The 116,895-nt window shown below is 37.4% G+C and overlaps 3 protein-coding genes and 1 non-coding gene across 5 annotated transcripts; 2 read left to right on the forward strand and 2 right to left on the reverse strand.

Annotated features, from left to right (window-relative positions):
• Positions 1–11,253: 11,253 nt before the first annotated feature.
• trnat-ugu (transfer RNA threonine (anticodon UGU)) lies at positions 11,254–11,326 on the reverse strand. Its single transcript has one exon. It is a non-coding gene; the product is annotated as a tRNA-Thr (tRNA).
• A 954-nt stretch (positions 11,327–12,280) lies between these two features.
• On the reverse strand, positions 12,281–19,680 carry hhipl1 (HHIP-like 1). Its single transcript, XM_039671093.2, has 9 exons — positions 19,109–19,680; positions 17,577–18,223; positions 17,115–17,258; positions 16,688–17,016; positions 16,439–16,565; positions 15,727–15,872; positions 15,494–15,575; positions 14,799–14,881; positions 12,281–14,177 (listed from the first exon to the last, which is right to left on the reverse strand). Exons 1-9 carry the CDS (start codon positions 19,397–19,399, stop codon positions 13,618–13,620), a joined length of 2,409 nt encoding a protein of 802 aa, XP_039527027.2. The 5' UTR covers positions 19,400–19,680; the 3' UTR covers positions 12,281–13,617.
• Positions 19,681–22,725: 3,045 nt separating this feature from the next.
• ccdc85ca (coiled-coil domain containing 85C, a) lies at positions 22,726–64,206 on the forward strand. Of its 2 annotated transcripts, XM_039671076.2 has the most exons (6): positions 22,726–23,718; positions 46,793–46,872; positions 51,723–51,827; positions 57,602–57,697; positions 59,418–59,516; positions 60,752–64,206. In XM_039671076.2, exons 1-6 carry the CDS (start codon positions 23,013–23,015, stop codon positions 60,839–60,841), a joined length of 1,176 nt encoding a protein of 391 aa, XP_039527010.1. In that variant the 5' UTR covers positions 22,726–23,012; the 3' UTR covers positions 60,842–64,206. The 2 variants fall into 2 exon arrangements, with proteins under 2 accessions (XP_039527010.1, XP_039527017.1); XM_039671083.2 differs by lacking the exon at positions 59,418–59,516.
• A 976-nt stretch (positions 64,207–65,182) lies between these two features.
• Positions 65,183–88,148, forward strand: setd3 (SET domain containing 3, actin histidine methyltransferase). Its single transcript, XM_039671063.2, has 13 exons — positions 65,183–65,295; positions 66,798–66,923; positions 67,546–67,638; positions 69,148–69,296; positions 69,928–70,000; positions 70,932–71,188; positions 77,572–77,630; positions 79,640–79,754; positions 81,064–81,138; positions 83,265–83,431; positions 84,441–84,526; positions 85,063–85,223; positions 87,512–88,148. The coding sequence occupies exons 2-13, from the start codon at positions 66,821–66,823 to the stop codon at positions 87,974–87,976; spliced, it is 1,803 nt and encodes a 600-aa protein (XP_039526997.2). The 5' UTR covers positions 65,183–65,295; positions 66,798–66,820; the 3' UTR covers positions 87,977–88,148.
• Positions 88,149–116,895: the final 28,747 nt, after the last annotated feature.

Here is a 116,895-nt window from a genome sequence, read left to right on the forward strand (position 1 = left end):
TATTATGTCTATTTCCGAGCATATGTTTTCTCAATGTACTGCAAACCATTAATGCATTAGGGGGCATAATTACTGTTGAACACATGAAGAGGAAAGGGTTTAGGGGCTCATGAAACAGGTCTGTTGGAGTGTGCTTAAGCTGGGGGTTTTCTCATATTTTTTAATACTTAAAAATAATATGATTTATTTTTGACTTATCATTCATTTGATTCATTTAGTCACTGAACCTCAGCAGACCAAATCTATGGCTTTCAAGTTTTTTGTTGTTTTTTTAGGCATATTTTATTTGTGATGAATGTAGCAAAATCAAGGTGACGTTTTTGGGTTTATGGTGACGTTCCTGTCCCTGAAAACTGTAGTAAATGCTGCTGAATGGCAGGCCAAAAGTATCACTGTGAGCATTGGTGAATGAGAACAACATTTGAGAGGGGCTTGTTTTACAACCACTCTTGGGGCTATAAATAAGGGAGAGAGAGATCCAAAACAGACCTGAGAAAAGTGAGTCCATATGGGTGCTGGTGGAATGGTCCATGATGAGCCAAGATCAAAGCCTTCTGCTCTGAATGAGTACAGCTCCCAGCACAAACTCCTTTTACTAACAACGGATCCGACTGAATAGAGAAGTTATGCTATTGCTTGTTTCTGCATCACTTCATTATATTAACTTAATATTTCTATCTTCTAAGACTTACAGTTGTTGACAGAATTATTGGCACCCCTGGTAAATATGATCAAAGATGGCTGTAAACATAAATCTCAATTGTTTATCCTTTTTTATCTTTAATTCAAAAAATTCACAAAAATCGAACCTTTCATTGAAGTAAAAGAATCGAAAGTGGGGGCTTAATCACATTATGAAATGCTTTTCAAACTTTAGAGACCATTCCACAGAATCTTTCCAGATCCTTCAGCTTCCCAGATCCTCTTCAGTTCGCACCAATTATTTTCTGGTTCAGGTCAGGAAGGAATGGCCATGGTAGATGCTTCGTTTTGTGCTCAGTGACACATTTTAGTGTTGATTTTGATTTTTGTTTTGAATAGCTGATGGAACATCCAATCACGGCCCATTATAAGATTTGTAGCAGAGGCTGTCGGGTTTAGATATTTTTTTTAACTGTTGGCATTTGCTATAATCCATGATACCTTGTCTGAAGAAGATGTCCAGGACCTCCATCAAAAAAAAAGAAGAAGAAGGCCCACATCCATAAATATCCAGCTGTATGGCCAAAAAAAATTTTTTTTTAGTTTCATCTGACCATAGAATCCAGTCCCCTTTGAAGTTCCAGTTATGACTGACAACTGAATGTGCTGGAGTTTGTTTTTGGATGAGAAAGTTGGATTTTTCTTGAAACCCTCCCAAACATAATGTGGTGATGTAGGGGGGCTGTTTGATTATTTATTTTTACCTTTAACTTTACCTTTAAGGTTGTTATAGTCTTCTCTTCTCTATTGTGATGTATATCCAAGTTAAACAGCTTATTGCATAAGAAAAATGTAGGGCTGCACTTTAATCAATGGGTAATTGATTAGTTAATTGGATGTGGTTTGCTATTGCTGTGATCTCTTGCTGTGATCTCATGTGAATGTTGTTCTGCCCTCGTGCCAGTGAACACATCATCAAAAAAGAGATAAGTTAACGCTGCAAGTGTGAGTGGAAAGATTAAAAATGAACGGGGTGATGAACTGAGAAATCAAATTTTCCTTGCGCTTTCAACATCTAAGTGGTCATCATATTCTAAGAAAAATTTTCAAAGTGGGGAACTATGATGTCAAAGAGGATAAAACACCACCCCCACAGAAGAAGATCAACGCCTACTTCAACATGGCTGGTTTAGCCCCGCCCATCGATTCGTGCATTACACACACTGCTAAATAACACCTCATCATGACAAACTGGATCGAGCTACCGAGCAATAAACATGCCGTTTACAAAATATTGCCTGGTTGTGGAAGAAGGCAGTGGCTGCATACGCTTCCTCTGGATTCCAATAGGACTGCATGGATAAACTTTATTTTTAATGACGTTCCAGCTGATAAAGGTAAAACATTGTCTGTCTGTTCACTTCATTTCACTGAGGACTGTTTTGTAAACAAGACTGGATTTGCAGACCGATTAAGAGTAAAGAACGGTGCTGTACCATCTATATTGGATCTGACAGGAATGGTGCAACACACAGACTCTGTGTCGAACATGTATGGGTGAATCCTTCCGGTTGGCATTTTAAAACGTTAATCGTTTTCAAAACAATTTCCCCCACATACAATATGCAAAACTGTTATCCACTCACAGTCGTCATTTACTTCCAAGTCTTCAGTGCGAGACACCAATAAAAACCGAGCGTTTTTTAACTAGGCTCAAAACTAGGTAGAAAATAACCTATTACTTATTCATTTTGATGTTTTTGATAGTAAAAACCAAGCGAACGTCATAAGTTGACCTTGACAACAATAATAAAATTTAAAAAGCCAGTTCATGACCCGTTTAAAGATTACAAATTAAAAGAGCACATTACATTAAAAAAGATAATAATAATATTAATAATGAAAGTGCACGAATAAATACTTTATAAAATGTTTTATAAATAAATACTAAACTATTCCACAAAAAAACAAGAATGTGTTCTGAAATTGTGTCGTATATTAACATATATTAATTTTTAGGACGGGTACATTACAGTTTAGTGGTGCTAAAATTATCCAAGATAAAATTATCCTATTACTATTGATAATCCTGTTTGTACAAAATGTTTAACTATTTGACTATTACTATTAGTAACTTTTTACTATTTGAATAAACTCCTATGGCCTAACCCTTTCACTTGGAGGACAATATATAAAAGGTGAAATCCCATAGACATGAGGTGTGGTCAAATTAGCCAAATTTTGTAGGCAAAAAGGTCCATTGTATTGGTACAGCCTCATGTGAAATTTCATATAAAAAATTTGCTACATATAGGACATATACATATTGCCCTTGTAAAATGAAATTTCCTCCCGTGAAGAATTATTCCAACAAAGCAGCAACAGAACCATCGCGCATCACCAAGCAACACACAGTATTGTTCCTAAATGAATTGGTTTGTGAATGAATCAGTTGAGTGAATGATTCAAAGACTCCCTTGAAGACGGGCTGCCTCTGAAAGCTTAAAAATAGACCTTCGTGTATTTTTGAAGGCAGCGTGTATTTTATGCTGTCTTTGATATCCAACAATACTGTGGTTCCATTCTGTGACAGTTCAGATAAAAAAAAGAGTCATTGATATACATATAACTCCCACAAAATGATGCAAAATACACATCTGTTGGACAGAAAATGACTAGTCACTATTACGTAATCACTCATAAACTTATACACCACACTGGTTTGCTGGGTGTGAAACTCCAGCCATTAGCACATTGCTGTTTGTTTGCATTACAGCAACTTCCCAGAACTGATATAATTTATTCCCCAGCATGTTGAGAAGGTTCCAGGGCCGCTCTGAGTTCGCAACTACAGATAAAATGAATCACATGTGCCTGCAAGCTTTGCTCTGTTACTTCCACTGAATGTCGCTGCATAAAAAGGCTGCATTTGTAGTGAAACATCAGACCACCAAATTTGTGACACAGAGCATTAGAAAGACAGGAGCACAAGCCACATTTGACATCTGATGTGAGGAGAGTCTGAGCAATGGTGCGTCATTGCTAATTCATCACCATTTAGCTTTGAAAAGGTTCGATCCAAATATGTTTTGAGAGAACTGCCTGCTGGTGGACATCTGCATGGTGGCATGCGGCACATTACTAATTCAGAGGGAACTGGGGCTAAATGGACAAGGAAACATGCCCAAACATATGTAGACCACATTGAAGTCCTTGGAAAAGATGAGGAATCACCAGCAGATGTGTAGACCATCGAGGGAAAGTGAGTAAAGGGAAAGCAGCGCAGTAAATTGCTTCAAGATTTGTTGAATGTCATAGTATGGCATGACGAACATCCAATGCTGGAAACTTGTAAATATTTATTGTCCTAATGTTTAATGCCTAGATAGGCTATGTGTGTGTGTAATGCACTTTAGAATTATATTGCATAATGATAATTAATCATTTTAAACTCCTATGTGACAATTAGGTCTTCCTTAAGTTTGGGCTCCCACCTGCCTAGGAGACATGTCCATTCTTTCTTTTCCAATTAGCTTTAAATCAGAGTTTGTGTAACGTTAGCTCATGAAAGAGGAGCTACTGTACAGTATGTGTACAGGCAGCATAGACACATCCACTGGCATAGTGGTTAATGCCATGTTTACTCTTCAAGACCAACAAGAATCCCAGATTTCCTCAGTGCTTCCTACAGGGGAGCCACAAATGCCAATGAGTAATCTATATTGGCAACCAGGTCTCTGTCCCTCACAAAAGAGCAGTGTACATGTATATCTGCTGTAGTGTATGTCTTAAAATCCCCACAAAACAGGCTTACTGTATATGGATATTAAGTGCATGAAACGTCATGCTTCCTTGCTGGATTAAATCAAGATGTCTGTAAAGACTTTAGAAAGCTATACTGTTAACATTCTTATTAATCATGAGATTTAACTATATTAGTGACCCTTGATTAACAAGGCCCAATTCACAACACACATGATAACTAAATAATAATGATAAAGACAATTTTTTTAAACATTCTAAATGTACAGCCCATTCTCACCCCCAATGCGTCACCTAACTGATGCCTTGGGAAGCATTTGGACATGCTTCAATATCTGACGCTTTAGGCGCCCTTTAGCGTCAGCTAGATGACGCCCTAGGATCGCGATACCCTACCCCCACCCCACACCTAAACCTAACCGCGTCCTCTAACTGACGCTTTCCTTTGGCGTCAGTTAGATGACGCCGTAGGATCGCGTCATGTAAGTGACGCTAAAGGGCGCCTAAAACGTCAAATATTGAAGCATGGTCAAAGGTGACGCCTTGGGGTGAGAATGCGTTGAAATGTAAGAGAATGGCAAAGTCCACACCACAACTATAATGATAGTGGCATAGAAAAACAATGGTCAGTTTAAGAATGATTTTTTTTTTTCATCAAAAATTAAAAAATAAAATCGCATTTTAAAGCAGCATTAGGTAACTTTTGGAATTTTACTCTCGGGGTCCCCCTACAGTTGGGAAGCAGTATTGTCTTCTACTACTGTTGTAAAATCTGTCATGGTTACACCAGGCATGCATTTGTTGACAAGCGATACCCCCGAACTCTGCAGAAGGTGTTCTCACGTCTTGGGCAGACTCCAGTGTTGCGTGTTAAATATCTTCATCCCAGGTACATTATTATTTATTTTTTTAAAGGCCAAAAGATCGCGTAGCTCACGTTCACTAGTCAGCGTCTTCATAGTAGCCTAGCTTCTGTTTTACATAATGTATATGCTAATTCAATTCAATATTTGTGTGGTAGGTAATAACCATATCGTCAATATTATAATATCAAGCTACCATAGATGAATCTGCCAATTTGAAAAATCAATTTGCATATTTGACATAGGATAGTTATCCTTTTATTGTGTCTGTCTAATCATGTATTATTTACTTGCAAGAATCTAGCCCCTACTTAACTTGTACACATTTTTATGACATAGGCTTACTGAATTATTTAGTTTTTGACAGCCAGCATTGGTTGGGTAGCCCTCCTCTTCCTTTAGCTCACGCCAGTGAGCGATCGCTGGACCAATATTGATCCTCGTCCTGCCTTTTATTTGCTCACTCTCCTTTTTTCTCTTTCTACTGTCCTCCGACAAAACCTTTGGCTTTTTGGTTTTGCATGCTGCTTTAGCCATGAGAACATACAGAGGTTAAAAAAAATGCTCGTTGGGCTTGCACGTTAGAATTTGAGGAAGTGGGGGAAGTGATGTATGCCGTAAAGCAGTCAAATTTTGTGCTCGGGTTCCTACCCGAAACCCGAAGTTACAGAGTGCCTGTAAAAGCGATACAGACACCATCAGGTTATGGCAGACCTGTCATTCAACCTATTGTAAGTCGATGTACCATCTCAAGGGTTTTGGAAAAAATATTCTAAAGGTTGAAAAAGTTACATAGTGCTGCTTTAAGCGGTAGATGATAAAATTGCAGCGTACAATTAAAATAAACAGAACATTATCGTGCATAGGTGTTGTTGCTAATATAGTTATCGTTATAGTTATCATTCATGAATGGGCCTTAAGACTCATATTTATGAAGAAGTTTTAGCATGGCAACACAATATCCCATTGGAGAAGCTTGACAGTTATTTGTGATTTCTTCCCTCTGTGGATGTGTTTGATATGGCATGTGTATTTTAGCCATGGTCTGTTCACAGCTGAGTTTGATTTAGGCTTTATCAGTTGGGAATTTCAGCTCATGTGTTATGCTCAGGTTCATTCTTCCAGAGGCACAAATGAAACGCATAACAGACAGACCAATGATGTCAGCCTTGATTATCTACAACTGTTCCTATACACTAGTTTTTACCCTGCCTCTGTATTTTCCTATTCTTTATTTAACATAATGCTGTCAAAAAAAAAACAGAGATTTCAACATATAGGTTACCTCACCTCAATTAGATGTACAGTACTTCTGATAGATTGGTACTCTATAATGGCCAGACCAATCTAAAAGTTTTTGGCCTTGTATAAGTTCCAAAAAACGTATGAAAAAAGAGAGTATATACTTTTAGGGCGTAGTATAAGTAGGTGAATTGGGACGCAGCGCAAGGCTTATAAAGAGTGTGAGATAGTGTGTGATAGTGTGATAATCTGTGATTCTGAATGGCAGTATCCACTATCGACACCGCTGGTGACTGACAACCTCACATGACGTATTGAGGTCGAAGTACAACTCGCATATAGTTGATAATTCCGTGAATAACTGCAATTGCAGATTTCAAACAGAGATGGCGACAAAAAGGAAAAACTGCGAGCTGCAAATTTAAAGTACATTTATTTGAACACTACCAGTAGACCACACAAAAATCACATTCTCAAAACTATGAACATATCTGTTTTCAGCTCTTGTGGTATTAGTGAGAATTCACCATCAGAGCGACGACTGGAACTTCACCTCTTGTGGTCAGTCTATTGTGTGCTGCGCATTTGGTGCTTCATAAAACCTATGTCTAAGAGATGTTATCACTTGGGGAGGGTATTTCAGCTATTCTCATTCACAGAACACAATAGCAGAAGATATGTCACCTGGCCATGCAGACAAGAGAATGGTATTGCGGATGGCTGTAATGCCAGATCTTTCGTTGTTCAATAGGAGAGTTAACCAAATGTTTGCTTTTGGCTCTCTACGTGCGGCGCCACATCTGCTGAGCAGGTCCTTATGACTGTTTATTTTTGAACGGATGCTTTTCTGTGTTTAGCTAGCTTTTACAGCCTCCAAAGGGCAACCCTTGATCCGTGGTGCTTCAGACGTAAATCTGACCACTCAAAAAGTGTGTGTAGCTTTTGAGATCTGGGAACAGGGCTTTTTCAGTCAACCAGAAAGCAGTGCAAACTAGATTTTGGGTGGATTTCGCTTACTCATGCCAAACTCACCTGATAGGCTGTTCTGGGTGGTTGTATAAGAGCAATAGTAAGTACTTTCCTTAAGGTGAAAGTTTGAATATAACATTTTAAGCCCATCATTAGCTATGGCAGATGCATTTATCAAACTTTATTAGTTTTATGGGCAATCTGTATCTTTGCCAGCTAGGCAATGGTGACCTGCTGTTAACTAGGGGGAGGGGTTGGGGCCGAGCCCCATTGTGTGTTGGGGCAGTAGATGCTTTGTGCTCAGTATGACAGCCTGTTTCCTATGGACGCTGGTAAAAATAAAAAGTGATTGCAACTTTTTGTCTCACAATTCTGGCATTGTTTCTCACAATTGCGAGTACATCCGTTTACATCATTGTAAGATATAAACAATTCTCCGAAAAAAAGTCAGAATTGAGAGATATAAACTCGCAATTATTGTAAGAAAAAAGTTCTAAATTGTTTATGTCTTACATTTCTGACTTTATAACTCCAATTCTGACTTTAAATCATGCTGTTCGGAGAAAAAAAGTCAGAATTACGAGGTGTAGACTTACAATTGCGAGAATAATTGCAGACTTGTGAGATAAATTGTGTCGCAATTACCATTTTTAGTTTTTATTCTGTTGCGTAAACAATTAAGCTTCCATGTTTCTGGCTTGGAATTTAAAAATGTAAAACATAATTGCTACTTTTTTATCTCACAATTCTTTTGTTTCTCAGAATTGTGTGATATATAAACTGACAATTGTGAGTCAGAATTTCTAGAAATAATCTCATAATTCGGACTTTTTTTTTACCCTCACAAAAAAAGTGAGTTTATATCTTATGGAAGTTTATATCTTAATGTTTCCTCCACATAATAAAAAAAGTAGGCTAATTCATACTTTTTCACACAATTCAGACTTGTTTTTCTCGCAAATGCAATTTTACATTTCGCAATTCTGAACAAAGAAGTCAGAATCGTGAGATGTAAACTCACAGTTGTGAGATAAAAAGTCGCAATTATCTTTTAAAATGTTTTATCCTGTGGCAGAACAAACTTCCATAATATTTCGCAGTTCTTACTTCTTCTTTATAGGCCTATCTGTTTCTATATTTCACAAATCTGACTTTATAACATCATTACCATTTTTTCATGTTTTATTCCATGGCAGAAACAAGCTTCCATAACTCAGGGTCTCTAGAGGGGTCAGGTCTTCAGGAAGGCCTCAAGCTGTGAGTAAACAGCCGTATGTAGGATCGCCGGCCGGTCTGGAGCCAGGCACAGACCCCTAGTCCCGCTCACTGACCCGTTTGTGCCAGTCACCCCAGTCCTACAAGGTCTGCAGCCATACACACACTTCTAAATGAAAAAAAAAAAAAAAAACGTTAGGCATGACAACAGTGGACCTTCATCAGATCTGATTCATGTTTGGTAAACCACTAAATCTAGTTTAAAGCAAGAAAAACTCATTTCAGAACAGTGAATCAGTGGCCCAAAAAAGGTTTTATAGTTCAATTTTTTTTAAATAATGTCTATACTTAACCAGCTGTTTTGAAAACAAAAACACACTAAAACCCTATTATTTACAATTTAAAATATCTGTTTTCTTTTGATTATATTTAAAAATGTATTTTATTCCTGTGACAAAGCTGATTTTTTTAGCATCATTAGTGTCACATGATCCTTCAGAAATCATTCTAATGTGATGATTTGGAGCTAAAAAAAAATTCTTCTTAATATATAACGTATGTTTGTGTTAGAGAAGGATGATACTCATTTAGTTGACGTGGCCTGGATATTGTAGACATGCGATGATGTGATGAGCTGTGAGAAATGCTCCAGCGCCTCTCCAGAACTGCAGGATCTGGGTGTGTGTGGCGGAGATGACCAACCTTTTGATAAGAGAAGAAAGAAGAGGGAAACATGACAGGAAATGGGATTTGTTTAGGTTCAGCGCTCCACTTAAAGCTTGCTAGAGGAGAGCACTCACTAGTGTCCCATTAATTGTCCATAATTAACAGGAAGACTAATGTGAGATATGAAATGGGGTCATGTTGTGGTGGCATGGTTGTTCTTATTTGAAATGGCTTAAAACTTACATCCTATACAGCTACATGATACATCCTTTATGGAGGTAGTATTCAAATCTTTCAACATTTGCTAATTTTGCATCATGTATTAATCATTGTGTCATCATCTGGAAAAGTATTCCACACAGAAGGCGGCTCAGTTTTTACTCAGGGAGTTTTCTGCTTTAGATGTATTTTGATCCAATGTGAGTCATAAGGAAATTAAATAGGCATTTTAAACTTAATAGGATTTTTTGAAAAGCACACTTTTAATGTGCGTGACAAAGGGAGGATCAGAAGCACCACATGGGTGGCAGACTATTATTAATAATTATTCCATGACCTATGAATGGCAGATTCCTGTTATAAAATATATGACAGGTGCCCTGAAGGGACAGATCATTTATATATTAAAAAAATAAATAAATAAAGTGTAATGCGTAGGCATACAATACATAACCAGAAATTATTAAAAAAGAAAAAAAAAATGAATTAAATTATTTGAATATTTAAAACGCTCTTGTTATTAAAATCGAGAATTGTTGAACGGTGCATATTAGTTGAAAACTCACAAAAGAAGGGCATTTTTTTTGTATCATCCACTGAATAATTATGGCAGTACGACACTGCCATCTATTGGCATAGCATGTTTACATTACCTACACAATTTTCTTTCCCAAATCAATTTACTTACAATGTCAATAGGTGTCAGTCTATCCTCAGTGAGGATTCCTCACATTTAATTCTTTTGAAATAAACAGAAGGTCCAGCGCTGATTTTAATAAAAATACTGAGTGTTGGCAAAACAGCACATCATACAGCACCTTTTGTGCATTATTACATGAGGGATGTTATAGGCTAACCATAATCATATGGTGACTGGGCCTTTCAGACACTTGAAAATAATATAGGCTATTTTTAATTAAAATTAAATAATTTTTTTGTGCTTTTACAAAAGCTTGATTTGTATTTTTAAGTGTGAAAACTGCTAATTTAGTCAAATTAATAATAATAAAAAAATACAATCCGAATTCTGATCGCATTCGCAACAAGAGAACTAAAATGACATTCATCTCTCCATTTCTGCTAACAGGAAGACCTGCTTTGTAAATGATGTGTTTCTGGAGGCAGAGAGCTAAATTGCTTTTCAAAGGGAAGCCAGTTTTGGAAGGGAAGCTGGCAGAGATGGCTGGCACTACCTACGTGATTGAAGGCTCAGCATATCAATGACCTTGTTCAAAGCAGAGCTGGAATTCAACTCACAAAGACATCATTGAAATGAGAACAATGTCATGTACCCACATTTGGATAACACAGCTTATTTAGTTTTGATGTTTGTTTTAATTTTTTTTATTTATTTATTTTTAGACTAACTTGATTAAACAACTTCTGAAAATAATGTTTAAATATAACTCATAAAAAGAAAATGCATTTTGCAGTACATCAATATTTAATTTTACGCTAGCCTATGTTATTAGAAAATGTATAGGCTATAAAAAGTAAAACAAAACAAAACAAAAAAAACTTTTAGGCCTACTCAAGCTTGTGGTTGTTGCTTTAATACACACAATTATCCTTTGCTAATATTCCGCGTCGATTGTGTTATTCTTATAATAGTTTCACTTCACAATAAAAAACTTAACGTGATTGTGAAAGTTAGAAGAAGAAAATAAATCATTATAGGCCCCAGCGAGGATCGAACTCGCGACCCCTGGTTTACAAGACCAGTGCTCTAACCACTGAGCTATGGAGCCATGTTGTTGTGTGCTAATATGCTAACGGCTAATATACTTATTGTACATGGTTAAGGCTTATTTTTACGAAGATAGTAAGACATAAAAGTACCAGTAGGCCTACGATATATTCTTTGAAGATATTTTACTTGTATTATTTATTTACACATTCATATATTTGAATATTGTATTTTGCTACAAACGTTTAGCAAACCAATTCAAGTTTGCTACTCAAAACATATTCTCTTACAACTATTTTACGGAAACTGTTACTGTTTAGAGCAAATATTTAAAAATAATCTGTAACTTAGCCTATCTGTTAAAAAGGGGGAGGAAAAGCAGATCATCTAGAAGTACAACAAAACGTCTAGTTTGCCAGTTGCGTTTCCTATTCACAATAGCCTATAGCTGAAGTGTTACGTTAAATTTGTAAAGTGATACAGATGGATAGTAGCCTAATACATACTCTGAAATATTACACCACGAGCAGACTATATTATTTGTAGCCTACTCCAAGGTAAGACTTCAAAATATAGGCTACAACAAACGAGTGTCCAAAGACATTTTTAGATGTGCTACTGATTTTGTTCGTGTTTTCAGCCACTAAAGGACATTTCTCATATTCTCAACTATTCAACCTCCACATCTCACGTGCACATTATACAGTAGGCTACATCAATTTCTCATTCTTTTGAACAACTTGCTTTGGTACATTCATGCACATGATTTTGTACAATTGTCTGCTGTTTCATATATTATTAATTGTTTATGTCATGTTGATCATATGCTTAGCCTACTGCTTCTCTGTTGAATAAATAGTCAACATCTAGTCATTAGTTAATTGCAAAAATCAGCACAAAATGGTTCAAAGTTGTCATAATGGCAAGCACAATGTTTTATTTATTTTTTATTTATTTATTTATTTTACAAATGTGCCCTGAATTGATGAATTACACAGGTGATTTCACTAATGAAGACAAGCCTGAAACCAGTTCTGTAAAATACCTCAGAGGTGCATCTGATGAACCTTCAATTTAGTAGGCTAAGCATTATAGACCGAGCAGCGAGCACAACACAGTGTTACAATTTCTGAGAATGAAAGAACAAAGAAATGAACAGGGTCAACTGCCATGTAAGAATGCATGATGGAAGGTTAGCAAGGCAAAACAGAGGAAGAAGAGGCAGAGGATAAGCACATTTCTGATTAAATGAGGGCCACTGTAAAACATGTTCTCAATCAAGGCCTTACAATGCCAAGGCAAGGCGAAGGGTGGAGGCAAATGGTTGGGAGAACATTCAAATGTTTTGTGGACAGTAAAAGTATGTAATCCAACAATGTGCACTGTCTGTAATAATACTTGTTTTTGACATTGCACTATGATTTGTTAACAGACCACCAGTCTAATTAAACTAAATCTTGTCAAAAATGGGATTTCTGCCAAAATACACAAACCTGTGCATTTTTACTGTTGAAATTGATATATGCCATATAGAAAAGGTTCAGCTTTGTGCACTGTTTTGTTTCAAAACCATTTCCATATATTACATAAGGAAACATACAGTCATACAGTCAGAGTACACTATTATGGACAACATGCATGGCTAAACATCTTGACTAGCTTGTTTGTGAACAATAACACAGATTTGTCATTCTGGTGAGAGTGTAATGTTCATAGATATAAAACTTTTGAGAGATGAACTAAGGATTTTGAGCAAGTTACAGGCTTTCAGAGGAAATCCATTGTGTGGTGCTGTTTGTACATAATTGTTTTGACAAATGCACTTACTGGTTTGCAATCTTAAAGGGTTAGTTCACCAATAATAAAAATTCTGTCATTAATTACTCACCCTTTGTCGTTCCAAAGCCATAAGACTTTTGTTAATCTTCAGAACACAAATGGAGATCTTTTTTATGAAAACTGACAGCTTTCTGTACCTCATAGACGGCTGCGCAACTACCACTTTCACGCTTCAAAAAGTTAATAAAGAGATTGTAAATAATGAATTGAGCCGTTCAGGCCAAATTTTATGAAGAGACACAATCGCTTTATATGATGAACAAATTTAATTTAGCCTTGAATATATTCATCAAAAAGATCTTAATCTCTGTTTCGAAGATAAACAAAATCTTAGGGCTTTGAAACGACATGAGGTCTGTAATTAATGACAGAATTTTCATTTTTGGAGTTAACTATACCTTAAAGGATGATTCAAGAATTAGACCTAAAGTGACTGAGAAAAACTGTATTATAGTCCAAATGTCTTCCCTCTTGCAGTTGGAAACGAAATGGTTGTTTCTGAAATGTTTCACATTATTCTATGCCTGAATCTGAATTTCCACATATCACTCCTGCATCTTCATAGTGAGCACAGTTGTGTTGGCCAATCCCAGCATGCTGACAATCCAAGAGAGTTTCCTCAGTCCCCTCACACTGCACATCATCCAAAATAATCTTCAGGCTCGTCCCTTCCCCAAACTCAGCGTGCTTGGCAGCCTTAAGTGCATGGTGGAACCCAAGCTGCCGGCAGACCACAATGGCATTCTTGGTGTTCCAGAGATCATCACAAACAGTCCCCCATTCCCCATTAGCGTATACTTCCACCCTTCCCCGATCCATCCGGCCCTCTTCATCCCCAACTAATCTCACCATTCCGTTCTTGTGTTTGCCCTTCTTGCGTCTACCCTTCCTCTGTCTGGATGTCCTATGGGGCTTGGGTGTAGTTGGGGTGAATGGTGTGGTGGTGATCTGCCCATCCTGCTCATTTAAGATGTCCAACAGCTCTTGAAACCAGCCTTTTGAGCCATCGACAGGAGGTTCCTCTTTAATTGGGAGTCTTGGAAGCTTTGTTGGAACATGGACTCCTATCAATGCTGTGAAAAGAGGGATTTATAAAAAAAAGTTACTCTATCATGTTGTTATTGAATGCCGCAGAGTCATAAAACCTGGAAAAAAGTTTCATTTTTATTTCCACTCCGGTTCTATTGTCCTGTTTTACGTATCTTGTAAAATTGGCTAAATAGGGCTTTCGGGGACATTAAACATCACACCGAACAGGAAAACTCTTCTATTCACTAGTCTGCTTCCACAGCCTCATTGTGTTTATATACAGTACTCAAGATCTTCTAAACTACTCTATATCAAACTTTCCAAATTGTAGATATGAAATAAAAATTGAAGAGTTTTCGATAGTGGTAGTAAGGCTGAAGTTGTGCGTGCGTACGTATAGTAGTTCATTAGAGCCTAACTTTAATGTTTACTTCTTGCAATTGCTTTTAGTGACGATTGTCATAATGAACAAAACGTAAGAATCATAAACCTTTGTTGGTCGCTGAGCGTATTTTCTGCAAGGGAACTAAGGTGATGATGATTCTCATCTAATTCTAATTGTGGTACTCTTGAACATTTTAATTCAAAAAAAGCATGTCTGATGGCAAAAACACAGTTTTGGATGTACAGATTGACTAGATCTCTTATGAAGTAAGCAAACTTACTTTCCTTTGGCTTGAATGGTATAAGACTGCTCTTAACACGAACAGAAAGTGGCTCATAATTGCATTTTCCTGGAGGCGCACGTCTGTAATAAAGCAGGGGTAGCATTTTAATTAATATTCTGGGTTTGATACAAGTTGAGATCAACATTATTTGTGTCCTAATGTTGATTATTACAGAATTAATTTCATATTGTCTCTCGTTTTCTTTAACAGAAGCAAAAATCCAGGTTACAGTAAGACACATGAAAGCAAATAGGGTCCAATTTCTGGATTATTTATAACCTGAAATGTGAAGCTTTACATTTTATAAAAGCTTTTTGAAAATTTTATAATTATTATGTAATGTATTATGTGAGCTGTAAAGTCTTTCTTATCATTTTTTAAGGTTGTTTTAAGACATTAAGTTGTAAAAGTGGAAAGAGCTTTACACAGAATCGTACATAATCTTGTGGCCATACTTTTAAAACAGTGAGTATTTTAACACATACAGATTGACCCTATTCACTGTCATTGTAAATGTCTCACTGTAACTCTGATTTGTGTGTGTGTGTGAGGGAAAGAGAGAGAGAGATTACAGTAGTACATATTGCTGCCAACACAGCATTTTGAGAGTAAAGTCTGTTAAGAGGAAACACAAGCTGATCTTTGAACACCAGAGACTACATTATTACGAGACGAGTGATGAAAAAGAATACCTTGAAGGGTCAACAATCTTGTACACAACGCCTGTAGGAGATGTTGCACTTGGTATTTCGGTGGACATGAAATAGAGTTCACCTGGTCACAGATAACAAGTCACTTGAAACATTGATCAAATTAACATTAAACTCTACATAGATTTTTTTCCCACTATGGAGCTGTAGAGCAACTAATTTATGCAGCATATAAAGTTTTTTAAATTTAAATATGTCGCCTTTCTTGTACATACCTGCTTCATCCTCAGCAAACGAAATGATGTAAGGATAGTAATTGTTGATAAGCCCTGGAAATGAACAAGTCAGCCCCACACCCATGCAAATCTCACTGTATTCCCAACTGTGTGTGTTCCTGTTTTCCTTTAAACTCATCAGGCGTCTGGAAATTCATAGAGTTAACATTTAAAAACAATGTTTGTCATTTTGAAAAAGTGAAATTTCTAATGACCTCAAGTAGTGTCTGTATCACAACAGCATATTATCATTCAAATTATTTTAATTTTAATGCTTTGAAAAAAAGTCCCACGCTCAGAAAAGTTACATTTATTTGATCAAAAACAGAAAACGCAGTAAATTTGAGAATTCTTATTACACTAACTCTTTTGTATTTGAAAATATTCTGGGAAAATATTACAGTGATGGTTAAGCTTTTTCAGCATTATTACTCCAATCAGTGTCAAACAATCATTTAAAAATCATTCTAATATGCTTATTTGGTGCTCGAGAAACATTTCTTATCATTATCAATGCTGAAAACAGCTGTGCTTCTTAATATTTTTGTGGAAATGACATTTTTTACTTTAATAAATACAAAGTTCAAACTTCATTTATTTTAAATAGAAATATTTTGTAACATTTTATTAACATCTTCACCATCACTTTAATACATTTCTGAATGAAAGCATTCATTTATTTTATTTCATTTTTAAAAAAATCATTACTTACCCACTCATGAAGTCTCCAAATATGTACATGCCATTTAAATTTGGATTTTCACAGCCTCTGTAAACATATCCCCCTGTGACCGATTTACCCATTTTGTGTGGATATGCGTAAATCGGAAGAACATCATCTAGAAGTAAAAGAGTTTAGCGTAAAAAGACACAAAATCATCCATTCATTCAATAAAAACGTATTCAAAATCCAAACATTAAGAAATTAAAGGACTGACAATGAGAGTAAATGTATTCCCACCTAAGGAGCTGTTGGCACAGAGTTTTTTGTCGTAACAAGAGAAGCCCTCTTTTGCTCTCCAGCCGTAATTCCGACCCTTCTCCACAATGTCTATTTCCTCATACTTATTCTGGCCCACGTCTCCACAGAAAATTCGTCCTTTTCCTTCCTTGGTGTTCGGATCTCCTCTGTCTACAGAGCATCTCCACATGTTTCTCACACCATAGGCATACACTTCTGGACGAGCGTTGGGTTCATGTATGAATGGATTGTCCGGTGGAATTCTATACAACGGCCCCCTCTCGTTGTCATCTACGTCAATGCGAAGAGCCTTTCCCAAAAGTGCAGATCTAGCAGAAACAACCAGATAAGATATGGTAAATTATCACAACCAATCTGTCCTTTTTGTACCAAACTGAAGTTGAGTTGACTAATCATCTAAACTTACTTGTTCTGTGCATTTCCGAATTTCCCAAATGGATCTCCTGCCATTCCACCATCTCCAGTGAAGATGTATAAGTATCCATCATCGGCGAAGAGAAGTTGCCCACCGTTGTGATTAGAAGCAGGTTCATCGATCTCTAAAATGATTCTGAGGGGACATGAAGATACTGTATATGTGGAGTATTGGATGCTCTAATTGAAATTTTTGAAAGCATACACTCTAAAAATAAAGGTTCTTCATTGGCATTGGTGGTTTATTGAAGAACCTTTAACAACCTTTCCATTACTCAAAAGGTACTTTAAATTGGAAAACGTTTCTTTAGATTATTAAATTATTTTTCACAATAAGTAAAAAAAAAGTGCTTTTTTAGAAATTTGTTCTCATAACGGTTCTTATAGGAACCCAAAATGGTTCTTTTGCACCGAAACGAAAATCCCCTTAATTTTAAGAAAAACAGTTGCTCACCTCTCTGAACCGTGGTCAACCACGTTCATATCCGTAGAAGAGATACGGAACTCACTGATACGGATTCTCTCATCAAAGCCCACCTCAACAGAGTAGTACACATACAGCTTCCCGTTGTATTTAAAACGGGGGTGAAAGGTGAGTCCCAAAAATCCTCTTTCATCACCTTCCCATGGAGATGTCAACACAGCTTTTGTGATGTTTAGAAATGGCTTTTCAAGCTTTGATCGATCTGGAAGGTATACCCAGACCAGGCCAACTTGTTCAGCAACGAAAAACCTGTGCGTGCCATCATTGGCGTGAATCATGGCGAGAGGATTTCTGAGTCCATTGGCTACCTCCTCCAAACACAGCTGCAAGCAGCCATCAGAGTCCGATGCAGTGCGGCCCAGACTTTTGGTTAAGCGTTCATTTCTCAAAATATGAGGATAGCAGTAATCTGGGTCATCCAGCTCTAGGTACTGACAAAGCCTGCGCTGGTCATGCTCAAGTTCTGGAAGACGTGGATCGTCAGATAACAAGGTAAGAAAGGATCTGCACTTGGAATGGAATTGAGAGCAATAGTCGGGGCAGAGTCCAGGTATGGTCCGTAAAGGCGTGCTGGGGTCTTCGGCGTCAAAAAGATGAGCAGCATATGGAGAGCATTCCTGGAGAAGAGAAACAGGAAAAGTAGGGGATGTAACCGAATCGTGACGGCTTCAAGCAATGCATTTGAATAGTCATGTCTGCTTTCCCATATTCAACACTCTGTGAAACCACAAGCACTTAAACCTCAGTGGTGTTTACAGTGGCCCAAACTGCACTGGGAAAATAGCAATCCATGAACATGAAGTTTTTATGTGACCCCTAGACGTGTAACTTACTTCGGAACCTGAAAGTTTAAAATAGGCAGCTATATTTAGCAATATGTTTCTAATTTGGCATGAATGGTTGCAAGGGTCTTGCTATGGTGTTATGGTGGGTTACAAACATGCCAGGGAGTTTTGAAGAAATTAATACTTTAATTTAGCAGGGATGCCTGATAAAAAGTGACATTTATATTAGCCTATGTGATCTCTATTTCAAATATATACTATGTTTTTGAAGTGTTCGACTCATTTGGTTACCCTGGGTGTTTTGCTATATTGTATCTCGTATACTTGTTTACGTGTTGTTGTTTTAGTTTGTTACATGCATTTTTTATATAATTTTATTTGGTGTTTTATGTAGGTTGTTTTGTTTTAGTCATGCTCTTTGTGTATTCATAAACATGACTGTGTAGTGAGCTTTCTATTGGAACTATTTGCAAGGTTTATAGCCTATAGGCAAAAAAGAGATTCCTCAAGTGACGTCATTTGGCCCCAACCAACCTTGTTTCAAATCATTGGCAACTCTGACAGACAGCTTGACATCATCATCGTTTACAATTTTTGGACACTAGCAAATTGCGGTACGTGTTGAGAGGCCAACAAACAATGGCTCAAGTAGCCTACATTTATAAAGCCACAAACTAAACAAAAAATATCGTTTTATTATAGTGCGGTCAAACTTACCTGACAAAGCATATCCTGAACGTACACGGCACAGTTCGAATATCCATAATAATCGAAGTTATCCATTATTCGATAGAATTTTGCCATCAGCTCTTGGTCCCTGGCATAGTCACAGCAGCCGAAGTATTTATACATTTGACAGAACTGAAGCTCTTGTTGAGGCTGAAAGGGGGGTTTAAAATCCAAACACTGTGGATGCAGGAACGCAGGTGCGACCCAAAACGTCAACAAATAAAACAAAATAAACGGCGATTGCCACATACGGCCGAAAACATCGCAAAAGCACCACATAGCGCTCAAATCCTGGTGCCCAACTTCAGATAGGCTACATAAGTAAAAGTTATGCAATGGCGAGGATAGCCTACTCGACTGCTCGACGTGTGTCCTCACTGACTTATGTTGCCATGTCGTGTCGTGCACTTTGCCCTGAATTTAATCATCAACCCTTTCCAAACAGCTTCACGACCAATTTACTGTGTAGCGAATCGCAATTCGGTTGGTCCTCTATCATATCTCCTTGTTTGAGTTACGAGACGCGTCTTACATCCTGAGCAGTTGTGAAACACACCGAACAGCAACTCTCCGACTGTAATTCATGTCTCTCTAAAACTGTTATGCAGTTAAAGAAACGATAAAAACGGACTCATTATCACAGGTTTAGTGTTTAGTTTAACCCTTCAAGCCACATTTCAGCTTTAAAGCATGCTAGATACCTATATGGTTTTTGCCTTTTGCTGATTTTAGGAGAATTTCATGTTTCAAAAATCCTAAGCGTGGGTCTTGGAGACCAAATTGTCTTTTGTAAAATTGCTGGAGTAAAATTGAAATCTCTATTTTGTATAACAATTAGTGCATGTCTGTAACAAAATAACAAAAGTGCATGTCTGATAGTGTTTTTTAGGTCAGATTAACACATTAACAATTTGAAGATACAAATAATGGGTTAATTTTATCATTATTATTATCATAATCATTTTATGCAGAACTCAAACAAAAAGTCAACTTCAACAAAGGCTTAAAGTGAGAGCACGTTGAATACGAAAACTAAACAATAATCTTTGTTCCATCTGTTCTGTTATGCAACAGTTTACTAGTCATATTTCAAACACTTGGATATCCTCACTTTTTTTCTGCTGCATGTTTATTTTAACTCATGTTCTGTTGAAACTGGCTGTACTTCATCTCTTTGGTGTTTTAAAATCCCTATGTGGAAAAATAATAATAGTAGCCTATTACAAAAAATAAAACATTTTAAAGGTAGGTTAGGCAATTTCAGAGAGGCTAGCAATAGCAAGCTTGAAAGCATATGATCCCACCCTCCCTTTAGAGCGTCTCCAAAACCTCGTCTCCTTCAAAACAGATGAACACAGACTTTGTTAAACTACCTCATGTCTCAAAGCACATAACATTAAAATAATAATGTGTAAACAACTTACAGAGCTTTTACTTGCACCTGGCAGGTGCGCGGAAGTATGGAAGTAAAAAAAATAATAATAATAACAATTAAACCCAGTATTCAAATAGCCTATTGTTCTAAGACTCGTGAAAGGTGATTATCCATTGTCACGATATAACATGTCTGTTTTAAGTCGGTGTGTCCCTATACGTTTTCTTTTTTTATCTGAATGAACATAAAGTTGCAGGCGTGTTTCTAATCAATTATTGTATCTAAAGAAGTGAATGACGTTTTAACACTTCAACTGGAAACATTTTGGAAACAAAAATAGCATCAAGTAGCTGCATACTTTCGAATGGCTGTTAATGTGCAGCATGCTTATTTGGGTGATGGAGAGAATCGGAGGCCTATATAAGCTAGTATTCCCATTTCTAAAGAATATAGAAAGGTCCACAGTCTAAGAGCGGTTTTTAAAGTTTTCTGCAAACTCTTCGCAATCTCTGGGTCAGTTCAAGCCATTCTAGCTGTTTAAGCTCACAGAGCAGATATTAAGTTATTCCAGCTTATTATTTTTTCCTTGTAGTCATGTTCATCCGATGAGCAACGTTGAGTCATTTTAGTCACTAGATGGCAGTGTGTTCACACCCCAACCCTAAGAAGAGTCCTATTCGAATACCCACGCCTATTAAGGGGGATCGTTTGATATTGAAATGTTTTTGTTCATTCATTCACATTACATAATGAATTAACATATGAATAGGCAATTTACCAATGTTGCTCTAGACTTTAACATCCACTGGAATGTTTCTGCAATAATTCTTCATTGTTTCATTATAGGTCAGAAATTTAAGCCCCGTCTGAATGCTCACAGAAAGCTTGGTGGCTGATGAACTTCTTTTGGGAACAGAATTGTACTGATTCCCTATTGGCTGAAACATGCCTACCACTCTTTTGCTTGTGTTTAGCCCTATCATTTGTCATTCACACATCAAGTGGTGTAATCAGGCATTTTGTAATGCTATAAATGCCACATTGCTGGTTTGCTTAATGTGTTGCTGACATTGGGAAGTAGAGCATTTCTTCTAAGCTTTTTTTAAACTCTTTATCTAAATGATGTAAAGTGTTTCCATTAGGAATCATGGTAAAGCCTGTCAGTAAATGTCTAAACTGCATGAGAAATTATGGCTTAAAAACTGTAAAATGTTTTTACACAGGTGTACATTACATCTAAAACAGTAGCCGAGGTAATAACAGGCCTGTAGGCCTATTGTATGTGTCGGGGGGCCAGGGGCCCCTAATTTTCAGATAATTAGAATTAAATCAGGAATCATAATATCATGAAACTCAATTCTGAATCCCTGCTGGATGAATTAGCGAGTACACTTAAAAAAATATTAAGCCTTTTATCTAGATTTACTCATTTCAATTAATAGTAAAATTCTATCAAATTGATCAAATTACATTATTCATGTTTTGAATTAAGCATTTTAACAAGAAGAAAAACAATCACTTTCGTATATATATACGAATCGTATATATTTCGTATATATATATATATACGAATATCGTATATATATTTCGTATATATATATATATATATATATATATATATTAATAGAGCAAGGGAATTAGTCTGTGATAAATAAATAAAAAATAAAATGTGTTTATATTTACGTTTAAGATCATTTATATGTTACTTTCTTATTATTAGCCTACTATAAAATGTTGTTATTGATGGTTATTAGCCTAATTAATGCCAAGATTGTGCCTACAACTGGGTGAGACTCATAAAGCCTTCTTTCTTTCTTTCTTTCTTTCTTTCTTTCTTTCTTTCTTTCTTTCTTTCTTTCTTTCTTTCTTTCTTTCTTTCTTTCTTTCTTTCTTTCTTTCTTTCTTTCTTTCTTTCTTTCTTTCTACACAAAATCATATTTAATACAGTCTTCATCTATAATTGCAGTTTCGAGTTCGCTTTCTATTATCTCTATATTTGATACATTAAAAAAAATACATTTAATTTATGCATATTAACCAATACATGTAGGCCTATGTATTGTAGTAAGACAAAAACGTGATATTTGAATGCAGCTCAAAACAGTTCGACTTTCTGAGAAGTCAAGCGCCCCCTGTAGGACATTAACATTAGCATGCATTGCAGCGCGCGCGCCGCGTACGGCGCTGACGTCACCGAACGCTGATCTGAGCTGAGGCGCATTTTCTCACCATTCAACTGTCTCGCGGCCGGGGAGCCTCATCACTGTCAGAAGGAGAATATTCCAGCTCGAACAAATATGAAATAACGACATAAAAGGAATTTATATGAAACACGACTTAGTGTTTACTTCTCTGGGTCAGTTACGTGAGTTTTTTTTTTTTTATTTTTTTATTTCTGCGTTCGTTTTATCTCGAATTACTGGATTAATTTTAATTATGAGTTTAATTGCTCGCTACGTTTTGGCGAAGGAATGATTAGAATATCCTGACCAGATTACCACTTTTAACGACAGGAATATGGCAAAAAATATTATAGACGTTCCTAGGGATGATTTAAGTAAGGTATCCGATGAAGAACTGATTAAATGTAGCAAAGAGGAGCTGCTTTGGAGACTCCGAAAAGTGGATAGTGAAAAGATAAACTTGATGGTGGAGCACGGTAACATGATGAAGGACGTCAACCGCAGATTACAAGTGCATCTTCACGAAATACGGAACTTGAAGGAGATAAACCAGAAACTACAAGAAGACAACCAGGAGCTCAGAGAACTGTGCTGTTTCTTGGATGATGATCGACAGAAAGGGAAGAAGCTGTCCAGGGAATGGCAGAGATTTGGCAGGTACACTGCCAGTGTTATGTGGAAGGAGGTTGGCATTTTCCAGCAAAAACTGAAGGACCTAGAGAGCAACCAGGAGACTGTGATGAGAGAGAATGTGGAGCTCAAGGAGATCGTCCTCATGTTGGATGATGAGAGGAATGGAGCTGGTTCCAGGAGCTCCATAGACAGCCAGTCCAGTCTTACCAATCTGAATGGAAGTTCTGCCACTGTGAGGGATGTTGGAGACGGGAGCAGCACCTCCAGCACGGGCAGTGCTGGAAGCCCTGATCACCACCACAGTCATATTCACAAGCCTTCAGAGGGAAAGATAGTGTCTATCAGAAGGTCTATGGACGATCTATCAACCAACCATCTTCTCAGAAGCATACCAAACGGGCTCAATGGTGAGTTTGGGCTTTTTAAATTAAAAGTTTCGTGGAAAACATCCAATGTCTTTCCCAAATGTTGATGTTTTAGCAGCTCATTTACAAGAACATGTCATTTTTAATTTAGATTTGATGTGCAGGAATATGGGCGTCATATTGATGGGGCTGATAGTCGACTCGCATGTAGATGTGGGTTTTCCTGGGACCTTTCTGTCTTATGTGCTGTGTGTATACAATTGTGTGCACTCGCATCCAAAAATAGAAAAGGATGCTTATGGTTGAGTCAAATGCAGTCATTGAGACTTCTAGAGGTTTCCAGGGAAACACAGGATCACTGGGACTTATGGCCTCAGGTTTACCTCGCATAGTGTCAGTATTAACACATGACCAACAACTTATCCAAATAGGCTGGAGCTACAGATGCTACGGTATTGCAGTACGGTAATTGCCTGTGAAGTCAGATCTAATGAGGATTTAATGCTTTCTTAGCCTTCTGGCTTTGGTACATGCTGTCAGGTCTGTCGTAGACCATCAGACACTTCATTCAGACACTTTCATCCTTACAAATGGCTGAGATAGGCTACTGTTCAGAAGTTTGGAGTCGGCAATAATTTTAAATGTTTTAATTTTAAAAGTCTCTCATGCTCACCAAGACACATTTCTTATTATCATCATTGTTGAAAACTGGTGCTTTAGTATTTTTCTGAAAACTGTCTTTCAGTTTTTTCAGGGTTCTTTGAAAAATAGAAAGTTCAAAAGAACAGCATTTGATAAGTCTTTGTAACATTATAAATGTCTTTACTGTCACTTTTGAGCAGTTTAAAGCATCTGCTGAATAAAAGTATATATTTTTTAAAATCTTACTGACCACAAACTTTTGAACCATTATAGTACAGGCTATAAAATCAAATAATATAATGTAAATTTTCAGAGGGTATTACAGAGATTTATTTTCTTTCTAATTGTGCCTTTAGTGCTGCTAACCTGTGACCATAGGGTGTGTATCTTACGTCATGTACTTTTATGTGTTTACTTTTGGTTTACATACAGATACCAAATTATCTGATGTCATAAACATCACATTTGACTGCTTGGTCATTTACCTGTATTAGTTGCATTGTTAAATGCTCGATCCATACTCGTTTTATTCATTTTAATTTCCACAATCTTCTCAATAAGTTGTACACTGAGACAATAACAGCTTTACATTTGTTATTTGCATCGCATTTATCAATTTTAGCAGATCCTTATTTCATAAGCAACATAAATTAAGAATGCTACAATGGAATTTAATACAAAATACTCTGAATGGTACAAGCAATGTGCTTTGGGCATAACTTGGCTTGTGGGTTTTTAGTGCATAAGAAGAGGGCACATTTTTTATAATATGTGCAGTTTGTGTATGTTCATGCAACAGGTCTATTTAATCTGCAAGATTCACAAGAGTAGGTTTCTCAACTCGTTCCCGCCACAAGACTGGTGATTTATGACAAGCTCACCAATGCGGCATGTAACTGTAGCAGAAGAAAATGCCTGTTATTTACGGCTGATAGTGTCAGCTAGAAGCGTCTGGCATTGGTGAAGATGTAGCTTTTATGCTTATAGACATTCTCAAAAATGGATGTGAGTAAACATTTCAAAAGATTTTTAAGATATTTTTAAAATCTAATGTTACAGAACATTGGATTCCTTTTTGCTATTTATTTCATAATTTCGCATGCTATTGGATGTGATTATACCTTTGCTTGCACTTTTCTTCAGGTGCTGTCATTGGCTAGTGAGCAGTAATAGTGCCATTTGACCTTGCCAGGATGCTTTCATCTTATTGTTCAGTGATTCTTAGTTTGTCCTCCTCCTATCATGACATGTCATAGCATTCATGCTTTCAATCATGTGTTTGAAGCTCAAGTCGTTAGATTAGCCTTTTGGGGTTTTCTTTAGCGTTTTAGTACGTTGTTTACTTGAGAATTTATGGACGTATGTTTCCAACTCAGAGTGAAAATAATATATATATCGCAATGTAGCTATATCTTGCAGTTGCATGTGACTATTTCTTATTTTAAATGTTAGCTCACAGTTATCTTATTAATTTGTACTCAAAACAGGATGGGATTATTGGAATGGAATTATTATTTTTACTTTTAAAAAAAAATCTCATAGTTGTGTAAGTGGCGTTTATGATTTGAATTGAGATGACTTTGTTTAATTATGTTATGCACATACACATACATTCCATAGCGATTGGAGGTTAATTAACATATATTTCTTTCTAAAAATAATTAGTGGCATTTACTAAGCTTAAAAGCTACCCAGAACACTTTAGCAGCTGCGTTGCAACATCATGCCGGCTAGTTATGCATAGAATACATTTTTCTTAAGAAAATGTTGAAAAAATTCCATGATCCTTTCCAAACTGTGACGCATTCTCAGAACTGTAGTAGTGTTGTATGTAAGCCTGTGTTCAGTCAGGGAGGGAGATTAGGCTGGCCGGCGTTTTCTTTCCCAGGCCTGACCCCCCAATGAGTTAATCTGACTCACAGGTTGCATCTCTCCTTGTTTACAAAACTCAAAACAACCAACTTGGACTGCCAACCAACCAGGAGAACATTCCTCCTCCATCCTCCCCATTCCACACTGACCAAATGCGAAGAGTTCCAATTCTGTCTGACGTGGCTTGCATTAAAACGAAAAAGCAGAGAGCTACTTCTTTTCTGCATAGGATCAAATCAAAAGATGCATGTTATTTTTTCTCCTCCAAATATCTTTTTTTTTTCTCTTGAATAGTTCTGTCATCATGTACTACTCCTTGTAATGTCCCAAACCTGTCTGATTTTCTTCTGTGGAAGGCAAAAAATAACATATTTTGAAGAATGTTAATAGTTTTGGTTACCACTGACTTGACAAAAAACTACAATTTTCGAAATATCTTCTTTTATGTTAATATCGCAGAAGAAAGTAAGTCAAACAGGTTTGGAATAAGCATGTGTGAGTAAATGTAAAAAAATAATGTATTTTCTCTTTAAGTGCAATCCACTGTAGTACTTTTTGAGTTAGAATCATTTTATGGTTAAGCCATCCCGAGACCTGACTTTGAGGTATGTATCTATCCTGTTGAGGTTAAAGTGTCTCTGTCCTGCTTTGAATAGACTGACCCCCCAGCAAGCCACCAATGGACTGAAAGTTTAGTGGCTGGGGTCGAGATTCTGTTTCAGAGTTCAGATAACACTCCTCACTGACTCTTCCCACGGCTGAAGTGAAAAGGCCTTCAGTTGCCCCCATTCAAGACCCTCCATCAAGCCTTTAGAGCCCTTTTGCGCCACTCAAAGGTACAGATGTCTGGCTTGTCATAAAACAGATCCCAATTTACGAGTGAAGCTTTCAGTGTGGAGGCCACTCACCCCTTGGAAAAAAAAAGCCCATAGTGTTTGATTGAAGTTGAATTGGATTTAAAAGCATTGTTTTATTATTCATTGGCATGACATTCTAAATTCAGTTAGCATGATGAGAACTCATGAATTCCCTCAAGTAATCTGTGAGATAATTGAATTGTTCTCCTGGGAACGCCAAATATAGGATAACGTGGCTGCACCTTTTAATTCCCCATGTCAATTCTTGTTAAGTCATACTTCCGGGTGGTAACCAAACAGTAAAGATCACATTTGTATCAGTCCGAGTGACCGTCTTGTGCTGTTGGAGCAAGGCATAGTTCTTTAAAAAACAAACAGTTCCCCAACTGCTCAGACTTGTCAGTGGGAGTCTTGGTTCTGCTGAATCTGAAGTTTACTTATTGCTTGTTCCCTGCCGCTCGTCTTTGCCTCATAAAGAAAATAATAATCTTACAAAGCATGCAAAGTCCCTGTGAGGCTGTTTTGCCAGAGCAAGCTTTAAATGGGCCTGTAATTGGGCTGTCCCGCACTTCAGTCCGCTGACATTTACAAAATGGTCTCCTGGGTCCAACAGCTCTGCTAGTGCTAGTGGTGATTATGGCTGAGAGGAAGATGATGTAAAGAAGTATTATGGGTTCATTTTTTTTTACATTATTAGCCTGCATATATGCCTGGTTTCACAATCAAGGCGTGATACACAGTCCCTATAATGCTTGTCTCAAGATGCACACCCAGTGATGGATTTTTTTTTTTCTATGGCACATTTATAAAAGCTACTTAAATGTCCTAATTGAACTAATGCCTTCTCGTAAAGTAGCCTATGTATATATTTTTTTTCAGGAAGCCTGCCCCAGAGTTTTTTATACGATGTTTCGTTGTCGCTGATGTGGTGTGATTTGTATTGATTGATTTGTAATGAGTTGTGCTATAATGATCACAAAGCATCGGCCTAAGTGTGAATTAGAAGGAAGAAAAAGTGCAAAAGAGCCTTATTTTCTCTTACAGAACCTCATCGATCAACCTTTACGTGCGAAAAATCCTCTCAATACTCCTTAATCAGATTCTAAAGTTAATGAATGTAATCACCTAACTCCAGTCTTTAGCACATTGTCGTGAGCTTAGAATTATAAGGTTCTATCTCCACTTTTGGTCGAAATTGAGTTTTTGACATAATCTGATCCATTAGGTGTTTATTAATGCCTGTGTGGTGTTATTTTTGTAAAAAAAAGATTAATAGATAAAGCTATAATAGAAAATTTTACTACATTACAGTTTTGCCAGGTGGGATGTAAAAACTTTGATGCTCAATATCTCAGAACTACCCTAAACGGAGATAGAACCTTATAATTCTAAGCTCACGCAATGTTAAAGCTGACTGGTTGTTCCGGGAAAGAACTGTCTACTCGGAATGAAGCTAAAAACATTAGAGTTTCCATTACATTAACTGGAGAGTTTTAGGATAATCTTTTAGAGAATTACTTTTCAGGAAAGACAGAAATCCATTGATGGACAAAGACTTTTCTCTCAATTGAGAGAAACCTAGGCTTCATTGTGTTTTTTTACAATAGTTTACGTACATTTGACCATGCTCTGGCAAGGTGCATTGTGGTAGATTTGACGTCAATGAGATCAAGAGACATATGAGAATGAATAACTTTTAAGTCGATGTCATTTTGGTGTGAAGCATCTCGACATGCCATATTTAAGTGTATGATTGAAAATGTTTTTATTGAATCAGTGGTATTGCTAACTAAAACAAAACTGTTAAAAAAATCATTAATTGAAATATAGATGAAATAAAATTAAATATGGTAAATGATCCTACGGAATTTAAATATTGATGAAGAAGAAAATATTTTTGTGACTAACCAAAAATAAAATACAATACCAAAAACTAAATACAAATAACATTTTTTTAATAAAAAATGAAAAATAAAAGCACAACAAAATGACTAAAATGTAAACTAAAAATACATTTTTAAATAAAACTATAAAAAAGATAATATAAAATATTAACAAATATTATAGTAGTAAAAATTATACTATAAAATAACTCACAATAAAGCTGTTGAGACATCACCTTTTGTGTTCTACAGAGAAAAACAAAACACAAAAACAAAAAAACACATATCGCCACTCGTGTATTCAAAAAAGTTGGCTATCCGGAGTTACTACATTCCGTAACAACAATAGTGGAGATTTACATTGTTACTAAGTGAATACTGCTGAAGGGGCGGGGGGCGGTAAGGGTTTAACTGTTGAATTCTGTTGTACTCTGAATGTGCAGAAAGGAGGAATGCCATCAGCTGTAGTCAGTGAACTGGTTAACCCTGTCAGAGTGTTGAACAGTTGTAAGGTAATGAAGTCACTACTGAATAAATAAATGCACACATGCCTACATGAGCCTGAAATTCCTGACCACCGAAGCCGAAGAACGATCAGATTGAATTAATTCACCAGTCATACGAAGAAAAAAAAAAGGTTTTGGTATAGCTAGCTACGTTTTGCCTGCTCTTTTTGCTCTCCCTCTCTTTCGTGTCCCCTCCTCTCTTTTACACTGTGGAAAATATGAAGGGAGTAGATGGAAAGGGGGTCACAGAGTGGGTGGCAGCACTGGGTAGGTGGTGAGTGCCATAGCAACAGTAATTATCAGCTGGTTGATTGATCCTGTAGAGGAAGATAAGGGCGGCACTGTTTGTATACAGAGATAGTGGGTCAGGAGACTGGAGGGCACATAGGGTGAGGTAATTGAGAGAAAGTTTGGATTTCTGGACCACATAAAGGGAATGCAAGTCGGTATGTGATATTTGTGGAGAATTTTGGGTCTGTTTTCTCATATTTAATGGATGATAGTTCACAAATAAAAAGAAAATTTGGTCTTCATCTACCTGCCCTCGTGTCACCATACTGAGGCTGCTTTTTTCCATACAACAAAACTGGATATTGAATATTACTGACCAGTTGGCATTTTTTTATTATTATTTCTTAATGCATAATAATGTCTTAATTTAACTACAATTACTTATTCATTTGAACTATTATTATATTTACATTTTGTATTACGTTTTGCCTATATTTAATTTTTTCTTTGACTTGAGAATTACTTTTCAGGAAAGACAGACATCCATTGATGGATAAAGAATTTTCTTCATTGTGAAGGCTATTCATTGTGTAAGAATTAGGCTTCATTGTGTTTTTTTACAATAGTTTACATACATTTTACCATGCTCTGGCAGTGGTAGATTTGACGTCAATGAGATCAAGAGACATATGAGAATTAATAACTTTTAAGTCGATGTCATTTTGGTGTGAAGCATCTCGACATGCCATATTTAAGTGTATGATTGAATATGTTTTTATATTTAAGTTTTTCTTTGACTTGCAGCCTTCTAGAAATATAGAAAACAGAAATGTCTTATTTTTAATACTTTTGATTATTTTATTTAAAATTTTTATTACGGTATTATGTTTGTGTGGAGTTCTTTCCATTTTTTAACACTTTTAACGCTTGCGGGATTCCAATTTGAAAATACATGCTCTTAGGTACGAGGTCTAGCCTATTATAAGTGCACTTATTCTCTGTAATACCTCAGAATCCATGTGGATTGATGCTCTTTTAATGGAACCACTTTTCCACGGCAGCTCTTGAACGGGTCGGTGTTTTCCAGAGAGCAGCCTGGGTACTAAAGTTGATGTCAAATGGAAGGTCAGATTTCAGCTTCATTGCACTGATCTTGTTGACTCAGGTTCCTTGTCTTGGCATGCTACCTCTGGAGGAAACTATTGTCAAGCATGAATGAATCCGGTCGGATGAGTCTGAGTTATTTTTCTTTGGAAAATGGTCTGCCATTATTTTGATATTCCAGTAACATATGTGACTGGATCTTTAAGCACACACCTATATTGTATGTCTCATATTGTATTGTATATATTGTATGGTTTATCAGTTGTGCTTGCTGAGGCCAATGTGTCTGCATTGGTGAAAGCATTAGAAAGAGTGCAGAAACTGCGTTACAAAGACTAGATCTTCAAGATCATCTCTGCTTGCGCAATGCTCATCACGGCAACATTTTATAGATCTAATTACTTTAAAAACTTCTCATGATTCGTTAACCTCGATAGCTGTAATAGTAAAAACCTATAATAGCTCTAGTAATAGTATTCGAGAAAGTTTCGCATGACAGTAATACATAGCTATCTATTTCATTCTCAAACATGTCAGCCAATCACAGCAGAGGCTGGCTACACTGAATCCCACAGCAGACACGCCCCTTCAAACAGAGTGTTCAAATCAGAGGCTAAAATCAGGTTAGGAAAATTGCCTTTTATTTCTAAATTATGACTATTTTTGTTCTAAAAAACATACTAACATTATTAGGGCTACCCAGGAAACATTATAAAATAATACGATAACCCCATGTCAGGGGACGTTTAATAAATAATGGATTATTTTCTTCAGCTGAAGAAAATAATCAGATACACTGATTATACACACTTCAGATACACACTCTTCGCCATAATGTTTTTGAACTGCTGAAATATGGTTGTAATCACTTCTAAAAAGTCATATAGGCTAAATAAATGTATAATGAGAACATTACAATCATGTGCTTAGGACATGGCTTTTAATGATGAAACTTTTTTGTTTTTGTAATTAGGCTCTCAAAGTTATATACAGATTTAGATCTGTCTGCCAATATATCGCTTATCGGCTTTCAAATACCGTATAAAGAATGATCGGTATTGGAGTTTTCATATCAATGCATGATGCATCACTTAAAATCATGTTCGTATTTACAGTTGATATCCAAGCCATTGCAGAGCACGTCCCCAGTTTTTAAACCGCTCTGAATGTGAAATGGATCTTACTCACTATTGTCCTTCTATGCATCCCTTCACTAGATGGGGGGAGTGGGGCTGGCGGACCCCTGTCACTGTCAAGAGGGGTGTGTGAGGTTGTGTGCCCTCGCTTCGCTTGAGCCATCTGTCCGACAGTATTGTTTAACACACAAAGGGGAAAGAGCCCTTCAAAGACCACTATGAATAGAGGCATAACGTCATTCTGCTTGAGCATGAGAGCGTCTTCTAGTTCTGGAGCATCTCTGTTTCCTGATCTTTACTTCCTGCCCGATTATTTTTGCCGAAAACTGAAGTAAAAATAAATAAATTGAAACTTTAAACTTAAATTAAAATGAAATCTAAGTATTTCAACATAAAAGCTACTTTAACAAGTACTGTACTATTATATAAATAATACTAAAAAAAACACTGGTCCAATATTGAAAGAAACATCTCCAAGCCTCCATGATTTTAAGTTTTAGTCAGTAAGTCACGTTTGAGGTTTCAATGATTGGACGAATTACATACTAAAATTTAGTTTGTGAGGTTGACGGACTCTACTTTGTAAAATACTGGTTGTCCGTCTCAATCAGCACCTTAGTTCAATAGTCAGGGCACAAGTCAAGGAATTGGCCAATTTAAGGGCTGTCTCAATCACAAAATCCTTTCAGTGCACTGAAACGTTCCACAATGAAAAAGTCCCACAATGCACCGTGAAAACCAGGGAGAATCGATATTCACTATGTTCCCTCAACAGAAGTTCTGAAGCGCGAAACATAAATCCTGTGAGCCAACTCACACAACGACATGCAAAAGATGTTCTTTTAAAATACATTATTTAATCATTTCTGCATAAACACATCAATAGACAGGTTACATAATCATAATCCCATGAACTTAAAGCAACACCAAGGACCTTTTCCTCTGCGGTCGCCCTACAGGTTGGAAGCGGAATTGTCCTCATTAGAACTACAGAAACGCGACCCGATCTGGCAATCTTACATTGCGCGTGGATATATCAGATAAAGGACCGCAAAGCAGTGGCATAAGTGCATTTCACCATGTCACGACTTGATGAACCACTGAAACGATTTTGGAAACATTATTTGAAGGTAAAAAAATCACTCGTGCGATTTCTTTACTTGTTGTTTACATTTACAGACATAACCCACTGTGTTTATGTGAACGTTGTGATTTTTTTTAACAACCTTGAGTGTATTGGACGATTTAAGAACAATAAGATGTAAAAGAGAACTTATAGTTTAATACTCAATGGATGCGCCGTCTGACATCGAGTGTGTGCTCTCAGAAAACCATAAATCAGAAGTTTAGATGATATGGCTGTAAAACGCATGCAGATATTAAACTTTCATGATGATGAAGGACTGCAATGTCACTGCGATATATATAATAATCATAACCAAACATGTTTTAGTTTTGGCAGAGTATACGAGGCACGAGCGATACAGGCTCCGCCCTCTTCTGGAATACAGCATGTTTTTCATTCCACTCAAAGATGGGTATCTTTAACATGGTGTAATAAATGATCTGTGGGCTATTTTGAGCTGAAACTTCACAGACACGTTCTGGGGACCCCTCTGACTTTTATCTTGTTAAAAGGGGGCATAATTAAAATTTTTGAAAGTATTATGTGATTGTTACTTTTGAACGTTCACAGCACATTCTGAAAGAAAGCACTAAATACTAAAATACTGGGGACCCCTCTGACTTTTATCTTGTTAAAAGGGGGCATAATTTAAATTTTTGAAAGTATTATGGGATTGTTACTTTTGAACGTTCACAGCACATTCTGAAAGAAAGCACTAAATACTAAAATACAAAATAACAGATTACATTTTTAGAAAATCTGCATATAGCAGGAATTAAAGGGTTAGTTACCCTCACCCTGTTTTTTCTAACTTTTCTGGGCCGGCAAGTTTCAGTAACATAGAAGCCTATGGAGGAGTGATCCAGCTCTTATATTTAATCAAAAATTAATTTTTGTTCAGAAGATGAACGAAAGTCTTTGGGGGTTGGACCAACATGAGGGAGAGTAATTACTGACAGAATTTTCATTTTTGGGAGATTTAAACCTTTAAACCAAAATAATTGTTATTGTAAAAAAAAACAACCCAAAAAACATTGATAGATCTCTATATGTCGAGTTATAGTGTTAAAATAAACATTATTTTACATTTTGAATAAAAAATAAAAAATAAAAATACAGTTTAATTAAGGAGAGAACAATATCCCTTCTGGTTCATTTCTGACTCAAAAATGAATGCCAAGTTGTCATAGTGCATTGTGAAATTGTACATTATGGGATGCATATTTTGTCGAGTGCAATAAGTCATCCAGGTATTACATACAAGATTTGCACACTGTGCACATACAGTACTACTGCATTCCTAGAGGAGTTGTGTGGTATACGTCATCAACTTTCTGCTTACAGTAACTAATGCTTTGTTCTCATTTGTCTTGCCCATCATCGCACAAAGGACGAAAGCAAAGATAAAAGAACCCATTTGTTTGCGTACAACTACACAATATGGAAGCTATGCATTTAAGGAACTATGCAACAGTTTTGTTTGCTTGCTCATTATACATACAACCGTCTGGACAAAAGAACTGTCTTATCACAGACTGAAATGTCTGAACACACGCCCTCTGAAAATATGCAGATTGCAGACATGAGTAAAGTTCAATCCAACTAACAGTGATTTAAAGAATCGCTTTTTTTTTTCACAAATTAAAGAAGAAAAAGATCTTATGATTGCATGAATAGGAACTAAAAACTGGTTGCAAAAAAATAAATGTATTCTGAAAAATGCATGGGGCGTCTCGTCAACATTAAAAGTCAACACAGGGGTTTTGGGGTCTCCCAGCTTGCTGCAGACTTGGCTTGATTCAAAAATAGAGCAGTGAATAAGCGAGTGGCGGAGCGCAGCTCTGAGAAACGTGTGGGGAAGATAGACGGCATACCAAGGTATTGATAAGAATGTATCCTAGCAACAAGCCCTAGTGTTTGACTAAAGGGCCTGCCAGTGCTTTAGTATTACACCTCCAGCCTCTGCCAAATGAGCTTTCTCTTTCCTTCTTTCACTCTCTCTCTCTGCTTTTCTCTCTACACACACACACACATGAATTCAGCATGCATAGACAGCAGTGTAGCTCATACTAGAAGAGAAAACAACATTTTCCTGGTATTTTCTTATACAAATATTAATTCACAGTGAAACTTATACAAATCTACATGCAGTACACATGACTCACTGTTTGATTGCACATCTTATCCTGAGTAATCACATGATTATCGGGCAAACAGATCACACCCATAATGAAGGAACACTATAGAAAACACAATCATATGTTTTGGATTTTCCTCTACTTCTATACCATTATGCATTTGAGGTGGGTGTTTTAAAAATTCCCCCGCACACTTCTGCACACTGAATAGGTAGAGGAATGATTTGAGAGATGTTTAAGATGTCCATCTCTAAAGGGGAGCAGTTCATGTAAAAAGTACATGCAACACAAAGTAATAAAGCTTAGAGCGTTTTAAACTATATTTAATTAGTCAATGAGACAGGAAGTTCTTGAATATGTCATCAAGAATTTCTAATCCATGTTTTCTGGTGGAAAAAGCACTTTACTGAGGCAAGAGTAACAAAAACTGGTAGTAATAAGGACAATGTCATACAGGCAATATACGCTATTTTCCCTCCCATAAAGTGTGAAGTTTCCCCCTCAAGGTTTTCAAGCTGTAATTCAAACTGGCAAGTGAGAAATTACAGTCACTCCGCCAATGGAGAATCTTTATAAACTCACGCTATTTTTTTAACTCTGTTGGATCGTGTTCAGTGGGGGAAATCAGCATATTACGTGGACAGGTGTGCTGATGACAGTGATTTCCAAATACACCTCGCCTGGCACAGCTTCAAAGACATCTCATAAGACAGAACTGACAGTTTGAGAGCACCGAAAACACACAAGGCGCATCTCAATCAGCTCCCTAGCTTCCAAGGTCATGAAACAGTGTATCATGTTCACAAATTCTATTTCCTGCGACATGACAATGTCCTCATTGTACAACAACACTACAGGTATTTATGAACAACAGCAGAACTGATATCTTTAAGTACATTATGATAAATACTTTGCTTGTTACTGTATATATGTGCAACATTAAAGTGAAAGCAGGTTAGTATACCTTCTGCTATATGTGCTGTTATTATGAATAACAGAAAATCACTCACTGTTCTTGATTGAATAACTTTAGTAGCTTTAATAAGAACACATTTCTTACTTGAATGCCGTGGACCGTGTACAGCTCACTCAGGGCGGGGTTTATGCTAATAGGGTTGAGTGTCAACAGTCATGCAGTCTAAGCATATGACGTCATTACGTAACATTTCATAACTTAATGGGAACGTTGCTAAAACTTTCTTAAAACATATTTTTTTTTTTAGCTGGGTATCAATCTCTCTCTTGTAACCATGTAACATACTGATATTTTAAAATGTTTAGTGTTGCATTATACAAACTGTTTCCCATTTTATTTTTTAAAACCGCTAGGCTGTAAGCACTTACATTAGGATTGCATTCTGAGCATGATAGTTGTGATCATCTCCATTCACAGTCGTGGTGAGTGAGATGTCAGCAAATCCTCTGATGGCTCCTCCTCCCCAGATTGCTGTCTGGAGACATGCTCTGCTTTTCCTTCACTGCCATTAAGTGCTTTACTCCCTGGTGTCGTTTTAAAACCTGTAGATAAGCGATAAAATAACCATGTGACCAGATAAGCACGTAATATGGCAGTGTCGTAGGCACATTTATTGCTGTGTGTATTTTCCAAAGTCACTCGCAAAACTCATGGTGACAATTACCTGGCAGTAAACACACACTGTGCAATCATTCTTCACTAAGAGAACACACAGCGTGATTCACTCTTATGAGTTCAGTAAAGCAAACAGATGACCCCTGTGCAATTTACACCTCTTTAAAAAGACAAACACCAACTTCAAAATGGAGAGAGAGGGCAGAGCAGAGGAGGGGAATTTAATGGAAGAGAGAGCATATGCCCCTCTGCTAATCTACAGATTTCAGCTGTAAGATGATTACAGAAAGGCCTGCTTGAAAAACTCAGTGGGCAAAATGGCTATAGTCCATCCAAAACAACTTAGTAACTGTGCATTTAAAGGGAATTCTGCACCCCGGCAGAGTGAAGCTCATTAATTAGACGCTCAGCAGTGGGTTGTTCTGCAGTGCAGGGTCAAACAGCAAAGAAATCTTTAAAAAGCTGTTTTTATTGTTTCTCGCCTTAATTGTGTTGCTTGCTGTTATTCAGCTGCTTTTCTAATGGACTGATTAGATTGATTTGCATTTTCTAACAGTGGGATGTATCTAATAGTGCATTCAAATGAAAATTCTGTCATCATTTACTCGGCTTGTTGTTTATGGAACTCTAAAAAGGAGAATATTTAGTATTTTGATGCAGCTATTTCCCATATAACAGCATTTAGTCACCAAAAAGCACCATACAGGCATTTGGAGAGGCATATCTTAAATGTAAAGTCTGTTTTGCACAAACTATCAGAACTATCAAATATTAGACATGGACTAATTTACGGATGTTTTTTTTTTCTCCTTTTTTGAGGTTGATCATGATGTTTTATGGAAAATAAGAGTTCATTAATGTCACTTTTTTGTTCAACAGAAAAATGAAATGCCATATAGGTGTGAAACGACTTTTAGAATTGAGTAACTTTGAATAATGACAGAATTGTAATTTCTTGGGAGAACTGCCCCAGTAAGAAGAGACTAATTTAGTCGTCCCACAATAGGGCACAGAAATAGTGCCAGTCTTTTTAGACTGAGGGAATCATCTTCTTATTTATAAAGACCTTAAATCTGAGCTTATATGCTGAACTGTAATATGATATTTTAGTCACTTTACTGTATTTTTTCACCTATTGTATCATCCAACAGGTGAATATTCACAAGTCTGATCAAATCTCTTTTCCAAATATGTTTAGGGTTAGAAGTTTGTTCAAATAGACGTCAACACTCACTGGAAGATTCTGTAGTCGCACGATTCCCATATTGTTCATTTAGAATGCGTGGGTTGTTGTGTGTGGCACTGCTGCATTCTTGGTGTCTCAACTAAGCATCAAGGGACGTGTCTTGCACATGAGGGTCGTGGTGTGGTTTCCAAGGCAGCGTGCATCATGTTTGAGTAAGTGGTGGGGGGTGGGCATGACTGACTCGCGTCCTTGCTTCCTTATTACACTCCTGCGTTCAGCGCCGCAGACAGAGATTGATAGTGACAGTGGCGTTGCTGCACGAGGCTGCGTCCACAAGGGCACATGCACGCTCTTCCTCTCTTTCCCTCCCCGTTCTTCCTCAGTCTGTCTCCTTCTCTCGCTCTTATTCTTTTCCTCCTCCATCTTTTCTCCGCCTCCAGCTGTTTAGGCTGCGGACCCCATTGAGGATACAGGAAAAGCATTTGTTGACATTCAAATACACCCATGGGCCGCATCATATGAGCACACGCTCCGTCACTGACACAAGTGCCTTCTACCTTCTGGTGTTTCCTTGAACATGATATGTCATTGCCAGAATGATAGGTTATATTTGTTGCTTGACACAGAGGCATTGTTTTGAAGACCAGTTTGTGTTAATGAAGACAGTGGGAATGAATCACTAGGGTTTTAGATGAATAAGAATATATTGTAATATTTTCCCTTCTGTCATTTCCTTCTTCCTTGAATTGTCTTAATAGAGATAAAGAACCTGAAATCTTCAGTGACGTTTGAGATTTACTATTCAAAATCTACTCATTGGGAATTTTACAAGGAAGAATTCTCTGGCGCTGTTCTAAAACCCAGTAAGCCATAGAGAGCAAGGCAGCTCACTAACCAAAAGGAAACCGGGCTGTCAAACAATTAATCGCGATTAATCACATCCAAAATAAAAGTTTGTGTTTACATAATATATGTGGGCGCACTGTGTATAATTATTTTGTGTGTGTGTGTATATATATATATATATATATATATATACAAATGAAGAGTTCAGATGCAAAAGCCTCTAAATGCCATTTTAAATTTTCTTCTTTAATGATGATTTTTATCAAACTTGTATATTTAAGTTCAGTAATTTCACTTCAATAACAATTAATAGGTAATTATCATTGCCATTTAAGTGAAATTACTGAACTTAAATATACAAGTTTGATAAAAATCATCATTACATCTGAACTCTTCATATATAAATTCATGCACATGCATGTATATTTAAGAAAAAAAATATTTATAAATAAAATATTTATATTTATATATAATATAAATTATATACTGTATAAATCTATATTCAGTATATACTTGAAAATATTTGTGTATATAAAATAATTATACTCCGTGACCCACATATATTATGTAAGCACAAACTTTTATTTTGGATGCGATGAATCGCGATTAATCGTTTAACAGCCTTATTAATAGTTGTCTTCATGTGAAGCACACAATTTATCTAATAGAAGCCAATGTTAGTATGCTGCTAATGTGGTGTATAATTACTAAGTATGAAAATATTTGTAAAATGTAAAATAATGTGTAAAAAAAAAATATATATATATATATATATATTTCTGTCATGACACAGAAATGACGTTTGTGTTTAGTGTTTAGCATGGTAATGGATATGACAAATGTTATTAATAATTATGTTTGGTCTGATATATATATATATATATATATATATATATATATACAACAATTCAAAGGTAATGTTTTTAATGCTTTTGAACACTCACCATTTATTTGCTGTGCAAGTAAAAAAAAATTAAACAGAAAAATGACAGTCTGAGTGAAAACGTATATAATATTTGTCGGTGAATGAGCGATACTATGTACCATGTCATTAGTATTAGTCTGGACATGCCTCTACTGTGCGTTCCATGCCCTTTAGTTTCGTTGCTGTCATTGCAGCTCATGTCAGAAGCCTCTCTGTATTTGCCCTGACAGCAGTGCTGCAGACGTGCCCACGGGGCCAGGACAGGAGCCTGTTTTATAACAGTTAATGAGTGAAATCAGCACATCTCATGATTGTTAATGTGTCCCTGCTGAGCTTGCGCAATCTGAACTGGATACCTGCGCCAGAGCTTCCTGCCTCTGCCTCTCGGTGCCAAGGTTGTTTTACAGGAAGCAGACTGTTTAATTCTATACTTGTCATTAGCAATTGCTCTGAATAGAGAGTCGATCTTGACTTTGCTGTAATTTGGTCAGCCTCATTGATGAGAGGAAGGCTATATTCTAAGCACTTTGAGCTGTTTTTTTTTTTTTTTTTTTTTTTGCTGAATGTTCATTTATGGTTGGAAAATTTTTGATGGAGTGAACATGTGTCATTAGTAGTTTATAGGACCTGCAGACACCGTATCTCTGAATAATGCTGAGCTCTTATCTATTCACTGTAGGGAACATGAGATACCAAGATTATGCTACAGTATAACTGATTCTAAGATGTCTGTAAATTGTCAGTTTGCTATTTTTGGGAGAGCACAGCATTTGCCAAAAGTATTTAAACACCCAATAGTTGTGTATTTGTTTTTGATTTTCTCTCTATGTATTTGGACACTTTTGCTTTCACATTTTTATTCAATTAAATGTGTACATTTTTAAATGTCACTTTAGTGCCCAACTACTTTGCTTTTCTGTTACACCTTTTTTGCTACAGCTATATTTTGATGATCAAAACATATTTTCGGCTTCATATATGTCAAATCGCCTTTCAAATGGATAATTGCTTATTTAGCAAATTAGCAATAGCATAGTTTAGCAACATTATTATGCAAAACTTACCCAAGAACATGAAGCAATTGTTACCTGAGAAACGTATTTAGTTCCTGGTAACCCTTGCTAGAGGGGATCGATGTTCTAGTTGCAGGGTGGACAGTATCCAAGTCCCTTTGAATATCAACCCGTTTCAGGTTTCATGGGGAAATGCTTAACACCAGCGAGACGGACCGCAGTGCTGTGGAACAATGCCTCACTGTTTGGCTAGCCCCACTTCCACATCTTGCAGTAATTGAAATCATTCCTGGGCCTCCATCCTACCAAAGCTTATTTCTTCGTGCTGCTCTGGGACTTGTACACCCGTAGACGGTGGGAGGGGTGTAGAGTTGTATTTGTAGAGTGTTACTTTATGTATGAATCGAATGTGGGGTCAACTGGAAAAGCTAATGACCTTTTTATTGATTCCAGCAGTCAACCTGCCTGGGTGGCTGTGTTCATATCAAGAGAAAAGTTGGCACAGAAAACACACCTCTTCCACACCCTTACTGTAATATCTTAAATATTCCCAGACATCACAAGACTAAGATTGCATAACTTATGTAACCAATGTGTGCTGGAGATCAAAGTTTTCCTCCTCTGCAGTCCATTATATGCTAATGTTTTTCCAACATCTAAAGAATATCTATGCAGTTTTTTCTCAGTAATAATGCTCACTATGTTGAAACTCTAGTGAGGAGTTTGCTGCTACCAACCTGCAGAATGAATCAGCAATTGTTTTAGACACTTTTTATTTTATTTCTTATTGATTTTGCTTTTACTTTACTTATATTTTGATAGGAAAGTGATAGGAGAGTGTAGACAGGAAAGTGAGGCCAAGATGGGGGAAATGAGATCAGGACATGACCCAGGTTGGACTACATTAATATTTATAGTTGAGAGAGAACAGGAAATGATGGATAAAAGTTAGGGCCAGTTTCAATTTCACATTGCCCATATGGACACCCTAAATGCTAACCACTAATCCATGACTGTTTTGTGGTTTACACAGGAAATTGCATTTGACACGTGGATGCTATGCGAGTGGTAATAGGTTAGTTGTCACAATGAGCGAGAAAGGTTTATATAGAACACGCTAAACTTTAAACCTCAGAGGAATCACCCTTTAAAAAAAAAAACAACCAAACAAACAAACAAACCCTGAAATGAGCAGAGTCTGCTGGCAAAAAGAGAATGTGATACTGCGCGTAATAAAACAAGAATCAACATTAGCTTGGCTTTTTGGAGATGGCAAGAACTGGATTTGAAAAGTTGTAAAAGCGCTGCGGAGATCCCGCTTTTATTACTCAACAGGTGAGTAAGGCCGTGTGTCCACCATAGCGTTTTTCCACGCGCCTGGTATATATTTTCAATTGTTTTCAATGGGAGCGCCGCGTCTTTTAAACGGCATGAGCGTACCGAGGCGCTGAGCGTTTTTTTCGCGCTGAAGCGCCGAGCGCCCGGCGTTTTTACTGGTCGCTGGGAGTTGAAAAATGTTCAACTTTGGATAAAACGCAGCGCTCATCACTGTCACTTTTTACCCAGCCGTCCAATCACAGTGGAGGAGGGGCAGGACTAATACCACACCGACCAACTGTCAACATTCAAACTGCTGCGGATATTCTGTATCATAGCAACGAAACGTCTCAACGGAAAAAAAACGCTGCGCTGCCAAAACGCTCTCACGCTCCGTAAGCATGGCATCTTCAGCAGAGCGTCTAGCGTTTCCAGCTGGCTAAAAACGCTTTGGTGGACACACGGCCTTAGGTATTTTATTGAACTGATAAATTGCCATGTGTCGCTCTTTAACATATGTCGCTTTTTTGACTACTTTATGCATCCCAGCTGGTAAAATACCACCGTATGTACCAACATACGAGCACATATAGCCCAGACCAAGACCTTATCCTTATCCTTTTGTTTTGTAACTTTAGGTTTTGTTTTTTGCTCCAGATCAAACGAATCAAGACAACTGAACTACAAGTGTGAACACACCCTTATTTTCAGTCTTTCATTCATTTCAGTTTTTCATTTAGTTTTCATTTACGCTTATAACACTGACCACACCTCAACTGGACAGACTCGACAGAAAGAGTAAAACCAGGGCTCTGCAAGTGGGTCACTACTAAGACATGATCAAATAAGACAGAGAGAGACTTTCTCTGAGGCTATTCTACATCACAGCGTTAAGTCAAGCGCACCCTGAGATGTCGCCAGCACGATAGCACATAGATCTGGCATTACCGCTAACATGTGTTTCACTCCATTTCTCTAAAGACACAGTAGGACAGCTTGTTAGAGTTGAATGTTAAGTTGTGTGCTCTGTTGGAGAGCCTACAGCACTTGTGCGGATGGAGGCGAGTGTTGTGCTGCTGAGGATGTCTAATTTAGCCAGTAGCACCTCATTGCAGTACACGAGATCCAGGGGGTGGAGTTGGATCCAGATCTAGGGGGTGGAGATGGGTAGGATTAGGGGTGGGGTTAGGGATCAGGGGGCGGAGATGGGTAGGTTTACGTATATCCAGATCCAACTCCTCCTCCTGGATTTCGCGTTCTGAGGTGAGGACCATCTAAATTTAGCCGAGATCAGTAGAGGTGTGCGTCTGGGCGACGCTCTCATGACCATCCCTGTATCACATACTTTGCCAGGTTTATCTCGTGTTGCCTAACAAATGATGTCTGAGAACCTGGAGGCGTGTATTTGTATCCTTTTTGAATGCGACTACACATGTTACAGTTAAACTTGCTTGTGCAATTCGCCATTAATCCTCTGCTACGCCAATAATGGAGGTATTCAAATCTGGGCGTATACCTCATTCCCCAACAAAACATTATGGAGGGGTGTATAAAACCATTTTTCTCGCATGTTCAAAGAGTTCCTGCTGCATTTCAGCCCCTGCAGAGATAAAAGACTCTCCGGCTGTGAATGGAGCGGGAGGGAGTGTAGCGTTCCGCTTCATCTTTCTCCCGTCACACCAGAAGAGGGTCAAGGCGGGGGTTATGTACGTGGCAGAACCGGTCAGGCTTTGTAGACAGTCTCCCTAATCAGCTTGGCTGTGTGTCAGGTGATCAGATGTACTGTAGTTAGATTAAAGGGTCACAAGGATTGGAAAAGAGGATTAACGAAGCAGGACCTCTGCCTACCGCTGTGGTTCTAATGGGCTCGTAACCGTATGTCCATCCCATACCATCAGTTAAATTACCTTTCGAATCGGCATTTTTCATGAATGTATTGTTGTCAGAAATAAGATGAATGGAAAATAAACACAGTTATTCGTTCTGGGCTCATTAAGGGTTCATCAGATACTGTAAACAAGTTAGAGGCAGCAGTGACACCTGGTGGAGATCATCAATTTCACTGTGCTGAACCATGCAAAATGGCATGGATGATTGATTGAAGAGTGAGTATTGGCCATGGTTTATTAGTTTTGGGTTCACACGGCACAGGAGATGAACCTTTGCATCTCATTTTAAAGGGTCGGACGGCCCATCCTTGACTGATGCTTAAAATGTTTCTGATGTTTCAAAGGGATTGATTCTGTGGGCAGCAACATGCTTTTAATTGAGTCTCCACCAAGGCTGCATTTATTTGACTAATAATACTATTACGATCCATTTTCCATTTGAATGAACTTCCAATTGTAACTTATTTTTGTGATGAGAAATCATTCTTATATGCTGATTTGAATCCTCCAGAAATCTGATTCTAATATTTTTGTTGAAACTGTGATGCATTTCTTTCAGGAATCTCAGTTCAAAGTTGAAAAGAACAGCATTTATTTACAATAAAAATTGGTTTGATCAATTTAATTGTTTTTTGCTGAATTATTAAAGAAATTATTTAAAAACAATCTTAATGACCCCAAACCTTTGAATGGTAGTGTACAAAAATATGCATTAAACAAAAATACATTATGATTGTATGATACAATATAATATCATTTTTATTGTTATGCAATGTAAATACAATAGAGAAATAGGTTCTCTATTTTGTCACCAAGGGGTTCTTGGTCTTTCAGAGAGAAAAGAAGCAAGAAATCCTAATGATGACTCATTAAAAGAGCCCTGTTGCCTTTATCTGTCCAATCACACCTCACTCAGTTCCTGTTTTACACACACTCTGTGTACGTGAGTGTGTACATGTGTACATGCAGCTAATCTCTTCTTCAGTCTTTGCTCCTGATTGGTGTGCATGGTACCCATATCATGGTACCCATATCACCCTCATGATATCTGTATTCTGCATGGGTATTCTGGCATTTGTATTACAAAAATACAATTTTTTGTAAATTTGTATTTTGTAATGGGGGGGTGGGGGGGGGGGGGGCACAATGTGCTCTGATTGGTCGGCAGGGCCAGTGTGTTGTGATTGGTTAATCGCTTTGAGTGTGTTTCAGAAATGTCATGCCACTTTCCATAACATGCCATGGGCAGGAACTATTTAAATAATGTTGTTACTTGTACATTCTCGGAAGATTTACTGTTTATAGAGAACACTGATACAGAGAATTGAAACTGCCTTGGAGTGGACTTGTGATTTGAAACTTTGCAGGCCTTTTTCATGCTCAAACAGCAACATTGCACATTAAAGTAAGTTGAAAATAAATCGAAAACATAAAAGTAGATCCTCTTTAAAAGACTCTCTGGAACACTTGATTCTGATTGGTCAGTCACTGTATTCTGCAAGCAAATATATTTGCGTAATGAAATTGTATTATTGTTCCCAGTATTTTAGTATTATTGTGAATTTCACATAAAAGAAATTCATTTCATACAAAACATTTCTGCTTTCATTCAGATAATTGATTTTGATAATTTAGTATGTTTAGATGACTAAGCAACTCTTTCAGGAGGGCTTTTAAAATGGATATTTAAGAATTGCAAAAGTAAAATTACAAGACAGACACACTTTTGGCATCTCCTCAAGCCAACAGATCCTCCATCACCAGCAGGTCATAAAAGGCAGGCTGGGAATGCGGCATAAACACAAGACCAGACACGATTCCCGGTTCCAGGTCAAGATTCCCCTCTGCCACTATGACAAAATTTTTCTTTTTTCCTGATTCATTGGCTTTTACTTCACAGACATGAAATCAGTGTGTTTACCAGTGCTTCTAGTTTCTCTAACTTCTGATTATGTTCGAGACAAATGTTGGGCGGGTTAAATGAAAGCAGCTTTTGTGTGTCAAAGGCAATGTAGATTTCCTGATTTGAGATTTCTTTGTCTAAATGAGCTCTTTAAAGTATAAGCCTTTATGTGATCATGTAGGATGTGAACTGTGCTAAAGATTCGTCTTTCAACATCTTTCTTTTGCTTTGACAGATGTCTTCTATTTAACTTATGTAGCTGCAGTGCATTCTGGGATATGGTATTGTATGTCAGTGCATAATAGAAAGCAGCACCATTTCAAAATGGCTATGATTCCGGGATGACCAAATTACGTTTTGGGAGTTTTCACAGTAAACCAGCTTTCATAACATAAGAAATTATGTTTAGAGAAACTTGAGGAATGAGGAGGGTAAAAAAAAATTCACCAGATCCATGTAAATGAAAAATCAGGGGCCACACAGAACTGCAGATCATCTTGATTTCATTAACTGGCACGATCTCATCTCAATGCTTGCTTGTTTGTTTGTTTTTAGGGAAATGTATTCTTTTTTTCTGAAAGGATTCATTAAACATCAAAAATGACTGTAAAGACTTTCAGAATTTAAAAAAAAATCTATTTAAAATAAATACTGTTCTTCTGATTGAACCTTCTATATATTAAATAGTTCTGTAAAAAAATGTATCATGGTTTCCACAAAAAAATATTAAGCAGCACACAATTGATTTGTTTTCAACATTGATAATAATAAGAAATGTGTTTAAGTTGTACTAATACTGTATTTCACAATATTACTGTTTACTGTATTTTGATCAAATAAATAATATAAATTACATAAAATGAAAAAAAGACTTCAAATGTTGAATTTTAGTGTATGTGATGTGACTTTCTAATCCTTATTTCTGTTTTCCCCCTTTTGTTCTTTGTACAGATTCATCTTCAAACTACATCCGCCAACTGGAGACTAAAGTCCGCATTTTAGAGGATGATCACAAGCAATTGTTATCCCAGGTAAGAGTCTAATCCGCCGGCAAAGTGATGGAAACGTACATAAAAAAGAAAAAATAATACCTTCCTTCCCAGACAGCTCTTAGAGGTTAGCCAATCATAATAGGACCATTTGCATTCAGAATGTATATAGTAATGAGCCAGTAGAATTGTAATGGTCAGAAAGAGTGGAAAGCAGATAAAATAGATAATCATTAATAATAATTTAAGTGTGGTCCTATTCTGCTTTTTCACTTTTCAATTTTAGTTAGTCTGTTTCTGTATGAGCATAAACAAATATCTGCAAGGTTACAAAGTTCACTCCAAAGGGATATTTTATTTGACAGAATCCTTTAAAGAACTACAACAAACGGCTTGTTTGGGCTTTTTTTTTTTGGACCATAATGTTATAATGTCACCCATTTAAATAATCCCCGCCCACAGAATACACCAGAGTAGAGTGGCATTTACACTTTTAAGTGTGTTTGTGTTGTAGATTGTAGCATTGTAATACAAGAGGTAGGTAGTTGGGATGGTATCAAATATTTTACCAATTTAGTCACATCTGACTTTCACATCTGAGGTGATTAGAAGACGTTCATTAAAGATGTTGTTTTTAATTACATCTTGTTCCTTAAATGCATGTCATTGCACCAAGACTTACATCTTTAACTGTGGCTGAATCTCAAAGCTTTGGTGCTGAAATGAGACTCTGATTTCGTTTTATGACACTGTAAGTGCTTTGCACAAAAAGCCCTGGAGCTCCAACAGTTATATGAGACAAAGATACAGATCTGTCACTAACAATTTTCTGTTTCAGACGGTCTCCATCTCCCATTTTCCGAGCCCAGATTTATAGTCAGAGATAGAACATCCATCTCAATATTTATAGACGGCACATGCGACTAGTTGCTGTCAGTTTAATTGCATACGCTCATCTCTGATATTCTAATGATACTTCTTCATTTTCTTTCTCTGATGATGGATAGAGCTGCTATTTCTTTTATTGCCTCCATAGATAACTCAATTCTTTGAAGAAAGATATCTCGGAATTTGCAAGTATTGTATATTTTGTATTTTATATTGTGCCCGATAACCTTCAAGAATGGCTGATCGAGGCATTCTTGCTGTAACTATAAGAAATTTGAGCATTTCATAGAATGTTTTTTTAACTGACTTTTAGTACAATCATTTAGCTATAACTGTCGCTGTATTCCTCTAGCAGGTAGTAAACCAGATATTAAGCTGCCTTTGGCTGCGTAATGTAGAGGAGAAGAATGTCGTTACCTTCAGGGTCATCAGTCCATGCCAAAGATCTCATTCATGGGTCAAACCTGTGTTCAATTATGCATGCTTTGTAAAACATTGTGAGCAGAAAGGAATTCCTTTTCTAGTCTTTTTTTCTTTTGATTGAGTCGTTTACCAGTCAAAGGTTCGGAAACATTACTTTTTTAAAAATGTTTCAGAGAGAAGTCTCTTATGCTCATCAAGTCTGCATTTATTTGATCAAAAATATAGAAAAAAACTGTAATATTGTGAAACATTACAATTTAAAATAATGGACTTTAAAATATAATTTATTTCTTTGATGCATAGCTGAATTTTCATCAACCATTACTCCAGTCTGCTCTTCAGTGTCACTCGATCCTTCGGAAATTATTCTAACTTAATGTTTATTATAGGAATTTTTCCAAACTTTTGACTGGTATAATTTTAACTTACTAACATAAGTTTAGAGAGAGAGAGAGACAGACAGACAGACAGACAGATGTTGAATCATGTTTGCATTTTTAACATTGCTAATTTTAAAAAAAGAAATATGAGACCCTTTCTGTCCAACCATGGGTTTAGCTGAAGTCTCATGTTCTCTTAGCAGAACTTTTATTAGTACATGCTGGCCGGTTACGCAACTTACGCACGTAGGCACATAGAAAACTTTTGTAACAATCCACTTTTCTCTGAAAAAAGTTCATAGCCTCAATTAAGCTCCAGTAATCCCTTTGTGAGCACACAACAGCAGTCAACATACAGGGCATCAAAGTTCAAAATGGGGATAATCACACACAGATGCTTTTACCATGGAATATTCATTCATTTCTCCATTGTGCTGAGGGATTTTCGAAATGTTTTTATTCCATTATTTCAAGGCTTGTGACACTCAAATATGCTGCGGTAAGAGTTTTGCGGACAGGTGCCTTTTGGCTAAATTTCTTAGGTCATTATTTATGAAGCGTGACTGACATTACCTCTCAGCTCCAGAACTTTCTGTTTTGCTTTTTTGCCTTTTTCCCTTTTCTCAGATCACCTCTCAGGAAATGATCTCACCACGTGCTATCCACTATCAATTTTTCATTCGCAAACATTTTGCAGAGGTCTTGTTATCATCCTTTAGTCGAATATGTTGAAGACAGCACATTCTACATTACGGATCATAACAGTTGTTTTTCCAGTTTCATGCCCATAATGATAGAGGAAGTGGTTGTCCCTGTGGTTTCTTTGTGCTTGGACTGCTAGAACTTTATCCGTGTTCATCTGATAAGAATGAATAGGTTACCTAACGTAACCTCTGTTCTCTCTAGATGAGGCAAGTTTAGCTCATGCTACGGGAAAGATTCATCTTCTTCAAAGATTCATTATCCTTAATTTTTGTATCTATTGTCAACTCAGTGTAGCAGCTAGCAGACCTAGAGCAGGGTGTCTAGCGTGCTCATTGGCTGCCCTGCGGCAATTGCAGCAGCCTAAAAGTGAGCCCGATGTGAGTGTGGCGTCACGTCCAATGAAGGGCGCTCGCACCCTCAACACGTCCTAGCCCGCCATAATGGATGTGGCTTACAGTAGGTAGACAACCAGAATGCGGCTTTTACTGCCGTAGTTCTGCCACGGCCGTAAAATTTGGGGTGTATTTGCTGCCTTTTGCCGCTAAAAGACGCTACAATCACAGACTTTGAAAAGTGTCTCTTATTGTATAATCTGCAGCCGCGCCGAGGCTCATTCAGAGCAATTGAATGTGAAACGTAGTTAAACGTAGTTAAATTAATTAACTAATTAATCACAATACTGATATTAATTTGAATAAATAATGAAAACTTAAAACATTCCAGTAGAAACATATTATAATACAGTATAACGCGTATATATAACACCTGGATAGAACTGGCATCTCACTTTAACTGACAGCAGTTTAGTCTGCAGAGCGGGCTACTTCCAGGAACTTCCAGGTTATGAAACCTGACAAAGGTGGATGGGGAGGCCCAGTCTGCCGCCACACATATGTCATGACTATGACATATGGATCATGCCCATGAAGAGACCATGCCTCTGGAATGAGCCCTGACGCCCAAAGGGCATTGCAGACCTTTTGAAGCATAAGCAGCTGCAATAACGTCCACTATCCATCTAGATAGGCTCTGTTTTGAGGCGGTGAGACGAACAAAACGAAAAGCTTCTCCGAGCACCTGAAAGGGGCAGAGCGGGTAATGTAAACCTTCAATGCCCTGACTGGTCAGAGGAGATTAACATCGCTCACACTGCGATGTTACCGATAGGGAAATTACCTCTGCTCTGAACGGAGTGCCAATCACTTTAGGAACTTATCCATGTCTAGGTTTGAGGATGACTTTTGAGTCATTTGGTCCGAACTCAAGATACGCAGTGTTGACAGACAGACCCCCACACGTTTGACTGCACGGTCTTACAAAGGGCGAAGTGACAGCTTCGGTGGTGACGGGGTCGACATCGGAAGCTCCACACAATGCTCACATCCTCCAAATGAGAGGAAAAGAGCAGCGTGTTCCTGGCCCAGTCACAGAGTGCAGATAACATGGCGGGCTAGGACGCGTTGAGGGCGTTGGGCGCCCTTCATTGGACATGACGTCATGTCGGGCTCACTGGTAGGCTGCTACTGTTGCTGCAGGGCAGCCAATGAGTACGCTAGACAGCCTGCTCTAGGTCTGCTAGCTTCTGAACAGCATTTACTGTACAATAGATACAAAATTGAGCATAATTTTTGGCTTCAATGTCTTGAGACAATGAATCTTTCCCATAGCGTAAGCTAAACTTATGCAATACGAGAGAACCTCTCGGAAGAGAACTATGAGATTTGCAGTTGTCAGGTGTTGTGAGAAGAGGTCAGGAAAGGTTGAAACTACTGTATTTGTTAAACTAGTGATCAGAGAGACTAGATAAAAGAGTTTGCAATCACACACTCAGTCTTGGAGCTTTCTAGTTATACAAATTGATTTCATCCTTTTTTTTTTTTTTACACATCCATAGATGACAAGTGAGCTCATGTCTTAAATTAACTTATTGTAAGGCTTCTCATATTTTATATTTTAGAGGTTAAATAATCAGTGACTTTATTATTGAGGATTTGTGCATTGTATACATTTTTGTTTGCTATATAAGTACAAATGACCTTTTGGAAAACAAGTGATCTGGCATTTTATGACATTAAGCTTTATGTCTGGACAATGATTGGGTTTTCTCATTTCTCTGAGTCTACACATACACAATACATTTAAAACGTTTGGGGTCAGTGAGATTTTTTAAAAATAAATTAGTATTATTTATTATAAGGATGCATTAAATTGATCAAAAGTGACAGTAAAGAATTGTATAAAGTTACAAAGTATTTAAATTACAATTGAATGTTGTTCTATTGAACTTTCTCTTCATCAATGAATCGTTTTGATTGCCTTCTACTGGAAAACACGTCTTATATACAGTACATAATACTATTTGTTGTATTTTATTTTGGTTTGGTTTGATTTATCTAGGTAACTGAAAGATCTTTTGTGTCTGATAAATCTTTGCTGTTAATTCTTCTATTTATCTAAATGAATCTGTGTTTGACATATTAATGCTTCTCTCTACAGCAGGGCAATGTGGGCGATCTGAAGACACTTCGGAAAGGACTGTCCCTGTATCACTCAGAGTCCCAGCTCTCCTCACTATCCCAGTTTCAGGACACCTTACAAAATGTACGTATTAAAAATGATGCAATCTAACGTGACCCCGTTATTTTGCATCAGAGCCAAAACCTAAATCACAGTTGAGCTTAAAAAGATTTGTCATGTTGAGCCGATTTGGAAGAGATTTGGCAACAATTAGCTGTTGCAATTCCAGCTGGTTACAGGATTCTGCATTGCTCTTTGTAGAAGCAGATGAGAATTGACCTGTGCCAAAGAGCTTAAAGCAACACCAAGAAACGTTTCGTCTGCGGTCGCCCTACAGGCTGGAAGCGGAATTGTCCATTACCACTCTCATAAATAATTTAGCCTACCGCAGCCTACTGTCTTATCACCCAATGGTCTGGCATGTATGATGACCTCTTCAGCTTTCTTGACATTAATGTGCTAATGATGATCATTACACTTCCATGGCAGCTTTATAGTCAACAATGATAGAATCTCTTGTTAATAGACTCACATTTATTCAGTATCATCCAAAAAATGTCATTACAAACTGATTTGTTGTTGACTAACATAATCATTTGTGTAAAGAGTGAACAAAAAATGGTGGGCCTACACAACCTTGTGGACCCCTGTACTTCTTACTTCGACATCAGACAACACATAATTCAATTTCATTTATTGTGTCCTCTTTGTTTAAAACAAATGATACCAAAAATCAAGAAAGGATTGACTTTTAAATTAACTAATTTCTCCAGCATATGTGGGTGAATTGTATTAAATGCAGAACAAAAAAAAAGAAGCAGTCTATGCAACTGGTGCTTCAGAACAAGGTGCATTAGTGTACAGATAGCATCATTAGCGCCAGCTCTTCTATCATAATCGTCTCCAAAGATTTCATGACATTGGCTGTTAAGGCCACTGGCCTGTAGTCATTGTTGTCCTGAGAACAATAACTTTTTGAAGTTAAAATTCTAAAAACAAATTGTGAAAAAATTAGTGAAAGATGCTTTGCTCATCATAGGTAATTTCCTGTGGCCTTGCAGAGGTTTGTTGTGCTCTGAACTCTGCTGGAGTCTCAGTGCTGATCCATGCCTTGCAGGGGTTTGTCATGTAATTTTACTGTATAAATATAATATAGGAGTACATAAGGTCTATAAGGAGTAGAACAGAATGCTGTTAAATATGTTTTGTACATTTGCTCCAAACTCCTTTCTGTTTCATTTAATTTTCTCCACTGCAAAAAGATTCCCTTCAATATACTGTTTTTCTGTACCTCACTGGCTTGTTTTCATTCTTTGTTTTCATCATGTCTTTTACGAAAATTTCCCTCAAATATTAGAGAATATCTCTCTTAATGTCTCAATTAAATCAAGAAATCTGGTTAAACAGATTCTTTCTTTCCCCCCTCTCTCTCTCTCTCTCTCTCTCTCTCTCTCTCTCTCTCTCTCTCTCTCTCTCTCTCTCTCTCTCTCTCATGAGATAACATCATCTTCATCACCATCATCATTCCCCTACACCCGTATCCTCAGAAAAGGTCATCTGTGAACCTGGTGCCTTTGCTAATAAGTGCACTCATCAGCTCTGACAGTGCAGCTGCTCCACTTTAATATGAGAGACAGCTCCTACAGGAAAGAGAAATCAATTAGAGAGTGGTGTGGGTCTCGTCCTCAGAGGCTTCTGCACTTATTTTATCCCAGCTCGTCTCAGCTCTGTCTACGAGCACATCGCTTCATTAGCATGGCTTTGAACTTTCACTTTAATCACGGGGGGAGATGGCACTAAATAATTCAGTAGCCAACTGCTGAAACAATAATCAGGTTCGTACAAGTGACACAACAGATCAGTTGCTGTTGTTAGGGGTTACCTGAGGTTGAAGTTGAGGAGAGGTAATCAGAGTAGTTTGGTGCTTCAACTGATTTAGAGTTGCTTAACCCTAGTAAAATGTGCTTTTTGACAGGAATGTATATTTAGACCATGTTTGGGGTCAGTATTTCTACAAAAATACAGTAAACCCAGTAATAATGTAAAATATTACTACATTTTAACATTTACATTTAGTCATTTAGCAAAGCGATTTACAAATTAGGACAAAATTAAGCAAGTCGTCATGAAGGGGCAAAAACAACACAAGAAGTGCTCAAAATACAAAGTGCAGGCATTGCTCGGAGTAGCATAAGCCAGACAAGGGAGGGTTAAGGGGAAAGGAAATTTACTTTTTAGTTATTTTATTGTATGCTCATGGAGATGAATTTTCGGTTGTCTTTTGAATGTTGTCAGGGATTCTGCATTCCGAATGAATCATTCCACCAGCATGGAACCGTGAATGAGAATGTTATATTTTTTCGGCTCTCTGTAATGGTACCACGAGCTGTCGACTCATCGTAGGCTTCTGGTAGGGACGTAGACTCGTAGGAGCGAGTGAAAGTAGGAAGGAGCTGAGCCTGTGATAGATCTGTAAGCAAGTGTCAATGCCTTGAACTTGATGCGAGAAGCGAATGGTAGCCAGTGCAGAGAGATGAACAGAGGAGTGATGCGGGCCCTTTTGGGCTTGTTGAAGATAAGACAAGCTGCAGCGTTCTGAATCATTTGTAGAGGTTTAGTTGCACATGATGGAAGTCCAGCCAGAAGAGCATTGCAGTAATCCAGCCTAGAAATGACCAGGTCCTGGACGTGAAGTTGTGTTGCATGCTCAGTTAAGAAAGGCCTGATCTTCCTGATGTTGTGCAGTGCAAACTGGCATGATCGAGATGTCTTTGTAGAGATGTCTTTTGTAAGATTACTCATATATTTCTGACCGACCTTGATGGGGTGATTGAGGAAGAATCTAGCTGAATGGCGAAGTCATGCTCTAGAGACGGTCCGGATAGGCAGGAAGGATGAGAATCTCAGTCTTTGCCAGGTTGAGCTGCAGGTGATGTTCCTTCATCCATGCCGAGATGCCCGCCGGACAGCTTGAGATCCGTGCAGCTATTGTGGGATCATCTGGTTGAAATGAGAGGTAGATCTGGGTTTTACAAGCATAGCAATGGTAAGAGAAACCATGTGCCTGTATGATGGGTCCCAGTGATGTGGTGTAAATAGAAAAGAGGAGGGTTCCAAGCACTGAACCCTGAGGAACCCCTGTGGTCAGTTGATGTGCTTTGGATACCTCGCCTCTCCATGTGATCCCTGAAGGACCTACCTTTGAGATAGGACTCAAACCAGTGGACTGGAGTACCTGTGAGCCCAGAGATGAGAGGGTGGATGGAAGGATCTGATGATTCACAATGTCGAAGGCACCAGACAGATTCGGGAGAATGAGAACTTAAGATTTGGGAGCATCTTTTGCGGTCCGTGGGTCTTCTGTGACTGACAGTGTTGTGGCAGATTTTCAGTCTCAATTCAAATCATCAAAGTCTGGTTCAGGTCGTGAAGAAAATTGCTCAGAGTCGAGGCCTTGGGTCTCAGAAAAGCAACTTTATTGAGCAGTTCAATAAAGTGAGATGTCGGCCAGTGATCTAATCTTACAATAGTCTGCACACATTTTTATACCTTGTGGTACCCAATTAGCGCTAAAATTGTTATCATTTCTCTCTTTGCTCCTCCTTATTACTCCTCCCAGATTACAAACACCTGCATCATCATTTTATTTTTAATTGGGCCAACCTTCTTTGCGCATGCGTATCTTTTCTTTTAAAAAAATGAACATCTGTATTAGTTTCTTTTTACACAATTGGCTCCTGTATAAGTATCTTTTTACACAATGGGCTCCTTGTTTTAGTACGCTTTTCTCGGTGGCACATTGTTACATTGTATACAATTTGTTTCTCTCCCAGTGCCTTCCAATACCTGCATCTGTGCTACAAGTGTTTTTTGGGTACTTTTCCACTCTCTGACCCTAGTTTTTTCTATGACCCTAGTTTTTTCTGCTTGGCATTACATCACATGCACGCTTCTTTCACATGTACAGCATGCTTCTTTCACATGTACATAGGACAAGCAGAATTCTCCAACAACAGCAAAAAAGAAAACTCAAAATAAGTTTTTTTTTTAATAGCCTATATTTTAAAATAGAATTTATTCCTGTGATCAAAGCTGAATTTGCAGCATCATTACTCCAGTTACTTGTCACATGATCCTTCAGAAATCATCACAATATGATGATTTGCTGCTCAAGAAACATTTCTTATTATTATCAATATTGAAAGCAGTTGTGCTGCTTGATGCAATATAGTTGTGGAAACTGTGATACTGATTTTTCAAGACTTTTTGATGAATATAGATTCAAAAAAAGAAGCACTTTTATTTGAAATAGTCATTGCTGAATAACTTTTTATTTATTTATTTATTTAAATCTTACTGACCACAAACCTTTGAATATCTTTTAAAACCTTTGGAAATAAGGCTATTTGTTCTTCTTAGGTGCTCGTTTTAACTGCCCAGGATCTGTCTTTATTTATTTATTTATTTATTTTTTTTAACCATTATTTATTTTTTTAATTTAGCTTTTTTATGGCTGATGGACCTATAACTTTTATACATACATCATCCACATTTTCCTGTCTTTTTTAATGAGAAGTGCCACACACATCAGAGTAAGGTTGTATGCGCAGCTGACCAGTCAGAGTCTAGTTTTTGGATTTGTTTAATCCAGCTATGGCCTGTTATCTGATTCTGATTTCAAAGTAATGTTTATAATCAATGCATTTTGTGGATTATAGAAAGCCTCTTCAGACTATCCAATAATTTTTTGGTCCTGGATTTGATCGGACTATAGAAATATCTTAATGATTGAATTTGGCTCTATCTATCACCAGTACTCTTTTAGTGACAGCCCTTGGCATGCTAGTCAATCACACAGATGTTCCTCGTGGCAAGGGTTCAAAACTGGGCTCCAAAACAAATAGGATGGTCACTCATTTCCTGTTAATGCCTTGAGATGCCACTTACTACTTAATAGATTATTTAATAATCTATAATCTGATGATCTGATAAAATTGTGTCTTTTTTGGTCAATAGAACAAACACATGAAAGACTATTTTATTGCAATCATTCTGCACCCATATACTACAATGTAAACACTTAATAAACTGTGTAATCTTGGTTGAAGATTTATTTAGATATAATATATATAAGGTTTGGATATATATATATATATATATATATATATATATATATATATATATATATAATTTAATATCATATCATATTATATATAATTGTATTTTATAAGTTTATATGAGATAATTCAGTTTTAAAGGCCTGGATAGTCATTGACTTTTGCTATTAAAAAATCCATAACGTCGACCACTGCTTGGCTTTTACTGGCAAACGAATCCATCCAGAATGAATTGTGGGACTCATGGGCCTCTCTAATCAGGCTACATGGCGATGCATGACAGTGAGCATTGGGTCGGGATGTTCTCGGGTCAGTCCAGGGTAAAGTACCCACGGCTCCAGCCCTCAATAAACCTGCTGGAAACTGCAAGTGAACATCACAGTCTTGTTCTCTCAGGCCAAAAGCGAGTTGCAGTTTCCATCCAGGGGTCCTCTCCCGACCCCACTGCTGAAATGCCAGCTCAATTGTTGTGGATTTAACGCTAGAACGGGATTCAAAGGGCTGTGTCTATACTGGGGCTCACAAGACCCTGTGCACTGAAAGAGCTCTTTGTTGATGGGTACCCATGAAGGGGGTACAAGCAGAGATGAGTTATAATGAGATGGCTTAACCAATTTCGAGCCTGAGTTGACTCAGAGAAACAGCTAATGGCTTTTCCAGTGCTCGGATCTCTTCTGGTAATCTGAGAGTGTAGTATGGGTGATCTTTGATCATGACGAATGTGTGTCCATCTGTCCACAGGGGTCTACACGGATGCCTGGAGGGGATCTGCCGCCCCCTGTCACAGGATACCTGCCGGCAGCACAGAAACCAGAGGCTGTTGTACATGCCATGAAAGTAAGGTTATGATGCTGATGTTACAAAATCAAGCCACACTTCTTGTGTTTGAATTCTATGTATGCTAAAATATTATGCTAAATTGTATTATGCTGAAATATTACTGGTAATTTCATGGCCTAGCAGTGATCATGCATTCTACTTCATTCAAGGCTGGTTTGCAGCATCATTTCCCAGTTGAATTCCCACATCATTTTTTAATAATGTCTTGTCCGCTCTTTGTCATCCCCATAAAAAGTGTGATAAATCATTAAAAAGTTAATGATCAAGCCTGATTTCACAGGAATTAGATAGAGTTTTGTGGTAGAAACGCCTGATTGGTTTCTTGCTTGATTCCCCTTGAATAGGTTTTAGGACGCATCATTCATTTTATGAGTTGAACTATTGTTATACTAATACTGTCACCTAGAGGATTGTCTGTGAACTTTTGGGTCTCGAAAACAAAACATTGGTCAATGGAAGCAGAGAGAACTAAATAGAATATAAATACCGGTACGACAATAAATACCACAATAAACAAAAATAAAATACAACAAAATAATTTATTTGAAATTTTCTGAGATTAAGTGGTGCTTGCCTGTGCAAAACTTGCTGACGCTGTGCAAGGTCCAGTGTAATTTTAGTATTATTGATATACACTTATAGAATTTATTAATATTCTGAATAAACTTTTATTTTTATATTTTTAGTTTTCATTTTAATTTTAGTAATTTTGTTATTGTCACGTTTGATTGCAGAGAGTGCACAACAATAACAAGTTATTAAATCCACACAGAAAAATGCAGGAGAAAACATTAATACAACCACGTTAAATAAAAACGATACTGGACAAGGAAACTGAAAAAAAAACTGCATGAGTGCTTCATATTATATTTGATTCATACGGTGAAGACTATACAAAGTTTAATTTTTACATTTGATTAGTTTATTCAATGTCTGTTTAGAAATAGTTATTTCATTTGTATCTTTTTTGTCTCTTATTTTTCCTATTGTTTGCTATTATAATTTTTTTGTCACTTTTGAAACTGCTCAGAAAGAACAGATTAAGGGGTTGGGGGTCATTTGGGTTTTTTATGACTGTAATGACTGGGGCCCCCTTACAAATTTATGCTTTTGCCCCTGAAGTCTAGGACACATAGCATGCACGTTACAGGTTTTGTCATTGTAATAGATTTTTTTTTTTTTTTTTTTTTTACAACTTTAAATTATATTAGTTTAAGTTTTAGTACTTTAATACAGTTTAAACGTAATAATTTAAGTTAGTTCCCAATGCAACATTTCTAATTTTCTTTTTTTCCCTCTAATATTTATATTTGAATTTAATTCAGCTTTATTTCAATTAACAACAACAACAACAAAAAAAGATTAATAGTTTATAGCTTAATAAAAACTTAATAAAAACACTGACTAGACTAAGCTGTTCTAGGTTGTTGCCAGGTGGTTGCTAAGGTGTGCTGGGGAGTGATTATTGTATGTTTTTTTCTTACTGCTGCAAGTGGAAATAGCCCAGCCTCTTGTCTCTGTTATATTCTGAATCAGGTCCCCCTTTAATTTGTTTTATGACCAAAAAAAGTTTGCACTTTTCATCTGAGGTTTTATTCATGTTGTAGCATAAATTACCTTGGGTTGGGTTCATTCAAGTCAGTTAAGTATAGTAACAGAGAAGCTTGCTTTAGTTAACACCGCTAATCATTTAACCCTCTATTGATTTGCTTTGTAGGTATTAGAAGTCCATGAGAACCTAGACAGGAAGATCCCAGAGGACTATGAGGAGGATCTCAGTGAGAAAGAGAAAGCCATTGTCAGAGAGATGTGTAATGTGAGTCTACCTAGTAGCATCTCCCATCTGCCCCCTACCCTGAACCTCAGCTTAGATTCCTCTAGTGCATTGATAAATCCCTGTTCAACAGAAAGAGGCTGTAAGTTTGTGCTCCCTTTCCCATGTGTTTGTTTTCCTGTCACTTTGTGTAATTACGCCGACTTTGATTGAGGACACTGTTTGAATGTTTCACAACAGAGACCCATTTTCAGACCACTTTAATGAGAGGCCTTGGCAAAAGTCCTCAGAGTGTTTACTGCACAGTTGTCCGTGCAATTAAAATAACTTGATCGCTGAAACAATGCAGGTTTATCAGCTCCCTGAAGGGCCCCTGGAATCTGGGACCTGTGATTTGTTTCTGCCCCGAGAACCGCAGCCTGTTAAAAGCAAAATCTCAGATAGCACAAGGGCTTCTTTCTTTTCTGATTATAATTAGTCCCCAGTCCCACTCAACCCACTTTTAGAAGATCTCTCTGTATGTTTAGTCAATGCAATATTTTTTTTTTTTTTTTTTTTTTTTTTACTTTTCAGGTTTGGTTTGAAAAATATAATATAATGTAATTTATTATATTATAATATAAAAATATAATATAATGTGTAATCCATATATATATATATATATATATATATATATATATATATATATATATATATATTATTTTTTTCCATATATATTATATATATATATTTATTATTATTATTATTATTTTAATATATATATATATATATATATATATATATATATATATTAAGTTTGAAAAACTTATCAACTTATCTAATAAATACAGAAAAAAATGTAATACCAGGAAAGTTATAATTAACACTTTTTCCTAAGAAGTTAAAATCTGTCATTTTTATAATAAAAATTGAAGTAATTTATTTAAAATATTAATTTAATTTAAAGTTGATGAGTTGGTTTATTAAGTATCAGTGCTAAAATGGTCAATATATATATATATATATTATTATTATTTTTTAACACTTGTTTTTGTTTTTCTAGTTATTTGGCTGCGAGCTAATGTGTTCTGTTGGGAAGATCTATCTCCAGAACAATCACATCATAATTACCATCACACACAATATAAAAAATCTGCACATTATAATATGACCAGATGTCTATTCCAGGACAAACTGTACAGTAGCACAGGATAAATATTTTGAAGACACTTTTCATTTCACAAGATTTCAAGTAGTCAAAGCTGTGACCCAACTGTGTGTTTGCTTTGTGTGTTCAGGTGGTGTGGCGAAAGCTCGGTGATGCAGCAGGATCCAAACCCTCCATCCGCCAACATCTCTCTGGGAACCAGTTCAAAGGCCCTTTGTAGTTCCCTTGTCAATGAACGGCAGGGCCTTGAACAAACAAACAAATCTGTGAATATGACGAGAGGAGCAGACAGAACCGGGCAATTTTGGGAAACGACACAAAGAACTTGGCTTCTACTGCCAGCTTCTCTCATGGCATTCAGTTGAGACATTTCAAACCTATTACCTCCACGCAGGTGGTAGTTTAATATATAAAGGACTCACAATTAGCACAAGCTAAATCACTGCTCTATTTATGTGCATACCTTCCAAGTATTTGTACAAGGCAGCTTAATGGATTCATTTCTCATTCTAGATACGGAATGAAAGCACACAGATAAATGCCTCATGGAGTTACTTATACAAGATTAAACCTTTCCACTCCTAAAAGCTTTTTTGATTTTGGCATAAGACCACTTTCTTTTTCGACTGTTAGCATTCAAACGTTTGGGGCTGGGATCTTTTAATGTTTTTATCTCTTCTGCTCACCAAGGCGGCATTTAGTTGATCAAAAATACAGTAAAAATGGTTATATTGTAAAATAATAATCTAATTTAAAATAATTGTTTGCTATCTTAATATATTTTACTGTAATATGCTGATTTGATCAAGAAACATTTCTTATTATCAATGTGGAAAACATTTTTTTCAGAATTTTCAAAAGGAAAAGCATTTCTTTGAAATGAGCAATACATTTATTACAGTATTTATTAATCTTTAATATCAGTTTACAAAAATACAGTTAATTTTTTGTTAACTTTGCAATGTTAAGAAAAACAACGTTTGATTTTAATAATATAGTAGTAAATGTTGAAATGAACTAAGATTAATAAATGCTGTAGAAATTAATTGTTCATTATAAGTTTGTGTTAACAAAAGTAGTTAACTAATGAAACCTTATTCAGAAGTGTTACTGAAATCCTTTGAAACATTATAAATGTCTTTACTGACATTTTTGATTACTTTAATGCATCCTTGCTGAATAAAAGTATTCATTTCTAAAAAAGAAGAAAAAAAAAAACACATTATTGACCTCAAACCTTTGATTAGATGTATGTTATTTTGATTTAAGCCACTCACATCACATAAGAATATTACAGACTATCAATACAAATAAACTGTTACTTAGAAAGTTGCCAGCCACTGACAAACAACCAGTTTAATTTACTCCACAATGCCAATTTTTACTCATTTACTGCTGACAGTTGTTTTCTTGGAACCTGGTCACGTAAAAATAAAATATGAGAGTAAGCTTTTTATTATTATTATTTTTTTCCCAAGCATGAATACATATAATACATTTGTTCAGGTCCCAGACATACCGAAAAGTGGCTAATTCTTACTAATTCGTAAGACCTCACTTGTACGAATTTGTACGATTTGTCTAAACCCACGTGATGGGTAGGTTTAGGGGCGGGGTCTGGGGTAGGTAATTCGTACGAATTCATACGAATTGGCCAACTCGTAAAATATGTACGATTTAGCCAAAATCGTACTAATTCGTACGAGTCGGGTCGTACGAATTGTTACAAATTAGCCACCTCGTAAAATTCGTACGAATTACCGTGAGATCGGGTTGGGCATACATAAAATACCAACGTGGCAAAATTTTAGTCTTTAAATATTAATATTTAGAAGATACAATATATGCTGGCACTCTCATGAGTATAAAAATTTAATTAAAGCAAATAGGATACTTATAAATGCCAGCTCAACTTTCACAGTATTATGTAAAGTACTTTAAATTCTAAACTGACAATCGTGATTAACCGAAGCTGCTTTCACACGTCATTGTGGGATATCAAATAAAAGCAGATCAACAATATCAACATTCAATATCATTATTTTAAAATGTATCCCAGTGTAGTGCTTTTAATTGCATAGAAGATTGCATAAATCTGTATTAGGTCTACAGATTGAGTATGCATGAAAAGAACTGGAACCCAATTTCAAGTTCAAGATACTGAATAGGTGCAATATAGAAACTGTCTGGATGAATGTAAGAGTGTGTTTTCATTTCAGCCTGCAATAGCATAAATGATTCCAGTTTGCAGTGGGAAGTTTCATCATCTATTTCTAAAAGCATTTATTATATGATGCAACCTTAGCACATGCAGTTTTAATGGCGTAAAGCATATAGTACAGTACCTCAGCCAGTCATTTTTTTTTACCTTATTCCTTTTACCAAGCTTATTACTTCTGCATATACTAAATTAAATCAGACCGTATAAGAACTGGATAACGTTAGCATTATTAATAATGAGCTTCGTTTGCTGAATTTTGTGTAAAACATCTAATTCTGCTTTATAGGCCTATGAGACCTTCAGGCAAATATCTTTTTGTGTGCGTAGTGTACATGATATAAAGCAAAGTCTGAATGGAAGTTAATTTGAGAACTCAGTAAATGAAGTGTATTTGAGTTTTGTGTTATAATTCAGAACCATTATCTGTGTATACAAGAACTGCCTCAAAAGATGCTCGCTGCATTCACACAAAAGCTCTTTTTTTCTGAAAACCAGTGACCCGATAAGCCATAATTTTGTATTGTTTGTTTAAATCGAAGCTATTTTGAGCATTGCCGAAAATCACTCAGCCGATCTAGTTATTTTTGTATTAAAGTTGTGTGGAATTTCATTGAAATTGTATATTTATGAGCGCACTTTTACAGTGCTATATTGAAATCACATTCTTATTGGATGGTTTTGTTCACAGTGAATGCAGCTGGTGGCTTTTGGTGGTGTGTTGCTTTTTTTTTTTTCGTCTGATGTTTATGAGAACAAAGTGTGCATGCAGCAAACATTTGAATAAGTAAAGTAATTGCATATTTTTATGAAAACGATATGTTGTGAATTTGGGTCAGTAAAACAGTGTATGCTGTTCACAACACAGTAATGTCTCGGTTATGCTGTGAAGTGTTTCATGTGAACACAATGCCTAAATACGTGGTGTTGAAGTACACATTCATTAAAACTATTTTTGAAATCCAATTAAAAGTGTCCTTTATAAGCAGATCTAGTCTACACAACTACTGACTTTTTTGTATTTAAGTTTAAAGCACAAAATAATCTGAAATGCTGAAATCTTCCTTTTTTCAAATGCACTGCTTCTTTTGTGAATGAGGATTTGATGTTTGAATCTTTCATGAAATTCAATGTTCTGTGTAGCTCCTCTGTATGTGAAACACATGAAGTTGTATTTTAGGACAATTCAGTGCAATGTAAATAACTTCTATTACTGTAGAATACCTTTAACTAGCATGCGTTTATATATTTTTAATAAGCTGAATGTAGCTGAGAACAAACCTGTATTTTAGCTAATAAAAAAAAAATCTAAATGCATTGCAAATAACCCTCTTGTAGATTTGAAATAAAGAATCCTCTTTGTAGAATGTTTCTCTTTTTTTTTTCCTTTTTTTTGAGTTCTATGAAATGAGCAGCAGAATAAAAGGCAGAGTCTGCCGTCTACTGGGGATTTACTGCTGTTGCATGGACTCCAATGTTAGCAGATTTTGTGACTGAATTTTTGTCTTTTCCAAACATTATGAGAGAAAATGGTGCTTAAAATTTAGATCAAACTAAATATTACATTTATTCTTTATTAAATTTATATGAGCTTCCAGTCTGGTTAATACAATTTGTGATAATGTCTGAATGTAGTTGAACATTTTGGTTGTTTTCTAAGAAATATAGCCTAAATTAAATTAAATTAAATGAACATTCATGTATTTGGTGTAGCCTAATTTAAACAAGGTTAGGCTATAATCACTCAGTTATCCTACATGTCCACAATAAACATGCAGAATAAATCATATTATATATTATAAAGTAGCCAATAAAGTGTTAGAAAAATCAATTATACAAATTAATCGATACATTTTAGGTGTGTGTTTGTGTGTGTGTGTGTGTGTGTCGGGGGGGGGGGGGGGGGGTCCTGTACTTTGACAACAGAGTGTTTAAAGTACTATATGTTATATAGTTGTTACGTTTTATATGTTGTTGTTGTGATTGACATTTTCCTCCGCGAATCACTTTGCGCAACTTTATCCTTTTATGGTCACTTTATGTACCTAAAGTAAACTTCCAATCGCAAGGCACACAAGCCTTTTCTGTTTGTGCGTAGTCAACCCAACTCTGTAAACCTGACCAAACAGATCGACGACTCACGACCAGTGAAGTCACGACAAACGAGTACCGCCTTAGCGAAAACCAATAGATACGTGCAGTTTAACGAGGTGAAATACATTTACACTTTAACCAATTGGCTCGCACGTATGCACTTGCGTATGTAACATTAGCCAATTAAAATTCGTTTCTGGACAAGCTTAGGGCGGAACAAACGCTTCAATGGCCCAATCCGCTTTTTAGAAATCCCATTAGGGCGTGGCTTTGTCTCTGAAGACGTTAGGTTTTACCAGTAAACCGTGCTGAAGAGGATTGAATTCCAGGTTGACAGGAGGATCCCTGCAGTCAATTGGAAGGTAGTTTTGGTATATAATGTGACATAATATATGTTTGCAAATACGCGCGAGGTGTGTATAATTAAACAACACGTAATACGTCACATGCATGTAAATGCGTGGCAAATGTACGCTGTAAATGGTGTCTAATTCAGCAAATTGCGAAACACAAGCATGCTGGTTATTAACACATTGAATGTGTCTCAAAAACTAGTGAGCTGCCTACCTAGACACTATATCTGGGCGTTGTAGGCGAGCTTGAAGCAATGAGTAACTTATGCTGTCTAAAATGTTGAACCTTTTTGAAAGCTGTCTGTTTCAATGGCGCTTATGATATCCTAAAATGAAGTCTGTGTAGGCAGCTAACCAGGATTCTTGGGCCAGGAACAGAGTCAGACAGATAGCTAGATAAATATGAATGGATGAATATGTATTGTTTAGGTTGAAACATCCAGTATTTAAACTAAAAACTGGCATGCTGTGTGAAGCAGGTGATCATCTAACTTACTGGTGGGTTTGAATGGATGCATTGGACAAGGCCAGTTATTATAGGCATCAAGCTGCTGATATTATTATTTAATATATTCTGATCTTGTATTCGGAATATTGATCTGTTGAGGTTGTAGGATAATGTTGCATGTCTTTGCTCTCATCCAGTATAATTGCATTGCTTCTCCTTTACTCTTAAGTAGCTTACTTTTAAGTGTTTCAATCCAATTTGCTCTTCATTAAAACAATTGTGTGTCTCATTATTTTTTTAAATGTTAGGCTTTGGGTGATTTGATGGAAATGTCCCAGATTTAAGCTTTGACATGTTCTGTATTCATCTAAAATTTTGACAGTTCAACTGGCCATGCATATTGTGTATTATGTATAATGGCATTTTTTATATAATAAAAGTCAGTTTATGCATGTATAATTGCAATCATAAACCATAACAAAGCATACGTTTTGAAAGCTCTACTGGTGAACTAGTAGAGCTTTCAAAACGTATGCTTTACCATTGAAATATTCTTGCAGTTTTGTACGTTGCCCAAATTTGCACAGGTAAAGAAGCCAACGAATTTTTGAAATATGGGAACAGCTGCCATATGACTCATTTATTTAATTTAACTACATACAATCATTTTGCATTTGATTAGATTCATGTTAGGGACATACTCATTGTTTACAATAAAGTACCTGATTTAGTGCCCTTTGGCTCGCTGTACCCATCCGTTTAATGGGCTCTCAGAGACCATTAACCTGTCTTGGCAGTGATTTCAGATTCAGACAGAGGTTATTTGGATGTGAAACATTCACATGTTTCTACTATTTAGTTATAAAATATACTGTCCACTACACCTAAATATTTATAAGAAGTGTGGAGAGTGACTATAGTCCAGTTCCTCTCAGACTATTGGCTCATTTTCTGTACAGCCTTTTAGGCTGCATAAAGGAGAATGAAACCTGCTCATGTTTTAGTGTTATTTTTACTGTAGTTAAAAGTATTTATTTTTGCATTCAACTGCCAATTTTCGCAGCCATCCTCTCTCAGACCAGCAAGATGGGCAAAAAGAGCAGAGTGAAGACCCAGAAATCGGGGACCGGTGCCACAGCTGTGGTTTCTCCTAAAGAGATGATGAATTTAATTTCTGAACTTCTGCAGAGTGAGTATAAAAAGCTTTATGGCTGCATTTATGCTCTGAAATACTGTTGCAATGATTTTCTCTCATGGATGTGTGCATTGCTGCTACACAAAAGAATTGTGATTTAATCCATAATCACATTGCATGATTGTTATAATATTTGTTATGGTGTTAAAGATGCAAGTGGATCCTGAAAATTAAACCTTTTCCGTGTGAATGATTTCCTAATGTATAAGTAAGTCTATTTAGTATTTAATCATCTGAAGCTTTTACAAATGGAGCCTCCTGAGGTTGTGCTCAAGGGTGCGGTGGTACTTCATGGAATCATTTGGTCATCAATCTACATTTTTAAACCGTACATCAAACATCTCTCCAAAATAGCATGTCATTTTGGGAAGGACATGCATTTGTTTATATCAAAGACAATTTGCCATCTGTGCTCTTGTGCAAGGACTTTTACCAGGCCGATAGATGCCGCAACATTTTACAAAAGCAGCCGGAAGAGAAAATGAATCGATCACCATTTGGTTACTCTAGGAAATGGAGGACTAAGCTATTTCCCCACATTCCCTTTTTGGATTCTGTTGATCCAAGCATAAGTGATTGATAAATATAAACGTTTTCTTTTCTTTCCCCCATTCAGAGTGCAGCAGCGCTGCTCCCTCTCCTGGGAAAGAGTGGGAGGAATATGTTCAGATCCGAGCTCTGGTGGAGAAGATCCGTAAGAAACAGAAAGGTACAGTATCGCTTCATATGAATATGATTTAGCAGTTCTCGAGCTTTTATGTAGCGTGGTTTTGATTTGCCATTGGCTATTGTCAAGTATTTAACCGTCCTAGTTCCAAGAATAAAGAGGACGGAAAAACAGGTGGTGTGGAACGTTTTTATAGTTTACCCAGATATGAAATTAATTCTGTCATTTACTTGCTCTCATTACTTTTTTCTGTGGATAAGCACAAAATTAGATATTGGTGTGTGTTCATGTGTAAGTGACATGATGAGGTTGAGTAAATACTGACAGAATCTTAAAGGAGTAGTTCACTTTAAAAAAAAACGTTTGCTGATAATTTACTCACCCCCATGTCATCCAAGATGTCCATGTCATTCTTTCTTTAGTCAAAAAGAAATTAAGGTTTTTGATGAAAACATTCCAGGATTGGCCACTAAACAGCTCAAGATCCAAATGACCGTTTCAGTGCAAACTGTTCAAAGGGCTTTAAATGACACCAAACAATGAATAAGGGTCTTATCAAGCCAAACCATCAGTCATTTCAAAAATAAAAAAAACAAGTTTAAGTTTTATAAGCACAAATGCTCGCCTTGCTCTGTTCTGTGTGAACCATTTTTTTTTCAAGTCATTTGGTTCAATCAATGAACGAATTGAAAGAAATTACTCAAAAGATTCGTTCATTTTGATGAATGAGTTCGAACAGAAGAGTCACGAACGCGCATCACAGAACAGAGCAAGGCGAGCATTTTTGCTTATAAAACTTAAACTTTGTTATTCATTTTTTAAATGACCGATGGTTTTGCTAGATAAGACCCTTATTCATTGTCTGGTGTCGTTTAAAGCCCTTTGAACAGTTTGCACTGAAACTGTCATTTGGACCTTGAACTGTTTGGTGCCTATTGAAGTCCATTATATGGAGAAAAATGCTGGAATGATTTCATCAAAAACCTTAATTTCTTTTTGACTGAAGAAAGAAAGACGTGGACATCTTGGATGACATGGGGGTGAGTAAATTATCAGCAAAAGTTTTTTTTTTTTTAAAGTGAACTACTCCTTTAACTACCTTTACTAGCAACATAAAAGAGTACAAGAAAACTTGGCATAAAAGATTGCTTGTTGTACATTTCTTTATTTGACATGACAGCATGAATTTAATAACAAAATGTACATTTAAGTAAGTTTCACACAGAAATAGCTTAGTTATACTGTGATGTAAAGACTTGAGAACGATCCTATCACATTACTTAATAAAATACTCAGTGGGAGTCTCTGAGATGTGCATTTAGAACATATAAATATCCATTAGAATAAACGTTAGACAGCACATTATGCAGTAGGATACACAAGAGTAATAGGTAGCACCGTTTAGGTTCACTTGTGTGGTGTTTCAGTAACATAATACAGCAGAGTGCCGTTGAATACTGGAATTCATTACAGAGAGAACTACTCGCGCTGATGTTCAATATACACACAATAGCTAAATCAGCTTGTCATGGGATTGTATTATTTCCTCAGGGATGTCTGTATCATTTGAGGGAATCAGGGAAGACTTTTTTTCCGAGCTGATGGCCTGGGCCGCAGAATGCGGGGCATCTTGTGATGGTTTTGAGATCTCCAACTTCGCAGATGAAGGATATGGTCTGAAGGCCACCAAAGATATTAAGGTTGGTGTTTTTCCTCACCTAGTCCGCAGACTGTTTGATAAGTTGGATGAGTCGAGACTTGATAATACGTTTTTAAGTTGGTCTGAAAGGCAGTTTGTCTCTAAATTGTCTCTTCTTAGCCTAAATAAGGCACAGTATGAACCAGGTGTTCATTTTGTACCTGTGTTCTTAGCCTCACAGACACTTGAAAATGTATGGAGATTAGATCCCTTGCAAATGATATGTGGGATGTGCTTGCTTTTTCTGCCACCTACAGAGCTTTCTGTCATATATTCAGTTGAAGACTGAAACAAGTAACCCAACTTGTACTATATATTGGCACTGGCCCCCATTAACTTTGTTAGTGCTTTAGGAGGTAAAGTTTTCAGTGCTGATTGTTACATAGGGGTTAATGATGATTGGTCACATTTTACCTCCAGACTTGATTGGGTTGAATATTCGGGTGTTTCTTTAGCTAATTGTTAATTACGAAATGTAGGTTTACACAATATTTCAAAGATTTCTATTTAAAATAGTGCAATTTGAATGTGTCAGGAAAGAACTAGCCCTGTAATCAGAATAAATCTTTATTCAACTGTACACTGTAACAATTGGTTTTTGACCATGTTATTTTTATTTCTGTCAATTTTAGGCTGAGGAGCTGTTCCTGTGGATCCCTAGAAAAATGCTGATGACTGTGGAATCCGCCAAGAACTCTGTCCTTGGTGAGTTCGCATAGTGTAGCAATGTCAGTCTTTGACCTTAATCACATTGAAACGTGCAAATGTTTCTCTCCTTGCATAGAATATGGAGACCTCATTACATTTATATAAATATTTCCTTAATGGCCCAGGTTAAATACACCTTTTAACTCCATCAACAGCATCTATTGATTACCACAGATAATGTATTTGACTCGTTCAACAGATGGTAATACACGCAAGTGTCCGGGCAAACATGCAACAATTTTGTTTCTATAATATTTTTGTTTTTATGTGATATTTTATATTGTTTTATTTATTTTTATTGTATAGTAATAATAACAATAACCTTCTATCATGTACATGTTAATTTAATGTTGTTTTCACACTTACAAAACATTTGATTTAGAACCAGTGCTGTTTTAGAAATATTTATACTGGATACGGTTATATTATTAGCTTTTTAAATTTTTATTTTAGTATATTTATATACTAACTATACTTTATATACTTTAGTATGTTTCTAGTATATTTTAGTTTTGTTTTTTTATATACTTCTGTCATTTTTATATTTTTATTTAGCTTTAATATTCTTATTTTTAGTTTTATTCATTTCGAATTTTTGTACAATTATTTTAAGTTTTTCCATCTAATATTTATGTTGTTTTATTTCAGCTTTGTCAATTGCTGAAAATGCTTTTTAATAGTTTTAGTTAACAATAACAAGACACAAGTTGTTATCCGAACCATCTGCACAGTGGCACATTTTCAAAATGTAACTGTACTGTGGTTTACATGACCCGATATAAACTTGAATTAACTTTCAAACAAACCAAGCTTTCTGCTCAATTAAACACGGGTCCATGTCAAAAAGGTAGCGTGAAAAGAATTAGTTCTGTTTTAATATATCTGGAAACCATTGAAGACAGACCCCTAATTGAACCTTTATTCACAGGGCCATTGTACAGTCAGGACCGTATCCTACAAGCCATGGGCAACGTGACCCTGGCTCTACACTTGCTGTGTGAGCGGGCCAATCCCAGCTCTCCCTGGCTGCCCTACATCAAGACCCTGCCTGCCGACTATGACACCCCTCTGTACTTTGAAGAGGAGGAAGTGCGCCACCTGCTGGCCACCCAAGCCATACAGGACGTGCTCAGTCAATATAAAAACACAGCGCGACAGTACGCCTACTTCTACAAAGTCATCCATGTAAGTCTCACAGCTATCTCAACTGTCTGTGTGCATGCATATATATATATATATATATATATATATATATATATTTATTTATTCATTCAGCTTGATTTTTTTTTATATTTAGAGTGTGAAAAATGAAAGTGACTTTCTACCACAATCTTAACTGAGTCTGATGGATTGCACTACCAAAAAAAAAAAAACCATGAAAACATTTTTAAAAACTTATGCAATTATAGCCTCTTGTTGATTGCCAAATGCAATGTGGTGTGATCAAGTCAAGTGTTCAAGTGAGTTAATTGGTTATTGCAAACGGTTTTACATATATTTACCTGCTTTTTCAAAGAAAAATAACTTCAGCTGTTATTACTGACCCAACTTAAGCACCTACTCACACATTTCAGCTACACAAAAGCACAAACTTTCTTATAGAGTAAACTTATAGAGTTGTACTCAATCGTATGGCAGTTTTGATGAGTGCGGCGACTGATAGCCCTATCTGTGTCTCATGGGCTGCAAGCCGTTTGAGTGCAGGGTTTTTTAAGTAATCAGCGTGACAAGTTATTCAGACTCTCCAGCCACATGAATAGCTGTCCTTTACACTGCTGTCTGCTGAGGTGAGGAAATTCAGTTTTAAAAGGATCCCTGCTGTTGAAGGCACATTGGAGATGGGTAAAAGGAGCTTTATAATGCCCTCTTGCACCCAATTTCAGGGCCCCTGATAAGCTGCCATTGACATGGCTCAGAGATGGTGCTGCAGTGGCAGTCTTTGACCAGCAGGGGGAGATGTTTATCCCTCAAAGTAGCGTTCAAAGCAAAATAACTGCTTGTCTGAAGTTTTAGATTTTAGTGCTAGAAAAAAAAATGATATGCTAATGATAAATATGATATGATACTTTTTGCTCCGTTACAATAAGGAATTAGAAATCATATACAAATATCAAATTGAAATGTACTTTTAGCCTATAAAATCTTCCTGTCACTTCACAAGTAAGTATTTCTAATTTTAGACATCTCATTGAAACTAAATAAAAATGAGTCAGTCAAGTATCAATGCTAAATATTCTGTTGTAGCGTCACCTGGTAAGTTCTAGGATGTATTTTACTTCCACTTTGTTTACAAATATGCATGATATTATTACTTTAAAATGTCATTTCAGTGTTATGCAGATCTTGAATATGCAGACATATTGAGATGGCAGTTCATTTCAACGGGCCTGTGATCTGTCCAATAAGTTTTATCCTGGTTCTTGGACCTCCTCTTAGATATTATTAAGGAAGCAATAATATGCTCTTCCCACTTCTCTCCAATTTCCATTCGAAATCTCTGCTGGTACATTTTGTTTCTTTCATTAGATGACTGTCAATTAGGGAAAAGAAACTAATATTTCACATTACTGTCAAGATAAGGCATCAAATATTCATGCAGATAGTTAATGTATTTGTCATTTTGTCTGCAAATCTGTTGACATTTTCTTTATTAAATGTTTTCTAGTTTATAAAAGGGCGTGGGAGTGTAATTAGGAGCTTTATTATTGTTTCTCCGTTAATAACTTTAATGAAGTGTATTTATACTGTTTTCTATACAGCGACTGAAACAAATAACAGGAAACGCAATAAACTGAAATATATACATCTGCTGCTTTTAAGCCGTCGGCAATCTCGGCATCAGTCAACCGAAAGTTAATCAATTTGTATATGTAGTGAATGATTTCCATATGAATATGTAGTCCATTAGGTGGCAGTAGTGAGTTAAGCTTCCAAGGGTACTGGTCTGAATGAAATGTTGCTTCCTCCGAAACGAACTTGGTAAAGTTCGTTTCTTGTTCGCCAAGATGACCTCTAGGCATAATGAATTACACATTGATCACGCCGAGTAAACCTTTTAATGAACAGAAGGATTCATTCTCTGAGCGTTCAAACAGAGTTCACAGTAAAATGAACATAACTCTTTTTGCTCATATAAAGCTCTGTGGGTTTTTTTTTTTTTTCCCCAAAGATGTTCAGTTGAGGGGGAGGGTTGTTTTGCCGGCCCTTCGGTGAGTGTCCTGTCCGCTCCTCTCCTCTTGGCTCTTCAGGTTGGGAGCCAGTGTCACTGTAATGACTACTGTCAATGTCAGCCTTCCTTCTGAGGCGGCCGCAGATGACCGGGCTGGAAAATTAGCTTGTCGCATTGGCTTTGAATTGAATTGACCTGAATGTACCTTCCACACATGACTGACAACCCCAGCCCCCCCTTCTTCTACTTCCTCCCACTGCCTGCTTTATCTGGACCCCCCCTCCTCCTCCTCAAGAAGAAGTGAAAAAAGCAAGGCCCTTCACCTGCTGGAATTGAGGAGCTTTTTATATATTTGCCTGTGTGAAGAGGGATAGGCTGTTGTCAACGCTGAGCGCACTCATAGGAGTATCCAAGCGCCTCCCGTGTCCGCGGGGGACCAATGATAACCGTACCTTCCTCATTGGGGTCGGGTGTGTGCGTGTGTGGGGGAGGTGAACCTCATAAGGTGACCCCGGTATGCAGCGAATGCAAAGTAACCTTGGTGTGCTGCATCTGCCGTTGTTGATGAGAAATGAACAGGCTCCCAGTGGTATGCTCTCATCCTACCCCCTCTCCCTAAACCTGAGAAGATATCTGTCTGACCTTCCTGATGCAGCCTGGAAAATGAATGACGATGTAGGCATGGGTCTCTTTCATAATTTTCAGTAACGTACACAAAGTCGAGAAATGAAACGGTCTACGTAACAGAAGTAAGAAGTTAAAAATGCACCTCAGCACGCGCACTGATCAAGCTCTCTAATCCCGAGCAGGGCGGCGGATGGGGTGCTTGGGGATCTCGGCTCCAGAAAGACCTCCTGGAGGCCACCGGCCAATTAGCCGCGTTTCCCGCCGTCCTCGTTAAGGAGAGCGGGCACTCGTGGTGGGAGCTTTTGTTTTCTAATTGATTTACAGGGCCGTTCCCCCCTCGTCTCTCTCTGAGCCGTGGTGCCATTGTGGCACATGATGAATTACCTCTCTCTGGTGATGCTAATGCATCACAAGCTGAACCTGCAGCAGTGCAGCTGCCCTTTATCTCCGAAAACTGCACCTCATCAAACGTGCCGTCTAAAACTACCTCCGTGCCTTCTCAAACTACCTTACTAGTCTTTATGTGAGCACATTTGACCTTTTTCCAGACTTCCAGGCCTCATCCTTACCCACAGGACTCCTGGCGGACCTCTTCGTGGCCTTTCTGCAGCCAGGCCCCCCCACCCGCCTCCGAGGTGTATCACTCTGTTCAACTAATTATTGCCTTAATTGAATCTATTACGGTACTTGGGCACTCGAGTATTTGGCTCTCAGAGGACTGAAAATATCATTAACTGCGCTTTAACCCTTTTCAGGTGGCCTGTAATGGTTACCGGGGCTCAAAAGTGTTTTTTTCTACTTTGTTTAGCTGCCTTCAGCACATCTTCCTGCAAGAAGTCTGCGAAGAACTGCTTGACTCTCTGGAGATTTGCCCTATTACTTCCATCAAAACATATGTTTTCCTCCCCATCCTTACATGAACCACTTTCCTTCATCTGCAATGTGAGGCTCAAACCCAAGACACAGAATTCTGACTTGCCGGCTTTACCGAGAGCTTATCTTTTAATGGTTGTCCGTCAGCGTACGTGAGCGATGCTTCCGAGTCAGCCTGTTTCTTAGAATTGGGGTTGAAATGAAAGGAAGTGGTCCAGCTCTGCTCTGTTATGTCATGTTTTATGAAATCACAGCTGACCTATACACCTTCATCCAACTTGTGTTACACCTTTGCCTGTTTACTCACAGCAGAGGCACCCGATGCACATAACAAAACTGGACTCTACTCTGCCGGCACACTGAGTTACAGGCAGATATATGATGTGACCACACTGTGTCAGTGTGTGTGGGTTCCAGTCTAGAGCAGCAAGGGGGAATACTGGGCTCAATTAGTGTCAGGGAAATTGATTAATGGGGAGAGACGTGGAAGGTAAAAGTTATCCACTTCTGAGCGCTTGCATTTAATGCTTCTATTCCTCAGTTTGCGAGCCTAATGGTGCAGCTTGGGTTTGCGCCCTCTTTCCAGTATGCGCACGGATGTCTCTGAGACGTCTGTGAAGGAGCATACACTACTTGAAAATTGTTTGATTCTGTCTTCAGTTACTCACCTTGTTATCGTTCCAAACTCGTATAACTTTCTTCAATGGCTAAAGGAGTGTTCACGCTGCTCTTTTCCATACAACAAAAGTTTGTTTGCATTCAAAAGCAACATAAAAGAAGTCTTTAAAAGATACTATTCACTGAATTTTGTATATTCAAGCCTGATGAGTCTGGGTTGGTTAAAGACTGGATTCCCCGATAAATTGGTTAATGGTTACATGACTTGCAGGTAAACAAATACTGTAAAAAAATTTTAGTAATTGTTTTATCTTGATTGCTTTTATTTTAACTTTGTTTTAATCTATTAGCTTATCAACTCATGAGTAGGGGTGTGGATATCCAATCCTGGAACTGGATGCTTGTTATAAAATAAAAATGGATTCCTCTTATCGATTCCTTTGTTTACTTTTTCATATTATTTTAAACTACTCACCCACACACTTTATTGTGCTGCGCACAAACCACACACACAGAAAAGGTTATTTTAAACCATTCAAGTAAAAAGTCTCGCATGCGTACATCCAAAACGTGCACACAGAAAGAGGCCTCATACTGTAGTGCGCAATACTGAACTTGATTTCTTTTCCACATCCATTTGTACTTAAATGGAAAAATAATACTCAAAAATGTAAAAATATTCTCGTAAACACCGTTGATTTGAGTGATGGTAAACGGAAAACTAATGTGTGGAACAGTGTATTGGATCCGTGCAGCTCTTAAAGTGACGGCAGCCTAATATTCCTGCTGCCGTTAATCAAACAACAAAAGACAGAGAAAAGTTCTTAATAACTTTTGTAATGTATATTTTATTTGTAAACTGCAGTGTTTCTTCCATTTGATTCATAGTTTATGTACCTGAATACCTGAAAATCTTAACACGCTTATTTAAATCATATTATCTTTTCAGTTGTATTCATTTGTGCGATTATTTATTTGTTAATTTTTAATTACTGAGTGTTTACTTGTCTTTAAACAATGCTTGAACTTTATATTAGTTAGTTAGGCTAGTTTGTTATGGTATTTTTTATAGTGTTCTTTAGCCTCTTGATTTTTATTCATGGTATTCAGCTGCAATGAATTGTTTTGCAGTACGACTTATGATTTATGTGAGAGATTTACTTGGGATCGAAATTAGGAATGGATAAGAATCACAATCCATAAGCAGAAATTCAAACGATAAAATTCATACTCATGAATTTGGAATAATCGGACGTGTTGATGTCAAACTTGGCACAACGTGTCTGCATGAACCTTGCTCAGAAAATTTGTCTTATTTGTGTAAAAACATGATAAAAACACATTTAAAATAGATTTTCAAACATTTGCTGAATGTTGATGTAGCATTCAATTAAAAAAAAATTGCAGATCAAAGGGACATTTTATGGAGGTTATTTTGTATTCACATGTAAGTGATTTATTATATTTTGAAATCTGCAACGTTCACATTTTCTTTTGTTGTTTTGTTTCCTGTCTGTTGGGCAGTCTTATCACTCATTCTGTGTGACGGACTGATCACCTGACTCGTTATTATTATATTCGAGCGCGAGCTTTTTGATGTACTGTTTTATATACATATCAGCACCATTACGATTTTCACGGTACCTCATTGTGGAGTACAGTGCTTCATTTCACAGGACAAGCACCACACACACACAGCCATGAGAGTACCTGTGGGGGAAAAGAAGAATATCCTTCACTCTCAGCTTCATACCTACATCTATTTTTATGGCTCATTTTGCATGTTCAGGAGGGTGCTACGGGCCGGCTGAATTAGACCCTGGCATTCTTTGCTCCCTACCTTTTTTTCCTTGGGATTGTAGCGCGCCCCCCCTCTCCATGACACCCGCTGCAAATGAGCCCTTGGAGGGAGCGAGTCTGTGGCTTTAAATGTAGATTTCTGTGGCACCAGTGGCTCTCTGTCACACAAATTGATGAAGCAGATTTATGACGGCTGCTGGGCACAACAAATTAAGTTGACAGTGATGTATGGGGGGCTAATGCCACCATGATCCTTGCATAGCACCACTGGACGCTCTTTGCCTGGCTACACTCTTGTTAGGATCTGTTAGGCAGCCACATAATGAAATTCCACTGACTGATTTGTGTTTTTTTTTCCCTTCTCTCTTTTCTTTCCTCCCTTTTCTCCTCTACCTCCATATCTCCTTCTCTCTGGTCCTTAACTCTCTTTTCTCCTTTTTCCTTCCCTCCACTCTCTGTGTTCCCCATCTTCAATTCCCAGACTCATCCGAACGCCAGCAAACTGCCCTTGAAGGATGCTTTTACCTTTGACGACTACAGGTTGGTTGAAATGTCCTACTATGTTAAAAAAAGAAACTTCTCTTCCCTGCTGGAGCTCAAAAAAGGAAAAGAGCAGGAAGATGAGCCGTAGGTTGGTTGTAGGGCTACGCGACGGCCCTTTTAAAATGAGGCGTTTGTACTCATTGTTCTTTCATTAGCAGCAAATTATCTGTGAAGGAATAATTTATCATTGGTCCCCTTTCATCTTCAGATTGTTGAATATGATGCAAGTCTGTGCCTCCGTTGGGTAATGTGTGAAGAGAATGGAATAGCGTCTTGTCACAGCTAATGTTGTCTTCGGTGGACTTCAAGTTCCTTTTAATAAATTATGTCCTTATTATTTAGACCTAGATTTTTTTTTTTCTCTCTCTTCTGGACAAATTCAGATTTAAGGTCATTTTATTGCCTTATGCAAGCTATTAGAGCAGCTGTATTCTGTACTTTTTTTAAGTCCACTTGTAATGGAAGATTTTCTTTCAGTTGTGATTTAGTTTTACATGACCATTTTCAACCCTCTCTCTGGCCTTAAGAATTAAAAAGGTAATTTTTATCCTTGTGCATTTAGAAATTTTGTATGCAATTGACCCCTGTTTTGATAAATTCTTGCAAATGAAATGCGCAAAAGTGCTTCCTATTCAGAATACTAAAGGCCTTGGTCTGTAAACATGGGCGTTGATGCAATAAAGTCCAGATGAAATCAATATTGACCCTATTTACTTTGTTCGCACGCGTCACTAGAAAATAGTTCACAGAAAAAATGAGTTGTCTTCATAATCTTGAGCAGAATATACTTAAAGGAGTAGTTCACTTTTCAAAAAACTTTTGCTGATAATTTACTCACCCCCTTGTCATCCAAGATATCCATGTCTTTCTTTCTTCAGTCGAAAAGAAATTGAGGTTTTTGATGAAATTTTTCGTCATATAATGCACTTCAGTGGGAACGCAACGGTTCAAGGTCTAAAAGACAGTTTCAGTGCAAACTGTTCAAAGGGCTTTAAACGATTGCAGGCGACGAATAAGGGTCTTATCAAGCGAAACAATCGCTCATTTAATAAATAAATAACAAAGTTTAGGTTTTATTAGCTCAAATGGTCGCCTTGCTCTGTTCTGTGATGCACATTTGTGACTCTCCTGTTCGAACTCGTTCATCAAAATGAACAAATCTTTTTCCGAGTCATTTGGTTCATTCAACGAACGAAACGAATTAATTTACTCGGAAAAAGATTCGTTCATTTTGATGAACGAGTTCGAACAGGAGAGTCACGAACGCGCATCGCAGTACAGAGCAAGGCGAGCATTTGAGCTTATAAAACTTCAACTTTTTTTTTTTTTTTTTAATGAGCCTTATTCATTGTCTTGAATCGTTTAAAGCCCTTTGAACAGTTTGCAGTTTGTACTGAAAGTGTCTTTTAGACCTTGAACTGTTTGGTTCCCACTAAAGTGGGAACCAAACCATTATATGGAGAAAAATGCTGGAATGTTTTCATCAAAAACCTTAATTTCTTTTCGACTGAAGAAAGAAAGACATGGACATCTTGGATGACATGGGGGTGAGTAAATTATCAGCAAAAGTTTATTGTATTAAATACAAATTATTAGCAAAACTCCTTTAACCTCCAACTGTTTGTCTGCTTGCAAGCAAGATATGACCTGGAGGTGCTAAAATCAAGCCCCGTCTGCATTTTTTTTCTCTTTCTCATTTCAATATTCAATTTCACTCGGAAATGCATCACAATCCTGAAGTCAAATTGGTTGCAACAGTCCGGTTCACATGGGCTTTAATGTTCTAAGGTTGTGACATAAATACTAGTGTCCAGCAGCTTAGTGTCTATACATGATTTTTTGGGTAGACTGGAAATGGAATTTCGTGTTATCAATTATAAAATAGGTCTACATTTAAACTCTTTGACTTTGACTCCTGTTTTCCATTATATGTCCTTTTAACATGTACAGCATTTTATAGTAGTGTGTTGAATTTGTAATGAAGCCATGCCTTTTTTGTATATCAGGTGGGCAGTGTCTTCTGTAATGACTCGTCAAAACCAGATTCCTACTGCAGACGGAAGTCGGGTCACACTGGCTCTCATCCCTCTCTGGGACATGTGCAACCACACTAACGGACTGGTGAGTCCACAGCACTGCTGCAAAACCAGTACAGAACTCCGCAACCAATTCAGTTCAGCCATTTTTATTTTTAGAAATATTCCTGCATGACATGGACGTTTGCAGTGCTTTCACTTGTATTGCTATCTTGAAGTACAGGGGGAAAACATTTACTTTTAAGGAATGCGGGAGTCTAATGTGATGCTTTTTTTTCTTCAGTAGATTATGCCTTCATCCCAAGGGTTATTTTATATTTATTTGGATAATTTGTCTTTGATTGTGCTCAGCAGCTCCTGCCACAAAGCAATATATCGCCTCTGTTCATATGACTCTGTAATGCACTTATATCCTCAAATGAAGTTTTGTTTCAAATTACCATGTGCATTGAAAATCACAGTCATTAAGATGTGTCGTGAAATGTTTTTTCTGGTAATCCCCTGGTTAAGCTTTAATAAAAACATATTGTATTTTTCTTTTTTGTTAGCAGTGTTTTTCGTGCAATTTACTCAAAGATTATTTGATTTAGTAGAAGATTTTGAGAGATTTAATAGTGAAGGATTGTATTTGTTAGGGTGTGTTATTTTAATAAGTTGGCTTTATAACCATTAGTAAGTGCCATTTCATTCGTTGGTTTTGCCCTATTGTTTTGTTTCATTTGATATTTTTCCCACCCACTGAATATTTTCATGATATAGCCTTACAGTTTTGGTTCCTAATTGTTTGTATTTAACATTTTAAAGTTGGGGGAAAAGACAAAATAGAAAGGTACAGGTTTTTGTTGACTCATGCTCTGTTTTGCACCTGATATTAAAATCGGTTTCCGGTGATCTGGTTACAAATGGACGGGAAAAGGTGTAAGCAAAATTCAATAACAATGACAACACTTAAACTGGGAAAAGTGGCATTAAAAATTGGCTTTTGATGATGTCAGTGGATGGAAAAGTCTTGAATATATTTCATATAAAATAAGGTGGAACAGTTCATGAAAAAGCCTAAGAAACTTGTGTGCTATTGTCCTGCTTAATTATTGAAACTTATTATCCATTTGTTCATGTGATGTGTCATTTATACACTACGTTTCAAAAGTTTGTGGTCTCATATTTCTTATCATCAGTGTTGAAAACTGTTTGGAAATATTTTTTTTATAACAATGAAAGTCTTTCCTGTCACTTTTGATCAAATTAATGAATTCTTGCTAAATGAGTGTTTTTTTAAAAAAATAAAAAAATAAATAAATAACACACATGTATGCATACAGATATATAGCCAAATCAGTATCTTGTATATGACGTGACTCAAATGTTAAGACTTTTTTTTTGTTCTGTTCTAGATTACGACCGGCTACAATCTAGAGGATGACCGATGCGAATGCGTAGCTCTCAAAGATTACAAAGAGGGCGAACAGGTGAGTCTTACAACACCATCACAGCAGCTCGACTGTTTACAGGTCACAATTAGGATTACCGTTGTTCTGTTACAGCAGAAATATCTCGGACGGCTTCACATCTCTCAATGCGATTGACAAAAATCAGCGGGTGGATTTCGTGCCATGCACTGTCCACCTAATGCTCTTGTACATTTTCAATTTCTATTTGCGCACTCTCACCTCGCGCTATTGCTCTACGCTTGTGCTACCGTGATGCATTTATCAGCCAGCAGCCATTACGAAGGCCCGGGGGTAATATCAGAGCGGAGGCATTCAGATCCAGCCATGGGGAGAGCGGATATGCAGGGCACACAGTGACAGGCCAGGTATACCCCCCTCCCCTTCTTTCCAGAATGTGAATTATTTGATAAGATTCGCAGAGACAGCCAGTGGAAGAAGAAAGAGAGTGCGGGGGCCGGCGTGTGGGACTCGGACAAGCATTGGGGGGAGTAGGAGGGGCTGTTTCGGGACCGTCGCTCCGTACAGAGCCGTTTGATCCCTGATTCCTGCTGCTGATTTCGCACTGGGCCGGAACTCACTGTGGAGAGGCTGAGAACAGGATTGAACTGTGCTTCTCTCTCGCCCCCTCTCTTTCTCTTCAGCAATATGTTTTATCTCTCTCTCTCTCACACACACTTTCTGCGCAGCATTATCTGTACATTTTGTGAATGTATTGTTGAGGGGAAGACGTGAGCGGTGTTTTGAGAGGACTGTAGTGTGGGAAGGAAGTTTTTAGGGCTAAATTGCCACTGTATAATATTCCATCCATTCCCATAGACCTGTGAGTCCAGGTGTCCATGTCTACTTCAGCTTCTGAAATAAAAGGCAGTGCCAATTAGGGTTGGGAACCGAGAATCGGTTCTTATACAGAACCGTTTGTGTTTTTGAAAATTAGTAAGTTTCGGTTCCGAAAACAGTTCTGGAAGCTTATCCTTTAAAGGAGTAGTTCACTTTTAAAAAAAAACTTTAGCTGATAATTTACTCACCCCCATGTCATCCAAGATATCCATGTCTTTCTTTCTTCAGTCGAAAAGAAATTAAGGTTTTTGATGAAAACATTCCAGCATTTTTCTCTATATAATGGACTTCAGTGGGAACCAAACGGTTCGAGGTCCAAAAGACAATTTCAGTGCAAACTGCAAACTGTTCAAAGGGCTTTAAACAATTCCAGATGATGAATAAGGGTCTTATCAAGCGAAACGATCACTCATTTAATACATAATTAACAAAGTTTGAGTTTTATAAGCTCAAACGTTCGCCTTGCTCTGTTCTGTGACGCACGTTCGTGACTCTCCTGTTCGAACTCGTTCATCAAAATGAACAAATCTTTTTCCGAGTCAATTCGTTCCTTTTGTACGTTGAATGAACCAAATGGCTTGAAAAAAGATTCAGTTTGCACTGAAACTCTCATTTGTCATCCAAGATGACATGGGGGTGAGTAAATTATCAGCAATAGTTTTTAAAAAGTGAACAACTCCTTTAATAGTATATAGATATTACATTGGTAATGAATGCACTGAAAAGCCCTCGTGCTACTCGTATACATTTTGCATCAGATATCAACGCAGAGAGAGAGTATAAAAACAGTTAGAGCTGCACGCTTAATCTTTAAAAGATACCCACGCGATTACTAAATGACAAAAACTTCACACCCGAACATTCAAATCTGTTTGCACTGTCGCTGACCTAGAAAGAACAATTGTCAATACCGTATCTTTTGTGTCCAGAATTTACAAAATGTATATAACCAGTGAGTACATTATGAATGCCGTTTTTCAATCCATGTTTTCGTCTTATCCTGAATCACTTCGGTAAGCCTGTAATAAGCGTTTATATTCAGACTAGTTTTACACCGGTCAGGTCGGCACCGCTGTAGAGTATCTGCCTGACTCGTCAGAGGCATATTATCCTATCAGACATATACAGAGAGAAGTAGCTCTGGCTATAATGTTCTTCTGCAAGATGCATTTCTGTTTATTAACTGCTGGAGATACAATAAATTGGCGGAACCGGAAAATGTCTTACGTTTCCCAACCCTAGTGCCAATTATGCTTTGTTGTAGTAATGTGTCGAATTACAAAGTTCTTCCCTTTGTTTTCCCTCAGATCTACATATTCTATGGTACGAGATCCAATGCAGAGTTTGTGATCCACAATGGTTTCTTCTTTGAGGACAACGCACACGACCGCGTGAAAATTAAGCTGGGTGTGAGCAAGAGCGAGCGTTTGTATGCCATGAAGGCAGAGGTTCTGGCCCGTGCAGGGATTCCTGCGTGAGTATCCTGTACAGAAATGACATATGATTTATGTAGAGTCAGGTCTTTGACTAGCTTTTCTTTTTTTTATCATTTTGACTTTAGTGTTTAGTCTAGTTTTAATTCATTATAAACATATCTGGCCTCATAATTGCATTGCATAAATTATCTATTTAAGAATTATATATTTATTAATTATATATATATATATATTTATTATATATAATATATAAACTTTTTAGTAAAGATGAGCCAAAATAAGAAGTTTAAAGACATGTTACAAAAATCAGTAATCAAGTTTTAGTTAGAAAACTTTTTAATAATAAAACAAAGGAAATTATTATTATATTAGCTAATGGCAGTGTACTGTAATTATTGAAATGTAAATTATCAATTATTGAAATTATTACTGGAAAGTAATTATTTTTTTTTTCGCCATACATTAAAAAAAACATTTTCTTCTCTTTTTGTAAATGTAATGTGTATGATATTCGAATCGCATGTTAACATCCGATTCAATCCTAGATGTCTCAGTGGTGCGTAATACTGCTGCAAGAATCATCATCCAAGTGTAACCGAATTACAGTGCTGTAAAACCTTTTCTATTGTGGCATAATACTATCAGCGAACTTTGTCACACAGATCAATATCCTTTAAGTCTCTAAAAAAAAATCCACACAGGCCCATATGAAATTACCTTTTGATTCAGGTCAGAGTCAAGATACTTCTTTTCATCCCCTTGTAAGTCAGACAGGAAGAGGCCATAGATATGCTCCAGTAATTAAACTGTAAATTATAAATGATTGAGCGTGTTTTTAAAAATGCATCAAGTTCAGTAGCCTCTCATCGCTTCAGATCAATCAGTTGTCATGCGTCGGGGAGCAGCGCCGCGGTCTCGTGCAGGCAGGAGGCTTCCATTAGCACCTGCCCGTTCCACTGGAGTTAATTGGGGTTTAATTTGAGATGGGTGTGTGGGGGGGGGAGTCAGTTGGTGCTTTGAACCCTCTCCGGTTCTTCTCCTCCTCAGGTCCAGTATCTTTGCCCTGCACTGCAGCGAGCCGCCTATATCCGCTCAGCTCCTGGCCTTTCTGCGTGTCTTCTGCATGACTGAAGGTAAGATATCATCCCGCCTGGCACTAAGGTATACCAGTGGTCATACATGGTCCATAAATCATGGAACCTTATTCCATACCACATCCTTAAACTAAACTAGACAGGACAACGAAGCCTAAACAAGTGCCCCTCGGGTGTTTAATTGATCAAGACGGTGTGGCAGATGTGTGGAAGGACTGATCCAGAGTGAGTGAAATATTTATTAGCATCCATGTAAGAGAAGTTTTTGTCATAAATCCCATAAAGCAAGGCCTTGTCCTCTGGCAAGACCTCTTAAGTCTGAGTTTATACATTATTCAGAATTTTTATGTTAATTTTTAAACGAAGCGCGGCCCCTGTGCTGGGGGCTTCTTTTTTTTTACTGGTGTGACAGGATTCAGCGTCGAGCGCGTGCGAAGCACTCGTTCGGCAAGCCCTTTCATCTCGTTAGCAGCCGTGTAATCATACCTTACATAATCGTCACAGATCAGACCTGCCGGCTCACTTGCACAGCAGATTACTCCCTTAACTAGAGAGGTGTGCATTTCTGATTGCAGAGGAACTCAGGGACTACCTGGTGGGCGATCACGCCATCAACAAGATCTTCACCCTGGGCAACACCGAATTCCCTGTCAGCTGGGAGAACGAAATCAAGCTGTGGACGTTCCTGGAAACACGGGCTGCGCTGCTTCTCAAAACCTACAAGACAACCTCAGAGGTGCTGGAATCATGTCAAACAATATCTGAACTTTTCACACAAACATTACAAAGCATCTTTAAATTTTTGAAGCTTTTAAATTGGAACAAAGGTAGCATATACCAAAAACATTTCATATTGTCGGTTACACTTTATTTCCAAGTCCATTTTAGACATTCTACTAACTACAAGTGATTTTGCAACTAAATATCAACTCAAGCTAGCCTAGAAATCTAGACTCCCCCTAGCGTAGTGTAGTCTAGCAACTCTCCGTTGACTTTCGAGCTGGAAACACCAAACTCTAGTCAGGCCAAACACATCGTGTATAGAGTCGGCTGGAAGGCTTAACATAATGACGACAGGGATGCGAGGGTTCACTGCTACTTGAAAACAAAGAATGGCTGATTCTGCTAGCGAACAGCTGTCTTTTGATTCGGCTTTGCCCGCAACTCGGGATGAAACATGAACAAAGAACGGCACGTGAGTCATTTTTAAAAGATGTGTCAGATCGCTCTGACTACGTAACCACTTTCGTTGCTCTGGTTGTTTGTAGCGCTGTCATATTGCATGCAGAGGCAATTTGAAAGACAGCCGTTTATCCCACCCCTCTTATTGAGCCCTGTCAATGGTGAGTTTCCAGACCTAACATCCTGATGTAGGTCTGTCATGCCAGGATAAACTCAAGCCTTATTCAGATGGACTAGTTTTACCAATTTACCTACTGTTTTTCGGCAAAGTAAACGGTCCTCTGAGAAACCTAATCCTGTCCGGAATCCGGATGCTAATGTCTGCGATTTCAGACGTCGTGCTGTAGTTTCATTTCATTTTAATATGGATAGTATCCAATGAAAAAAATTAATTATTAATTAATAAATTGAGCAAAATCGTGGAAACTGCAAAGACTGCATATTTTAATATCAATGTCTAGTAGGATACTTGTCTAGATGTCTCTGCACACTTATGTGGGTGTATTATAAACATCCACTTCTATAAAATAAATTCATGATAAGTTTATTTAAATAGGGTTTTAATAATAAATGAAAGGTATATCAACAAGTAATGAATTAAACGCATATGTCATAAGTGATGCACACAAGTACAGCAGATGACCTTCTGTAATGCCCACATCTATTAAACTCCCACCTCTAGAATAAACACAGCCATGTTATTCCCATCCTAATCAGTACATGAAATCACAGATGTCCGGTGATAAGAATTGTAACACAAACATTGTTTAGAAAACTAGTGCTGTCCGAATACAGCTTAACCCTTATTAATTTGCAACTAGATGTCAACTAACTTTAGTAAGAGTATTAGTACGTAGTATATCAGACTGTTAAGTTCAGTTGACATGTACCTGCAAAGTTACTTCTAGTCTAGATTGTCTGTTGGGGAGCATCAAAGTAAAGTGTTAGCAGATATTAAGCAGACAGTCTATTAGTAGTGGAGTATTAAAGTGTTGTCTTATTATTTTTTCAGTATTCTTTGAATATAACAGCAAAAAAAAACATATATATATATGAAGAGTTCAGATGCAAAATGCTGCCTCTAAATGCCATTTGCAATTTTCTTCTTTAATGATGATTTTTATCAAACTTGTATATTTAAGTTCAGTAATTTCACTTAAATGGCAATGATAATTACCTATTAATTGTTATTTAAGTGAAATTACTGAACTTAAATATACAAGTTTGATAAAAATCATCATTAAAGAAGAAAATTGCAAATGGCATTTAGAGGCTTTTGCATCTGAACTCTTCATATATATATATATATATATGTGTGTGTGTGTGTGCATGTGTGTGTGTGTGTGTGTGTGTGTGAAATTTTGCTCACCAAAGCTGTTTTTTTACAGTAAAAATACAAAACAATAAAAACAGTAATATTTTGAAATAATAGTATTTCAATTTAAAATAAATAATAAAATAATTTTATGGCAAAGCTGAAATTTTCACATCCAACAGCATTTATTTGAAATATAAATCTTTTGAAACCATAGAAATGTCTTTACTGTCATATCAAAAACAACAAATAACACTTCATTAAATGGAGAATTAAATGTGGATTTTTTTTTTTTTTTTTTTACATTTTCAAAACATTTGTTTTTAACCAGTTTTACACTTGAGGGCTGGTAGGTCATCCAATCAGAATTTAAAATGAAATAATCTGTTGTCGTTTTTTTTAAAGTTTGAAAGTTTTTTGATAACTGATTTTGTAATCTAGCAGTTCATTTGTTTCTGATCGTTAAACAATAATGGTTAAGCTAGCCAATATGGTCATTATTTAAAGATCTCTGTTGTCTTGATCAGGAGGATCGCTCCATGCTGGAGAAGCCTGACCTGTCCCTGCACTCCCGCATTGCTATAAAGCTACGGCTGGCGGAGAAAGAGATTCTGGAGCGCGCCGTGTCCTGCGGTCAGGCCAAGCGCCTGCACTTCCAGAAGCAGCTGGACGAAGGAGCCTCGCTGCCGCTCTACGAAGAAAGTGACATCGCCCTTTTGGAGAACACAGATGCCAAACTCCCCATCATCCTGCGCAAACTGGAAGAAGAAGACGAGCACGTTCAGGAGGAGATGAACCTGGCCGAAATCAAACCCGACGCTACCTGCCTGGACTCCTCCATGCCCCCTGTTCTTAACGGCCAGTGTAAAGATCTCAATGGTACTCAAGAGGATCCTTCAGGAAGTGATGCAGTGGTGAAAGGGTGTGAGGTAGAGAAGCATGACCCAAGTACCAAACGAACTGAAGGTGAACCAAAAGATGGTGGCAAATAGTCCTGACCAGTGCGCGGTGGCAATCTTAGTTCCTGCTCTTTATTTATTTTTGTTTAAGAGACTCACAAATAGGAGCAAACGCTTTCTAAACACAACAATGCAGCGGATTTCAGTTTAAACGTTTTTGTTTGTTTTTTAATAAATGCAGCTTAAGTATGAGCTAGCTCAAGCTATTAAAAGCCTGTTTTTTTTTTTTCGTTTGAGTTTTTAATCAGTGCCACAACTTTTCTTTTGTAGTAGCTTCACTCGTGCTGCCAGACACGTTCCTGTTAACAAGGTGAGGAAGTAACCAATCATATGGACAAGGCTTGCTCAGACTTAACGAAATGAAAAATATATATATATCGAAGACTTTAACATGGTAATGTTGCCATGGATGTTTCGGTTTAGTCATCTAAAATGCTGACTAAGGGATTTTTACTTCTCTCTAACCAGCCGTTGCTGTAGACCATGGCAGAAACATGCTTGACGTTCAGTGCCGCTTGACAATCATTACTCTTATGTTCTGACATTGATCCGTGAAGAGATCATCACTGATGCACGCTAGTTACTTTACTCACATAAAAAGTAAGGTTACTGAAAGTCTCAACGAAGTGAACATTATTTCCAGTTTTGAATGTTGTAACCTGAACCAGAGGATAGGAGATTATTTGTGGCTTTATGGTTACTCTTTGCTGTGAATGTAATTCTAAGTTTGTGTGTTAAAACCATTCACTCTTTAGGATGGTATACATGTTCATTTTAATTCTTCTATGCTAATGAACAACCTTGCAGTTAATAGACGGACTATGATCTCGGAGGACTAACTCCCTCATACTGGATCTTTGAGAAATCTTTTTTTTTTTTTTTTACTTGCTTCTCTTTATTTTTAATGCAAGTATTACGTGTTTTATTTAAGTATTCACTGCAAAGTTCACTAAAGTGGTCATCTTTAAGCCTTGACAAATGTCATTTAATTGAAGTAGAAATATTGATCCAGGATGAAGACCTTGTGCATTTACAGATGTGCACCTCCCACAAGGCAAAACTCTGTTCCTGTCAGCTTTTAAACGACAAAACATTGGGGACTATTAATCACTGGAACAGTTCACCCAAAAATGAACCTCTACCATTGTTTATTTACCCAAATGTTGTTTGAAATCTGTATTTTTTTTATTATTATTTTAGACCTTAAAGCTTAAAATTGCAACGGGGGTAACCAAGAGCCGCATCACCAAAAAGCTTAATGAAAGTGGTTTATACATGCAACTTGTGTTTTCAAGTCTTCTGAAGCCATATGATAGCTTTGGGTAAGGAACACACTGACATTTAAGTGATTTATTGATAATATTTCATTTTTTTCCTCACACGATGCTATCATATGGCTACTGTTGTTTTTTTGGAGCTTTACCCCCTTGGTCACTAAGAACTGGCAAAATTAAATGTGTGTGTTTTTTTTTTTTATCTACTAATATAATAATACAAATAGCACAATTATGGTTTGGTACCACATTAGGCTAAGTAAATAATGATTACGTTGCTTTTTGGGTAACCTAATTGTTAAATCTTGAGTCTCTACCCAGTCACATGATCCATCAGTAGTGACTTATGAGGTGATGAGAAATTAATCGAAATATGCCCCCAGTGTTTTGTTGTGCTTTTGAAATCCCATATGTTGAAATTGAAACTGCATTACTTTTAATGTGTTCTGCCCATAAACAGCACTGTTCAGAATGGTTTGTTTTCGTTGAAAGATGTTTGAGTGTATGGAAGCCTTCCACTTGTTCTTGCTGCTTCTGTATATAGATTTATAGCTTTGAAAGCTAACAGCTTTAATACACTTATTCTCAAATCTTTAACATGATCTAGCCATAAAGAAGAGACATAGTGGATTGCACTGACTCCTAGTACATCAGTATGACTGTATAGGTAAAAGCCATTAGAGTCTGTCTACAATGACAAGTCCAAGATTAAAGTTGTGTGCATTTTTCACCTGAATCAAATAAGGTGGAGTGCTTTTCTTCAAATCTCTGACCTGTCTATCTGTCTTTAAGAGAGCCTTTAAAAAAAAAATCCATTAAGAGACATAAGGCCGCTCGTCCATTGTCCTTTCATTCTTCGTTTCATTTGAAGGGGGAAAAAAGGGTTTTATTTAATGTATTTTTTCATTCTTTGCCCCCCAAGCCCCATTACAAATTTATAAAAGAAACATTATCTTGAATCATTTAATTCGGGGCAATTAAATTTTGAAATTCCACATTCATTATTCATGGGCTTCAAGATAAAACCCCTTTAATCCTTGAATAGATTATTATAATGGGCTATAGTGTGGGCAGTGGTAAACTCGGGCAGCCCTGTACATGTCCGGTATTGTTAGTATTCCTCTTGTCAGGGCTGAGAGCAGAAGTGCACGAATCTCCCTTTGGCCTGGGACCATGCCACCAAAGTAATTCTGCCTATGAATAATATACGGCGCTTCTATTAATATAGAATGCCGTCAAGCCCTGGGCGGAGGGCCCATTGTCATGCAAGTATTTACCAATAGATACTTGAGGAGAGTGGGGGGCTTTCTTCCAAGGTTGCGAGGTCACATTTACATGCGCGTTAAGTGGTGGAGGCCCAACCGGAAGAGATGACTTTTTAAGTTGCGTGCTTAAAAGTAAATGTTCCAGGAAGGGGTTTTCAGCCTGATGACATGGGGGAACTCATTGTTTTCAGAAAACCATCTACAGTGAGGTCCAAAGTTTGAGACTACTAGTGAAAGTTTAGTTAAAATTCAAAGAAACTTGCTTTTTTTGACAAGAGCGCTCAAGGTGCACAAACGCAACAAGTTCATCTAAGAATAGATGTTCAAGTTCTCCAGTGGAAGCAAAAGCAACCAATCATGTGTGAACAGTCACATGATCAATGTCACAATTGATTTTGAGCGATGTGTTTTGGTTGATCCTATCACAAGTGGACGACACTAAATACAGGTATAAACGGTCTAAAATGTTGTCTCCGATCTGGTTCATGTAAATTACGCAAGCTTATTTTGTCCATTAGATCGAAAGATCTGATAAAGCCCATAAATGTATCCGCTCATAGACCCTCGCTTTGAAGAAATCAGGTCATAAGAGGTTGTAGACAGGACATAAGTGGAGAAGAGACGGAATAAAACACCAAGTGTAAACGGGAATGTTTCTCCCTCCCAAAACAGCCGGCGTATTAATACCCAACGCATTCTCATTCCAAGACGTCATATACTGACGCTTTTGCCAATGTGTATACATCCAACGCACATGGCACCCTTTTGCGTCAATATAACACGCTTCGGTTATGGTAGGTGGTTTAGGTCTGGGGTAGGGTTAGGGTTAGACCACTAGGAGGCGCCTTCTGGCCCATATATATCTCCGTCTCATATTGACGTTAAAGGGTGCGTTGGATGTGCGCATTGGCAAAAGTGTCACTGTATGACTCCTTGGGATAAGAACGGGCTGTAATACCAGGTGTAAATAGAGTGCTGAAGACGTCACTTTGTAGGACAACTCGGAAGCTAGCAGCGCATGGGTTCCAACAATCGAAAAGCAATGCATTTTCTCCATAGACTTTTGGAAAATCGCAAAAAATAAGACTTGTGTTCAACAAAGAGTTGTGACCCTTACACGTTTTGTTTGTCAAGATTTACAAGTTAATCCAAAATGTATACATTTTGAAGCCTATATAAAGTTATTAAAAAACACAAGCAGACACAATAAAGTTTAAAAAACCACAAGCAGGTTATAACTGTGTGTTCTATGTCATAGATCAAAACGTGAAAATATTTAGAGGCTTTGTTCAGCACAGACCTTATTTCAGGCGATTTAGCAAAAACCCTTTCAAAAACCGCATAGACTTTAGAGCAAGGGAACTGGGAGTGCTAAATGCTAACTCACTTCCGCGTTTTGGCCTACAGAGTGGTGTCGTGACTTCAGCACTCTATAGTCTTTGATAACAGTGTTGTATGCCTCGTGTCCACTCCACGACAGTATTTTTATGGTCATTTGGACTTGACCCTCTTCTTGTCTTGGTTTGACTCAATCTACTCAAGTCTTTGCCTGAACTCGAATCAGCTGCTCTCAACCACAACATTGGTTTCTAACGCCATTAGTGTGGGTAAAATTCTGTTAGAGTTCCCAGCAGTTAATGCACATTGGAAAAGTTGTCTCATAAAAGCTTTCTGCATGCAGTGAGATCTGACTCTTCAGCTATTCAGGTCTTCTAATGCTAAACCAATGTCTGCGGTCTCGTTGCTTTGTCAACTAGCGTGTTTCTTGAGAAGAGCGGCTCTACAGTTTGTTCACGCACCGCCTGACTTGAATTGAGGATTATTGGTACCTTGTACTTCTCTACCCGTGGGAAGATCCCCTTATTTGTATTTTAAGCGTTAAGCTGCTTCCACAAACAGTTTAGGTACATACGACGTTAGGTGGTGGGAAATAGTCTCCAGTTGAGGCGAAGGCGGTGCAGGTGAGAGAAAGCAATTTGGTTCTTATATGAGAATACTTCAGTCTGCATGACTTCCGGTCTGTGGTTTCTCAGCACAGGCTTAGTTAAGGTGACGCATGGCTGGAAAGTGTTAACGGTCGTATTTATAAGTACCCTTTAACAATCACAAAGAGACTGTCTTGTGTTCTCCCACCCTTTAAAGTGGTCACTGTTGTTTTCTTTCGTTGTCCTCTGAAGTCAAGTGTAACTTGTCTAGCTGTGGATTCTTCTGACCACAAAGCCTATTGCATGTTAAACAATTAAATTATATTCGGGCAGTGTTTATATTTTCATTGTAATGTTAGATGCTGGCAGCTCAATTTAAATGGCTAATGTCTCTTGGCTCCCAGAATAACTGCTACTTGCTTTGAGCAACTGAATAAAAAGCTTTGTTTTTCAATAGTGGACATGTTACCCTTATCTTTGTATTGGCCTGTAATGCACAGCATTTAAAGTTGGTTTTCTCATCAACAACAAAAACTGTTGAAGGATTTTATCTGGTAATTGATTCAATTGTGAAAAGTGGTCTTTATATGACAGGTGGTTAAATAATAAGTGTTATACTTTGATAAAAGACTACAAAGACAAACCTTTTAAAATTTAATTTAATAAATCATTCACAACAAGACAAAAAAAATAAACTCACCATGAAATCAAAATTGAATTTTTAAATTGTTTTTTAATGGAATCTTGAATTGCACTTAAAAAAAAATAAAAAAATAAGTACAATTTACTTAAATTATGTATAATTAAGTATTTTATAACTTAATAAAATAAGTTAAGCAATTTTCAACTTTTTTTTAATGAATTAAAGCAATGTAAAAACATATGTTGTCATAACTGATTGATCATGTATGTTTTTTTTTACAGTGATGCATTATTGGTGCGCATTCTCTTCCATTAATTTCCCCTCACAAGGACATCTCATCTCATCTCTGATGACTTGTGCAATGACGCAAGGACGGGACAATAATCCCTCTCTTCCAGCAACCTGTCATTCCCATGAGATCGCAACAATTAGCAAACCACTATGATCCAATCAATTCCTGATGGACAAAATCAAGTCAGTTTTCCTCGTCCGAGAAGCTGTTTCACTCGGATAAACGCCACAAAAAGATGACCGCTACTTCTGACTTTAATAAATAGTAGATTTTGATCTCACGTTGACTTTAATCCTCCAGACCGAACCACCAAATGAAAATGTTACTGTTTTCAAATAAGTGAAAACAAATAGTCTGCATTGGTCGGATTGATATTCATGCCCCAAACCGATGGAATCAACGCCTCTCGAACTACTTCCTAAGTTGGGGGAAAAAATGGGAGAAATACATAAAACTCTTGAATGTCTAAGATGACGCTCAGAGTGCTCTTTCCTTGGAGCAAGTGTGCCCTTAAAGCAGATGTGACGCTCATAATGGAAGTAGCTATTCATAATTGATTAGGCAGGACTGAAGGTCTGGGGATGATCCATCCGGCCTGGCCTGGCGTGACCGGCCCATACCACTGTCGACCATTGCTCTTTAAGGAACTGACATGCGGAGTGATTGGTTCCATGAAGAGAAGTGTGAAGAACATTTGGTGGTGGGTATGCACTTTTTCCCTAAGCGAAGTAGTTTCAAAGATTCCTCGTGCGTAGCTCTGAATATACTGTTTAAGATTTTAATGGCTGAACTGATACCAATATTAGCATCTTTTCCTCAGAGTTAACATATGCAGTGGTACCCTGTGGTCACACTGAAACTCATCTATGAGTTGAGTTATGAGCCAGTGCCTGGTTCACCATCTGTTAGGCCTGCTTTAAATCAGCTTTTTAAAAGCACTTGTTTGTGAGATGCTTGGGTAAATATTTGCTAGACCAAAAACAGCTAATTAAAAGTCTTCCCCTTTTGCCATCACATGGACAACACACGCACGCAACTCGCCCAAAACAAGTCCTTTGCTCTACACTGGCCCCAAACGTCCTGCTTGAAAGTAGCAGAAGTTCAAGCTGATTTCATATTCCTTTTCAGCAAGCAATATTTAATTTTTAATCCTATTTAAGCCAACTGGAAATAGTATTTTGCAACAGTGAAACCACGGCATGTATAATTGATGTCTTGTCTTAGCTAATGCAGTGGGAATGTTTAGCAGCCGAAGGAGGGAGAGAGTGATGCATTGAGGAGCCCCTGGGCACCGGTGGAGGCCGCTCCGCTATATCCAGACGGAGAAAATGGGCCCGTGCTGCAGATCTCCTCGCAAATGCAAATGGCATGCAGATAAGAAGCTATAAATCCATTGTGTGTGACGTTCCCAGTGTCGGCTCGTTCCCGAAGTGCTCGCGTGTGACATGCATACGCAGACTGACCTCTCAGCACCGGAACAGAGCTGGGGGCACCACCGGGAGATGATGGTTATATATTTAGATGGACAGTTGACGTGACATGCAATTTTACTATCCTCAATGAAAAAGGCGAGTCGTTTTTTATTGTCTTATATTTATTTATTCATTTGATTAGCAATGAACATTGATTTTCCTAATTATTCAATTATTTTGTCAAATACCATTTCAAAAATAACTTTAATTTGTCATTTACTTACACATTCCCAATTATGTTTTGTGGAGCGACTCTGTCCTGCAGTGTGATTCAGTATTATATAAGTTAGAGCATTATATATTTGGCTGGGTGAAGAATTTGAGAGGCTGTTCAGACATCAGTGATTGAAACCATCAGATGCAGTGCAACAGAATAAAACTAAATGCAATTGTAATTTGATAGATTAAAAAAAAATGTTTGACAAGATTCTCAACATTTTCTAAGGGTAAATCAGTATTATTATTAAAGGTTAAAATTAACAAATCAGTATTTTACAATTAATATGATGTAGTTTTTTTTATTTTTTGAAATTATATATATATATATATATATATATATATATATATATATATATATATATATATATGTAATAAATGTTATTTAGTGAATTTATTTTCAGTTTTCTAGCTAACTAACATGCTATATGGTCATGGCTTTACGTGACTGTTCACAGGCTGTGACATTGTGAACCTCTGTAGTTACATGGACTATTTTAACAATGTCTTTACTACCTTTCCGGGCCTTAAAAGTTGCAGTGGCATTGCTGCCGGCTGGTTTAGAAACCTCTCGGATTTCATAAAAAAAAAATCTTAATTTCTTTTCCAAAGAGGAACGAAGGTTTTACGGGTTTGGAAGGACATGCGGGTGAGTTAGAATTGTCAATTTTTGGGTACCATTTAAGCTACACTAAGCAACACTAAACATTTAAGCTACACTCAATACAAGGTAGATAACTTAAAAATTGTAGTCTGTTACTGATTCCAAATTACAGTAGGCTAGGCTACATGATTAAAAAATTGTAGTTCGTAGCGTATCCAGTATTTTACACATTTTAGGTAATGCAGTCTGACTACTTTTTGATTACTTTTAGATTAGTTTTGGCCCAACGCATTATCCTAATTGAATACCATGATAAAAAAGTACAAAGATAAATAAAATATGTTTAATTATTTTTATATCAACAACATAAAGTGCATTAAACATCACATTACGAACTGTGGTTCATGAAAGAACTGAGTGACATATTTTCACAAGATGTAATATAAGTCTATGGTGTCCCCAGAAAGTGTATGTGAAATTTCAGCCCAAAATACCCCCAGATAATTTATTATAGCTTGTCAAATATGTACATATATACAGTATATAATTTTTGTATGTCCCCCACTGATCTATATAATGTCATGATATAGATCAGTTGTGTCCCCCTTTAAATGCAAATGAGCTGTTACGCCCCGCCTCCGTTTAGAAGATGGCCGATCTTTACCAACTTCCGGATACTCGACAATAACAAACCCATAGACAGTAAAAGAAACAAACCATGCAAATAATCTCACTCATTCCAAATCTCTGAAATAACCAGTGGCCGAACCAGTAATTTTACATTGCACCTGGACATTTCTGAAGGGTTTGTCTTTTTTTTAGTTCCCAGCTGTGACATTTTTGGTCAAAAAGTGTTGTTTGCACGTCTGTGCAGCCAATGACAGAACAGTTTGCACACTTTGCTCGAACTTTTGTCATTGTTTTGTTAGATCTGGTTACTGATGACACATGCGAAAGCAAATGGCGGCGCCATGGGTGGAAACCTGATTAAGGGGCCGTAATATTATAATAAGATCCCCTTCCTAACTTACATCAAGTCAAGTGAAAGAGAAAGGCTTAGCAAAAATTACTGGGCTGTCACTTTTCCCTTTTTCTGGGTTGGTGATATATAAAAACGGAAAAAGTCCGATTTTCATTATATATAATAATTAATAAAATCATAAAAATGTTAAATGCCATTAAATAATAGTTTTAAAATAATATTTTTTTTTCAAGAAAATGCCTCTCCAAAGCAATAGACAATTAAAAGACTTGCTGTGATAATTCAAATCATATTTAAAATGTTCGCCACAAACTCTCAATTTTCTATGCAATTAAAGCCACCTGACTAGTGGCTGGTTTGTGCAATTTCACAAAATTAGACTTTCTGAATGCAAATAATTAATACTAATTTTTAGAAAGGAATTTTTAAATGTAATAAATTATGAATGATTTACTGATACTGTGTGAATATGTAATCTTGCAATCAGTAAAAAAACAAGTACTGATTAGGAGTATTTTAAAACTTAAAGTCCCCGTGAAATCAAAATTGAACCTATTTACTTTGTTAGCGCATATTACTAGTCTTGTGGTGAACAATTAATCCGTGCAAGTGAATATATATTAAAAAAATGTTTTACCTTAGTAATCTTTAATCAAAATCTGAAAAGTTACTTCCGGTCTGGAACAGTTTCTTTTTCTGATGACGTAGGTTTCACAGTTTGGGTGGGGGAAACGCTTAACCACTCCCCTCAAACCGTTAGTTTGCTATGAGCGAGAGATGGACAGGAGGAGCGCTAGAGTAAAACCCTGCCCTCTGTTCAATATTCCGTTTCACTTGGAAATACGTCACAGCACTGGAGAAAAATCGTTTGCAACTTCCGGTTCACGGAGACTTTAATAAAATCTAATTATAAGTAGTACATATATATATATTTATTTTTAATCTTATTACGTAATCCAGATTACAAGTGATCCATTACCACACAGTACTGGCTATACTGTATCTTTCAACATGCCTTCTGATGTTCATTTATTTTTATTTGGTGCTATGACAAGTAATAAAGAGGACAGATCTGTTATACCAAATTAAAGAGCACCAAAAGGGTATTTATTGTTTGAATTCTTCTCTACACAGATATAGATCTGGACGAGATCTCCAACTTGCAGCCCATGGAAGAAGACATCTACACTTATCTTTTCTGCCTCATTTCTTCATGCAGATATACTGAATCTCTGGTAATAGGGTAGGATCGTGCCCCAGAAACACAAAGAAGGGGGAGAGCCTGACCGACCATACCACAGCTCGACCATCCCCAAAGAGTTGTTAATTCTCCTCGCCCTGCACCGGCACGAATGAGGGAAACATCATTCTCTATTCTCCCAGGTCAGAGTGGGAACAATTAAGTGTAGAGGGCGCGTGGAGTGCGCGGCGAGCCGGCCGACAGTTGATGAATGTGTGGGCAGGCTGCAAGTGACAATATGCAGACAAGCGAGATCATTTGCAAATGGATGCAGGGAGACACAGTGAGGGAACGAGAGAGACGCAGTGGCACGGGGCAGAACAGGGGGGAGGGTTTAACCCTTTGCAGGTGTCTCTCTCAAGGAGAAAAGAGGCAAAACAGGACCAGGCCAGAAAATATCAATACCTTGGCCCAGCAATTTATTGAGGGTGTGAAATTCGATATGCACACGTAGTCTTGTGATGTATCTCTTAAGGTGCAGAGAGCAACTAAAATAAATGAGATGGTCACGGATTGGTCAGGTTGTTGGGGTTTTTTTTGCACCACAACATAGGTCATGTTCATTTCGCACCTTTCATGGTCTATAGCATTCATAGTTCATATCAAATGTACTTTTGTGGTGAGAATGGTAGCTTATTGTCCTCCAAAATACTGAAATAAAAATGTAATACTTTGATTTGAACCACCACTTTAATCAAAACATATTTTTACTCCAATTACAACCAATTTAGCTTCACAAAAGTAACAAACAAGATGTTTACATTTTCTGAAGTAGGCTGTGAGTGTGAGTGGTACTTGCCTTTAAGTTTTGAGTGGTTAGCATTTTGCTATGTGATTGCTAGAGCGTTCAGGGTGGGATATATTCAGTACTCACAAACGAGATTTGTATTTTAGTTGGACATGACTGCAAAAGTAAACACTATGATGTGGGTGATTACTAATGTTCTGAGTGGTTGTTAATGTGTTTTGGGTGGTTACAAGGTATGTGTTTGCTAGGAATGTTCAGTACTCACAAGCTAGGTGTTTTATGATTTCTAAGATATTGAGTAGTACTTCTGAAGTGGTTAGCATGTAGCTGTCAATGTATTTCAGGTCTAACTTCCGAATATCTCAGTCTTTCCTTAAAGGAGAACTCCGGCGCAAAAGGAACCTTTGGTCTAACAAAACATTGGTACCTAGTTGACCGTTCTCTGAGATTTGTTTTCATGATAATCGAATGTAAAGAGTTTTATTATAAAAATTGTTTAGTGCTAGTGTGTGGGGGCATTTAATAAGTAAAAAGAAATCGCTCGTCTATACCACTAACAAGGCTCAAAATAGACCCACACTAACACAGTAACATGAGGGTCCCACATGCAAAACGAAGCATTGAGAACTTTGTAAGTGTACAGACCGTTTAATAAGAAGATACTTTATAAAGACAGATCGATTTGTGTAAACAGGCGGCGAGACTGTTTTCCAAAGATGTATACACAAAGTGAATTGTCTTTATAAAGTATCTTCTTATTAAACGGTCTGTAAACTTACAAAGTTCTCAATGCTTCGTTTTGTATTTAGGAACCCTCATTATGTTACTTTGTCAGTGTGGGGGAATTTTGAGCCTTGTTATTGGTGTTAACTAGTGATTTCTATTTACTTATTATATGCCCCCATTACTAGTGTTATACACTAAACAGTTTTTAGAGATAAAACTCTTTACATTCGATTATCATGACAACAAATCTCAGAGAACGGTTGACTAGGTACCAATGTGTAATTAGACCAAAGGTTGATTTTGTGCCGGAGTTCTCCTTTAAATGTACGTTTATTAGATTTTCTTCCTTTTGATTGATCACCTGCCAGGTGAAAATCATAGGTAAGATCAGTTAGAAAGGTATAGCACATAGGTATACTCTTCAACAAAATGGTTTGAAGTATCATTCATGTTTGTAGCACAAACAGTACAGCACAAGTTTGACAACAAACGCCAACCTAGACCCGTGGCAAGCAAGAGATGTTATAAGTTTGTTCTCAAACTTGCATATATTATTTGTATCATGTGCGGTCAAAAGCAGTCAAGTGATGTCCCGTCTCCCTCTTAAGAGCGGCTGCTTATGTTGATGGGGTAAAGGATGATTTGAATCAAATCAAGTCCATTACTCCAAAAGTGATGGAAAAAGCAGCAGCGTTATCCAGTGTAATCTCACATTAATCATGCTCTCTCCTGATATGTTAATCCGACTGCATCTATATTTAATGCAGGGAAGACGTTCCCCTTGATACATCACTGAAGAGCTGTGGTAAATAGAGTGCTAGGGGTGTCGGAATATCCAGACGGTTGACTCCATGTGTGCTCCGAGCTCCGCTAATGAAAAAGAAAAGCGTTACAGGGAAATGAGGCAGTACTGAATGACTACAGACAGTATTCAGCCCAGTCAAAGATGAAGCTCTACCTTTATTCATCAATCTTTTTATCCACCACCCCCTCCTTTTGTTTCTGTGTGTACCTTATAGAAAAGACACTGTCTATCATGACAGAACCCTCCCCCATGCAGTGACATTGGGCAATCAAATGAGGCTAGGTTTGTGTATCTTTATGCATGCGGTGGGTGTGTTGAGATCTCCACATTAGGGTCTATGGCACCCATCCTAGTGGTTTGCTCACCTCTCCGTGTCTTAATTGACCTCCAGGAGGAAAATGAGCTGTGGACAGCTGACTCCACGCCTTCACTTACCGATCTGACATGTAGATCAATCACGGTGTTGATCCTAATACCCTTAACAAGGTGTGTCTGGGACTCAAAGGACATGTCAGCCCACTACACTACAGTGTCTCTCTCAGTCTCAATTGAACTCTTTGTGTCCTTTTTCTGCAGCGCAGGTCCATGTTCACCTCATTATCTGGTTTGGATGGTGCAAGTGTAAGCCAGTATCAGTGGTCCACCATGGGAAACAAACAGACCAGGTCTTGTATGAAGATGTATTAGAAATGTCAAATATTTAAATTAAAGTAAGTCGGCTTACTATGTGGTTGCTAAACAGGCAGACAGAAGGAGAATTACAAGCTGAAATAAATCGTCCATGCAAGTGTCCTCCGGTGCTTTATGCTGATCAGAAAGGTGATGATTCAGACTTCATTTCATCCATATATACCTTGTGGGTTGCTGGTAACAAAGTTGAGAAATATTACAAATCAACACTGAATTTATTTATCTATTTTATTGCTATTATTATTATTTTTGGCCATGTCCTCAAGAGTATCTTTTTGCTAAGGCTCCATTTTACCAAGTCCATGTACTCGGAGGGTGTGGGCGCTTTGTGACTGTGGTTACAAAAGGTAAAAAACTATATACTGTTCGTTTTCTCACACAAACCGCTCGTTTTGTGTCTTAGGCCATCAGTGCATGTGTACTTACATTTACGAGTCATTAAATCATGTTTAATTTGAACTGTGGATGCTCTTTGAGGTGGTGACCATAGACCTGCATTATATGACTGACAGACAAGAATGGTTTAACCTAAATATATCAAAATTGAAACTACTATGGAAACAAAGACACCTACATCTTGGATGCCCTTGAGGTAAGCTAAAACATACCAAAAATTAATTTCAAAGTGAACTATCCCTTTAAATTGATCTTTTCAAAGAATTCTGAAAAATTGACCATGGTTTCCAAACCATATTAATCAGCACAATTGTTTTCAACATAGAAAATAATAATGCTTCCTGAGCACCAAATCAGCGATTTCCGAAGGATCGTGTGATCACGTGAAGATGTGAAGAACAATGGCTGCCTCTGTTATTTTATATTGTAATAACATTTCACAGTATTACTATTTTTACTGTATTCATGATTAAATAAATGCAGCATTGGTGAGCAGAAGAGACTTCCAAAAAAAAAAATAAATAGGCTGTTTTCACTGCTATAGATGCTTAAAGTATTTAGTGTTTTCAAATGATTTTGCTAGCCAAACAAGAAACCACAAAATGTAACTAAGTAAGTATTGTTTTTTGTTTCCATAAACATTTAATGTTAGATTTAGTTGGTTATTTGTAGCATCCTTATAAAATTTAGATTCTGCTCCCATGCTAACATTTGTTCTGAGCAAGGCTAAGAATGGGAGAACAGAACATGTCGAAACAGCAAGTTTTCTGAAATGATATGGTGTTGTCCTCATTGTTTCACATTCAATTTAATCACATTTTTAGAAGTGTATCAATCCATTCAAACATGTATTATTATTTTTTTTTCTATCACTAATCAGATGCAATAACATACATAATCGTTAAACATCAGTGATTGGCTCCACAGTTTTAATTACTGTCATTGTTCAGAACTCCTCATCTGTATATTCAAACAAATGTGTCTTTATTAGAGAAAATGATGTGAGGAGAGCACCACATTTGTCCCACCGAATCCTGTCGAAGCGGAAAAAATTTATCAACGTGAAATCAAATTAGACCGGGACAAACTAATATGACATTTCATTTTTATGAATAATTACAAGTCCCTTGCGGACTCCCCTGAAGGAGATCAAACTTTTAATGCTCTTAAAATTGTCTGCCATAATTTATTTATGGCATTTTATATACTTTGTTGCCTCAAGATCCCTTGAAAATACTTCATTGTATCTGGTGCAGCTCTCTCATAATAGAATTGTGGCTCGTATTTTGTCGCACCGAAAGTGACAGAGAGCATGTGTTGTTTTCACTGCACACATTTCTGTAATAAAAGAATAACATTTCTGTGCTGTGGAAAATGAATTTTCTCTTTTGTGAGATCAATATACAACTGCATGGAGAAACAGAAGGGGAAGAGAAAGAGAAAACAGATTGTTTGGTGTGTCTTTGAGGACCTTGGTTTGTCTTCAAACTCATGTTGTTTCTCTGGAAAGAATATACACATTAAAAGTCACGCTCTCTTTCAGGTGGATACTATGACCGCTAGACCAGCATGCCCTCTGAGACCTAACAAATGCAACCTGGTGAACGAAGTCCTCAAGAGACCAGTGTCGCCAATGCCAATCCAAGGAACTGTGCCGACAGAGAGGTGGGATGTTGTTGCCATTCACATTTTTGTAAAACACTCCTGACATCACTGTTTCTCACCTCCATGGTTTTCTTCAGCTGTTTATTCAAGTACTTGACCGTAAAGAATATGACAAAATGGGTGAAGAATGTGTTTGATGCAAACAGAGTAGTGTAAGGAACTATGTTGACAGATGGGGTAGTTTCAGTCTTAGATAAAATGCTGAGGATCTGATCTGATTGGCTGGCATGCAAGGTCATATAAGGCTAAGCTGTAAAAAAATAAATAAATTCTAAAACAATGATTTTTCTTTTCAGTCCTGTGGCAGTACGTTGTTGTGTGTTGCTGTGTTAATCCCTCATGTCTAGCTTCACTGCATCATGTCCTGCCTTGCCCTGTTTTCCAAGTTCTGTTCTGTTGGTTTGTTTGTTTTTCCCCCCACAAGGTAGTTTTTTGTTCGTTTTTTAATTTTTTTTGTTTTTTAATTTAAATGAAGCCTATTGCTACTTTGCACTTGAATCTTCATTCCATTCATCACCCTAACCCTGACAAATTACTCCACTTATGACACTTTTTAAACCATTTTAGGTGCGTTTACACCATGTTGAAACTACCCTAACAAATCTGAACTGTAAAAACAGGTAAACTTGTAATTTTCTGAGAGCTACGACTTATAGGGGATTTTACCAAGTTCCACATGTTCCTGTTCGCCATGTTCTCTTTGTTGATCCTGGAACAACTTTTCAATCAACCAATCAGATTTAAGGGACAAGTTTACAGTTTATTTCAAGTTTAGGCTTAGAACCAGGGTGAAGTACTTAAACATCAGTGTTATTCGTCTATCATTACCCTCTCATTAGGGAAAAGTTATGGGTTGGGTTAGGTTTAGAGGTATAGGGTTCGGGTATGGACTACATTTCGGGACGGGAAATTTGATCCAGACCAGGAAAATGTCTTACTTGAAAAAAATCACTGTGACCATGTATCACGTGGACACTGTGCTATATAGCACTAAAAGTGGTTCATTGGCTTGTAATCATAGGGCAACCACTTTAAGTGCCATATAGCACTTTTCTTTATCAAATGGTCCTATGTAGAACCATAAGAGGTGCAATAGAGCACCTTAACCACCCCAGAGAACCACTGAAGAACCGCTGAAGAACCAAACTGGGCTTAACAGGTTCTTTAAATGGTAGTGGTGCTATATAGCACCATGACCACTACAAAGAACCGCTGAAGAACCTTTTTTTTTAGAGTGTACCAGCTGACCCAACCCGATCTCACGACCAAGTCGTATGAATTCGACGAATGATTAAAAAGTGGCTAATTCGTAACAATTCATACCTCACTCGTACGAATTAATACGATTTTGCTAAATCGTACATATTTTACGAATTGGCCAATTCGTATGAATTCGTACGCATGACCTACCCCTGACCCCGCCCCTAAACCTAACCATCACGTGGGTTTAGACAAATCGTACGAATTAGTACGAGTGAGGTCGTACGAATTAGTACGAATTAGACACTTTTTAATCATGCGTCAAATTCGTACGAATTGGTCGTGAGATAGTGTTGGCTGACCACTGTAGATTTAAGCTGTGTTCAATCAATGTGAAGTGGCGCTGTGCAGAACGATCGGTGGATTACATCAATTTAAAGCGAGAGTGATTCAAAAGCATATAGAGCTTTATTTACTGTAATTACGACATGGCATGAATGTAGCGTTTGAAGTTTTGAAAGCAATATCATAGTTTTTTTAATATTTTACAGTATTGTTTGTATATATGAAGAGTTCAGATGCAAAAGCCTCTAAATGCCATTTGAAATTTTCTTCTTTAATGATGATTTTTATCAAACTTGTATGTTTAAGTTCAGTAATTTCACTTAAATGGCAATGATAATTACCTATTAATTGTTATTTAAGTGAAATTACTGAACATAAATATACAAGTTTGATAAAAATCAACATTAAAGATGAAAATTTCAAATGGCATTTAGAGGCTTTTGCATCTGAACTCTTCATATTTTGTATTGGCTTTTATTTTATATTTTTGATAACGTTGTATAACTTGTGATCAGTTAATTAACCGTTATGGAAATGTAAAACTTAAAGTTGAAGCTCGAATCTCATCCTGAATCCCGAAAAAAGTCATCAGTATGAAAAATACTACCTATAATGGTAGAGATCATTTTTGGAAATAGTTTATTTGAAGTGTAATTTGATTGTTTAGTTTATCTCACGTCCCTTAAAGGTGCTGTAAGCGATGTCACATGTTTTTTTAGGCCGAAACGTTTTTTTTGTCACATACAGCAAACATCTCCTCACTATCCACTAGCTGCCTGTCCCCTAAACACACTGTAAAAAAACACAGTCTATGCAGACAATCCAGGCTCCACAAGCGGGAACAAAACAAACTAGTCCAACCTGGACCACGACACATAACAAACAGTGTTCCAGCCAATAACCGACAATAATTATTTGGGGGTGGGGGTTAGTGCACGTGCAACGTAAGGGAGGGGGAGGGGACTGGATGAGTCCCACAGTGGAAAATTAAACCGTATCATACCGGCCGGCCGGATTGGCACGGAATGGAACAGTTAAGCAAAGAAAATGGTTGGCCCGATGTTGGAAAAGCAGCAATTTGTTTTATCCAATTTTAGATGAACCACCCCTAAACTCCTCTAAAAAATAAACTGTGATTGTTCACTTTAAATGTTGCTTCCTGACTAATTGGACCGTTCTTGGCTAGAATATGACCAGGCTTTATGCCGATGGTCAAAAGTCTGGCTACGTAAGGCTACAGCTGCAGTATGAGACTCTCCTTCACCTTTTCCTAACCCCCTGTAGTCGAACACTCTGACCCTGCAGAGGAGTGCCGGTCCCTGAGGTGTGACTTCAGCTCCACTGGCCTCTCTTCATCGGGTCTGCCTTTACGCTTAACACTCTCCCCTCTCTCTTTCTCTGCATTCCTCCTCTACAGACATCGGTCCTGACAGTGGGACGAGTTGGCCAGCTGGAAAGTCAGCGTGCCACAAGCCATCTCGTCTTCCTCTCCTCGGTGCCTCCACCTGAGCGGCCAGCTCCTGTCAGCAGGGGCCCCTCGCCCCCTTCACCGGTCAGCCAGCTCTCACCAGGCCCTCCGTTTCTAGGTCAGGGTGGCGGGAAAGTGGCTGTGATGCATATATGGTTGGACACTAAAGCATCTCTAGTTTTCCATGAGTGGACTGTGAAAAGTGCAGTTCACCAGTGCGGTGTGAAAAATCATAGTTGATCAAAGGTGAATGTGGCGTCACCTCGTCTCTCTTCCTCTCTGCTTTTCTAGCTCAAGGAGAAGTGCGGCAGGACACAAAATTTGGTAACACTTTATTTTACAATGTCCTTGTTACATATGTTACATGTACTTGCATAGTAATAACATTATAATTACATGCAAGTAACCCTCAACCAAATCCTAACCCTACCCTAACCCTATAGTAAGTACATGTAGTTGCTTAATATTACTCAGTACTTAAATATATAATTACACTGTAACAATGACACCTTAAAATAAAGTGTAACCCAAAATCTGTCTTAACAGGAAGACCAATGACTGGGCAGCAGATTCAAAAGCATTTTTTATTTTATGTCATGAAAGACTATAGTTCACCCAAAATTTAAAACTCTGACTATTTACTCGTCATTTGCTTTTATAACAACATAAAAGGATATGTTTTGCAGAATTTCCGTGTCCATTCAACAAAAGTGGATGTTGAGTTGTCCCAAAAAAGACAGAAACATAAAATATAAAGTCCAAAATTAATTTGGACTTCCCTGTGCATGCTCTTTGAGGTGGTGACCATAGACCTGCATTACTGACAGACAAGAACAGCTTGACCTAAAAATATCAAAAGTTTACGTCTATGTGGTGTTTTAAATACGCTTTAAGACAAACCATGTGCAAATTCAAAAGTCAACACCATTGCTGAGTATTTTCTCCTTAAAACTGCAGTGAACCAAAGACAGTCGCAAAAACAAAACAAAACAAAAAAAGCTGATGAAAGATGAGTTTTAAGAGATACAATTATTGACTATAGGAGGACTTTAAGTTGAAATAGTTAAAGTGTATGCGTGAATTTAGGCATTACATCATGTGCAGTACTAAAAAATGTGAGATTTTCTAAAGATTACATTTAACTTTGTTAATAAATGTTTATTAGCAAAAATTAATTGTGAGTGAGCCCTATAGGGGCTGTTATAGATATAAACATCACAATATGACTATTTTACTGTATTCTTTTGGTCAAATAAATGCAACCTTGAGCATATGAGACTTCTATCAAAAACATTTTTTTTAAAAATCGCACCGACCCCAAACTTTTGAACGGTAGTAAAGTACCAATACCACAATAGCTTTGTGTTAAGAACAATGAGAATGATTTTTTTTTAAAGCATTGTGCTATTAAAAATGCCACAAATTGTGTTACATTGCCACTTAAAAAAAACATACATCACTTTTCTGTCTGACTGAGACTCTCTTTCTCTCCTCCAGTTTGGAAGCACAAGCCATGGACTACTTAAATTGAACTGGTTTAATGGCTGCTTTGTGTGAACCATTCCACATGCAATTCTAATAGGTAAAATGATAGCCGACAGGTACATCATAAGCTCAGCAATAAAACAAACAAAAAAAAAACCCTGAAGACTTGGAGACCGCCAGTTTGTGTTGTGTCTGAACTTGCATGTACTATAGTCATCGCCATGAAGTACCACACAGTAGCAACAAACCTCAAGAGAATAATCACAGTAGAATTGTGCGTGTCTGCTGTTTACAGAATCAATTTCTGCAAGCGCTTGTTATAATGAGTTGAATTGTTATTAGTAAAGCATAATTACATTAAAATTGATACAGGCTCTCGGCAGCATGAGCCTTCGATGGTAATTCTCTCTCTTCTTTGCTGATAGGGCACAACGCCTGTTGACATAGCAGTGCTCATTACTGCTTGATTAAAGACTTGTACTTTAACAGGAATTAGGCTCCTGAACTGTACACAGATACTCTTCATCTATTATTCAGTAGCCAATTAATATTTAATTGTGCTTTCATATTGGTGGAATGGCAACCTTTTAAATGTGACTGTGCTACCTCGACTGTTGTTAATTAAAGTGAGTGGTGCTAAGCACACACACCAGCAGGAGTTATGAACAGAACTGGCGTTAGATGTGCTGGAGCAATCATACAATGGGCTTGTTAAGGCTCTGTAAAGGGACTGATTGCTTGTTGCCTTTGCAAATAGCTCTATAATACCTAAATACAATGCGGCAGTGTACGTTTGAGTTAAGTGTATGTTTGAGTTCTTGCTTATTTCTCATACAGTCAGTAGAGTGCTGTACAATGGCTTGTCACATTCACCACTATGAAGGAAGCATTCAACCAGAGGAGGGCAGTAGTGGGTAGTTAATGAGTTAAATCCTATAATTAAGGTGTCCAGCTCAATTCCGATTCAAAGGCTGAAAAAACATGGGGAGAAGTCAATCCCAACTGTTTTGCAAATCCTTCTTTTTGGGCCACCAGAAACTTTGTTAGCCAGACTTGGTTGTCTTTGCACTTTGGTGCATGCATTGTCTCGCTGAAAAATAACATCTGATCATTCATCTTTGCAATTGTGGGAAGCAAGCAATTCCTCAATATTCTCCTGTACTCCAAACAAAGCATTACATTACTATAAAGGTTCCCCACACAATGACACCGTCTCTTCCCCCATGTTTCACTGTGGTAGAGATGCATTTATTATTATATTTCTCAGCAGATTTTCAAAGACACCGTTCCGGAGCATCACCATGCAACTCGTGTTTCATTGTGATTCATCACTCCACATTTAACTTCCCATATTCTGCCCAAAACATTGTATAAAACACACACGCATATTAAATAAAATTTCAATGATCTAGATAACTCAATATTTTGTATTATTTGGCTGGAAAATGATGGTATGTGCAAAATATTATTGACCTGTTTAAACTTTTTTAAAACTTTCATGAACTACAAATTATCATTGTCATCTAATATTTTTTTTCTTCAAGATGGTTCATCATTTTGTATCAATTACATAAAAAAGGTAGATTGGTCTAATTTGAATCTGAAAAGCAAGACTGCTTAGCCCAACTAATTGCTTATTGGTCAGATTTTTTCTTAAAGGGACACTTCACCAATTTGCATTAAGCTTTGTATCTTTAGAAACCCAGTCATATTTCTGAATGGTCCTGGTTTATTCCATTATTTTCTCCTGAGATGGGAGAAATAAGGATTAAAGTGTTTTACTTCCTGCTTATTAAGAAGTAAAAAATCGCCATTTTGCGTCATAATAAGCAGGAAGTCATATTTCATTAAAATGTGAATAGACTACAAACATTAGCTCATTATTATTCAAGGGTGTGGGACCCACTCACCCTACAGGCCTATTACAGATCAGTGGGTGGGACTTCACTCACAGATACTGAATCAATATTTCAGCCATCTTGTTTGGAAGCTAAGCTAACAAGCGCTGTGGAGATAGGAAGTATGATGATGGAAGAAACTAAACATGAAATGGAGGAAGAGGATTTTGGCTGATGGAGGAACAGGAGGCGGCTGCCTGTCGCGGTCGAGGAGCCCGGACTGGCTCGAGCTGAGGCGGACTGCTGTGCATGTCCTCTCGCTGTGAACTACGAACACAGATAGAGTCCGTCTGCTGCAGAGAATTTCAACAATGGCAATTTCTCCTGAACGAAATCTCTGAATCAGACGAGCACACGGATGTTTGTGTTGACTGAACATCCAGGTCTCATGTAGTAATTCACCAAATAGAAATAAATACCAACGAGGAGTAATTCACTAATGAGTTTGCAAATGTAATGTTAACGGGGGAATTTTAATAGTAAAATGAACAATACAAAACTAAAGTATAAGCCAGCAGCCCCTCATTGACGACTGCTGTAACGTTACACACAACAGAAAAAAAAAAACACAACATAAAATCAGGCCTGTTTCTCTCTTGATCTGCCATCATCGCTCCTCATTTAATGCTTTCACTCCTCCGTGAAAGCGCGCGGTGTCTTTCATTATCACTCACGTCACCGGCCTCGCGTCGTCCTCTTACGTCCCTCGCCCTCGATCGTCCTGCTCGCCACACCCAACTAACTAGAAATTTTGTGTGAAATGAATTTCAAACTCTGGTGACAGCTAACGTTAGCCTTGTAGACGGAAGAGTGATTTCTCTGATGTGTGCGCAGTTCCGGGTTAGTGGGTGTGGCTTGCGGAGCTGTGCAATGTGGTGCATTGTGGGAGTTGTTGTTGTCATACAAATGTGCCCCTCGGTTATTTTCTGTCTTTTCTCGGTCAAGAGGGCACCAAATTCAAAAATTCTTTTTCATTTCGACTACATATATGATCCACTTTCAATAAAGATTAATGTTGAAATGGGTGAAATGTTTCTTTAAGACAGAGTCTATGGCCACTGGTTTCCTTACGCTTACCTGTAGACCAACAAGGCATTTTTGATTACTCCCCACTACCTTTTTTAAAACAAAGCGACATTACATAAATAATAACCGATTCCATAAATAATCACATGGAAAATCAATTTGGGGAATAAAATTAGTGAACTGGAGTGTGAAAAGATATTGCATGGTTCCTGCGAGCGCTGTGCACTGTATTGTGTATTCCACCTTTTGGGCTAGTGTAGCATGTAGTGTGCTGATGAGCCATCGATTTTAATTCCAGATAGAGGCAGATTGAACTGATAATCACAATTCTGTCTAAACTAATTTATCAGTCACCTCTGCATAATTAAGGGCGAGCACTGTATTGATAAGGGATTAAAGCGTACTCGGATACAAGGCAGTACATTTCCTCTAACTAACGCATCAGGCGAGGCGCACACTATGTGGTCGCTATCAAACATTATTAGGCCGAAAAGGTTGATTAATCTATTCCTGAAAGATTCCTAAAGATCTTTACCTGTAACACTGCTTTTCTGTGTTTTCCGATACGTAGGCGCCCTTACTTAGCTGCATGGATGGAAAATTGTGTTGACCAATCAGCATCCAGGACCATAAAAATCTATTTTTAACATCTTTTATTATAGATCTAGCCCAAAAGTTCCTAAATTAAGCTCGTCTTTTCTCTTATTCTCGTTTCTCCCAGTGCAACGTGACACAGTCTGGCTGAAGGGGCTGACATTGAGATGGTAGATAAGGCTCAATGACGGAGAGGCCGTTTGCTGCTGATCCTGGGGTGATGAATCGCACGACCGAAGAGAGATGAGCTCGGAGCGTGGAGGAGAGAAATGTGAAACAAGGAGATAGTCGGCGGAGAGGCCAAAATGAAGGCCCTGTCGAGACAGCGATGCGGGGCTGGCAGAGGGGGGACATGGCCGGCCTGCGAGGACCCCGTGTCGAGCCTGCAGGAGGGGGCATGGTGTGATAAGGGAAGGTAGGACTTAATCTTCTAAAGTGCTGATGGTGCTGGATGGAGAAGACTACGACTGGAACTGCCGCTTTTAAAAAAGGACGCCATTATTCACCATCAGAGTGCAGGGCCCACGAAGATTGTACGCCTGTGTGTGCGTCTAAGAGATAGTGTGTGTGCAAAGACCTATTTGTGTAAAGTATGTATGGTGTTCCTTCGAAACGCTGATTCCTGATAACAAGTCACTGTGACAAACAAATACAGCAGGTTCAGCCTGTGGGGTCAGTCAGTGTGTGTGTGTGTGTGTGAGACATGTTGATTAACTCTGTCCACCGCTTACAGTCTGCTGTGAAAGAATCTGCACCACTGCTCAAATGGCAGTCTTAACATTATGATAGCCAAAAACATGATTTACCTTATAAAAGTTGAAGCTGCAATCTGATTGGATGAGACTTTCAAAGCTGTCTGATGTTTGCACACCTGTGACCGCAGATTAATTGAATTCTATGTTAATGTGCCAACATTACAGGTTTTATCGTCGATAAAACCTGTTGGGAAGCTTCTTTTGCAGTGATTTTTGTGTGAGCATATCAGTGAACACTCCAGACCACTCTGCGAGATTCACGTCTTTGTAAACTAAAGTTTAATGCGTTTTAGGAAGGATTGTTCCAGTGCACCTATACAACCATTGTGTAGGTGGGGGGTGCAACCACAGAAACCGAAGATTCTCGGGACAGCAGCATTTGTCCAAATTTTAATCTTAACCGTTCTATTTAATAAGGACCAATCTTAAAACAGGGCTTTAAGTGTAAAATACCGAACTTGTCCTTTAAAGGTGAAGTTCACTTTTGCTGATAATTTACTCATCCTCATCTCATACAAGATGTCCATGTCTTTTTTTCTTCAGTCGAAAAGAAATTAAGGTTTTTGATGATAACATTCCAGCATTTTTCTCCATTTAATGCACTTCAGTGGGAACCAAACGGTTCAAGGTCCAAAAGACAGTTTCAGTGCAAACTGCAAACTGTTCAAATGGCTTTAAATGATTCCAGGCGATGAATAAAGGTCTTATCAAGGCCATTTAAAAAAATATATAACAAAGTTTAAGTTTTATAAGCACAAACGCTCGAATTGCTTTGTTCTGTGATGCGCGTTCGTGACTCTCCTGTTCAAACTCGTTTATCAAATTGAACAAATCTTTTTCCGAGTCAGTTCGTTTATTTCATTCGTTGATTGAACCAAATGACTCGGAATAAGATTTGTTCATTTTGATGAACGAGTTCGAACAGGAGAGTCACAAACGTGCGTCACAGAACAGAGCAAGACGAGCATTTGTGCTTATAAAACTTAAACTTTGTTAATTATTTTTTTTAATGAGCGATCGTTTCGCTAAATAAGACCCTTATTCATCGTCTGGAAGCGTTTACAGCCCTTTGAACAGTTTGCAGTTTGCATTGAAACTGTCTTTTGGACCTTGAACCGTTTGCAGTGAAATGCATATGGAGAAAAATCCTGGAATGTTTTCATCAAAAACCTTAATTTCTTTTCGACTGAAGAAAGAATCTTTTCTTTCTTTCTTTCTTTCTTTCTTTCTTTCTTTCTTTCTTTCTTTCTTTCTTTCTTTCTTTCTTTCTTTCTTTCTTTCTTTCTTTCTTTCTTTCTTTCTTTCTTTTATTTATTTAAAGTAATATTTAATTATTGTCCATAATTAATTAATTAATTTTAAATATTGTTTATAAATATAGTGTATTTATTTATTTTTCAAAATGTATTTATTTTTTATACATCTCATATTACTCGATTTAGTGGGTAGAAAAAAGATGGTCTGTTAACCTTCAAAGTTAATATTCTCTCTTAGTAATTTTCTAACTATTGGTTCCACTGTACATTAAGTGGCTTTAAGTACTATGCACTTACATTGAAATTAATAATTTGATACAATGGACTTATTGTGTACATACGTGTTTTTACATTGTACTTATATTTTGAAAATACCTGCATATAGTTACAGCTATAATTAATTGATGTTATTACATTTGTAATTACACTGTTGCTCCTGCCCTACACCTTAACCTACACTTAAACCAACCCATACCACCACACCTGAGCCTAACCTTACCCGTATCACACCTCAATAGCAGCAAAAGTGTTTTACAATACAACCTGAACATAATAAGTACACAGTACTTATTTTTCGAAAGCCACTTAATATAAAGTGGGACCTAACTGGTCGTTTTGACTGTTTTCCCATTTGAGTTTGTTGTTTTGATACAGAAATGTGTTGAATGTTGGGATTTTTATTCATTTGTGGTTGCCTTTATTTTATAAAAGTAATTGCCCATTTAAGGACAAAGTTAAGCTTTATGTGATCATTGTGATGCATGACCTCTTGTCGCTTACTGCTTTATTATTTCCTCTTGCAGATACAAGGATGGTTGAGGCAAAGCTGCTCTCAGTCGTTCCTGAAGGGATGATAGCAAGGTAACTAGATTGCCATCGTTCTCTTGTACCCTGACACTTCAAAAATGGCAGTGTGAGCATTGCTCATGATTGCATCATCGCAACATGCCCACAAGAAAACAATAAGAACTAATTTGTGTCATCATTTTTGTACTTTGCAGCAGTTGCGTCTGGTCTCCTTGTTGAAAGCGTGTCAGGTCGCTTGATACAGTACAGCCCCGAACCATCCTGTGAGCTCTCGGTGGGAGGACATACGCGTGTAAGCAATCCCACACATACATTTGTCAACGCTTGATGTAAATGAGCCCCATATTTGCAGCAGGAGCGGCATTATCGGCGTGAAACGGGAGTGACTTCTGTGTAAGGCCGGCAGGAGATGGCGACCGTACAATTCATCATTGTAAAGACACACACCTCACGGTAACCTCAGCACACACGATCATCTGACCAACACTGAGTGCATGCGAGCCATTAGATTATAGTAGATTTAATGATGGACAGCTTCATGCCACAAACACACCACAGTGATGAAATGTGCTGCCAGGGGAAAACTAAGCAAAACTGACATCAGCTAAGAAGCTAAAGGATAAAGATTTCTTCGGTTTAATCCCTGTGGTCTCCTCAAACGCCAGATCTCCCTCTCCGTGGTGGTTTTAAGTCGACAGGCCGGCACTCTTACACCTCTTTTAAAAGTTTCTCCAGCAAAGCTTGTCTTGCATGCGTGCTAGAAACTAGACGATCGCCCCATTTGTGGTGCTCTTTGAGCACTAGAGGCTTATGAAGTTGCATTAAGAGGTTGGGTATGTCCTTGTTTATCTGCTTAGACTCCTTGATGGGCCGCCACTCCCGCGCTCCTCTGCAGATTTAGAGGAGCGCCAGCCGGCAGGCGTAAATGATGTCAGCCCAGAGTGAAAGAGAGCTGTTCCTCTAAACAAAAGCAGGCGATTAGATAACCACCTAGGGGATGGATAACCATGAGGCTGGGACTGAAAAGGTAGCTAATTGTTGTGAATGTGCGCCTTTGGCAACGTTCAACTTTCCGATCTGATGCCAGGATTCGCGGGCCCCGCGTTTTCTCTCGGGAGCGGTGGAATCAAGCCTTTGTCCGGCTGCCAAGCAAACCGATTTAGTCACACTCTGTTGCCATTTTTCTCTTTCAAAGAGTCGTGTTTTACCCCCCTGGACCCCCTCGCCGGGTCTCGGAAAGTGCAGGGGATGTGCCGTCCCAACAGGGGTCGGTGATATAGGAGATGTCCTGAAAGCCCCATGGGCAGAAACAAAACTGTTTGGTTTCATTTGCAGGCCTGAGGTAAGAGCCGCCCACAAGATGGCCACCAGGCCTTGAGCTGAGTGATGACAGGAGGCTGAGATGTGATTTATCAGACAGTCTTATCGCTCACATCTTTTATTGCTTGACAAAGCCATGTCTTTCCATTTTATCTCTTTTTTCCCCCCAATGAACCGCAATTAAGGCTGACATTCCTTCAGATTCACTAGATTAATGTTTCTCTCTTGATGGTGACAAAGCAGGGGTGAGAAAGAGTTGGGGACAGATGAAATAAGATGAATCTTCATAGACTGATCTTAATGAGCTTTATGATGAGGATATGCTGGGTCTGTGTTCATATTCGTTGTGATTTTTAGTGAGTTTTAGATTTTGTTCCTGAATTTGAAAAAAAAAAAATTAGGACGATTTTATCGATTTTCACAAATTATCATTTCAATTCTTTGTTTTGAGCAGGCTATTTTTACAATCTACAATCATGCAGCGTTTTTATCAGCACGTTTGTTTTAATAACTTTTACATTTGCTTTATTTCTATCTCCAAGCAAACACACATCAATATGTTTGTGATTAGCTTATATATGGTGAGAAGTTTTCCATATATAGTGAAGTAAAACCAAGGTGACGAAATGCTAATTAAAGATGGCATCCTTCAACATACGAAAAGTCTGTTCAGGTCTTTATTATAAAGTGTCGAAGACAATTTAACTTAATAATTTTACTAATTTGTAAGTAAAGACAATTTTAGACCACAGTTTTAGTTAAATACAAAGTAGATGAAGGCAAAAAGGAGAACTCTGTACAAATGGGGTAATATCGTATTTTCAGCAAAACATACAGTATGTAGATAACTAATTCCAACAGAATACATGTCAGCCATTCCAAATGAGGTTGGTTGTTTCATTTTGGCATGAATTCAAACAAAACAAAACAAAAAAATATGATTTATGAAAATAATTATGATGTGTGAAATTGAAGGAAATGGGTGTTTGAGATCCAAGCTTGTGAATTTGTATGGCAATAACTGGCCAATAGAGGGTACTGTTGCATTGCAAGTTCAGTACATAGAAGAGATAGATTGCAAATAAATATATCTTGTCAAGTGTGGTGGACACACTTAGTCCTTATAACTGAACACAAATTTCAAGAATTGAATGTCTGGGTTTGACATTACATATGAAGATATTTATTGCATGAGCGTTGCAATATAAAATAGGCTGTATCTAAATCTGGTTTAGTGAACTAAATTTAGAGTTTGTGCTTCCAATATTTGATTTGTGATTCACTTCTGCAAGGCTTGTTGTGTTGATAAAACCAACATCATCTGTATTTTATTCTGTTAGTACTTTGTTTTTAAAGAATGTCATGTAGGACTTTATTGAGATGCACAAAATGAGTTTTATATAATTTTGCCATTGCCTTCTTCCATAGGCACATGTATGGAAGTTGTCTTTTAAGGAACTAGCCATAAATGAAGATGCTCATGTGTCCAACTTTCCTAGTAAGCACCTGAAAAAATGTGGTCCAAAATACAGGTAACTTTATTACCATTAAAACAAAAATGTGCAAAATAGTTCCATATCATTTTTAAATAACCATTTTAGATCCTCTCAATCTATACGTGCACACATTTGCTGCGGTCAACAAGAATGAAAGACACTCTCACTGGTAATGTATGGAGGAAAAAGTTGGTTCTCCGAGGGTTTTCTTTTTCCTTTTTTTTTTTACCTGTGATTTCAGCCAAAACTATCATTATAGAGACAAATGTATTGGCATGCGAGGGGGGAACTTAATACGAAACTGAGCGAAGTAATGGATGTGTCCAATGAATTCATGCAATAAAATAGGATTCTCAGCT

This window comes from Pimephales promelas, chromosome 15 (assembly GCF_988280905.1).
Source record: "Pimephales promelas chromosome 15, fPimPro1.hap1.1, whole genome shotgun sequence".
In the NCBI taxonomy this organism is placed as follows: domain Eukaryota; kingdom Metazoa; phylum Chordata; class Actinopteri; order Cypriniformes; family Leuciscidae; genus Pimephales; species Pimephales promelas.

What these genes read in the sequence shown, in the direction of transcription:
- hhipl1 (XM_039671093.2), bottom strand. Translation starts at nt 19,399, where the DNA reads ATGTGGTGCTTTTGCGATGTTTTCGGCCGTATGTGGCAATCGCCGTTT. An exon ending in TTCAGGATATGCTTTGTCAG is followed by an intron (nt 18,224 to 19,108) that starts GTAAGTTTGACC and finishes TCTCTTCTCCAG; the next exon opens with GAATGCTCTCCATATGCTGC. An exon ending in GTTGACCACGGTTCAGAGAG is followed by an intron (nt 17,259 to 17,576) that starts GTGAGCAACTGT and finishes ATGTCCCCTCAG; the next exon opens with AATCATTTTAGAGATCGATG.
- ccdc85ca (XM_039671076.2), top strand. Translation starts at nt 23,013, where the DNA reads ATGGCAAAAAATATTATAGACGTTCCTAGGGATGATTTAAGTAAGGTA. An exon ending in CATACCAAACGGGCTCAATG is followed by an intron (nt 23,719 to 46,792) that starts GTGAGTTTGGGC and finishes TTCTTTGTACAG; the next exon opens with ATTCATCTTCAAACTACATC. An exon ending in ACAAGCAATTGTTATCCCAG is followed by an intron (nt 46,873 to 51,722) that starts GTAAGAGTCTAA and finishes TTCTCTCTACAG; the next exon opens with CAGGGCAATGTGGGCGATCT.
- setd3 (XM_039671063.2), top strand. Translation starts at nt 66,821, where the DNA reads ATGGGCAAAAAGAGCAGAGTGAAGACCCAGAAATCGGGGACCGGTGCC. An exon ending in CGCCAAGAACTCTGTCCTTG is followed by an intron (nt 70,001 to 70,931) that starts GTGAGTTCGCAT and finishes CTTTATTCACAG; the next exon opens with GGCCATTGTACAGTCAGGAC. An exon ending in GCAACCACACTAACGGACTG is followed by an intron (nt 79,755 to 81,063) that starts GTGAGTCCACAG and finishes GTTCTGTTCTAG; the next exon opens with ATTACGACCGGCTACAATCT.